This window comes from Molothrus aeneus, chromosome 14, assembly GCF_037042795.1.
Source record: "Molothrus aeneus isolate 106 chromosome 14, BPBGC_Maene_1.0, whole genome shotgun sequence".
In the NCBI taxonomy this organism is placed as follows: Eukaryota; Metazoa; Chordata; class Aves; order Passeriformes; family Icteridae; genus Molothrus; species Molothrus aeneus.
Genome location: NC_089659.1, coordinates 4276375 through 4398270, shown reverse-complemented (window position 1 = coordinate 4398270; position 121896 = coordinate 4276375). Strand labels below are relative to the sequence as shown.

At 45.8% G+C, this 121896-nt stretch overlaps 9 protein-coding genes across 19 annotated transcripts in view; 7 read left to right on the top strand and 2 right to left on the bottom strand.

Annotated features, from left to right (window-relative positions):
- Nucleotides 1-579: 579 nt before the first annotated feature.
- LOC136562617 (rho-related GTP-binding protein RhoG-like) lies at nt 580-13377 on the top strand. The gene is made up of 3 exons (XM_066559553.1): nt 580-645; nt 2974-3054; nt 8931-13377. Exon 3 carries the CDS (start codon nt 8952-8954, stop codon nt 9525-9527), a length of 576 nt encoding a protein of 191 aa, XP_066415650.1. The 5' UTR covers nt 580-645; nt 2974-3054; nt 8931-8951; the 3' UTR covers nt 9528-13377.
- A 123-nt stretch (nt 13378-13500) lies between these two features.
- On the top strand, nt 13501-42671 carry TAF1 (TATA-box binding protein associated factor 1). Of its 4 annotated transcripts, none has more exons than XM_066559337.1 (40): nt 13501-13627; nt 13930-14047; nt 14631-14747; nt 15484-15603; nt 16202-16275; nt 18257-18475; nt 18902-19120; nt 19304-19505; nt 20375-20488; nt 20813-20980; nt 21362-21489; nt 21598-21705; nt 22536-22709; nt 22786-22959; nt 23043-23147; nt 24207-24407; nt 25268-25409; nt 25844-25974; nt 26501-26581; nt 26984-27133; nt 27272-27391; nt 27560-27735; nt 28418-28653; nt 29901-30108; nt 30360-30525; nt 30674-30885; nt 31137-31245; nt 31438-31536; nt 32122-32299; nt 33589-33656; nt 34038-34160; nt 34520-34612; nt 34689-34773; nt 35263-35330; nt 35409-35525; nt 38176-38301; nt 39592-39690; nt 39905-40055; nt 40829-41006; nt 42030-42671. In XM_066559337.1, exons 1-40 carry the CDS (start codon nt 13502-13504, stop codon nt 42244-42246), a joined length of 5700 nt encoding a protein of 1899 aa, XP_066415434.1. In that variant the 5' UTR covers nt 13501; the 3' UTR covers nt 42247-42671. The 4 variants fall into 4 exon arrangements, with proteins under 4 accessions (XP_066415434.1, XP_066415432.1, XP_066415435.1 ...); XM_066559335.1 differs by having other exon boundaries at nt 16034-16275; XM_066559338.1 differs by lacking the exon at nt 38176-38301.
- A 764-nt stretch (nt 42672-43435) lies between these two features.
- On the top strand, nt 43436-66110 carry OGT (O-linked N-acetylglucosamine (GlcNAc) transferase). Of its 2 annotated transcripts, none has more exons than XM_066559710.1 (22): nt 43436-43566; nt 47187-47337; nt 48222-48465; nt 50000-50068; nt 53056-53172; nt 54515-54594; nt 55801-55996; nt 56286-56426; nt 56595-56695; nt 56888-57041; nt 57146-57247; nt 57487-57666; nt 58401-58559; nt 59190-59279; nt 59995-60120; nt 60490-60660; nt 60774-60890; nt 60971-61138; nt 63102-63254; nt 63945-64197; nt 64397-64520; nt 65061-66110. In XM_066559710.1, exons 1-22 carry the CDS (start codon nt 43530-43532, stop codon nt 65233-65235), a joined length of 3108 nt encoding a protein of 1035 aa, XP_066415807.1. In that variant the 5' UTR covers nt 43436-43529; the 3' UTR covers nt 65236-66110. The 2 variants fall into 2 exon arrangements, with proteins under 2 accessions (XP_066415807.1, XP_066415806.1); XM_066559709.1 differs by having other exon boundaries at nt 43450-43566; nt 47157-47337.
- Nucleotides 66111-67818: 1708 nt separating this feature from the next.
- GCNA (germ cell nuclear acidic peptidase) lies at nt 67819-74962 on the top strand. The gene is made up of 9 exons (XM_066559587.1): nt 67819-67857; nt 68303-68354; nt 68741-68814; nt 68968-69405; nt 69732-69903; nt 70940-71084; nt 71949-72087; nt 72966-73170; nt 74066-74962. Exons 1-9 carry the CDS (start codon nt 67854-67856, stop codon nt 74316-74318), a joined length of 1482 nt encoding a protein of 493 aa, XP_066415684.1. The 5' UTR covers nt 67819-67853; the 3' UTR covers nt 74319-74962.
- Nucleotides 74963-75801: 839 nt separating this feature from the next.
- Nucleotides 75802-81360, bottom strand: BRCC3 (BRCA1/BRCA2-containing complex subunit 3). The gene is made up of 8 exons (XM_066559586.1): nt 81240-81360; nt 80747-80866; nt 79649-79736; nt 78888-78976; nt 78313-78368; nt 77699-77830; nt 77273-77316; nt 75802-76543 (listed from the first exon to the last, which is right to left on the bottom strand). The coding sequence occupies exons 1-8, from the start codon at nt 81342-81344 to the stop codon at nt 76392-76394; spliced, it is 786 nt and encodes a 261-aa protein (XP_066415683.1). The 5' UTR covers nt 81345-81360; the 3' UTR covers nt 75802-76391.
- Nucleotides 81361-81686: 326 nt separating this feature from the next.
- CMC4 (C-X9-C motif containing 4) lies at nt 81687-90130 on the top strand. 4 transcript variants are annotated; one of them, XM_066559756.1, is made up of 4 exons: nt 81687-81735; nt 82055-82109; nt 86974-87040; nt 88715-90130. In XM_066559756.1, exons 3-4 carry the CDS (start codon nt 86983-86985, stop codon nt 88882-88884), a joined length of 228 nt encoding a protein of 75 aa, XP_066415853.1. In that variant the 5' UTR covers nt 81687-81735; nt 82055-82109; nt 86974-86982; the 3' UTR covers nt 88885-90130. The 4 variants fall into 4 exon arrangements, with proteins under 4 accessions (XP_066415853.1, XP_066415855.1, XP_066415852.1 ...); XM_066559758.1 differs by lacking the exon at nt 82055-82109 and having other exon boundaries at nt 81715-81735; XM_066559755.1 differs by lacking the exon at nt 81687-81735 and having other exon boundaries at nt 81843-82109.
- On the top strand, nt 81999-88762 carry MTCP1 (mature T cell proliferation 1). The gene is made up of 6 exons (XM_066559762.1): nt 81999-82109; nt 84409-85323; nt 85419-85589; nt 85743-85794; nt 86974-87040; nt 88715-88762. Exons 2-4 carry the CDS (start codon nt 85216-85218, stop codon nt 85788-85790), a joined length of 327 nt encoding a protein of 108 aa, XP_066415859.1. The 5' UTR covers nt 81999-82109; nt 84409-85215; the 3' UTR covers nt 85791-85794; nt 86974-87040; nt 88715-88762.
- Nucleotides 90131-90955: 825 nt separating the features above from the next.
- On the bottom strand, nt 90956-97392 carry FUNDC2 (FUN14 domain containing 2). Of its 2 annotated transcripts, none has more exons than XM_066559761.1 (5): nt 97304-97392; nt 96725-96875; nt 95350-95425; nt 94139-94273; nt 90956-93697 (listed from the first exon to the last, which is right to left on the bottom strand). In XM_066559761.1, the coding sequence occupies exons 1-5, from the start codon at nt 97320-97322 to the stop codon at nt 93620-93622; spliced, it is 459 nt and encodes a 152-aa protein (XP_066415858.1). In that variant the 5' UTR covers nt 97323-97392; the 3' UTR covers nt 90956-93619. The 2 variants fall into 2 exon arrangements, with proteins under 2 accessions (XP_066415858.1, XP_066415857.1); XM_066559760.1 differs by having other exon boundaries at nt 97289-97344.
- A 5019-nt stretch (nt 97393-102411) lies between these two features.
- F8 (coagulation factor VIII) overlaps nt 102412-121896 on the top strand; it is a 24694-nt gene continuing 5209 nt past the window's right edge. Inside the window, exons 1-19 of one of the 3 annotated variants that reach the window (XM_066559428.1) lie at nt 102412-102563; nt 106430-106554; nt 106842-106964; nt 107403-107615; nt 108150-108221; nt 108632-108742; nt 110580-110801; nt 111072-111306; nt 111702-111876; nt 112830-112923; nt 113594-113805; nt 114102-114252; nt 114389-114598; nt 115810-118432; nt 119133-119298; nt 120076-120273; nt 121048-121276; nt 121368-121550; nt 121735-121851. In XM_066559428.1, the coding sequence (XP_066415525.1) occupies nt 102412-102563; nt 106430-106554; nt 106842-106964; nt 107403-107615; nt 108150-108221; nt 108632-108742; nt 110580-110801; nt 111072-111306; nt 111702-111876; nt 112830-112923; nt 113594-113805; nt 114102-114252; nt 114389-114598; nt 115810-118432; nt 119133-119298; nt 120076-120273; nt 121048-121276; nt 121368-121550; nt 121735-121851 (5611 nt within the window). Of the gene's footprint in view, nt 102564-106429; nt 106555-106841; nt 106965-107402; nt 107616-108149; nt 108222-108631; nt 108743-110579; nt 110802-111071; nt 111307-111701; nt 111877-112829; nt 112924-113593; nt 113806-114101; nt 114253-114388; nt 114599-115809; nt 118433-119132; nt 119299-120075; nt 120274-121047; nt 121277-121367; nt 121551-121734; nt 121852-121896 lie in introns of those variants that run through there. The other 2 variants (XM_066559431.1, XM_066559429.1) reach the window with 2 other exon arrangements.

The following is a 121896-nucleotide window of genomic DNA, read 5'->3' as shown; positions in this document are numbered from 1 at the left end:
GCGGCACAGCGCCGGGAGCGGGGGCGGCGCACGCCACGGACCGGAGCATTCGCCCATGTGAAAAACGCAGCAATCTTCTGCCACAGCGCCACTTAATCGGACAGTCTCGTGTAGAGAAAGCAAACACTCACTTTTGCTATTCTTTCCTTTTGCTAGCATTACGTTTATTAAGGATATATCGTCCTTATTAAGGATACATGTTACGTATTTGTGGCTGTGTGCACACAGACACCCGTGCGTATTTCTGCTTATGGGTTTTGAAGTGAATCTACTGAGAAATCATCCAAAGTCAGACCAACCCTCCTCGCTCAAGATATATGCGGACAAGGCATAATTACGAAATAACGAATTTAGCATCAGCAGGATCACAGGGGGGCGGATGGCGGGGCGGTATCGGAGCACTGCACCGGTGCCGCAGACCCGGGCCGGGCCCGAGGGGATGCTCCGCTCCGCTCCGTTCCGTTCCGCTCCGTTCCGCTCTCCGGGGCCGCCGCTCCCCGCGCTCCGCCCGCCCCGGCCGCGCGCGCCCCCTGGCGGCTCCTCGGGGAGCGGCGGCGCGGAGGGCGCGTGCGCGCGGCGGCGGGCGCGGGGCGCGGCCGGGTCGGGGTCCGCGGGGAGCAGCGGGGCCGCGGGGCCGCGCCGGAGGTGAGCGCGGGGCGGCGGCGGCGGCACCGCCGGGGCGCGGGGGCGGGAAGGCGAGCGGCGGGACCCGGAGAGCCCGCGGGAAGGGCGGGGGAGCGGCGGGCCCGGAGGGCGGCGGGGAGCGGCGGGCCCCGCGCGTGGCCGCGTGTGTTCCCGCCCGGCCGTGCCGGAACATCCTCCGTGCCCGGCCCCGCCGGCCGCGCTGACAGCGGGGCGCGGCCCGCGGCCTCCGCCCGCCCGAGCGCCGCCGCTCCCGAACCGGGGGACGCTGTGGCGGCACCTGTCCCGCCGGGACGCGGCCGGCTCCGGGGCAGGGCAGGTACCCCGGGGGTACCGGGGGCCGCTCCGCCGCAGCCGCGTGGCGTCCGGCTCCTTCGGGCCCCGAGGGCTTCGGGAAGGGATGCGCGCCCGGCTTCGCGCTGGGCGGTGCGTGCGGAGGTGAATGTGGCGGTCGGGGGCCCAGAGGTGCTGGGGAAGGGCTTGGAACGAGCCTTTCTCTGCTCCGGGGGTGCGGGGACCGGCCCCGGGCTGGGCAGGTCGCGCTTGCCCCGGTCCCGCAGTGTGCCCAGGCTGGGCTGGGCTGGGCTGGGCTGGGCTGGGCTGGGCTGGGCTGGGCTGCGCTGCGCTGTTCCGATGCCAGCGCGATGCTAATCCCGATCGGGAGCACCGCGACAAATTTAAGGCGACCTCTGCTCCCAGCGAGCGTCATAAAAAGTTGGCACGGGATGAGGCAGCCTTGGGAAGGTCCCTTGCCTCACTGCTGTGAGTGAGGATAAGTAAGGATAGGAAGGTTGGATTTGTTCTCCAGAAGCTGGCAAAGTGCTGTCTCAGGTAGAGCAGTGCAAGGTGGTGACCTAAAACACTCTGGGGGATGCCAGGTATGGTCTCATATAGCAGCTGCAGGAGCTGCCCTTCATCAGCTCAGTGGTTCTCTTCTGCACGCTGGGAACTTTCGGTTTTATAGCAACGTGCACCGAGTTCCTGCTTAACCTCAAACCCTGAGAAGCAATGCTGCTTTTTATTTGCTCTGAACTTCTCTCTGGTTTTTTCCCCTCTGTTGTTTTCTGGTTTTGTTTGGTTTTGGGTTTTTTTTTGTTTTTTTTTTTTTCAGGAAGCAGTGAGTAATCAGTATCTGTTTATTCTTTACAGACTCTTGTGATTCCCACCATAATTACTCTGAGTTATAAAAAAGCTTTAAATGCTTTAATTTAAGAGTTTTTATGTGTACCTTATGCTTGCACTGTGTGTTCTGGGCTGGGGTGCAGTACTTCTTGTAGCAGCATCATTTGCTCTTTGCCCCAAGCTAATTTTTTGATTTTTAAAAAGCTCACGTTCTCTTCCGTGTAAGATGTAAAATACATCACTTGAAGGCATACTGGGGAGCCAGTTTGCCACTGTTCACCAGCACAGCGGTTTTTCTACAAGGAATTCAAGATTATGAGATATATTTTAGATTATTATTTCAATTTAAAAAACTTATAAATATTATTCATAGGAGGAACTTTACAGAGATCCTGGAAAAACAACAAAATATGCGGTTTGCAGTTAGTAGGAGGAAGCTGAACGTGTGGTTTGATTTGTTTATGTGATGAGGCTGTGATTCTTTTGGGGTCCAAAGTATTTTCACACAATCTGGTGCCACGTGTAGATTTGTACCTTTACAGGAAATGTTTTTTTATTTTACATGCCAGTATGTGTAAATCTGATGAACTGCTGAGAGACTCCTAGACCCTGGTAACTTTTGCTCACATTTTAGAATTGCAATGCTTGATGCAAATGAGACTTGGCAATGGTTGCAGTATTGTAGTGCTAAGCCACGATAAAATACACACTGAGTGCATGCATTAGCTCCTGTCTTAGTCATACCAAAACTCTTTGAAAAAAAATGGTATTGATTGAGCAAGTGCATTTTTGTTTGTTTTTGTTTGGGGGTTGTGTTTGTTTGTTTGTTTTGGTTTCTGTGTTTTGAGTTTTTCTGTTTTTGTTTGATTTTGTTTCGGTTTTGTTTTTGGTTGGGTTTTGTTTGATTTTATTTTGTGTTTATTCTTGTTTGTGTTTTTATTTGTTATTAAATCTCCCTCCCCCTGCCCCCCCCTTCTGCCCAGTGAAATTTGGGGGTGGAAGAGGAGGACTCAGAGAAGTGCAATCCAATGAAAAGTGTGGAGGGGCTTTTTTTCCTCACAGAAAGAAGCTTAGATTTTCCTGGTGTAACATTGCCCTTCATGCACAACAGTGGCTTTGTTACAACTGAGACTGCCAGCAAATGCCAGGTGACAAAAGATGATAGGAAGACACACTAACAGTTTTCATTTTTCTTTTTCCCTCAAACAGGAATCAAGAATGCTTAAACTGGATTTATCATTCATCCTGCAACGAGCCTAAAACGCCTCTCCACAGAACTTTATGTCTGAGGTACTGTTTGTTTCTTTTAGCCAACAGTAGCGACTAAAGCCTTGTCAGAATCTGTGGAAGGTGGGAAGGACATGGTTATTAATTTTTATGAGCTGACTGTGACCCCCCCAGCACCAAGTTGCTTGGATCACCTGGGAGTGAGTTAGTGTGGGCACAGCAGCCTGCAGCCCTGGCTCCTGTTCTTACACCTTTGCTGTGCCCACCATCAAAGGGTCCACTTGTGTTCAAATAAACTGTGAAGGATCCCTGTCTTGATTAATCCATGAATCTGCACGTGGTGTCAGGAGGGAAATCCAAGTTTAATACTCTGCAGCTTTTGATTATGGCAGGATATGTGTCATGTTCATACACTGGGGATCCAGATATCTGCTGGAGTCTTGGCTTTGAGTTCCTGTGGGCTGTGCAGCTGCACCTTGTCACAGTGTTATTGCATCAGCTGTGCATCTCCTCCACGAGCTAATGCCCTTTGGAAATATTGATAATCCATTCAATACCTTGGATTCATGGAATTGAAGGTGTTTGATGTTTGGTCACTAATATCATTGCTCTGCTATAAAATTTGGGGTATAAGTGCCTGTAGTAAGAGGCTTGTGTAGGTGAGTTGCCCAAATACCTCAAGCAGAAGACTCCATTTTCACTGTAGATTTCTAAGAAATATTGCTTTTGTGTGTTTCATCCCTGAAAAAAAAATCTTTAAATCAAACCAATTTCAGCCTAATTTGACAGAGGTAGAGGTTTTAAAAATATTATTTGAAAGGTTTTAAGGAGTTTCTTTTATTTCCTAGAAACAACTTTTTGTGTCAAAAGGCATGAAGGTCTCTCTAGCATTGGCACTGAAGGAGCAACCAGCAAGAATTGCACTCCTGTTGTGTGCTTGGGAGCTGAATTTATAGGCAGAGAGCTTGGAAAGGAGCAAGCTCCCTCAGTTCTGTTGTTCACATGGAGCCTGGGTGCTGGACTGCACAGTTCCTGCTGTGCTGCTGAAATCTGCCTTCCCTTGTCGATTTTTCCCCCTTTCACAGCCACCCAGACTGTTGCAGTTTTATTTTTCTTGCAGGTAAATGGTAGGACAGAAAGTGGTGTGAAAACTCTGAGAGGCACTGAGAAGTCCAAGTAGGTCATTCACTGCTGAAGGATATGAGGGATGAGGTCTCCTATTTAACTTTTTCTGCTCTTTCTTGGCACGCATTCTGAAAGCCTGGCACTTCTCCATCCCTTTAGCACTTGCCTGAAACAATGGCAAGTAAGCTGAGCTGTTGTGGGATAGTAACAGAGTCTTGATTAAATTGCTGAGAGCCCCTTTCTCTTCCCTGCTGGGGCTGGTGGATAAGCTGCACATGTGAATTAACTCCTTTGCATGGGTGAGGATGGTGTGATATATTTAGAACTGCCCTATCCACCCAGTTCTTTGTTGAAAGTTCCTGCCTGACTTCATGTTTCAGGCAGACAGAGTGAATTGTCTCTGATCTAGTTTTGGTTACTGAAAGATGAGCAATTAAGTTGTTTCAATTTCTTAATTTCTGCCTGCCCCTGGTAAAGCAGGATCTGGTTCTCCAAAACAGTGAGGGCTTGATGAAATGTGATGGCTGAGCAGAATTACACAGCTCAGTACAGCTGAATTCGGCTGAATTAGAGACTTTTCTGCTCAGTTTTGGCTAAAACAGGGCCCTATCTAGACTGTAAAGAGAAGGAAGGAAGAGCTGACAAACTCAGTGAGAGTGAGTTTATCAGAGAGCAATATCAGAGCTAAAATCCACCTCACAAAGAGCATCTGATGTTAGCAGAGCAAAGGCAGAGGCGTGTCCTGCTAAGAAGTTCTGCAAAGGGGTTTTAGAAGTGTAGGAAGTATGAAAAGATAAATCTAGAAAACTGCCAAAGGATCCAGGTTCCTGTTTTCTCTCTGTTTTCTGTCACTGTATTCTCCCTTCTCTCAGCAGACAGGGAACTTCCCTTCAGGAGTATTAAGGGAAGATCTAGAAGTTGTTTCTCTACCACAAAGTTTGATGCAACATGAAGTTGCTCTGTGTGTGTGTTCCAAGTAGTGAATTTCCCCAGCAAATGTTTGTCTGGAGAGCAAACTGTCCATGTTAATGATACCAGAAAATGCTTAATTAGGTCAGAACAGGAGCAGCTCTTAAGATGATGTCTTGACATGTTGAAATCTTGCACATTCCAGAGGAAGTGCCAGGTGTGCAGGCAGTGAAGTCAGACTTTGCAGCATCTTCTGAGAAAGGAACTAACCCAAACAGGGAATGCCAGTTTTCAAATTCAAAGCCATTGATGGACAAGATAGAAATAACTCTTATCTAAGTATTTTTGCACAACACTTCTGCGTGGGGTGATTTGGTGTGGGGATTTTTCTTTTTTTTCTTTTCTTTTTTTTTCCTTTTTTTTCTTTTTTTTAAATTTTTTTTTTCCTGGTTGTTTTTTAAAAAAATCATTTAATTTGAAAATTATTCCCATTCTGCTGTAACTGCTAGAACCTCAACTGCAATAAAAGTCCTTTCTCTGCAAGGACTAAGGAACCCAGATTACCTCTCACTACTTTGGACTTTCTGTTCATTTGTTTCTCTTGCTGCATAACCTTTCAACTTGGCTTTGAAGCTTGTGCCCAGCTTTCTGTTTCTAAATTGGGGGTTTTTTATGTATTGACGTGTTAATCTGTATTTTTCTTTCTTTCATTTCTTGTTACTTGTCATATGTGGAGTTTTTCGCTCTAAAGTTTCCCCAAAAATTCTTTTGTAGGTCACCAAAAAAATCCCAAACAAACCCTAAACCAATTTTCCTACTCCTGGTAATTTTTATTGGTAATTTTGTTTTTGGAGTTTGGGATTTTTTTTTTCAATGTATATTTATATTTTGATAGCGTGCAGTGCCAACTTCAAGGGTGCTTAAGAAACAGGAATTTTCCATGCAAATTTGAGCCCAGGCTTTTTTACTATCTTATGAGAATTTTATTGTAGGCAAATTGTTTACTAAAAAGATAATTAGAGATTTCATACATTATGAGTTATTAAGTATGTGGATTTAATTGAAAAGACCTGATGGAGGGAATAGTAGTTTGCTTGGTTGTGACTTAAATTGAAAATCTCTTTGTCTTCCATATATCAATCTTTAACCAAACTACCCTTGCTCACAACATAATTTTCTGCAGTCAAGTAGCTTCTTTCTACTGCTTTACTTTTTGATTAATTAATCTAAATTTTGTGTTTCAATACAAGGAATGTGTATCCTGGTGTGTGTTTGTTTTTCTGTATTGCAAATGCCACACACGATTCCTTTCAGCTCAGGCAATCTCCTTTAAAGGGGCCCTTCAGAGAATCATACTTAAAAGCCTACAAGCTCTTTAGCTGTGTTTGTGTAGTTAATACTTTGCCCAGTGCCTTGGCAGGTTTGCCTGGAGTTATTTCCCCTTGCAAATGTTGCTCTTCTAAAATCGGAGTTTTAGTGAGGTAATTCAAGGTATTAGTGCCCTGAAAAGAGCATTCATGTTTCAGGCTTTTTTTGTTACTTTATTACCGATTTCCAAATTGAAAGCTGTAATAGCCTTAAATAAAGCACCAACAAAGTAATCTTTCAGTAACATAGTTTCATTAGACATTTTGAATCAGATTGTGTTAGCTGCTGATGGTGGCTTTGGAGTTTATCCGTTTGGGAAGCTGTGTTGCCTGAGGGTGCTGCTGTGATGTCCCTCCAGCCATGTGCAGCTGGGGTGCAGTTTGGGGATACCCTGTCACTCTGTGCAGAGCTCTGGACACAAGTGCACAGATATTTAAGAGATGTAAGCCCCTGTTTGGGTTTTCAAGAGAGATCTGTTTACAAGTGTTTGCAATTTGTTTATTTCGGAAACCAGGGGTTGGGCATATAAAAGGCTTTGTGTGTCATCTGGTTTTTGTTGCTGACTTAGCTCTGCCATCTCTGTGATGTCACTTGTTACTGGCTGGTCAAAATGAATTGTCTGTTGCACAGATAGTTCATTTGGGGAAAAAAACCTTTGCTCTGGAAGCCACTTTCAGGTTTCTGGCACAGCACGTTCTGGTACTTCAGGGGTTTGATATGAGTGCAGGAATGGGCTTTAAAGCCTGCCCTGTGTCCAGCCAGGCTGTGGCAGCAGCAGCAGCACAAGGTGCTGGCTCCTTCCCACCATGTGGTTTCCATGGTGTCTGTGCAGGTACATTGATGCTTCCTCAGCACTGTGTGCTGCAGTGACCAGTCCCTGTCACTCCAGTTTCAGCTTTGTGCAAAGCTTCAGGTAGCCCATTTTCATTTAGTTCAGAAGAATTGTGTGCTCCCAGTGAGAAGGTGAATGCAGGTAAAGGCTTTGTCTAGAAGGACAAAACTGAGGCTTAAATGGGAATGAATTGTTGATTTATTTAGATGGTCTTGAAGTTCTGTACTCCCTTTGCCACTCTGATGGTGCTAGAGCTGAGATCTTTCTGGAATATGCAATCAAAATAGTTTGGGTTGGAAGGAACCTTTGAAAGTCATCTGGTTCAACCACCCTGCAGTGAGCAGGGACATTTCAGTGAGATCAGCTTGCTCAGGGCCCCATCCAGCCTGGCCTTTCCAGGGATGGGGCAGCCACAGTTTCTCTGGGCAACCTGTGCCAGTGTTTCACCACCCTGACTGTAAATAACTTCTACCTTATATCTAATCTAAATCAATCTTTTCCTAGTTTAAAGCCACTGCCCCATGTTCTATCATAACAGGCTCTGCTAAAAAGTTCTTCCCACTATTCTCTTCTGTTTGAAGCAGGGTATTTTCTGCTGGTTGCAAGTTGAGGATTACTGATAGTCCCTCAAAGGCATTTGGGTGAGAAGGCAGATGCAAGTTCCTTCTTGTTCAGGCTAGCAGTGGAAGCTCCAGCACACAAGAAATGTACAACAAATGAGTGCTTGTAGTTAGTTTCTTGCTATTTTCAAACTTCTTGCTGTTCATGGGATGAAAGTTTAAAATTAATTGTGTTTTAGACTGCATCAGTTTGATTGTCAAACCTACCTTTCACATATCAGAAAAGGGATATGGAAAACCTCAAAGTGTCAAATATCTCCTGAGTAACAATTCCCCAGGAAAGCTGTTTGACTGCTGATCTTTTAGGACATGTATTTTTCTTATGCTCATTATTTAGAGGACACCAAGTAACTCAAGCCTATTAAATCCTGCTTGCTCTGTCAGTGATTAGTGAGTGTAATCTGTTGTTCGCTTCTTTAGAAAAATTCTTTATGGATTCTAATCTGGGTTACTATGGCTAGTTAGATTTCAAAGGGCAGCTTTTCTTGAGTGTGCTGCTTTCTGAACCGTTTATCTGGTGTCCTGTAAATAATGTAGTTTATTCAGGACTGATTGATCTGAGTGTAGTGAATTATTATTGTAAACAGTAGCAGTGCAGCCCAGAAATTAATATCTTGATTTTATTTATAACTTTTGGACCTTTCTTTATGGTAAACTGTTTAGATAGCAGACTGTGTAGGCAAGTGTGAGTGTTGGAGTATATGTGTGTGTGTACAGAGGTGGATGTGTGAACCTACAAACGACAGAGGATCTTGTTACTGGGTCACAATCCCTTTCTACTTGCAGGTGCCTCTAAGGACTTGTCCTTTTGCCTGTGGGAAACAGTCTGGCAGTAAGGCAAGACTGTGGGAATTTGGCTAATTTGTACTTACATGGTTGGAATGCAGCCAATTGTCACTTAGCTCTCCACTCATTGCATCTCCATTTCACTATTGTCTTTCTAGCCCCGAGCTCTTCAGAGTGGCTTGAGACACTGAATGTGATAAGAAATCCTCAGCTACATTAAAAACACTTGCTGAACTTATCTTTACAGTGCCCACCACTGAGTGTGCTTTGCCTGACTCCTCTCTTCTTGCTTTGAGCAGGACTTTGTTTCTGGGTGAAGAATGCAGACTATAAAGTGCGTGGTGGTCGGAGATGGCGCGGTGGGCAAAACTTGTCTCCTCATCAGCTACACCACCAACGCCTTCCCAGAAGAGTACATCCCCACCGTGTTTGACAACTACAGTGCCCAGATGACCGTGGATGGCCGGACAGTCAGCCTGAACCTCTGGGACACTGCGGGCCAGGAGGAGTACGACCGCCTGCGCACGCTCTCCTACCCCCAGACCAACGTCTTCATCATCTGCTTCTCCATCGGCAGCCCCTCCTCCTACGCCAATGTCAGGCACAAATGGCACCCTGAGGTTTCTCACCACTGTCCAAACGTCCCCATCCTTCTGGTGGGCACCAAGAGAGACTTGAGAAGTGACCTGGAAACGGTTAAAAAGTTGAAAGAGCAGAGCTTGGCTCCCACTACCCCGCAGCAGGGGACTTCACTGGCCAAACAAATTGGAGCAGTCAAATATTTGGAGTGCTCGGCATTGAATCAGGAGGGTGTTCGGGAGGTGTTTGCTGAAGCTGTCCGTGCAGTTCTGTATCCTGTGACAAAGAAGAACACAAGAAAATGTGTCTTATTGTAGTTGCCTTGGGTGATGGATGTTGGAAGTTGACTAGAATCTTGGAGGGCTTTTTAATGAGTTAAATTGAAGATTTGCATCTTGCACTAACAGCTCTAAGCAGAAATGGTTTATACAATGAATATTCTTGCAGTCTTACTGCTTCAGGGAAACTGAAATGGAACAGGTTTTTTTTTTTCCAACTGAGAGGTCAAATAACTACTCTATTTCTAAAGTTCCAGTCTCCAGCTTCTCCAGGGATCACTTGATTATTTTAGTGGAGGAAAAAAGGAGACCTCTTTGAAGCCACTTCTTTACTAGATAGCCATCAGTTACTAGATTTGCTGAAAAGCACAAATCCTGATAACTTTGCTTTAAGTGTAGCTGCTGCTTTTCCCATCCTTTATTTACTGATTGAATTTGTTTTACAAACAGAGGTCTGGCTGTCCAGTTGTTTTGTCAATTTAAAGCTTGAAAACAATTTGTTTACTTGCAAAAAATGCCTGAACTATTACTGAGATTCACCTTGTAGTGAACTGTGATTGATTGTATGAAGTTAGCATTAGGCATGGTTAATGCAATGAGCAAGACCAAGGGAATACCTGCAATGATTTATTAATAGAAGCAGGAGCTGATTTCTCCTTATGTAAGGAACTTAGAATAATGATGACTCACTCAAATGAGTGATTTTCATAGTTTTGAGGTGGAGAAGTGGAAGAGTAGTTTAGATTCAAGTCTTCCATAATCTTCTAAACTGAAGTTTTATTTCACTGTCCAAAGAGACTTTGCACCCTGAGAATCAAGTTTTAACAATTACCTTCTCAGGCTGACTGAGGTATTTGGGATGACACTTCTCAAAATTAGATTTTCAGTGTAATCCCTTTGATGAATCCCAGAGACTTGACAGCAGCCTGTTTGCTCTCGAGGAATTAATTGCTTCAATTCCTAACATTCTTGGGGCCACCATCTATGATTTTTATGGCAAATTCCTTTGTTGTTTTTCTGTGAGAAGGCTGACAGAAAATTTGGAGGTTCTGTTTACAGGAACCCCTGCTTCTTCCTATTTTCAGTTCCGTCTGTAATGGTTAGCCAGTCACTGGATAGGATTACCTGGGCGGTTTTTTCCTCTCCTGGATGCTCAGTTCTTATAAATTCTTTTTAACTGAACTTCTATTTACATACTTTTTAACCTTCTTTAGCAGCCCTAGTAAGTGGCAGCTGGCTTTTATTTTCAGGATGTGCACTGTTCTTTATGTGTGGTTCCGGGACCAGCTGAGGAGTGAGCGCAGAGCCCTTCCTTAGACTCAACCTTCCAGCTCCGTGGTATGAAAGCAGCATGCTTCAAAGATACTTTGTGTGAAACCACTGGTGCTGGACTGGGCTTTGTTGTCTGAAGTTGACAGTGCTGTCTTTGTCTGGCTGCAGCCTCAATTGGTCATTCAGAACTTGCTTTTTTCTTGTGATTCCCACACATGCGAAACTGCACTGGTGTATACCCTGGTCAGAAAGAAAAGTGCCTCATTTTAGCAAGATAACAGAAAATACATCAACAAGGTTATTAGGGATCTTGTGTTAATTTGACCTTGCTTTATCTGATGCTGGCAAAAATACCAGGTGGATTGAAAACATTTGTATTTGTGCCCTAATTCCACTATTTGGATCGAAATGTTGGTATTTGTGCTCTGATTCCACTATTTGAAGAGGATGTGCCTTTCTTCAGCTGGTGTAACTGATGCTGATGCTAACTGCAGTTTTTTTAATCTGACACGTGCTCATTTTGGTGCTGCTTTAGCCAATTGCAACCCACAGATTACAAATTGCAGTTAATCCAAATACTGGTGCCTGTGGTCAGTGAACCAACACAGAGTTCCAAGCTGAGCACAGGCAGTACCAAAACACCCTTTCTGCAGGATGTTTGCAGAAGCCTACACACTCTGCACATTTTTCTTCACCAAGTGCCATTGCCTGGAGTGTCTTTGTGTCTCTTGCACTTGCAGAGGAAGTGCTGTTCCAGATGTGGTTCCTGCCCTGAAGGCTGTGAGGGTGTAGAGAATTCACTGAGATAACCTCTACTCACCACCTTCTGCCTTTGCTTTAGCTGTAGGCCTGTAGTGTGGGCTGGCCTTGCAGGCAGCAATTAACTCTGTGCCTTGTAATTCAAGATTATTTTCTGTAGGTAAATTTCAGTAACTGAGTAAATAGACTTTATCATGTTTAAAATGTATTTATTTAAGCCAGTGCACGTGGTTTGTTTTAATGCTGGTCAGACCTAAATCAACTGTCTAGTGACCCCGGTGCAAGCCCATAACCTTTGCTTTATTCAGAAATGTACTTTTAAAAATCTTTGATATGTTTGAACTAGTCTTAAGAGGTGCCTGAAATTAAAAGTCTACCTTTTTTTTTTTTGGCTACATATATTTGCAGTTTTGTACTGAAGCTACTACTGTTTTTAAAAGTTTTTACTTTTTTACATACTGAAATCTTTTAATCCTGTGCCTTTTTGTGGTTATTCCTAACTGAATTACATGCATTTTGTGGAGAAGAAATCTTGTGAGCAAGTATTATTGCACAACCCCTCCATTTCTGTAGGCTCAAGCAGCCATCCTGGAGTGAACTGGAAGAGAGTGTAGCAAGATAAAATTCAACTACTTAATCAATTTATTTGATTTGGTTACACTGTTGATTACATTATGCCAGAACACCTTATCCCCACTTAGATTACTTAGCAAATGGATTGCACAACAGTGCTGAGGAGAATAACATGATAGTAATAAAAATGAGCAGAGGGAACTTTGAACCATCAAAGACTTTTTACTCACTCTGGAGAACCTGATTATTTAAATGCTTTATATTTCTGTCACCCTCTGACAGGAGTAAAAGTCCTGGCTAGTAGCTGGTTTCCTCCAGCCTCTGCTTTCCTTGAGGGTGAGCTTCAGGACAAATCCAGCGAGCTTTTCCTTTCAGTGGGCATTCTCCTTTCTTGATCCGCCTTCCTTTTTTTCCCCCCCTGGAACCTTGGTCCTTTTTTTGTAAGTAATCCGGTGCTTCAGTTTACAATCAGTTCTGTTTCTTCCATGCTTTATTTTTCTTCTGTGGGCAGTTGAAAAATACAGATTTCACATAATCCCATGGCTGGATTTTATCTTGTTTTGAGAAGTCAGAAATTTCAGTGTGGGTTTTCTGATTGGTTCAAGGTCCTTTGGTTTGTTACTGAATAGAGATGCAATGTGTATGTCTTAAATCACAGAAGAGACTCACTGTGAAGACACAGATTTTAACCTTTGCTTTCTAAATGACTTCTGAACTACTTGGTTTTTTTTTTTTTTTAAATACAGCTGAAGCTGAGCAGTTCAGGAATTGTGTGTCCAAAGGATATCCATGAGCTGTGCTTAGGTTTGGAAGTGCTTTCATCAGTTTACAGCTGTAGCTATTTCTATGAAATTTAAAGTAGAAGAACCTCCCTGTGCTTTGTCTCCGGGTGCTAAACCTCACTCTGTAGAAACCTTGGTGCTGCTTGGGCTGACCCAAGAAGTGGATGGATCTCAGAGGGGTCCCAACCCCCAGAGTGGGCAGCAAGGACCACCCATCAGCAGTGGGAGCCCAAGACTCTGAAGTGTGGTACTGATACATACACTGGCGACTTGATTTTATGCTATAAAATAATTTGTATTACATCTAACAGTTTTAAAGAATTTTTTTCCTCCTTTTTTTTTTATAAATTATGCATAATGACATTGTAATAAACCTTTCCTCACCTCTCTGGCTGTCGCATTAACTCTCCCTGCTGTTTGTACCGCCCCTGTGCTGAAGGCAGCTCTTTCCTGTGGAAAGCCAGGCCCGGTTCTTTGAGGCAATAAAAGGAATTTTTGGCAAGGCCGGAGCGTCTGCGCTTCCTTGCTGCGCCGCGGGGCGGGGCCGCGCGGGGGCGCTGTGGGCGGGCGCCGCTCCCGGGGCCGCTCCCGCCGCCGTTTCCGCTCGCTCTCGGTGTCGGGGCAGCGATGTCGGACTCGGAGAGCGAGGAGGAGGCGGACGGCGGCCGCGCCGAGCCCTTCTCCCTGGCCGGCTTCCTCTTCGGCAACATCAATGAGGCGGGGCAGCTGGAAGGGGACAGCGTCCTCGATAAGGTAGGGCCGCGTCGCTCCGGGAAGGCGCCGCGGGCGGAGGGATGGGTGAGCCGGGGTGCTTGGGGCGCCCTGTGGGCTATCCCGGGGTGAAGCCAGGGTGACGCGGTTTGTGCCGGAATGTACCGGGATATCCTGGGCTCTGCTGCGGTGAACCGGGGTGTATGGAGGTGCTCGGGGTGTCCCAGGGTAACCCGGGATGTCCCGGGGGATGCTCGGGGCGGGCTCTGGGGCAGGACCCAGCAGGCGCCCGAGGGGCTCGGCCCGGCCCGGCGCTCGGAGCCTCCCAGCTCTGGTCTCCCCAGGAATCCAAGAAGCACCTGGCCGGGCTGGGCGTGCTGGGGCTGGGCAACCTCATCACCGAGATCACCGCCAGCGAGGAGGAGAGCGCCGAGAGCGAGGGAGCGCACCTGGACGAGGAAGGTTTGGCGCTGGGGTGGCTGCGCTTGGGGAGCGGAGGGGCTGCAGGGGCTCAGCTCTTGCCGGAGAGAACAAAATGCACCCGGGTCTGCAGGGTGTGCAGGGTATATCGTGGTGGTCTCTGGTCAGAGGCCCTCTGTCAAAGACCTTCCCTTCTCCACCCTGCCAAACAGAATTCCACAGTAGCTCCTGATCAATTTTGCACCTGCTCCCTTTGATTTTTTATGAGTATTTTTTCTTTTACTTGTCTTTCCTCCTTCATAAATGAGTTTAGTCTGTGTTTGTATTAAAGAAGCCTACTCAGCACACAGTATTATATCTCTTTCTGAACTTGTTGTACAGTTTTCATGAGTAAGTGATAAGTGTTCCTTGTGCTAAATTTGGTTGCTTACCATCTTTTAGGGGAAATTCAGAGCCGTGAGAGCTTTTGATTAGAGTGAGGGGAACAGTAGTTCCCCTGGTGGGAGATGCTAATCAGATAGTTTTGTTTTTCTAAAGAAAGAAAGCTTAGCAAAGGATTCATAAGTACCTAGTGAAGTCTGATGTAACTAATATAAATTAGGATAAAGTTTTGCGTTTCTCCTAGGCTGGGTTAAGAGCACAGAGGATGCTGTTGATTACTCAGACATCACTGAAGTGGCAGAGGATGAGAGCCGTCGGTACAAGCAGGCGATGGGCAGCCTGCAGCCAGCTCGAAGGCCAGGTAAAGGGGCCCAGCACTGCAGCTCTGCCTGTAGGAGCTCTTCTGGGGCATTGTGCTTTTTCACTCCTTGCTTCAAGAGCCCAGTACTAGCTTTTGTGAAGCTCTCTTCACTGGATGAAGCCACTGCTTGCTGTCTTCCTCTTTTAAGAAATCTCTTCCTCATTGGAGTCACGTCAATCTTAGTATCTCTCTCCTGCTTTACTCTTGAATTTTATTTTCTTTTAAAGACTCTGCAGAAGGTACCTTGGTTCTTTTGTTGGTCCCAGATATCTCTGTCTGTATTCTGGCCCAGAATATGCTTTCAAAACCAAGCAGCTTTTCCATTTCAGTAGCTGCTGATGTAAATGCATCTTGGCATTTCTTGGCATATTCTTTAAAGGTGTCTTTCTGTGGTTAGTGAGATATGAAGGTGATTTGGACTTTTTAACCCACATTTTCTTTATTTGTTCTGCAAAGAGTGAATAAAAGGATGTGATAGCAGAATATATGAACACACCTAGATTTTAAGTGCTTCAGTCATCTTTCTGTCCATTTCTCTTTGTCCTTCCTTGGTATTTTTTAAATTTACATCTTGCAAGTGAGTTTGTGCAGGAAGCTGAACTGCTAAGAGTTTTTATCTAGTTACAAGATAAGAATGGTGTCTATGCCATCAGATTTGAGACAGAATAAATGGAAAGGGTGCCTGGTTTTGTTTTATTATCTGCTGAACACGTGGTCTTGTCTCCTGCCTGGTTAGATGAAGATGAGGATGATTACGATGCTGACTGTGAAGACATTGATTCCAAGCTGATGCCGCCACCACCACCCCCTCCAGTACCTGGAAAAAAAGAAGATGAAAAAGATGCAGCTGCCACTGGTGAGTGAGGACTTTCTTCTTCTCTCTGGCAATGTGAGTGTCTGAAGAAAGTGAACACTTCTGTGTAGCAGTTCTGTGGCACCACGCGTCACCCAAACTCGGTCTGCTGGCTGCATCTGAAGGTGAGTGTTCATGGTGGTGTTGCAGGGTTGCCTGGAGCCTAGGGTGAAGTATTGTATTTCCAGTGACTGTTCAAATGCCTGTATTGACAATGAAACTGTTTTTTTATCTCATCCTCTCAGTTGTGGCTGGGGAATTCACCTGGAACGCTTAGGATAAAATGAAAGGTTAAACCAGAATGGTACTTAGAACACCTGCACAGGCTTAATTTTTGCATAACTTCATATAAACAGTAAACGTGGCACTATGGGGTTATGCTAGGGGAGAGGGAGGAGACCTGTTTGTTTATGAGGTGCTTGTTCTATTGTAGTATCTGAAGATGGAGACGGTATCATTTTGCCCTCCATCATTGCTCCTTCCTCTGCTGCCTCCGACAAGGTGGATTTCAGCAGCAGCTCTGATTCTGAGTCAGAGATGGGACCTCAAGAAGCCAGGCAGGCAGAATCCAAGGAAGGCAAACTCACACTTCCTCTTGCAGGAATCATGCAGCGAGATGCTACCAAACAGTTGCCAAGTGTTACAGAGCTCTTCCCAGAATTTCGACCAGGCAAGGTATTGTAAGAGATATGTGGAGGAGATGTGTGTCATGTAAGCCCTCTAAATATGCATTGTGCAGTGTTTAGGGCTATCTGCTCAGTAATCACATAGATGTTCTTGCTCACTCAATACTTTCTTTAGTTTCTGTGTGCTGCTGTTTCCAGATTGATTTTATCTAATAATTTTCCTGCCATTTGCAGGAATTTCTTAAAAAGCATCCTATAAATCAGGATGTGAATGTTTTGCTGACCATAGCCAAGGCCTGTTGATTTGATACTTTTGCCAGATGATTAAAAACCAGTGCTAATCTGTCTGCTTCCTGGCTTTTCTGGTAAATACTTGCTCCTCCTTTAATGCTGTCCTGAACTTGGCGTGCTTTTCCTGTAACAATTTGTGATCTGTATCTTTACTTAATTCCCTCCTGAAATCGCTCTGAGCATAAATCAGAAATCACGTCAAAGCAAGTTGGTTCAAAGAATGGTTGGGTTTTGCACAAAGCGAATTCATTACAATTCTTTCCTAAATGCTCCCAAATAGAAAATGCAGTTTATATATTTCAGTAATTATTTTGGAAGTTTTAAAGCTGTCAAGAAGAGAGGAAAAGGTAGGAGGAGAAGGACAATGAAGATGGGCTTACAGTTGCCAAACAGATAGTTGTGAAAAGGATAACTTGTTTTATGTGTGCCTCAGAGAGTTTGTGTAAGGAGCTGAATAATTTGCATAATTAATGTCATGTTTTAATGATTTAGCCGAACACTGTCTATTGGTGATGTAGGTGAGGCTCTAGCACAGAAGTTTCCCTTCTCAATGTTTTCTAGGCTTTTACAAACTTGGTGTTTCCTGTGTATCAGTCAATGTGTTCATTCCTTTGATGCTCAGCATGTAATATCAGAGACTGGCTCAGTGTTGGGTGTGCCCAGTGGGTGCAGAAATCAGTGCAAGCAATTAATGCTGAGCACTTTCCATGATTAATTAATGAGCAATAGAGCTGGCAAAGCCTAAAGCCCTCTAGATTTTGCTATGAGGATGGGTTGCTGTGCATGTTAATATAGCATTGTATTTTTGGATAAAACCTCCTAAAATAGCATGTGCAGTAGCAGACTTTTGTGTCTGTTTAACCTATTAGCAATTTAACGATGTCTGAGACCTTTGCTCTTCATGACAGGTCATTGAAACTGGATAAAGTGTTTTAAATAATCTGTAGGAGTTTTGGAAAGAAGGTTTACATGAATAGGCAGAGGTGGACAGAGTGGTCATATAAACATTTCCTTTGGGGATCAGTGTAACAGATTAACAGAGAACATTAATAGGGTGTATCTGCAAATCTAATTCCTGTTTCCTAAATATGTCAGTTAATTTAGAAATAATTTTTTACCTCTTTAAAAGAGTTCTTAGAAGAAAATAATAAATTTAAGTGTTTAGCAACCAGCAATCATACCCATAAAAGGAACAGGAGAGAAAATTTATCATTACCATTAGTGCAGGTTATGGAGGTATGCAGTGTAGGGGAACTGCATTATAATGGAAATAAAAATAAGTGTATTATTTCTGGGCCATATTATCTGTTTGCTTAAAAAATCTCTATATAACTCTCTTTTAGCTTGTCTCTTTTTCTGATAATTTTATCAACTCTTCTTCAATCTCCATCTGTCTTTCTGAAGATTGTGGATTGTTCGGAATGAAAATCAATTTCTTTCAGGTGGTGTCTAACCACATGTCCAATATGTAAAGGCAGTCTTTCTTCCCTCTGACTTTCTCTGTGTCTGAAATTAAGAATATATCCTTTTGAAAAGGAGGGGTCCATCAAACAGAAGGATCAGAAACTTCTTTTTTAAGTATAACCAAGAAGTTGTTGATTGCATTGGAAACTGGGTTTGTACCACAGGCTGAGTTTCTGAATTTCAGAGTGCTCTCTTGCATTAGTGTTCTTCAGGTGAGGGCAAGCATTCCACGGTGCCTGTTTTAATCTGATCCTCCTGTTTTTCTCCCGTTCCAGGTGCTGCGTTTCCTGCGTCTCTTTGGTCCTGGGAAGAACGTTCCGTCGGTCTGGCGAAGCGCCCGGAGGAAGCGCAAGAAGAAGCACCGGGAGTTGGCACAGGAAGTGCAGATACAGGAGGGTGAAGTTGTGGTTGAGAGTGGAGTGGAAGGAAAATCTCCTTGGGAGTATGAGTTTGCTGCTCCTCCCCCTCCTGAGCAGTGCCTTTCAGATGATGAGGTGGGATATCTGAGAGGGTCACCAGCTAGTGCTGGGGGTAGTAGTGGATTGGACAGCGCCTTTTAGAGGAAGGAGCTTTTCCCTCAAAAGAAAGGTGGAGAACAGAGTTGGCTTGTATTCCAGCTGGGCAGCAGCTCTTCTCCAAATACTAGTCATGACTTCAGGTGATTTCTTCTTACTGAGAAGGCTGCATCCGTGGTACAGGATCAATAGGAGAGCTTACCCTCTTTGTATCAATGAAGAAATCTGTGTTCTTGGAAGTCTAATTGCAGAACATTCTTGAGGCAGCTAGTAAGTATGGAAAAGAACTTCTTAGAAATGCTTTTCTTCGATGAGAGTAAGCTGGGAAACTCAGGAGGAAGAGACCTCTTACTGACACTTAGATAAACCACCAGTGTAACCATTCCCTCCTTTGCTGTGCTTCAGATTACCATGATGGCACCTGTGGAGTCGAAATTTTCCCAGTCGACTGGTGACACAGACAAGGTGACAGACACCAAGCCCAAGGTGGCCGAGTGGCGCTATGGCCCCGCCCAGCTCTGGTACGACATGCTGGGCATTCCTGAAGATGGCAGTGGCTTTGATTATGGCTTCAAGCTGAAGGAGAAGAACGAGGAGGAGACCAAAGGACACACAGAGGAGGGGGTGAGAGGGGAACCATGGGGCAGAGTGTGGGGAGGGATGTGGGGATTGCTGCCCAATGAGAATCCGGTGATGGGCTGGTGGATTGTTGTGCACTGTGCAAAATGAGATGTTGAATTTTCCACCGTTAGTTTGGAATGATGTCTTTCAAGTCACGTCTTCCAAGTTCTTATTACTCCCTTCCAGGATGCAGAATCGTCGAAGGAGAAGGATGATCTGCTAGCTGATGAGCACTTCCTCATGGTGACACAGCTCCAGTGGGAGGATGATGTCATCTGGAATGGGGAGGATGTCAAGCACAAAGGGACTAAGACGCAGCGTGCGAGCTTGGCGGGCTGGCTGCCATCCAGCATGACCAGAAATGCCACTGCATACAATGCCCAGCAAGGTGATCAGGGCTCTGGCTCCAGCCTTACTTGCTGTAGTGAGCTGGCTCATTACATGCTCAACCGCAGCACTTATAAAATTGTACATGTACAGTTGCATGTCTCAAATGTAGAACATAATTCCCCCTGTGAGGGAATGCTTTTTGGAAAAATCACAGCTCCCCTGAAAATTCTGAGACTCAGTTTCTTTCCAAAACCATAGTAGGTCACTTCTGTTAAAAAACCCCTATCCCAGCTCTGTCTTTCTTCTTCCCATGTGGAATACCACATGCTGGATCTTCTACATTGATATCAAGCAAAGCTGCCCTTAGGATTTTCTCTTTTTATAGGCGAGTGGAATTTTGTTTACTGTTGTTTTTAATTGGAAGAATTATGTAAAAGTCTTCAGAAGTTTCTCCTCAACTAAAAATTGTGTACTGTTTTTTCTAGAGAGGAAGTAACAATTCTTACAAGCCTCAGACTTCTTTTAGACATGGATGCATTTTAAATTGAAATTGTTCACATAGAATGAATGTTTATTATATCTTATCCTGCTTTTACAAGGAAAGACTAATGGGGATGTCAGATTTTTATTGGGTACCAGTGTCAATTCTTTAGTGTTTAGCTGTGAGTACAAGACACTGAGGCATTGGGTGGGTGAATTGGAGGTTCTTTGAAGAGGCTGCAGATTCCAACAGTCAGCTCTGTGTGAACTGTGGTTTTTTAAGCTTTCCCAGTTCTAATTACACATATCACTCTTTGGGATATGAGCAGTAGATCCATCAGGCTGAGAGTCACTCTCCATGCAATCCCCCAGTCCTGGTTTGAGGCACTGTAGTGCCCCTGACCCTCCCACTCAAACTGACCTTGCTTTTGGTTTCCTTTTCTCTAGGTTTGAACCGCAGTGGCTCTTTGCTCAACTCACCAATTCCTCTAGCACAGAAGCCCAATGTGGCAGGAGTCCTGGGCATAGCAAAGTGCAAGGAAAAGGCCCCTGAACAGCAAGGTAATGGCCCATGAACAGGTGCATGTGACACATATTTCTGTGGCAGAAGGGCTACTTGTTTGCTCTAAAACTTTTTGGAGGCTGTGTTTCAAAAGAGCAAAATCTCTGAGCATTGGTAAAGCTCAAACTTGGGGCTTTACTTCCTCTTTGCTTTCAAGATCAGTTTTCTTTTGCCTTTCAGAGGTCCTGCCTCAGGAAGCCTGAAAGGTGGGGAAGGTAGAGGCAGTAAGATGTGGGAGTGAGATCTGAAATAGTTTTCTGCCAAGACTGAAATAGTTTTCTGTATATAAAATTCTCAAGGGTTCTACTTTATGATTGTTGCAGTTTCCCTGGACGAAGACAAGCCCTGGTACTCCATTTTCCCAATTGATAATGAAGAGTTGGTGTATGGCCGTTGGGAAGACAATATCATCTGGGATGATCAGGCAATGGAAACCTACTTGGATCCTCCTGTCTTAACACTTGATCCAAATGATGAAAACATAATTCTAGGTACGTTTATGGCATCCAGAAATTTGACTTGAGTGGGAAAAGACAAGGGGAAATGAAACCAAGGATTTATAATCACACTGTAGTGGAAATAAATGGACTGGGGCAATACTTATGGCCTTCCTTTGTTCTGGCTTTTGAAGTTAATTTGCAAGTCAAAGGCCTAAGCAGAACGTGGCAATGCTAATAACCTTTATTGGTGTGGTGTATACTTTCAGCTTCCAAGTTAAATGCACTGACAGAAAAACAAAAATGAATGCCTTGAAAGTTAAATTCAATGTGATTAATCTGGCTCTTGATGTGTTTAGGAGTGACTGTCTTAATTTGACTTGCATGCATGTTGGTTTGAAGAGGAAAGGTAGGGATGTAAACTTGTGCTTTTAGAAATTCCTGATGAAAAGGAAGAGATGACTTTGAACTCTCCATCCAAGGAGAACAAGAAAGAATCTTCTCTAAAGAAGAGTAGAATACTGTTGGGAAAAACAGGTGTCATCAAGGAAGAACCACAGCAGGTCAGCATAAGCTTTAGCATCATCTCCAGGGTTGGGAATGACCAGGAGGGAGTGAGATTTGTTGGTTTTTTTGACATTTCTCTCTCTCTCTGTTAAAAATGGAATTAGAACATGTCTCAGCCAGAGGTGAAGGATCCCTGGAACCTCTCCAATGATGAATTTTACTACCCCAAACAGCAGGGACTTCGAGGAACTTTTGGAGGCAACATCATCCAGGTAGTCACAATAGTCTTCCCTGTGAGTGAGAGAGCTTGAGTGTCTTAGTATGTTGTTTCTAGCCGAGGGTAGGACTGAAGATTTGTAGAAAAACAGAATTTAGATTACAGCAGGTCAGTTAAGTGTTCATGAAAGATATTTTTAATGCTCAATTAAAGTTAGGAGTTTGAACTAATTTTTAATGATTGCCCCATCAAACTGAGGTTTAGCTGCTTGATCTTGCTGTATCCTACTCGCTGTGCTTTTGTTTGGTGTCTTATTATGTAGTATTCTTTGTAAACCAACAGTGGGAGGGGAGAAGGAGGTGCAGTTTGTACTTCTGCTGCTACTGTGTGTCTTAGTCTGACTATTATAAAATTAATTTAGTTACTGATGAATATGAATTACCGCTCACTAGCCCTAGGTGAGGAGATGATAGTTTTTTCTTCCTTATTTGTGGAATTCATTGACTTCTAAAACCTCATCTGACTCCAGCATCTTCTGTAAAGGGAAAACTGTATGTAATTCCAGATGAATTTCTCCCCCACTGATAGGGATAATGGCTTTACATGTAATTCCTGATTAGGAAAAAGATCCCATTGGGTACCATTTGAAATAGTAAAATTGAAGTCATCCCTGTATGCAAAGGAAAGATCTTTATATGGCAGTAAGCACTTTTCTGTCAAGAGGCAACATTTATGATGACAAGTGAATTTCAATGCACTTGTGTTTCTGCTAGGAGACCTAAAAATATCCCTAGGCTCTCTTATTTAAGGTTTAACAGGATAGGAGGAATGTCTTACTTTTGAGGTGGTGATGTCCTTCTTAGCACAGCTTTTGTTCTGTACCAGCACTCCATCCCAGCAGTGGAGCTCCGCCAGCCATTCTTTCCCACCCACATGGGTCCCATGAAGCTGCGACAATTCCATCGGCCTCCCCTGAAGAAATATTCCTTTGGTGCCTTGTCCCAGCCCGGGCCCCATGCTGTGCAGCCTCTGCTGAAGCACATCAAGAAGAAAGCCAAGGTACAGTTGCTCCTGTCTGCCCCTGTGTGTGGCTCCTGGGCTGTTCTGCTGACGCTGTCCCCTGTCCCCGGCGCAGATGCGGGAGCAGGAGCGCCAGGCCTCTGGCGGGGGGGAGATGTTCTTCATGCGCACGCCCCAGGACCTCACTGGCAAGGATGGAGATCTCATCCTGGCTGAGTACAGTGAGGAGAACGCTCCTCTGATGATGCAGGTTGGCATGGCAACAAAGATTAAAAATTACTACAAGAGGGTGAGTATCAGATTCTGCTCTTGGACAGCGATTTCCCTCTGCCTCTCACTGAGAGCTAACAGCACCTCCATTGCACCTTCCAGAAACCTGGCAAAGATCCAGGAGCTCCAGACTGTAAATATGGAGAGACTGTTTATTGTCACACTTCTCCCTTCCTGGGTTCTCTGCATCCAGGCCAGTTACTGCAGGTGAGAAATGAGTTTTTTTAATTTAAAAGACTGATAAGTTGGACGTGGCATAATAGGCAGAGTACCTTTTACTCTTTATTTTAAGCCCTATTTCTTCAATCACAAATAATGCTCAGCTTCCAAAAAACCCACCAACTTCCTTTTGAATTCCAGTTTATGTCTCTTTGCTTACTAGTAATAGTAATTACTATTAGTAATTCAGTTCCTAGCTTTCTTTTTTTTTTAAATCTCTGTTCTGTGCTTTTTAAAGTTATTGTAGAAGTTACAAGAATTGCAGGAAATGAATCTTTGCTGTTTTGCTTAGTAATGGCATTAGAAATGGTGTTAGAGAAGACTGAGGGGAAAACCAAAGCTGCTTGAATGCTGGGAAGCTCAATAAATAGGTGTTGGAGGGGATAGAAAGCATGGATTTCTCACAGTCCAGGATTTTATATGTACCTTCTTGGAATTGCACTTCTTGTTTTTGGATGCCACTTACTAGTCAGGTGTACAGACTTCTGCTTTTATGAGCCTCTCTCTGTTGTTAAAATACATACATTTGAGATGGGGAGGGGAATTAAGAATGTTGCAAGGAGCACCTGGCTAATCATCCATTAATGTAAATAGAAATGGATTTCAGTTAATGCTAGCTGCTCTTGCTGCAGCAATAATTCTTCCATTCTGTACCACAGGATAAAGGTAAGGTGAAGGTTCATATTAGAGATGTATCACAGAACTAACAATGCTAATTGTGCGTTGGGCTGGTTTCTGTGGTTATTGTGCTCTTTTGCAGATGTGTTCCTTCTGTCTTTTTTTTTTAAAGTACCTCCTTAAAGGACCTGAAGTACCTCTAAATGTCCAAAGAGCCCTTCAATCTCTGCATTTGTTCTTGTGTTTCTTAAGATTTTGTTCTTCATCCTTGACTAGTCCCTGCACATCTGCATATACTGTGATATAAATAATGGTATACCATTGCAATGAACCTTGGGGTGTTGTTTTGGTCTTTAAGATCTTTTTTGCAGATTGTATCACAGAAGATTTGATCAAAATTTCTGAACTTTGATTTGTCTCTCTTAACAGGCATTTGAAAACAATCTTTTCCGGGCCCCCATCTATTTACATAAGATGCCTGAAACAGATTTCCTGATCATCCGGACACGACAAGGTTACTACATTCGAGAACTGGTGGATATTTTTGTAGTTGGGCAGGAGTGCCCACTCTATGAAGTACCTGGGCCCAACTCTAAGCGAGCTAACACACACATCAGAGACTTCCTGCAGGTCTGTGATAGGAGATTATTTGGGGATCTTGGGGGGGTCTTTGGGGCAAGCCCATGGCATAGGCTTGGGCCCTGGGACAGTCTTGATTTGAGGATTTCATTGTCCTCCTTTTATTCGTTTGTTTGTTTTCTTGTGAGGTGAGAGCACTGCAAGCATTGGATGTTAACCAGACAGGCCATTTTGGTTTTCATTTAACCAAAGACTTATAAAATCTCTCTTCTGTTTTAATGGCATCCTATCTGAAAAGTAAATGATAAAGGCTTTTTATTACCCAAATAAAAGGTTAGGAGATTATATATAAATGTACAAAACTGAAGAAGTTAGAGTGGGTTTTGAAGTGGTTGTGCTATGTAAAATGTCACTTCTGGGTTTTACTAAGAGTCAGTTATCACTCTGCTATCAAACAGCACAGAATTAGAGTTGCCTCACAGGTTTTTCTTAGTTTTCTAGTTCTTGTGGTGTTTAAGCTTTGGGATAAGTCCATGAGCATTCAGTAATTATCCCCAAGTTCATATTTAGGAGAAAATTTCTAGTAATTTACTGTCAATTTAACTCAAAATTATAACTCCAGAGGTATTTGCAGAGCAGGAGAATCCACACTGTTCACAGAATTTCTGTGACAAAGCACAAACATTTCTAATGTGATAAAACAAACTTTCAAGACAAATACTTTTCCCTTCTGCTTCTCAAAACCAGCCGAACCTGAAGCAGACACACAGCTTGGAAAACTTCACTGAGTGAATTTATGAGAAACAATGGTTTTTAAGTAGTAAATCTGAAGCAGTCACCAGAAACATTGTGTGTACTGCCTGTGCAAGCTGGCTTATTGTTTCTTTGGACAAGTGGGTGTTGTTTTGTAGGTTTTTATCTACAGGCTGTTCTGGAAGAGCAGGGACCGTCCGCGGCGGATCCGCATGGAGGACATCAAGAAGGCCTTTCCCTCGCACTCCGAGAGCAGCATCCGCAAGCGCCTGAAGCTCTGCGCTGATTTCAAACGCACAGGTACTGAGGGGTTTTCTTTGGTGGGCAGCCATCCTGTGCTGCTCCTGGAGCTCCAGACACAGCACAAAGAGGGAGCATCTCCTGATAAACCATACTTGAAAGCTTGTAGAACTGTAATCTGACAGGGGTTCTGTTTGTCCCAGTGTTTAAGGATGTGCGCTTTCTTTGGCGCAAGTGTGCTTGATGGTGAGAAGTGACTACATTTAGTAGTCACTAGACAAGTGACAGTAGACACCAGTCACAAGTTTAGACATTCTTAATAACCCTTTGGGCAGTGATTTACTCATTAAAGATACAACTCAAACACATTCCCTTCCCTCTGTGTGTGGCTGTGTTGTGTTTTGCAAGCAAATACATGCACATGAAAGCTGGGACTGTGATGGCATCCAGCACACGTGGGAAACTACTCAGTGTTTGACCTGTGCATTTTTCAGGGATGGACTCAAACTGGTGGGTTTTAAAGCCGGATTTCAGGTTGCCAACAGAGGAGGAGATCAGAGCCATGGTGTCCCCAGAGCAGTGCTGTGCCTATTACAGCATGATTGCAGCCGAGCAGCGGCTCAAGGTAAATCCTGCTAAATCCAAGGCAAATTACTGACACCCTGTGAGGGGTGAGCCTAGGTAACACCTCCTCCCTGAAGCTAATTCTGCTATAAAGTAGGCAAGTTAGGTCCCTGACTGTTGTGTCACTTGCTAAATTTGCTGCTGCATAAAAGGGCGTTAAGTTTTAAAGAGAGAAACACTGTATTTGTACCTCCTGTTATCTCAACATTGAATTAGCTCAAAAGTACCAAAGGGAAGGTACAAGAAAGGGCTTATGTTTATACCCGGAGCTCTACAGCTGAAAGTCACCAGCAGGTGGCTGTAAGAGACACTGATTATTTTTTCTGAAGTTGAGTGCACTGCTAGATATGGAGTTCGTCAAAATACTGGGCAGTTTGACATCTCTGCTACTGTTGGTGAATCTTGCAAACGACTGTCTGCTGAAGTTTGCTTGTTCAGCATGGCAAGTCTCCATGACTTCTAGTTCTGTCTCCAGTAACCTTTTTGAGACTTCAGCTTCTCATTTTTTCCCTAATATTTCTCTGCAGGATGCAGGTTACGGGGAGAAATCCTTCTTTGCTCCAGAAGAGGAGAATGAAGAGGATTTCCAAATGAAGATTGATGATGAGGTATCATCAGAGTGATGCATGAGTGTGTACACCAGTATATAAATTTGAATGGCAGGAGAAAAATGAGGTCCTTATATTTAAAGGATATATCTAAAGTCCAATTCAGAGTTTCCTGTGTTCACACAGCTTTCCTGGGATCTTCTGCTGGCAGCTCATACCTGTCTTTGGTGATTGTTCTTGCAGGTCCTTTCCAGGATTAGGCTTTTTTTACCTTAAATGCCTTTTTGTGAGTTCCTTAGCACTTCAGTTATTCACTGAAGTGTTATCAGGGCAGCTGAAGGATCAAGAGGAAGAATTCGCCCTCATTGTGTCAGTTGAAAAGTTCTCAGTATGACTGGAAGAATTGCAAAATAAAAGCTTGGACTGTTGCAGGGTTATGATTGTTTATTTTCTCACTGGCAGGTGCGCACAGCTCCCTGGAACACCACACGAGCCTTCATTGCTGCTATGAAGGGCAAGTGCCTCCTAGAAGTGACTGGTGTTGCAGATCCCACTGGCTGTGGGGAAGGATTTTCTTATGTCAAGATTCCAAACAAACCAACCCAGCAGAAGGTATAGTTCCCAAGGAGCAGTGGTTGGGAAGTCATGTGGGAGAACTGGACTAAATAAGGGACATAAGGAAGAGAAGATATCAGATGAGCATAGGAAAGACTCCTATGACATTAATGGGCTGAATCTTCCTCTGAACAGGATGATAAAGAACCTCAGCCAGTGAAGAAGACAGTGACTGGCACAGATGCGGATCTGCGCCGGCTTTCCCTCAAAAATGCCAAACAGCTTCTGCGGAAATTTGGAGTGCCTGAGGAGGAGGTGAGTGTGAGCCCAGGGCAGGCTGCATGCTTCACTAAGGCTTTAGCAGCTGATGGTGGAAGGGATGTATAAATTTCTGCTTTCATCTCATGTGGAGAGGATTGAGATCCACAGCCAGGTGCCTCAGCTGTGTGTCTCTAGAACCACTCCTTGTCTTCCTGTTTGCAGATAAAGAAGCTGTCCCGCTGGGAGGTGATTGACGTGGTCCGTACCATGTCCACAGAGCAGGCACGCTCAGGGGAGGGGCCCATGAGCAAATTTGCCCGTGGCTCTCGGTTCTCTGTGGCAGAGCATCAGGAGAGATACAAAGAAGAATGTCAGCGCATCTTCGACTTACAAAATAAGTATGTTCTTATCTGATGCTCACAGCCTTGGACCCCACCCTGTCCCTGCAGAGCCCCAGCTCTGTGCATGTCTGGGGCTCACTGATATGTGGTGGTGTAGGTGTTCATTCAACTTGTTGGGCTCATGAAATACAGCACTAAGAAAGAGGCCTTTGGCTGTTAATAGAAACTCTCAGGTTTAGTGTCCTGCTGTCACAGACCGTTTGGAAAGGTAGAATGTGTTGCAGAGGCACAGCATGAGATGTTCTGCAGTTCCACACATCAGTAGTTCACCACCTTATTTCCTTTCCTTTCCTGTTTTGTTCTGTTATGAACAATTTGCCATCTCTCTCTTGGGTAGCAGGTAGCAATTCTGTGTTCTGTTCTTAAACTGACAGAAGAATTCATGCATTATTCCTTGTTCTGGCCTGAGACTTGAGTGGTGAGGGAGTAAGGTATTGTTAATGAAGAAGAGATCAACTATTTGGAGAAGATTGTCTTGAAACAGTTGTTCTTTTAGCAGGGGTTAAAAGGAGGGCTGAGAAGGGAATATGTTATGCCTGTTGTAGTAGTGATTTGTATCATTAATTCTCAAATCTTTGCATCATTTTTACCTTTGTATTTCTGGGAAGGTAACAGACTGAGGTTTTTTTTAATTTGGAAGGGCAACATTCACTGACTTTCAGGATGCCTCCTATTTCAGGGTTCTGGAATCCACTGAGATCCTGTCAACAGACACAGATAGCAGTTCAGCTGAAGACAGTGACTTTGAAGAGATGGGAAAGAATATTGAGAATATGTTACAGAACAAGAAAACTAGTTCTCAGCTCTCTCGGGAAAGAGAAGAGCAGGAACGGAAGGAATTGCAAAGAATGCTCCTGGGAGAAGACAATGACAAAGACAGGGGCAAAAAGGACAGGAGAGACAAAAAGGGGCTGTGTAAGTAACTACAACCACCAGAATTATGCCTGGGAAGGGATGCAGGACTTTATGTCCTGCTGCAAAGTGTGTTGATCTGACCTCTCAAGAGTGTGGATTCCTTACAGGGAGAATGTATAAACATGCTTATCTGGGGCTTTTCCCTCTCTGGGGGTTCTTCCTTCTCTTGAGCACTTAGTGGCTGAAAGTGCATGTGAAATATATTCATTGCCTCATATCTTTTGTTTATTTTGTACTATAAAATAACTCTGGTATTTCTTTAGATAGTCACTGCTGCTTCCTCCTGAAGTTTCTTTTTTTTTTATTTTTATTTTGAGTGGGGAGCTGCTTTTTTTCAGTATTTTTCTCAAGATGTCTTCACACATAGTTCCTGCACCCATCTTACGGTTGTGTAGTTGGATCTTCTGTGTACACACAGCTCTGTGTGTGAAGCAGCACAGTCTGCAGGCTGATAGCAGTGTCTGTTACACTGTGTGCTGTGGCAGCATGTTTGGAGGTAAATTGGGCAGCTGCCAGATTTGGATCTCCTGGAGATGTGCTTGTTTTAAGTGCATTCCAACAGAGAACTTGACATGTCCCTGACTGGCTGGTAAAACATTTGGCCTGTGAATGAACTTCATGACCACTGTTACTTGTTGAATATGTGTGAGCAAAGCTGAACTCTGCATCTGAGTCAATGTTATTTCCTATCTATTCCCAAATTGGGAATAAATCACTAATAAATAGTTACTGGAATAATTTATAAGGCAAATGTGGAAGATTTTTGATGATTATTACCTCATGAGAAGATATCCAGTGTTAGTTTGTACAAAACCTCTCAACCTGAATTATGAATGGTGCTGGAAAGATTCTGTGCTCACTGGTTGGAACACTCCTTGGAAAACTGGATAATTCTTGACCCTGAGTTTCTGCCAGATAACCATACCTATGATGAAAAGCATTGTAACTAATCCATCTGCAGGGCCAGATGCAATTGCATTGCTGGTTGCACCTGTGGCTCCTTGTTGACTGTTGCTGTTCCTTCTGGCTTTACAATCTATGTGGATAATTAGGTATCTTTGTTTCAGCTGGATTTCATGTCATGATAAGAGAACATGAACAAGCAAGGGAAAGACTTCTGTTAGGTTTTCCTGAATGTATGTCTTGGAAGCTTTTAAGCCAAAACTATCTGCTGTATTTAAACAATGGGTATTTCTACAATGTGGAAAAAAACTAGGAGCAAATAAAGCATTTTCTTGTGACAACAGCTTCAGCAGCCTCAGCAAACTCTCACAAGGATGATGACACTGCCTCTGTGACCAGCCTGAATTCCTCTGCCACGGGCCGGCGCCTGAAGATCTACCGCACGTTCAGGGACGAGGACGGCAAGGAGTACGTGAGGTGTGAGACGGTGCGGAAACCCGCGGTCATCGACGCCTACTGCCGCATACGGACCACCAAGGACGAGGAGTTCATGTAAGGCCTTCCTGGTCTCCTTCTCCTGTCCCTTAACTTTGCCTGCAGGCTTATTTCATTCCACTGACAGCACGAAGAAATGTAGAATTGAGCGTAGAAGCCCGGCGCAGTAATTGTGGAGAGAAAGAGATTTAATGGCTGTCCATTTGGAGGGTGTCACAAACTTCATGCAGTGATTGAGCTGGCAGAAGAGTACCTGGCAAATCATGAGCTAGGCTGGAAAATTTCTGTGTTTTTTTTCCCCCACCCAGACGGAAGTTTGCTCTGTTTGATGAGCAGCACCGTGAGGAGATGCGGAAGGAGCGGCGCAGGATCCAGGAACAGCTACGGAGGCTAAAGCGGAACCAAGAGAAAGAGAAACTCAAAGGCCCTCCAGAAAAGAAGCCCAAGAAAATGAAAGAGCGTCCAGACTTGAAAGTAAGCATTCTATACAGGTTCTGGCTACTGGAGAAATTTTCTGTTCTACTGATGTACTAAAGAACTCACTGGGGGATTTTAATGATGCTTTGCCTCGAAACTAGGAGCCCACATGTGAATTCTGATCCATCACCTTCTATTTTTGCAGCTAAAATGTGGAGCATGTGGTGCAATCGGGCACATGAGGACTAATAAGTTCTGCCCTCTTTACTACCAAACAAATGCCCCACCTTCTAATCCTGTTGCAATGACAGAGGAGCAGGAGGAAGAGCTGGAAAAGACAGTCATTCACAATGACAATGAAGAACTCATCAAAGTTGAAGGAACGAAAATTGTCCTGGGAAAACAACTGATTGAGAGGTAAGGGAAAAAGCAGAGATACTGGTGGGAATAATAAGAATAAACAACATAGAGCTTAATGCAGAATATATATACTCATATGTATATTAGTCATGGGAATAAAGTGACAGGGCTTTACATAAACATATTACAGTATTTTGATTGAGCATTTGGTATTATAGAAGATGGAACCAAAGCCAGTACTGGGGGACAAATGGTCTTGATTCACATGAGGGCTGGAGGAATTATTGTGCTTTTTTGTTTGTGCCTAGTGCTGATGAGGTCCGCAGGAAATCCCTGGTCCTGAAGTTCCCTAAGCAGCAGCTTCCTCCGAAGAAGAAGCGTCGTGTAGGGACAACGGTGCACTGTGATTATCTCAACGTGAGTGAAATGTTACTGAGCTGATTGCAGCACCTCCATTTCTGTTTGTCCAGCTGGCCAGGCCCTTAACTGCTCCTATGCAACCTCCTTGTGCCTGCCCAGAAAATTAATAAGCTAAATTGTCTAGGATTTCTGTGAGTAAATGCTTTGCAGCTTGGAACTGCCTTAATTTTTCTGCCTTTGATTTTTCAGCGTCCCCATAAATCCATCCACCGGCGGAGAACAGATCCCATGGTGACACTCTCATCCATCTTGGAGGGCATCATCAATGACATCAGGGATCTTCCCAATGTAAGTTTGAGCTATGACACCTAAATCCTGCATCTCAAGCAATATGGTTGAAGTAGGGTATGTGTTGTAGACACCAGAATTTGGCTGGTTTTGTATAGGTACATGTTAAAAGCTCATATGTGATATTTTTAAATTTTTTTTGGAACAAAACCCGCACTGGTGGGAATAATAAGATGAATGAAATGTAGCAGTGTGAAATGCTTTTATATATGTGGCACTGGAGAAGATCTGTTCTTCACTCTTTTCTGACCAGACTTTGCCAGAAACTTGCAAAATAAAAAGATTAAATGGAATATTTGAGTTGAAATGAGAATTTAAAAGTTCAGTTTCTCAACTTCTGTGCTGCAATTGAAAATACCACAAATTCTCAGTGAGATTTTCCTTCTTACATTGGTATTAGAAAATACTGCGTGGAAGAAAGTGTTTGCCATCGTGGGGTTGAGCTTGTTCTGTTTTCCCTGGTGCAGTTAAGGAACTGTTTGCGTAAAGGTTTTATACATTAGTGCCTGTTTAACTGTGGAAGTTAAACTGAGAATAGCTGTGCTATTACTGTGATAATAACCATTTGTTTCTTTTCCTCCTCAGACATACCCCTTCCACACTCCTGTAAATCCAAAAGTTGTCAAAGATTATTATAAGATCATTACTCGGCCCATGGATTTGCAGACCCTGCGTGAAAACGTCCGTAAGAGGCAGTACCCATCCCGGGAGGAGTTCAGGGAGCACCTGGAGCTCATTGTGAAGAACAGTGCCACATACAATGGTAAAAACACAGGGAAATCCTGCTTCTGCTAATACACTGTGCATGGATGAGCTGTGGAACATTTAGAGTCAACAAAAGCAACATAAAAGCAGAGCAAATTCACTTCCACATGGCAGTAGTGAACATGTATTTTTACAGATATACCGGAAAGATTGTATTAATGTTAATAACTAATTAATAAAATAAGAACTAATTAATAAATAAGAAAGAAGTGAATTACAGCATGTAGCAACAACTAAATGATGACTGTGATGTGGTAATTGAAGTTCAGTTATGGGTCTGTGTCTTGGGGTGACTCAATGACTGAAGACTTCTGCATGTTTCAAGTGCTGCCTACCTCCTTCATAGCTAAGTAAATATTGTTTTCAGTAGATTACATTATTATGCTTTATTGAATGAATCTTTCAGTGCAAATAGGAATACTTCACACCCATTGAAGCCAGTGCCTTGGAGCATGCAGCTTTGAGTAGAGTTTGCTGTCATGATTTTATATAATTTATTCTCAGTTGCAATAAACTCTTTCCCCATTTGGGACAGTCAGGAAACTAGTTTTAAAAAAATGAAAGAAAGCTAGTTTAAAATAAAAGCATAGATTCTGTGGTAGAGCATGTATCTGCTGGAGAAAGGTGCTGATTCATTGGCTTTATTCTGACTGCTGATAGAAATGTCTTTGTCCAAAATATACTAATTTGACAGAAAAACCTCCTAGCTGTACTGAGTCTGTCTAGGCTGTGCAGCATTGAGTGTGACATCACTGAGTTTGTGTCTTTGCTGCTTCCTTTATTATTTTGACAGTTAAATCCCTGATTTATCCTAATAAGTAAGATCCATTTTTTTCATAGTTCTGTTGCTTGTTTCCATGTCTGAGGAATCCTGAAATTATCCAAAGCTGTGGGTTTTTGAATATTCCTCAAATGCCCATCTTGCCTTCCTTAGCAGTTTTGCTTCACTGATTGGACTTAGTGAAGGAAACAGAAATTTCATGATTTATACTGTAAATATTTGGCAGAGGTGGAGGGCTTGGAAGCCTGTCTGCCACAGGCACAGCTGCTTTCCAAAGGATTTCCAGACTTTACTAGAATGTATGCCAGAAATATTATTTACTACAAATAATACTTTCTCATATAAAATGCATGCTGAACTTGAATAACTGTGTGTATTGAAAATATACTTGAGCATATTCTCCTAACTGTGCCAGAAATATTATCAGTGATGCCTTAGGAGTAAAGATAAATCATATTGTGACATGGCCTTTTTAATCAAGCTGCACTTGCTGTGTGTGTTTGCAGGGCCAAAGCACTCACTAACACAGATATCCCAGTCCATGCTCGACCTGTGTGATGAAAAGCTAAAAGAGGCAAGTTCTGTGAATGTGTTGTGGTCAGAATGGAGGGGAAGGGATGATCAGGGGTGGTTGAAGACTTTGAGAATAGAGGATGTGCATAGGCAAAACACAGGGGTTTAGGGAGAGTAGTAGAAAATTAAAGGAGTTCTTCCTCCTACCCCAGAACGTATTTGAATTTTTACCATTTTAAACAGCTCCCATGGGAGCCTTTCTGAAAAAATGCTTGTTTCTTATTCTAGTTACCTTATCTATAGGCTTATATCTTGACTATTATCCCCTGTTAATTTCAAGTGTTTTCATAAAAAGGTGCATGGGAGTCTCTGGGACAGAGTATCATGATAGTTCAGCTATTAGTTTAGGGTCAGCCACTGAATTTCCCTACTTCTTTTGCAGAAGGAAGATAAACTGGCTCGATTAGAAAAAGCAATTAATCCTCTCCTGGATGATGATGATCAAGTGGCCTTTTCCTTCATTTTGGATAACATTGTGACTCAAAAGATGATGGCAGTTCCAGATGTATGTATCTTGAGTGACTGTGTGTGATATGCAAAACGTGCTCATCTTGTTGTTGAGAAAACAGTGCTATTGAATAGAAAAGTCTTCTGTAAAATTATCAATTTGTATTATATGTTCCTACTGTCAAATAGATATCAACAGGCCTAGTTAAAAATCCAGCTGGTAGATCTTTTCTCTGTGTCCCTCCTGAACCTAAATGATTGGATTCAAGAGGTCTTGTTATAAATACCTTAAATACATTAGGAGTGTTAATCAATTCTGCAGACTTGTTTTATGAAATTTGTAGCTCAAACTGTAGAAAATTCTACACAGAAGCTTTCTAAACCTGTCTGTTTTCTTCTTTTTTTGTTTTGTTTCAGTCTTGGCCGTTTCACCATCCAGTTAACAAGAAGTTTGTTCCTGATTATTACAAGGTGATTGCTAATCCGATGGATCTGGAGACCATCCGCAAGGTGAGTAGCTTGGGCTGAGCAGTCTCTTGAGGGGTGTTTGGACTTGATCACTCACTGGGTGACAATTCTCTTCCAGAATATCTCCAAACACAAATACCAGAACAGGGAGACTTTCCTGGATGATGTTAACCTCATCCTTGCCAACAGCATTAAGTACAATGGTAGGTGGTGGAAATGAGGCTTCAGCTGCCTTTTGTACTTAAATTAATTCATCTGGGCACCTGTACTGCCAAAGTGTGTTGAAGCCTGAGGCTGTGATTCATAAACCTGATGATTGTTTTCCTTTCTTGAGAAAAGAAATGCTTAAACAGTGCTGGTTTTCCTGTCACTGGAGCTTTATTACCTTCTGGTGCAGAATGGGGCAGTTACATTTGGGGAGGATGTTCTGCTTGCTCAGTACATGTCTCTGATCCAGTGTTTTGTTTCTGGCAAGTTCCTTGAGACAGACAGGGTACAACCTTCCTGTGTCCTAAATCACACTTTTAATGCTGGAACAAACTGGTTGTGCTATTTTAGCTGAATGTGAGCTCTGCTTACTCAGAAGGAGTTAGGATTTAGGGGGTCTGTGTAACCAAAACCTGTCTTGCTGTCTTGGCAGCTGGAATTGGAAAAACATCAGAATGTATAAAGAGATTTGTTTCTTATTACAGGGTCAGACAGCCAGTACACAAAAACAGCCCAGGAGATTGTAAACATCTGTTACCAAACTTTAGCTGAGGTATGTGGACAGCTTTAGTGGAATATTTACAGTTTGAATTTTCTGTTCTGCAACCTTAGCAAGCTTTTTTGTTCTTAGTATGATGAGCACCTGACTCAACTTGAGAGAGACATCTCTACTGCTAAGGAAGCAGCACTGGAGGAGGCAGATCTGGAGAGTCTTGATCCTATGACCCCTGGTCCCTACACTCCACAGGCAAGTGACCAAGCAAGGCTTTCACTTCCTTTTTGATCCCAATTTTCCTCTTTGTTTCGTGTTCTCCATCTGTCTGCAGTTTGTCTTTTAGTAGAGTATGTTGTTGGATGGTGTGCTAACACTTGCTCTTTAAGAATAAATGTAAGAAGCAGTTCTGATGCTTCAGAGAGTGAGGTACCTAAGACAGAGAGACATTTCCCAAGCAAGTTGTAAAACTGGTCTACAGATGAGCTGTGTACAGTCAGGTACAGCTGAGTGTGGGTTGGAAGGTCAAGGACTGTGCAAGTGTAACATTTAGAAACCCTCAGAAGTCAAGCAGTGGACAGGTAAGGAGAACACGAGGACAAAAGATGGATGTAGTGCTGAGAGGAATCCAGGGAGCTGTTTGGTAGTGGCATTGTTGGAAAGGCTCATTGCTGTGGGTAAAGGAACTCTCTGATAAGGTCAGCAAAGTCCCACTCTACCCTCATTGCTGGGATTCTTTACATCTCTTGTTCCAGTTCTAGTGAAAAATAATGCTTTTAACCTTTATCATTATTTTATAGCAGACAATTATGTGTCTCAGGTATTTTCTATGTGTTACAGAGCAAGTTCATGCTGGGCTTCTTTTCAGTGTTTACAGTTTGGCAAAGATTTATAAGCTACTTAGACTTTTAAAAAAACAATTCTTATTTTGGGTTGTTTGATGTTTTTAAAAACATCAGTTAAAAACTTCCACCAGGAATGACAAGTTAATTCATGAAAACTAAAATTAACTTTGGAATTTGCCTAGGAAAGCAGGGGATGTCATCCTAGTGTCTGAGATGTGCCTTTTGTTTATTTGAAAAAGTTCACAGGCCTTGGGAAAGATCTCTGTGTTGATAATTGAATGATAAAATGCAGATGTTGAGGTATAGGAAGACAAAGCAAAACTTTCTTTGCAGTTGTTCAGCCCAGTTGTAGGCCAATAATTTTTCAGTTCTGTGCAAGTCTGATGTAATTATGTCTGGAAAGTTGCATTTAATTTTAGCAAAGTCAGAGCAGAAAAGGAAGGCCTGAAGTTCAGGAACAATTTAAGATCTTATAAAGATTATTTTTAAGAGAAAAACTACTTTAAAAATTGTTTAGGCAGGAAGTATACAAAGACTGTATGGCTGAGCCAAGATAGCAGGACACAGGTGGGTTTGGGGCAATATTTAACGCCCTCCCGTCCATCTTTCCCCACAAAAATACCCAAAATGTAGCATTTTAGGAAGGTAGAAAGTATTTGCTAGAAATTATGATCAAATTCAACTGGCTGAGAATGCTGAAACTGAGTATCATGGAAAAGACCTTCCTGCCAGTAGGAAGTGTTGGTCTGCAGGAGAGTCTTTGGAGATGAGTTATTGAAACTATTTGTTGACATTTCAAGAATTAAATGCCATCAGTGGTGATCCCAATGCATCAGAGTGAAGGACAAAAATGATATTTTCTTATCTGATGGTTTCCTTCCCAAGAGCAGTGTTACTTGGTCTGATTTTATTCCAAGCTGGTGATCAAAAGAGAGGAAAGGAGGCCTGAGCAGGGAACTGTCCTTGCTAAAAGGAAAGAGCTCTCTGAGTTTCTGCCTTGAACTTGTCACCTGAAGGCTACTCTTCCCCTCTGCTTCTTGGCTGGAGGTACAGTCCCACTTCCCACACTCCCAAACTTGCCACAGATAGCAGGTCTGGGGGAATTGCTTGGCTTTAGTTCCCTTTTTTAAATGCAGTTGTGACAGCCAACATTTATCTCCCCATATGGGTCTTCAGAGGTTGGCCTCCAGGATATAAAAAGCAAATACAGTTGAGAGCTGTCTGTGCTTTACATGTCTGTTTAAATTCTTAGGAAGCCTGTTTTGCCTAATTTAAGAATTATTGCTGTTGTTCTTAAGACTTTCAGTATTGTCATGATCTATGAAGTGTGTATTGTAAGGGAACTTTATTAAAATCCTAATCCTCATTAACTCTTCAGAGGTCAATCTGGCCTGTGTCAGCTTTAGGAGTTGAGACAATGACTTATATAGGATTGATTGGAAGCTGAAGCTTTGCTGTTTCATATGTGCTAGACTTTTCCCAGTTCTGATTGGAGCATTTGGGGCTGCAACAGCATTCCCATTACAAGGAAGTAAATGAAAAGGGCCATGCTGAGTCAGACCCAAGGTTGATGTAATCAAGTCTCCTGTCTCTGGCAGGGAACAGAAGTAGGTGGATGCAAACATGCAGTGATAATTTCTACAGCAAACCCTCTCTGCTGCTGGGAATTGGTTGTTCAGGCACCTTAAACTTGTGTTGGACCTGGACCATTGTATTTATGAGCTGCAGAGAGGTTTATTCTCTATAAATTTATTGAATCCTTTTGGAGCCCATTTGTGATTTTGGCCTTTCTAGAATAGCTCTGTATAGAACTACTGACTTTTATTTTAAAATCTGTTATTTGGCAAACTTCAAAGCTGAGGTTTTGAGCCACTGCATTTACCCCATTTGTTCTTTAAGAATAATTAGCTCATTTTGACTAAACAGTGTGTAGTAGTATGAACACCATGCCAAAAAGATGCATTTAGTCCTGAAATCCCAGTCTTGCCTCTCAAGATAATGTTCCAGTCTCAGTTCAGTGCCTGAGAATGTTCTGTCTCCTGTTTCCACCTATACTTTAGCCACCAGATTTGTATGATACCAGCACTTCCCTCAGTGTGTCCCATGGTGCTTCATTCTATCAAGATGAAAGCAATTTGTCTGCTATGGACACTCCCATCACTACCACAGGGAAGCGAGGAACTCAGGTCAGAATCCTCCATTTTCTCATCTGGTTGGGGAGTTGTCTTGTATGAGCAAATTACTAAAAGGAGGCAATGACTTTGTAGGAAACAGGTGACCAAGATCAGGTTTTCCAAGCAGAGAAGGAAATCTCTTCCAAAAGTTATGATATTTTCTTAATTTTGACTGCTCTGAGGCAAAAGTAAAAAAAAAAAATAAAAATAAAGAGCACTGGGAATTGAAACACTGCAAAACAAAGAATAGAGAATCAAGAGCTGCAAAAGAATCTGCCTAAGGCCAGGTATTTGTTTGCTTCACTGCTTCTGGAAGTAGAAACCTGGTGACTCATGCTACAGAGGGTTAATATGCAATCCCTTGTTAATTCTGAATAAGCAAATGGTGAAGGATATTCTACAGATTCACAAGATCATAATTAGATTATTATGGTTGCATCCAGTGACAATTAGGAGCTTGGAACATATGGTTGCCACTGTAGATATAGTTGTAAAAGGAAAAGCAGACAGGTTAAAGGCATTAAATAACTAGAAATGAACTTGTTACAGTAACCACAGAATATTTTTCCTTAGTTTTTATTCTGTATTAAACAAAACAATAAATGTTGAAGCAGAGGGAATAGCAGAAGGATATGCAGTAATAGGACCATGAAAATAAATTGCCAGGAGGATGAAGAAGGTGAAGAGGAGCCATAAGACTGAAGGTGGTACCAGAAAGATTGGTGAGAGCTATTCTGAACAATGCAGGCAAGCAGAGATTGGTTATGAATAGCTCTGTGTAGTATTGTAGCCATCTGTAGCTTTGTGAATGCCTTCTAGATTTGGAAGTCTTCAAGCTTTCTGTAGAAATTTATAGTCCTTGGGACAGAATCTTGCATGTCCTCTTTATCTTGAACTCATGGGGACTGTGGGAAGAACAGGAAGAGAAGGACAGAAAAAGATTTGGGGGAAATGCTGTATGCTTTTAAAATATCTTATGAAAATAAGCACTTTTGTTACAACCTAGTGCTATTTTCCAGAAATAACTAGTTGAACAAGGAACTCTGGTCTGTAAGGCTGGAGATTCCCAATTCAAGGATGAGCACACCAGGCAGAAGTGTGTGGAGACTGTGCTCTCTGATCTTGCAATGAAGAGAAGAAGAATCCTTGCTCTGAGAGTGATACACAAATATTTTCCTTTCTGTCTTTCCCTTCCTGTATTCCCACACCCACCTCTGTGGCCCAGGTGTCCCTGTCCCTCACACCCCCAGGTGATGTCCAGCAGTGCCCTCCTCAGTGTCACTGCTCTTTGTTCCCATCCAGATGCGCCAGGGGCGAGGTAGGCTGGGCGAGGAAGACTCTGATGTGGATATTGAAGGATTTGATGAGGATGATGATGGCAAGCCTAAGACTCCAGCCCCAGTGAGTACATTTACAGAAATCCCAGCCACAGTGTAGGTGCTGACTCGCAGGGCTGTCTGTTGTGCCTGTTGCCCTGAGACAGGCTCTGAAATGCAGTTTGGGAAAGGTAGCACTGGGAAATGAGGGAATGCTTCAGAGTGGACAGAGTGGGAAATCTCTGATAGAAATGGCAGCATGCTGCTGGATCTTCAGCATCCCTGTTTGTGTGACCCAGGAGGTTGAAGATGCAGATGGTGACCTTGCTGATGAAGAAGAAGGATCAGCCCAGCAGCCCCAGGCCAGTGTCCTCTATGAAGACTTGCTTATGTCTGATGGAGAGGATGATGATGATGGGAGTGATGAAGAGGGAGATAATCCTTTCTCATGTAAGTGTCTTTTTCTGATTGTTCATTAACCCAACTAATCTCATGCTTCCATCACAAAAACATGCAATAGAAAGAAGAGACCAAAGGGGCAAGATGAGGAAACTGGGTGAACACAAATGACACTGAAAACAAAAGAGGAATGGGAATGCTGTAAATATAGACACACATGAAAGCAGAGTTAAGACAAAATCTTGTTGATTGTATTTCATAAAGTGAAACTGCAAATGGTTCTGAAAACACTGCGAGTATGATTTGATATGCAGAGCCAGGAATGGGTAGTCTAGTAAAAGTACATTTAATTTGATATGAAATAGGGTTATGAATGTTAAATGTAAAATGTTAATGTTAAAACAATGTTATCACAAACAGGAAGAGAGGTACAGAGGTTATTCAGACTCTTTCTATATTTTAATACAAACTTATGCAGAAAAGGATATAGTGTTTAGTTTATAGTATATAGTACATACAAATTTAGCATATTTACCAATGACTTCTGCAAATTATTAGGAGGGAAGAAGGGGGAATTTTCCAGAGTAGACAAGACATAAGGCCTTTTGGATAATGGTGGTAATGACATTGCTTTGTAATAACATCAGATTTGGGCACTCAGTGGGTGGTGTCACCTCCCAGATACCTCTTCTGCTGCCTTGTGGAGACAGGACTTTACAAACATTCCTTACAGTCAGTATTGCAGCCTTGAACCACAGACAGTGGGTATGTGAGTGACAGAACAAACCTGGCAGTTCCTGACCAAACTTTGGTTCCTTACACAGCTATCCAGCTGAGTGAGAGTGGCAGTGACTCAGATGTGGAGCCCAATGCAGTGAGACCCAAACAGCCTCACGTTCTTCAAGAGAACACAAGGATGGGCATGGACAATGAAGAAAGTATGATGTCCTATGAAGGAGATGGTGGGGAGACATCTCATGTTATGGAGGACAGCAACATCAGGTAATTAGAGCTGGTAAAATCCCTTCTCTTAAAGATTTTTGAAATTTTCATCATAAAAACCTGAAGAATATCTCATATTTTTCATAAAGTTATCTTGTGACTGTTCTTATTGTTACAACCATAATTACAATTTATTCTTACTGACAGAAATTTGGGGTTGCTGTTAGATTTTCACTAATAAAAATACCAGTTAAATTAGAAGAAAAACCCACCCATTTTTTTATTTTAAGTTAGATGATTTCTTGCACATACGTAGTGGGTTTTGATGGCAGGACAAATAAGGGTTTCTAAAAGCTATCTCAAACTACAAGATGCCTTTCAAGTTAAAAAGTGATTTAGCAGATAAACTTTTTTTTTCCCCTCTAAGAACAAGCATGTCCTGACTTGAAATTCAACTGCTTAGTTGAAGTCCAGAAGTATACGAATATGCATATTCTGTATTTTGGAAGGTGTTAAATTTTTAGAAAATTAAAAGTACAACAATATCAGCTTTATTTTTTTTGCATTTGAGAGAACAGCAACCTACTCTCCCTTCTTTGGGCATTCTGTAGAGTACAAGTATTTGATTCTCTGTTCTTCTTCTCTTTGTGGAATTCAGTTCCTTGGTGCAAATATTGACATTTGCCTCATAAATCACAGGCATCAGAGCTGATAGGTAGCTGGGCTGGCAGGCACTGGTCATTCCAGCCCAGGACCTTGACAGGAGTCAGCAGGAAGTCAGCAGAGAAGATGAGAATGGGCTGGAAACACTCCTGCACTTTCTGTCTGCACTGAAGGTGACAGAAGCTGTTGGAGCAATCAGTTTTTCCTGCCTGGAGTGTATCAGAGTGGAGTGAAGATACTGGAATTGTTTCATTGGAGAACTGTTTTTTCTTTAGTTTCTGTTTTAAAAAGCTGGCCAGTGACAGAATGGAAATGCACAGTCCTAGTGTTCACAGGACTTGAAGCCAACTCTCACAGCAGTTAAATACAGAATTGCTGGTATCAGCAGCTCATTTAAAATTATTTTCTTCTTTCTTCTAGTTATGGCAGCTATGAAGAGCCAGACCCAAAGTCCAACACAAGAGACACGAGTTTCAGCAGCATTGGAGGCTACGAGATCTCAGAAGAGGAGGAGGAGGAAGAGCAGCAGCGCTCTGGGCCAAGCGTGTTAAGTCAGGTCCATCTGTCTGAGGATGAGGAGGACAGTGAGGACTTTCACTCCATTGCAGGAGACAGTGACCTGGACTCAGATGAATGAACTCCCTTCCCTGAGATGATGGTCATTCTGAGCCACTCTTGGCTCCTGAATTTCTCTTGTCCCAGTTTCAGTGTAGTGTGGGCTGTGTCGATAAGATTTTTTTTTTTTTTTTAGATATTTTAATTGATTATAAAACATGTTATATGAATGAGTAAACGGTGAAAAATAAGCTTTAGACAAGCGTGTCCTGCTGAAGCTTTGGCTTGTTGTAGCCTGTACTGGTTCCAGAATTCAGATACAGGTTTGTGTGGTTTGTTTTTCAGTCTTTATTGATGTAAAGTAATTCCTCAGAAATACTGGCCTGTTGGACACATGCATGTCTGTCAGGAAAAAATGCTTGCTCAGAATGAAATACTTGCTGTTGACGAACAACTGTAAGGCAATTTTCATTTCATAAAGAGGAGCTTTTTCTCTGGGACCACAAACACAGTGTCTGATGTCTGACCCCTGAGTGGTTTTGGGAACTGCCTAAAGACTAACAATACTTCAAAAACAGCTGCCCTACTTTTTCTATAAGTTGCAATTACTTCCAGAAACCAGACTTTGGTAATGTGAGCCTTTAGGAAGGCTCAGGATTCACCGGAGACTGGTAATTGTCAGTGCCCTGGGGAAGCTGCTGCAGAGCCCGGGGATCCGTATGGAGTCCTGGTGTGTGGCTGAGGGAACTCGTGGAAATACAGCAGGAATGGGGATACAGCCTTTGCTGCTGTTTCTCTGTGTGGGTAGAGAAGTGAGCTCCGGTGTCCCGGTTACTAAGCTCTGCTGTCCCTGTGACTGAGCTGCACTGTCCCGGTGAGCTCTGGTGTTCCGGTAACTGAGATCTGATGTCCCAGTGAGCTCCGCTGTCCCGATGACTGAGCTCCGCTGTTTGAGCTCCTCAGTCCCGCTGTTTGAGCTCCGCTGTCCGAGCTCCTCAGTCCCGCTGTCGGAGCTCTCTGTCCCGGTGAGCGCCGGTTCCGCGGAGCCACGTGCGGGGGTACCGGGAGGTGGCGGCGCATGCGCAGTCCCGCCGCCTTTGGCGCAGCGCTGCGCGCGGAAGGATAACTTTACTGCGATAACGTGCCGATTCCAGCAGGTCCCTCCGCTCGCCGTGTGCCAGCGCCGCCCGGCGCCGCCCGGACTCTTTTCCGCGGAGATAGTTCCGGTCGCGGCCATTCGGTACCGCCGCCGCCGCCATTTCGGGAGCGCCGCCTCAGCGCGCCGCGACCGCGGGCAGCTCGGCCCGGCCCGGCTCGAGCGCACCTTCTGCCGTCGCCGCCACAGCCTCCCCGGCCCCCGTCCCGATGGCGACCTCCGTGGGGAACGTGGCGGACAGCACAGGTACCGTGCGCTGCGGCGCCCCCGGGGACGGGCTGGCCGGGGAGAGCGGGGGCCGGGCCGTGCCCTCGCCCCCGGGGCCGCTCCCCGCTCGCCCGGCCTGCGCCCGGCGGAAGTTTCCAGACGCGACAGGGCGGGGGTGCCCCCGCCACCTTTGTGGGGCTCCGTGCGCCCCGGGCCCGAGCGCGGTGCTGGGCGCGCTCCGGTGGGCGCTGCCCGTGGGCAGCCCCGGGCCGCTGCCGGGGAGGTGTGAGTGCGGCGGGCTCGCTGCTATATTTATCAGACTATCAGGTGACTGCGTTAGAGGGCGAAGTAGGCTAAAAGCCTGACCCAAAATGTGTGTTGGTTTGCCCAGAATCGCTCGCTGCACTTGGGCAGGAGTTTTTTTTCAGCAGCCTGGTCGAATGGAAGGTGTCCCTGCCCATGGCAGTGAAATTGAAACGAGATTATCTTTAAGGTCCCTTCCAACCCAAACCGTTCTGTGATTCTGTGGCATAGCCGGACACTAAGCGCTTTTCTCAACAGTAAGATAGCGTGTTGTATTAAGGCAAGATCCTGCCCTAAATTTAGGAACTTGAGGAATGGAGGAGAAATCTGACTTTCTCTGTAGAGCAAGAGAAAGAAGTGTTGTGCTTACTGAAAGGATGAAAGGACAGCACAGCTTTATCCCCCAGATTTTGGGGATTTCTCTAACCAGAGGGGCAGGAAGAGCCTAAATGATGCTTGAGGAAAGCAGAAGGAAAAGGAGAATTTTTAGAGAAAGAGACGGGATAGGAGTGCGGAGATAGGGATCTAAAGAGAAAGGGTAGTGACACAGAAAGGTGCTGCAGTACCTTTGGTTTGGTACTTTCTCGGCTAGAAGTGTGTGTGTGTGGTCAGTGAGGCTGCAGCATCCTCTTGTAGCCTGGATCCCTGCGGGTAAAAAGAGCCACGTGCACGCTGGGAGGGAGTCCTGTGCTATCCAGCACCTCCCAGCTGGAGGTAACCACTGCTTCTGCCTGGAACTAGATGGTGTCTGAACGCAAGGTTGAGCAGGAGTGTATTGCAAATGCTTAGGATGGTATTTGTCGGGGGAAAATGGCCTTGGGCGCCTTTCTGTTGGTTCTGTGCAGCTTTTTGTTTCGCTTGTATTGTCTAGAAGCCTCAGGGAAGGTCATTGTCACAGCACTGTACTAGACTTTTCCAAGGTCATAGTCGAAGCATGCAGCACAAATTAGCCGAGGTACAGAAATTAATTTATGCAAGACACGAAAAGGGATTTTCCTGGCTGTGACTCCTCACTGCAGTTATTTTCTTTACAAATTGATTCAGCGAGCATCCATTCATGAGCTGTCTTACGGATATTTTGCACTGCATAACTTCCAGCCAACTTTGTATTAGAAAGTTTGACTTATTCTGGGCTTCCTGATGTGGCTGTCCACTTCCTGCTTTTCAGAGAACTTCTTCACAATCGTTTGTAAAATAAATGTTTGGAGGTAAATGACTGGCAATTTTACACTGTTTGCCTTATCGCTGGAGACAAAGGGTGGGTTGTTTTGTAAACAGAGACACTTGATAAATGAAAGAAAAGTGTCAGTGTTTCTTCTTTTGTTGCTTTTGTTAGTAGTTCACATTCCCAGGTGTTAAATCTGCACCGCTTGCTCTCTTGGCCTGGAAGTTACAACATCAGTTTGACTTCTTGCTTTAAGTATAGGCAAAATGTAGCATTGAGATCGTGACTGAAAGCTTCTTTCCCTGTAGGCATAAGCCTTGGAGTGTACACTTCTGGGTTGGGGTGTTTTTTGCTTTTTTTTTTCGCTTTGAAATTTACTGAAATTGAAATGTATTTGAAGAGGAAATTGAGTACATGAGACATGCTCTTCCTCTCTCTGGTTTCTCTGTACCATCAGCGGAAGTTGAAAATGCGTTCACTGCCAGAAGGGCAGAACCTGTTAACAGCACAGGAACCAAGTGAGGAACGGTCCGCTGGTGCTCCAGAGTTACTGTCAGCACCAGTTATAAGTGGAGTGGTTTTCAGCCACAGTTCAACTCTCTCATGTTGAATAAAGGTTGTACCTTTTTATCTTTGCCATTCGATTTAATCAGATCGTGAAGTCCACTTTGCCCTTAGTCAGGGTTTGAAAACCAGGAATCTAATCTGGATAAGGCTACTTGGTTACTAATTTGTGAATTATCTGAAAAAGAGAGTAGCAGTGGTAGTTCCAATTTACTGTGAAACAGTTTATAGCACTGACAGAGACAGTACACTGTCTGGAAAAACTACTGTGCTTGTACAGGACTTGCAGTCTTATATTAAAACCTACTGGTGCTAAAACCCCAAATTTGAAAGTAATTTAAATAAATTGCATCAATCCCAATTTCACAAAATAAACACTGGATAGTAAATCTGTACGTATTCTCTTTATGATTATTTTGGCTGTCTTTAAAGTTCTCACAAAAGCATGAACTTTTGTATTTTGTACTACCTCACTACAAAAATGTAGGCTCAGCTATTGAGGTGCTTTCTTGTATTAGGAAAGGTTTATCTGTTTCATTTAGATTCCAGATTTTAAAACTAGGATGAGGTGGGAAATGTATAATGAATGGAATGAAGGGGCTGCAGAGTACAGGAGGAAAAATGAGAGATACTTGCAGTAATCTAACATTTTAATAGTAAGAGTTGTTGGTATAAAGGCAGAATTTGAAGGCCAGCACTTCTTTCTACGATGAATGGTTGTGGGTTTTTCCAAGTTGCACTTGCTTATTTGTAAGAAATTTTACTTCTCTCACTTCTGGTTGTTTTGCCTAAAACAGGTGGTGTTTCATTTAAGTATTTCATTCTCCACAGTTGGGTATTAAATAATAAAATTGTTTTGTCACTCCTGTTCCAGCTAAACCTCCAGGAGCAGTAACTCCTTTCCTGTACCCTGTCTGTTTAATGGTTCCTCCTGTAGGCCAGTTGCATAATCATTGAAGTGTGTGTTTGTCTTTCATCAGATATTGTTGTTCCAAGACCATTTTTTTTTCTGTGAAGGGATTTTGACTCCTCTGAGGAAAGATAGGAGTAGGCAGGATTCAATGAATGTTACCCATTGTGCTTTTTTTGCCTTTTTTTTAAAGAGTTTTCACTACTTGCACAGCAAAACTTTCTTCTGTTCAAGTCCTTTATTAAAGTCTTTGTCTCCTGTCCTTCATTTCCCTATGAAATTGTTAGAACTTTTTTTGTACTTAGCAAAGCATAGGATTTTCAGTTGTGGGGAGGAGTGAGGAGAGTCATTGTTCTGTTAGCAGCAATTCCAGTGTTAGGAAGGAACTAAAATATCATATCATGACAGGAGTCTCTTTCAGAATAATGGAAATGATTAAATTGCAAATATTCACAGTCGTTACAGTCTGCATTTTTGCTATTATTAGCTGATGGAGTCAAGGGCTGGTACAGATAAGATCTTAGAATCCCAACTGTCACCTGCTGTAGTGTTTCATATAATTTCAAACATTTTTATCCATTAGTTGTGTACATCTTTTTTTCATTGTTTTGTTTTGTTTTGTTTTTGTTTTGTTCCCATCATCTAACTTTTTGTTTTCCCCCTTTAAATGTTTTGGTGATTCTCCAGAACCAACGAAACGTATGCTTTCCTTCCAAGGGTTAGCGGAGTTGGCTCATCGTGAGTATCAGGCAGGAGACTTTGAAGCAGCAGAGAGGCACTGCATGCAGCTCTGGAGGCAGGAGCCTGATAACACTGGTGTGCTTTTGTTACTGTCATCCATTCACTTCCAGTGTCGCCGATTGGACAGGTGAGTTTCTTCCCTGTGGAATTTTGCTTGGACTCATCAGCTTTACAACAAACAGGAGGCCTTGCCATTATTGGCGTATTATTTTAATATTGAACATATTAATTAACATTGGAACATCAGCCACGTTGGTGTGTACTGGCAGGATTTACATGTGTAATGTTCATTCCACCTACAGTCTAAGGGTTTGTGGTTTGGGGTATTTTTCTGTAAGTTGTAAGACTCTTTCCTGCACAACAACATGTTTAGTTAAAGCAGTTTTTTGATCTGAAACTTGTTTCTTTGTTCTTTCTGCTTGCCTGTTCCTGATCTTGCTCTCTGTGCCTCTAGCATTTTGAATTTCACTTGTTCTAGCTGTAAATTCATGTTTGCTGGTGAAGCAAGTAAGAACTTTTGACTCAGATTTTTTATATAGTCTTCTGATTCAAGTTGTAGTAGTTCAGAAAGGGAAAACAGAATGAGTGGGGATACAGAATTTTACATGTAAGTCATGTCCTGCTGCTTGAAAAGAATATCTAGTGGAGCACTGCTTAACACATACAGATGTTGGAAGAGGGATTCCTGTAGTGTTTTTTTCAAGTGTATTGAGCTCAGGTTTGATGAGGCAACTTGAACCCTTCTGACTGTAAATGAGAGCTGTCTTTGTTCAGTACAGCCTAAGATGGGAACCAGGGCGATGGGAGTTTAAAGTGGGAGGATAAAGACACAGGACAGCTCTGTAAATCCAGATTTGCTGGCTGTATGTTTGGCTCACCTAAGCATGGATGTTCACTAGAGTAACTAGATAAACAGACAAACACTGAATGTCAAGGGTGGGTTTGTTTGGGTGGTTTTGGTTTGGTTTTGGGTCATGGTTTCTTATTTGCTAACTGGTCTGTTTTCTCCAGGTCTGCTCACTTCAGCACTTTGGCAATCAAACAGAACCCCCTGTTGGCTGAAGCCTATTCAAATCTAGGCAATGTGTACAAGGAGCGTGGACAGCTGCAGGAAGCAATTGAGCATTACAGACATGCACTGCGCCTCAAACCAGATTTCATTGATGGATATATTAATTTGGCTGCTGCACTCGTAGCTGCAGGTGATATGGAAGGAGCAGTACAGGCATATGTGTCTGCCCTTCAGTACAATCCTGTAAGTAATGCTTTATTTTAGAAAAGTCCATTCTTTATTACTGCCTGAGGACACAAAAGTAGCAGCTTTCAAAGCATGAACAATAGATAACCCTTCCAACTTGTATACCATAAACTAAATTAAGCAGTTAATACTATTTTTAAGGATCTTTGAGAGGCTTTTGTCACAAGAAATTGTGTATTGCAGTAGGGGCTGCTGGTTGGTTGCTTTTCTCTATATGGAACATACTTAATGTTTTAGATAAAAGATAAGCAAGGTTTGGTTTTTCTTTTCTGAAGGCAGAAGCTTCAGTGAATGGCCTCCTATTTAGCTTTATGTGCTTTAAGGTAGTACTATAGTGAGAGAATTGATGCTTAGACTTGAATGTGAGATCTTGGAAAATCACCAGGTATTACTTTATCACAAAGTCAGAAATTTGATGGTGATGAGCATTGCCTTGGTAAGATTTCTGCTGTAGACTGGGTTAGATTTCCTTTGTGGGCTCATTTACAGGAGCATCAGTTTAGGTTTTATAGGCTGAAACTGTCTATAAGTGACTCCTATAAGATTGATCTGGTGTATAGATTTTTGGTTGTAACTGTTTCACATTGACATTTTTAGTAAACAGACTGCTGTCCTCTGTTTATTTTGCATCATGCTCATTAAATTTGTATAGTATTGGTCCCCATGATAAAGGTATTTGCTTGCTCTTTGGTCAAACATTTTGATAAAAAGTACTTCAAGTGCAGCATTGCTCCCATGTGCATAGATCCTTTTTCTGTAGGACAAGGAAGAGCAAACCCAGTCCAACAAGAGCCTTACTGAACCTCATTTTTCTGTGTTCTTAAACCACTGTGAACTTGTCTAACTTAACATGCCAAGTGGTGTGACTAGCGGATGCACTGGTTAGAATAATGTGATATGGTGGGTTTTTTTTCAGGAGTTGAGTTTTGTTTAGGTTAGTAGATCCTTTCTTTAGTGTTGACAAAATGTCTACATTCTCTCTGGTCTTTACTGCTGGATAATGCTGTTGCAGATTGTGCTTTCATTTCAAACAAATGAAACAACAAGAACATGGGGTAAAGCTGTTGGAAAAGGATGGATTAGTGGGCAAAACAGGGAGGAAAATTTCTTTAGGGATACAGGCAGCAAAATCACTTTATATATCTTATTAAAAAGCCATAATGGCAATGGTGTATCTTGTGGGTACAGGTTTGGCATTGTGGTTTAAAAAAAAAAGGGGGGGGGCTTGAAATCCTTACATGTGGCAAAAGGACTTAAGCTGTTGGGGGGAGCATTTATTTTCAGTTTTTTATTTCTGTATAATAGGGATTGTTTGAAATACTACTTCTTTTTAATTCTTCACAGTACTAAATTTGCTCAGATTATCTGTTGTTTGTAATCTTAGGTCAAGAAAAATAATTTCCATTTGTTATGTATTTATTAAGAATTTAAATTAAGCTTTAGAGGACTGGGTTGTTCCTTGCAAATTTTCTGTGAAGACCTGTGGGGAATCTGTAGTCCTGAAGCTGATGGTGTGATTTTGATTTTTCAGGACTTGTACTGTGTTCGTAGTGACCTGGGGAACCTGCTCAAAGCCCTGGGTCGCTTGGAAGAAGCCAAGGTAGGTGTTGGGTAGAATACATGTAAACATCAGTGTTTTGAAAACTTGAACTTTGCACCAAGTCTTCAAATCTGCGTTGATCAACAGACAGTCCGAGAAACTTCTGAAAACTGAAGGCACTGAAACACCCCAGAGTAGTTGCAGGGCAAGATATGGCATGTCCATGTTTAAAAAGTTGGTTTAAGTCAAGAAATGGAAAGTTACCAAGCCTTGCTCCTGAACTAGACTATCTGATACCATTCTGAAGTATTGGGCAGGGGCTCCATCATGCTTTCATCTGGAAATAAGTAACAATCCTTCAGATCTGAGGCTTGCCTGCTGGTGCCAAGCAGAGAGCCTGTGGTTAGCTCGAGATCCCTGTACGATGCAGGTGCTATTGAAAAGGCTGCTCTTCTAAAGTCCTTTGTGGCTTGTAAGTGGAGAAGAAACTTTCCAAATGTTACCTTGTAATATTGGCTTTTAAAGATTTTTATTCTTTTAACTTTTCCCTTCCCTTGATAGTGGAAGAAAGGCTAGTAAATAATAGCTGCAGTATGCGACACACACCACCCCCCCACCCCCATCCCCAATATCTTTTCTTCATGTCTTCCCTCTCCCCTCCCCCAAAATAAAGAAATCGGAAGGACAAAGCTGGTTTGTTTGGTAAATGAACTGATCAAAAGAAAACTTGCTGTAGTGGAAAGGTGGCTTCTAGCAGTCGTGCGTTTCCTAAACCGACAATTCGAACACCAAGATGAGTTTCAAATTCTTGGCACGTTCAAATTCGGATTGCAGAAAGAAATTGTCTTGTTACAAGCCACCTTACGCGTCCGCGCTGCAGGGGTGAGGAGTGTGGAGAAACCAGAGCCACTCTGGGCTCCAGGGCTGTCGCTCCAAGCCCCACGCGCATGCTCAGAAGTGGAGTGTATGAACAGCGTAGCTGTCTGTTTGGCTGCAGCACCAGCTGGGGAGGGTGGGGAGCTTTGTGGGGTAACGGGGACCAGCAGATCAAAATTCAACATTGCTTTGTTTCTCGTGAACAACTTGGATGCGTGTACCACCCTAGAGCAGCCTGATTGATTTGGTCGGATCCAGGTTGAAAACATTGTGTAGCAGCATTCAGAATTGAACGGTCTTTGAGACACTTGGTTCTCAGCCCACCAAGCGGACAGCTAACATGAATTGCACTTCACTGCAGCTTTAGTGTGACTGGTATAGGCCAAGACACTGCGCCTGCCTTAGGTTGCTGACTTCTTTGTTTCAGAGCTCTGGAGACACCTAGTTTGAAAGTGTTATTCCGTTTTGTGAGAACTTAATAAACGAGGAAAAACATCTCGAGTAAATTGCAATGTGTTTCTTTGGTTATCAGTCCATTTGAAAGATCAAGCCAGCAGATTCCTTACAGTTTGAACTAAAATTTAATTTCTTTGTAGATGTTTCAGAGCCTTTCTTCCAAAAAAAAAAAGTCCCTGCTGTATGCAATTGCCCGATTAACCCTCTCCCTTCTGCATGTCTCCCTTGTTACAGACAGATTATCCTCATTCCCATGTGTTAAGACATATCCAAAAAAATGCAATTGCTTTGTTGAACTCTTACTAATGATCTTGTTTTATTTTCTCTCTTGTTTTTGGTTTTTCACCACTGATATTGTATTTAGAAGGTTTCAGGTGGGTGAAACCTCCTATTCCATGCGTAAGGTGCCTCGCTGAAGGGAGCTCGAGGCCTGGATCTAGGGCAGACACACACCTCCTCCTCCTCTTCCAGCAAGGAACGCACCGAAAAGTCACATGATGAGAAATATGGTAACGGGTTTGTAACTGCCACAGCAAAACCATTTGCCTCCATGCCTGAATCTTCTGTCTTGTGGCTTCAGAAACAGCTTAAAATATTTAATTACAAGCAAGTAATGTAAGAATATTTTATACTATTAGCCACAAATTCTATCAAAGAAATAAAGTAAAAGTAAATTAAAATATTTTTTAAAGAAATAATTGGAGATAGTTAATAGTAAAAGCTTCTAACTCTTCCGGTTGTTCATTTTTTTCCTTTTTTCTTCTTTGTTTGGATTGCAGCGTTCTGCTCTTCTGATGATGCGCTGTGATCCTGCAGTAGCGCAAAGGCTGCGCAGCGGTAACGCGCATTGCGTGCGATTCAAGCCCCCGTGAACGGTTGACTCGATGATTAATCTCTGATCGGGCGACTGCCCGAGCTCCAGGCTGCAGCCTTTTGAACAAAAATTGGCTTGGAACGCATTTCCAGAGTTCAGACATCAAATTTAACATGCGAGTTTTGTGTGGGCCTGTCTGGTAGATTAATGATTCTGGTTGGCTGTTCACTGCACCTTGGGGCAATCACTAGAGCCAAGCAGTTCGCAGCGATAGCGTGGCGCCGTGCTGGGTAGGATGCGCAGCGATTTCTTGCGCTTGCATTACAGGGACCTAAACCTTCATGCAATCCTGTCATTTGAGGTTTTGAAGCTGCAGGAGAGGTTGAATTGTATTCGAAGAAACTGGGAAACAAGATATGGATGGGGTGTGTCATCTCATTTGAAAAGCACACTTTAAACTTTTATCTTTTTCAGTGGTTTTTTTTTTGCTTTTTTTTTAAAGTAATTTCTATCAGATTTAGAGTGTTTGAAAATTTTGTTTCAGAGTAAAGTTGTTTTTACACAGTAATTTTTTAATTTTTACGCACTTAAAGGCGGCAGATGTTCTGGTGAACTACTTGAATTGTTTCTAAGATGATTTTTGTGGCAGTCTGGTGTCTGAAGGAATGTTAATCTGTTACCAGCATAACTGAAAAATGGTGGGCTTGCACCTGGGTTTTGGTTTGCGCTGGCGCAGGATCAACAACAGTTTGCAGCGCATTAGTTTTGGCGCAAGCTAGCCTATACTGCAGGGTCACTTTTGGCTGGTTTGAGAAGGCATACTAACAATTATTTTTTCTCATTTTTTTCTTTTTACAAATATTCCCCTTCCCTTGTATCTCTCTTCTTTAACTATTCCAAGGCGTGTTACTTAAAAGCAATTGAGACTCAACCAAACTTTGCAGTGGCTTGGAGTAATCTTGGCTGTGTTTTCAATGCCCAAGGAGAAATTTGGCTTGCAATTCATCACTTTGAAAAGGTAACTTCCTAAGGGAGTCAGCTTCACTGCTAGATTTAAATGTACATGCAGTTGTGTGCTTGCAGGTGATAAATATTTTGGTAGTGGAGAACTTTATATGATCCTGTTAGTTAGCAGCTCATGTTAATTGTTTTTTTTAAACTTGCTGATGTTTCAAACTGCCTGTATGGTACTAGAGAGAGACACTTGGAACTCCCCTAGGACTTCACACATGTCAAATATGAGAAAATTATTTAAATTGTTCTTCAGCCCTTTCCTGGACTAAATTTTTTTAAAAATCTGATTTGATGATGATGTTTTGCATGTTCTGTGTGTGACAGTAACAATCAACTTGGTGCTTAAATCATTTTGCATTGTGATTTTTGTTTCAGGTATTACTGTCCTTTGAGTAATTAAGAAGAACAGTTTTAAGTGACACATTAATTCCTCTTCTCCAGGGTTATTTTTCACTACTGTTCAGAATTCTCTAGATTAGTGTCATTAAGTAGTTGTCTGAGACCTTCCAATTAGTGTCTAATTGGCATCGTAATTAATTTTGTCCTCGTCTCTGAAGTTTCTACAGTGCCCTAAAGCTGAATTTAAGATGTGGCAACAGTTTCTTCCTGAAATTCATGGCTTTAAATCTACAGAAAAAAGTCTAGCTGCTCAAGATTTTTTTTTTTGGATCTGTGTCTAGTCCATGATAGATGAAGTATTTTAATTTGGAATTAATAGTTCCCATAAGACTGTAAGAGTGGGGCTTGTCAGATACTCATGTGTAGCTTTGTACTGCAGCTTGTGTAACTTCATCAGTTTTAAGTGATTTTTTTCATTTTATTAGTTTTGAAGGGAGCAAAGATGTTTTAGTTAAATGGCTACTCAGTTTTCCCTGCACACGTGATGTATTTGCTCTTTCCTTGTTCTTGTGAACAGCCTGTTTTCCTGCACTGGTAAAGCTTTAAAATTCTATCCTACTTTGCAGTAGGTAAAGGATACAGATAAGGGATTTTATGGTTTCTTCTCTAAAAACAAGCTAAAGACAACATCGCATCAGTAGACAGGAGTGTTAAGTATGATCAGCCTAATGTGAAATAAATACTTCATACTTTATTTTGCAGTAGTTGCAACTCAATAGGTAAGCAAACGAATAAATTTGAAGGTAGTACATGCTTCACTTCTACAGATAAATAACTTTGCTCTGTGATTGGTTTGTATGTTTTCCTTCCTTACTGGATTATTGATAAGGTCTTAAAAACTTAGAGATTATGTTTATCCAATTTTTAAAAAGCAGCAAACAACTCAGTTTCATAGAAAATATGTTTGTGTTCAATGCTCAAAACTTTTACTTCAAAACTATTTTCAGGCTGTAACACTTGACCCAAATTTTTTGGATGCTTATATCAATCTGGGAAATGTTCTGAAGGAGGCAAGGATATTTGACAGGTAAGCAAATCAATACTGTTGCTCTCTGTGGCTTGTCAGATATATCAAGATACAGATTATGGTCCTGTAAGGTGTCTGTGAGCAGGGGTAGCAAAGACTTCAAGTCTATGCTTAGCAAGCAAATGGCTTTGAAGTGCAGACAAGCCAGGCTACTGGTCTATTTAAATAAAAATAAAAAAGTCAGTGATCTGTATTCTTTCATGTTGCTTTCTTGTGCTTAATGCATTGTCAAAACCAAGAGTTTCTGATGAAAATAGGTTGGAAATTAAGGCTGAGTAGGGTGAAAATAAGATGCACAAGAAAGACCTGAATGCTAGATTTCTCTGTTTTTATTAAGTGATTAAGAACATAATTTGCAAGTGTGTCTCTTCTAAAATTTCTCTTCTATGTGAGACACACTGGAATTCTGGAATTCAGCTAAACATCTGATTGAATATTCTGTATTTCTGACATGTCTGCCTCATGTTATTGCATTATTGGGTTGCAGTAGTGTTGGTGTGTTGTTGAACTAACCTGTTCTGAGACCTCTAATCTGATACGTGAATCTTCTGTTGCTGGGAAAAGATCCAGGCTGTGTTGTTTATATGCAGTGTAGCATATTCCATCTGTTAATTGGTTTTTAATTTTTGATAGCTGTGGTTTGTGGCCCCAGATTTAATAAAAGCTTGCAGGGAACAGGTTAATTATCTGCATTGCACACAGTCTAAATGACTCAGTGATGTCTGATTTAACCACGAATTAGTGGACCAAATGGGCATGTTTTTCCATAATTTCAGATTTTGCATCACCTTTTAAAGATTTACTGACGGATATATGGTTTTCCTAGAAATTTGATTTAAATACATCAGCCATCTATATAGTGCTATAGGAGCACATAATTAAAGATTTCATTTTTGAACAAAGGGATGATTTAAGTCCAAGTAACTAATGGTAGGTTAGTGGTGAGAATAAAGATGTAATGTGATACTGTTTATCTTGTTAAAATTGAATAATAAACTGGCAAAAATGGAGTAAGGAAAAAAAGGGGTTTTTCCTAGTAATGATAAGTGTTAAAAAAAAGTAGCTGAAAGCTTTCCTTGTTTTCCAGAAGATTTAATGTTATTCACTATACACTGTACCAAGGTAAAGAATTCCTGCTCTATGGATGATTGTTTGCCTTTTTTATTTGATGATTGTGTACCCCTTTTTTCCTTTATTTTGTTCCAGAGCTGTGGCAGCTTACCTGCGAGCCTTGAGTTTGAGCCCGAATCACGCAGTTGTGCACGGCAACCTTGCCTGTGTGTACTATGAGCAGGGCCTGATAGACCTGGCCATAGACACCTACAGGAGGGCCATTGAGCTCCAGCCCCATTTCCCTGATGCCTACTGCAACTTGGCCAATGCCTTGAAGGAGAAAGGCAGTGTAAGGAGCACTTTTTTCTTCTTAAAATTACAGTGAATGCTTTTTTAATAGACACCAGCTGTCACCAGTTTGTTAAGTTGTTGAGCAAGTGGTTAAGATGGACATTAACCTCACTTAAAAGGAAGAATATTTGAGGAAATCTCCATTTTGAACCTTTTAAAAGTGATTGTAGAATGACTTTTCATAAACAGTGCTTTTACAATAAATGTAATGTTATAAATAATAATATACAACACAAAATAAATATAAAAATAACAATAAATGTTAACAATGCCCCTTTTTTTTGAAGGTGGTAGAAGCAGAAGAATGCTACAACACAGCCCTTCGACTTTGTCCCACTCATGCAGACTCACTCAACAATCTGGCAAACATCAAGCGGGAGCAGGGCAATATCGAGGAAGCTGTGCGTCTTTATCGGAAGGCTCTTGAGGTACACTTGGGTGTGAGGGGGAGAGGTGGGTGCTTCATCTTGGGAATGTGTAACAGGACAGAGGTTTTTTTCCCCCTCTCTCTAAAAAAAAAGTAAGAAAATACAATATAAATGCATAACTATTTTTCCTGTGATGTTTGAGACAGAGTCAACTTCTTTTTCTTCCAGGTGTTTCCAGAGTTTGCTGCAGCGCATTCGAACTTAGCAAGCGTTCTGCAACAGCAGGGAAAGTTACAGGAAGCTCTGATGCATTACAAAGAGGCTATTAGGTAAATGGATACTCTCTGTAAGAGTCCCAGCCTTTCCTAATGGGAAAGTGCCTGGATTTGTATGGAAGGTGACTTAGTCATGTGTTGTAATTTCCATAGTTGCTCTTCAAATGGAAAAGTCTGGATATGAGCATGTTTTCTTGTTGGAAGAGGAGCTTTTCTTGTTCATGACATATTATGTTTATTTTTCAGAATCAGCCCCACATTTGCAGATGCTTATTCTAATATGGGAAACACTTTGAAGGAGATGCAGGATGTTCAAGGAGCTCTGCAGTGCTACACCCGTGCCATTCAGATAAACCCAGCTTTTGCTGATGCCCACAGCAACCTGGCCTCGATTCACAAGGTACCACATGCGAATGATTCACTCTTCTAAGAGCGTGGTGGGGCACTGTGAGTAGTTACCCTGAGGATATTTTTACCTGCTGACTCATTTCTGTATCTTCACAGGATTCAGGGAATATACCAGAAGCCATTGCCTCTTACCGTACTGCTCTGAAACTGAAACCTGATTTCCCAGATGCCTATTGCAACTTGGCCCACTGTTTGCAGGTGAGGAAGATGAGGCTTTGATTGTGATTCTTAGGATTCCTCTGCAGGAGATTACTAATTTAAATGTAAAGAGTCAGACTTCAGTCTTAAATCAGAAGATAAGATTATACAGTCATTAACAGTAATTACAGAAGTTCTCACTTCCCTTTTTGGAAGAAACGTTAATCTCAACCTCTGAAATAACTGATATAGGCTGGGGGAAACTGTTGTCGTAATCTTTGTTTTTCCTTCTTTTATAGATTGTCTGTGACTGGACAGACTATGATGAAAGAATGAAGAAGCTGGTCAGCATTGTAGCTGATCAGCTGGAGAAAAACAGGCTGCCTTCTGTACACCCACATCATAGCATGCTGTATCCCCTTTCTCACAGTTTTAGGAAGGCAATTGCTGAGAGACATGGAAATCTCTGTTTGGACAAGGTAGGAAGTTCTATACAGGCCAGTTGTTGATTGAAGTCCTTTGAGGCTTTGCCTGTTCCTATTCAAAATCTAATACTCTGATTTGTCAGTATTAGCCTTTGTAAGCTTTCTGAGTCACTGGCATGTGAAGAGGTGGGATGTAATGTTCATAGCTATTAGTGCTTGTGAGTTTTGAGACAGACTACTTGTGCGGGTTGCCATTTATAATTGAAAATGTGCTGTCAGCTGGTGGGAGGGTCCAGTTAACTAATGGAAGATAACACTTTGTCAAAGTGACTTGTCTGAGTAGCCTGATCATCCTGTCAGAGATAGTGGTTGCAAGCTGATGCCTGGGCAAGATGGAGAGCAAAGAACAGAACAAATGCTGTGGTGCCTTACAGCAATGCTGTTCTGGTTACCAGTGACTTGTGGTTTGAGAACTTCCTGAGGATCATGGTGTGGTATCAGGATATTTAATAATTGGGGTGGAATACTGAAACTGTTAAAGAAGCAGAAATGTGCTAGTGGTGTCTGTATTTGTGTGAGAGCAGAGACATCACATCTTGTGACACAGTGTGTGGGCACTGCACTTGGCTCCAGTGGAATACGTAGAGCACAGGTTTGGAACAGCAGATGTCCATGACTGCTTGCTTGAATGTGGGATAAGGTTCATTCTGCAAACTCCTAGGGGGGCTTTGTCCCTTTGTTTAGATTTTAGTTCCTGAGTTTTTAACACTTGTGTGTTTTCTTGGCAGATTAATGTTCTTCACAAGCCACCATATGAGCATCCCAAGGATTTGAAGGCCAGTGAAGGTCGACTTCGTATTGGCTACGTGAGCTCTGATTTTGGAAACCATCCAACCTCACACCTAATGCAGTCAATTCCAGGCATGCATAACCCAGACAAATTTGAGGTAAAAATAAATATGGCATGCTTAAAGCTTTAAATATGCCTATAAGTGGCACTTTTTTTTTTTGCCTTGGTGCAAGCAATTAAACAAGGAAAGAGCAAATTTTTCCTTCCTGGGTTTTTTTTTATGGGTTGAAGAGTTCTTCAGCCCAAATCATTCTCCTTTACCAATATGAAGTGCTGTTTTCAGATAGACTTGTCGTTTCCTACTTGGGAGAACCAGTCACTGTTAAAAGCTTCCCTGAGGCTCCTGAGGCTTGGCTTGTCTATTCAACCTGATTCATAGTTATGATTCTCACTAATTACAGAGTCAGAGGTGACTTGAAGGCATTCTTAGAGATCTAATTCTTATGCAGATCTGTCTGTTAAGGTTACTTTGCCTTGCACTGATGAGAAGATTGGATATATGTCTGTGCAGGACACAATGCCATTCTCTGGCACAGAACTAGGCCTGGTTCAAATGTGTCAAAAATCGCCCAGTGCCGCTTTCTTGGCTTCTTTTCTCAACTGGTAAATGCCATGTAAATAACTATGATTTGTGTGAAACTAGATGTAATTTAAAATCGCAATATAGCACAGTTGTTTTATGGACAAGTTGTCACAGATACTCACTTTTTGGTGCCTTATATTTTAGGTATTCTGTTATGCCCTGAGTCCTGATGATGGGACAAACTTCCGTGTAAAAGTGATGGCTGAAGCAAATCATTTCATTGACTTATCTCAGGTGAGCTTGTTTTATGCATTGACCTTCTAGCAAACCTAAATTTTTCTAAATAAAGAAAGAGAATCTGTGGTTTCTCTAATTTCTTGAATTAGGCTGTTAGTCTTGAGAATTTGGAATTTGTAGTTGTATTGGCATTATGCCCTACTTCAGATGTGTGGTTATCTTGTGACCTCTGATTATTAAAAAGTAACATCAATATTTAATAACTCTCACATTAAGTCTCAAGATAAGTCATATTTAAATGTCATGGAGAAGTCAAGATATCACAACTGCAGATACACTTAAGCTTGCCTTAGGTTCAGTGTGAAAACTGACCAAGATTTCAGTATACACAGAAGTCAAGGCAGAGCCCTGTAGTGTAGTTAACTGGCTTATTCTTGGTCTTCATTTTGATCTTCTGTACTACCTTAGTTTGTGAACGTGTCACTTGCCCTATGTCAGCTTTAATTACTAATTAGCCTTAGAGGAGTGGGTGTGGGGAGGGTGTTCTGGTTTCTATAATGTCAGTTTCTAGCCTTTAGCTTTTGTTTTACTGCTACTCAGCTCTACTGCATTGAGGATTTATGCTTCTGTAAAACCAGGATTAACAAGATTTAAGTCTCGCCTAAATTAAATTATGAAGTGGGCATCTATCCATTGTTACACTGATGACTAACCACATTTATTGCTGAGAGACTGAAAACAAAAAATTATGTATTTATTTATTTATTCTTAGATACCATGTAATGGAAAAGCAGCAGACCGCATCCATCAGGACGGGATTCACATTCTCATTAACATGAATGGCTACACCAAAGGAGCCCGAAATGAATTGTTTGCCCTGAGACCAGCACCTATTCAGGTAACTAAGTTACATGGCTCTTAGTAAGCCAGAATCAGTGTCAGAGTTTTTTGGGGGGGATTTTTTTGACTAAGGATTTTCTAAAATGCCTATGGAAAGAGAATGGGAGAGAAACCTTAATCAGAGTCATTCTAGACTAAAGGAGTTGTCTCAGGTGAGAGAAGCTGTAATCACTGATGGTTGGCTTCAAGCTGCATATTGTAGGGAAAATTTGCTTGAGAGATCAATTTTAGAGCATATTTGAGCTGTTCACTGTCTTGGTAGGTAAAGTTTGGAGTTAGGGGTTGATCTTCAGTTGGTAAAGCACAAGAAGGAGCTTGAACCTGTATGTGGCAAATGGAACTGAAGCTTTGCTTTCTTGTTTTTTAGGCAATGTGGCTAGGGTATCCTGGAACCAGTGGGGCATTGTTCATGGACTATATCATCACGGACAAAGAAACTTCACCAGTTGAGGTGGCTGAGCAGTATTCAGAGAAATTAGCTTACATGCCAAACACTTTCTTTATTGGAGACCATGCCAACATGTTCCCCCATCTGAAGGTACGTTGGAAGATAGGGCAGGAAAAGTGTTTTCCATAGGTATCTATGAAATGGCACTTGGTATAGTATTGGTAAGGGGTCTTGTAACTTCTTGAAATCTTTTCTTTTGACAGAAAAAAGCAGTCATTGATTTCAAGTCCAATGGTCATATTTATGATAACAGGATTGTTTTGAATGGCATTGACTTGAAGGCATTCCTGGACAGCCTTCCTGATGTCAAGATCGTTAAGGTGAGAGCTGCTCTTGTTTGTGTACAATCCTGGTTGACTGCAGGTAGAGCTGCCTCTGATCCCTGTGTGATTTGTCTCAGATGAAGTGTCCTGACAGTTGTGACAACGCCGATGGCAATGCCGCCCTCAGCATGCCAGTGATCCCTATGAACACCATTGCAGAGGCTGTGATTGAGATGATAAACCGTGGGCAAATTCAGATTACTATCAACGGCTTCAACATCAGTAATGGATTAGCAACTACTCAGGTGAGGCACTTCAGGACACTGTTCTCTTGGTGTTTATGTTATATATGTATTATTTAACATAACAATGAAGAAAAACCTCCAAGCAAATATGTTTTCTGTCATGTTGATTCCTTTAGTTGTCATACTGAAGGAAGCTCATTATAAGCCACAGATGTACTGGAAGATGATCTTCCCCCCCAAAGATAGAGGAATTGTATCTAGAGGTATCTAAAGTCCAAAGAAATTCTTTATTGTTGCATAAAGAAGATATTTACTTGTTCTGAATTTGAAGGCAAGATTTCCTTATTGCTTGCAGCCTACCAAGATTTTTGACCTGCTACTCAGTGTCAGTTGTGCTTTTCTGTTGGAAAAAAAAATTGCTGAGTAATAGAATAGAGGCATAGTTATTCTACTGTATTTCAACAACATTTATTCATATCCTTACATCTTCCAGAATTTTATATTAGCACCTCTCAGTGCTTAACAGTTCATGGGATTTTAGTGACAGTTGCTGGTATTTAACTTTTCCACTGCAGAACAGTTTTTTCCTTTTAGAAATGCCATATTCTGACATTAGCATCGCTTGTTATCTTGTGAATTTTATTCAGTTTACAGTTCCTCAGGAACTTCTTTTGCATCATTTTGATACCTTTTATTACCACTGCTCTGTTCATAATCTCATAGCTTGGTTTATTTTTGAGTTCTTCACAACCTAGACTTTTCTTTGAGTTGGTAATAGTTTGAGACTTTTCTTTGAGTTGGTAGTAGTTTGTCTTAGTTTGGTCAGTAAGGCTGTTAGCAATTTTTCTGAAGTTGTCATCTGAGAATCGTAGAGAATTCTTGTCTTAACACTCCACCACTGAGAGGGAAAACTCTCACCTCTGTCTGTGCACTTCTAAACCAGGATTTCTGTCTTTCAGTGACATTAATATAGCACTTCTTTGTGTTGAGATCATCTACTTTTGGGCATAGGTCAACAAGAACTGAGCACTCTGTTTTTTGAGGTCTCAGTGACCTGAATAAGTAGCATATTTACCAACTTCTGTTGAGCTATTGTGCATCTTCTAACAGTCAGTGACAGTGAGTCATTGTCATTCACATTAAGTGTGTCATCAGTGGCTGGCTGCAATGCCAGTGTCTAAATTTTTAATGCCTATGTATGTAAAAATACACATATATAAGGAAAAAGGCTCTAAGTAGCTGTGTTGGCCTCTCTGTTTATCTGGTTTTGATCCCATCATGGCATGTCATTAAAAAAAAATTTAAAATCCTGCTTCCATTTTACTAATCTTCAAGACTCTTGCATGGTAACTTGATTATTCCAACTTCATCTTCTGCTCCTTTATATTAGCATATTCCTATTCTTTGTGAAGGCTTTTTAAAAGTTTGTCATTAACTCGTCTTATTTTCAGCATTTTCATTATTTTCCTTGTCAACTGGTTCCTTACAGTCTTATCAGTTACATACAAGTCTGCTTCTATTGATTATCTGTTCTGTGCTTACTGTGTTCTATCTTAAAAAAGAAAAACACACACAAAAAACCCACCCAAAAATAAACCACAAAAATCCAATTAAACCAAACCCCAGCTTTGCTTTCTGTCTTTCAGTTTTAATTTCATTTTTGTTCTCAAGGAAATTACGTGACATTAAGGAGGATAGGATTCCATGTGTAATGCCTCTTTATATGATTCTTCTTTCCAATTATTCCAGTTACTTGGAATTTCGGGGAGATATAGGAAGGGCATGAAAATGCCCAGTGTTTTTTGCCTTGGTGGTTGCAACATTGTGGCATCCACAAGCGTGTACACATACCAGTTAAATTCTTGCTGTGGGTAAGTAGACAATTTTGTTTTGTATCATAAAACCAAAGATACGCTTACAGTAATTTGTTATGCTAACAAATGTGTCTCAGGACAATTCCACAGGGCATAGTCTTGTTTCCTGCAGTTTCAGTGTTTCAATACCTTTTTTATTATTATTTTAGATAAACAACAAAGCAGCAACTGGTGAAGAAGTTCCACGGACTATAATTGTCACTACCCGTTCTCAGTACGGCTTACCAGAGGATGCTGTTGTGTACTGTAACTTCAATCAGCTCTATAAGATTGATCCTTCCACCTTGCAGATGTGGGCTAATGTGAGTATCTGAATCCAGTAGGAAATTTAAGGTCAGACTTCTGGCAAAGCTGTTCAAGTTAGCAGAAACTTCATGCCAAGTGAACTTCTCTGTGGAAAACATTGACCTTAAGCCATTTGAATCCTTACAGTGCTCATGTTGCAGGGCCTAGTGTTAGTAGCATATAGAGGGTTTTAGATGTATTTCCAATTATATCTGTGTATCTAGCCAGTGAAAATTTATGTTTGGGACAGCTTATATGCTGGTTCTCCATTGTGAAATAATTTTGGATTTCCTTAGTCTCTGCAATTGAGTTATAACTGGCCTTGGCATTTGGTACATTGATAAATCTGAGTGGAGAATATTTCTATCAGGTTCCAGCTTACAATGTATTGCTGAGAACTAATTGAGGGTAATTTTTCTTTATATTCCATAGGATGGGCCTATAAATAAATGAGATCATAAAGTTCAGTACTTATTCTCTTAAGGAAGTGCTCTGTACACTGTTGCTCAGAGTTGCTGTCTCTTTCAGTGGGATCAGAAATGCAATCCCAGTGATCTCATTCATAATAATGATCTCTTTAATTTCTGCTCTATACCTCAAAGAATGATGACGCCTTCCACTTCATTTTAGTATGTGACAATTTCTTGTTTAGAAAAGTAAATATTCTTCTCTGAACTTCCTGTATTTTCTTTTTATTTTTGTTACAGATCCTAAAAAGAGTTCCCAACAGTGTGCTGTGGCTGCTGCGTTTCCCAGCTGTAGGAGAGCCCAATATCCAGCAGTACGCACAAAACTTGGGCCTTGCCCAAAACCGAATCATCTTTTCCCCTGTTGCCCCCAAAGAAGAGCATGTGAGGAGAGGGCAGTTGGCTGATGTTTGTCTGGACACTCCCCTTTGCAATGGGCACACAACTGGCATGGATGTGCTCTGGGCTGGGACTCCAATGGTCACTATGCCAGGTAATGCAGCAGGGAACCTACACTGAATACATGGCTTGGAATATTAGTAATTTTTTAGTAACAGCAAACACAACAAACTGTGCCTTTTGTAGAGGCAGAAGGAAAGTAGCTCCTGGCTCCTGTGTGATAAGATACTTGATAAACTCATTCCTGGTTGTTTTTGTTGGTTTTGATGTGCCTTTTACTTTCTTTTCTTCAGGCGAGACTCTTGCCTCACGAGTTGCTGCCTCACAGCTCACTTGCCTGGGTTGTCTTGAGCTCATTGCAAAAAGCAGACAGGAGTATGAGGATATTGCTGTGAAACTGGGAACTGACCTGGAATAGTAAGCAAACTTAGACTCTCTAATGTGGGAGCATCAAGAATGCAGAGTACTGTATTTGGGCACAGTGCTCAGATATCAGTAGTTTTAATCCTGCCGATATTTTATATGTAAAATAGCTGGGCAATCCTCTTCTGGAGGTGTCTTGTGTTGCAGTTAAATCAGCTTCTGCTTTTATGGTAACTTAACAGCACTCCCAACTGAGTAACAATTCTGAAGAAACGGAAGAAACAGTTAACATTTTGTTCTTTTTAAATGGAAGATAGAGCAGTTTGTCACTTCAAATTAAAATCATGCTGTGTTACTGCCCTACAGATAATGCAGCAAGTTAATGTTGCAGCTTTTCTGATTTGAAGTAATTGTGCTGGTCTGTATCAGAAATTAGAGGAGATAGAACAGGAATTTGGTGGAGGTGGGGGAGCAGTTGTTTTTGAAACAGTTGTACAGACAGTTCTGGGTTAGCTGTAAACAGCAGGTTTCAGGGGTAAACAGTATGATGTGTTGTCTGGAACGTCTCATGACTGCTTTAACTCCCCTTTGTAGCCTGAAAAAAATCCGTGGCAAAGTCTGGAAGCAGAGAATATCCAGCCCTTTGTTCAACACGAAGCAGTACACAACGGACCTGGAGCGGCTGTACCTGCAGATGTGGGATCACTACGCTGCGGGCAACAAACCCGACCACATGATCAAAGCCGTGGAGGCCAGCGAGTCTGCATGAACAGAGACACACTGGGCCTGCCCTCCAGAACTCTCCAGGAACTGAGCCTCTCCAACACTTGTGCAGAGATGATCAGCTAAAAACTGTGCATTTCTACTTAATCTGCCTGGTACTCTGTGGCTGAAGTAATACATGATGGTGATTAAAGCACAGCCAGACTTATTTCTTGCATGATAGGGAAAGACTCAATAGAGCCTGGGATCCTTTTATTCCATGAGGAATTTGAATGGGATTGAGCCGTGTACATGTGAGCCTGTGTGTATGAGTGACAAAGTGGTTGCTGGGGGAAGTTTGAACTGCCCGACCAGTTTATGCTATCATGGATTGATTTAATCTTCCTACAAACCTCTCTCCTTTTACGTGGATTGGGAATTGGAGCGTTTTAACATTTGATTTTGGGTACTCCTGTTGGTATATATGTGGTTCTCCCATGACAAGATTTCCAGCTAGCGAGTTGCTCCCTGTGTTAATTTCTAAACTGCGTGGACTGAAAGGGCGTATGTGCTGGTGTAGTCTTTTTTTATAGGTTTTATAAACCACTTGAGCCTATATCAGCCTTTTAATGTTTGACCTCTGTTTTGGAGCTCTCTCTGTAATGTGTTGGTTAAGATAAGGACTTTTGTTGTTTTGTTTTGTTTTTTAAGCTTCTCCAATAATTCAGCTAATTGGCTTCATGATGGCAGCTCCTGTTCTGTTAAAAAACCAAATTTGATTTGAAATTAATCTTTCCCACAGGTGTTTGAGGTGAACACAAACTGGTGCCAAATACAGATCTTTCAGGAATGATTGTTAATTATGTATAGGGGTGCAGTCCTAGGTACTGTAGCAAAGACTTTAAAAAAAAAATAAAGCTTTGGTTTGCCAGTTTGATTTGACCGGTGTGTCACGTTTAATGCTGCTGTCAGAAAGAAAACCTTGCTGGCTTTAACTCTTCCGTTGTGTAACGTTTGGAGCAGCGGTTTGGGCAGCAATGGGTATTTTGGGTAGGAATGAGCGGAATTTCCGCGCTGCCGGTGCCGCGGGGCGGGCGGGCTGCTGGCGCCGCCCATGTGCGCATGCGCGGTGCCCCGGAAGAGCGCGGGCCGTTCAAGCGCCATGGCGGGAGCGGCAGCGGGGCCTGGCCCCGGCCCCGAGCCCGAGCCGGCCCCCCGGTACCGGGAATGGCGGGACAGGGCGGGCAGTGGGGCCGGGGCACGGCGGGCAGCGAGCGGGGCAGCGGCCGCGGCCGGTAGGAGCCCCGAGAGAGGCGCCGCGGGCAGCCAGGGCTGGCGGAGCGGCAGGTGAGGGGGACCGGGGGAAACAGCGCCTCAGCCTGTGTGTCCTGACGTATTTTTATTAAATTATTAACACAGAGAGTTCTTAAATATATCGCTATTTAATTTATATATGTATACATACACTATATACATCTCTATGTACATATAATTTGCAGAAACAAACAAACTCTACAACTTTTGTGAAAGTTGTAAAGTTGGTTTGTTTATTACAGTGCTGGACACATGTGGGAATCGTTCTTTTAAAATGACGTGTGTAGTTCTGGGAGCTTCAGATCTTTTTTTATCTCTTTCTTAAATACATATGCATGCAATTTTACAATAGGTTTATACATATTTATTCAACTGATTTTGCGTGATGCTTGCCACTAATTCTTCTTTATCTTAGAAAGAATTCTTGGGTCAGATTGCTCTTCTCTGTCTGCTCTTTTCTTCTTTTCTTATCTCTTGTCTTTTGGCTGAGGCAGTTTTTCTAAGCACAGGCCCTTCATGGTAATAGGCAGTCAGACTAAACAGCAAGCTACAGATTTAACTTAAAGATGTACATTTCACTTAAATCAAAATGGATTTCTGCTTTGGAAAATTTCTACTCTGCTTCACATATATATACATATATGTCCATGTATGTGCATATATATATATATACATATAATGCACGCATTTATATATAATACACCATACTACATTGCATGTAGTACCTATTATATATATTGGTTTATAATTCTAGATTTTGCTCTTGTTTGTTTTATGGTGATTGGTAGGTATTACTGTGTTTCAGAATTGCAATCTTTAAGGTTTAAGTAGTGTCCATCTTAAAAAAGCTGTCTTCCTGGTTTTTTAGGCAGCTGCATCACATATTTTTTAAGTGTTTAACGTTTGGTTCATGTTCTCCTAAAATGAAATAAATAACTTGGTAAGGATGTTGTGGGCAGCTCTACATTTGCATGGGCATAGCAGTCCAGGTGGTTATGCCTCCATTCTGTCTCTTTATATATCAGTACGACAGCTGCTGCATTTTGCTAAATATTCGTGGCAGCTCTATTAAAGTGCACTTTATGCAAAAGCAGCTTCTTACTCATCAGTGCCTGGGCTGGAGTTTCAGGCTTACTATAACACATGCTCTGACAGCTCATAGACCACGTGTAAGACAAGAAACGAGCTTTCTATAAAGAGTTAAAATAATTCAGGGGGACTTTGAGTGTTTTTCCCAATGTATATTTGGTTCTGTGTTCACGGGTGTTTCACGCCAATGGAGATGCAGATCCTGCTGTGACCTAAAGTTCTGCATTTTGTTTTTGCAGCAGTGCCCTGTACTTGTCTTCCAGCAGCGATGATGAATTTGAAATGTGTAAGTAATGACACCTTAGTTTGTGTTATGAAGGAGTATGAAAAGGACACATTTCTGTCTAATTACACTGAAGCATTTTTACATGTTACTTTCTTTCATTGCTTGTGCTGCACAGTAATTCTCTCCTTACAGTGCAGTCTTGGTGTCAGCACCACAAGGAGTGTTCTTGAATTGCCTCAAGTTTCACTCTTTTTGCCTTGCATTATCTTTTTCTTACTGCCTCAGTTTTGTCTGTTCCCTGTCACTCACTTGCTTCCTTTTTAGTCTCCAGAGACTAGAAAGCTGCTGCCAGCTTTGAGGAATTGAGGGTTGGAATTATATGTAAATATAATTATGTTTGGTTTTTGAAAATACTTCAGACCAAATTTTTACTGGTTGCAAACTTTTAGAAATGCATAACAAGAGACACAGAACCTTGTTCTTAATTAACCTTCTTTTGTTTCAGTTTTAGCTAGACTGAAAACTCCCAAATCTGTTCCTAAAAAGGCAGATACAAGGTGGGTGCTGTCATTAATGAATTTTCTGTGTTCACATTTTAGTGTTCTGTATAATATTTACATTTTACATATTTAATCAGAATAGAGGAAAACAATTTAAATTTGTATTGATTCATAGGCCAGTTTAGGAGAGAGTGCAGACAGACCTGTTACATCTTCAGTCATGTTCAGGGCAAATGTAAAAGGGGATGTTTGGAGGTTCACATGTTCTTCCCATTCCTATTCATGGAATGGGATGCAGTTGGTGACATTTGCTGTGAGCAGCTGATAATGTTATATTGGGTGGCTTTTTTTGGATTGCTGTTTTAGTAAGGCACACTTACTGCTCTATTCTTCTGCTTACTCCTACCTTTATTCCACACAATTTGCCTTTTTTCTCTTTACAGTTTGAAAGACTTCATTGATGACTCGGATGATTTCTTCTTGGACTTGAAGGTGAAAAAGAGTACAACCAAGAGTGGTAAGCGGTCACCTATAATAAAAAAAAAATGAAAAGATGCTTTACTGTTCTTTGTGTTTTCCTGTCTTTCAAGGGATTTCTTCTATGTTAAGACAAAGGCAGGTCTCCTAAATGCAGCCCCCAAAACTTCAAGCTCTTTCTTTTGAATTGCAGCACGGAAAGATCTTCAGACCCCGAAAAAGCTGATGACTCCTGGAAAGAGAAACACTTGCTGCCAAGAATTGCAGTATCCAGACACATCAAGTGACACTGAAGATTCTGTCTTTGTAGACAGCCCATGGCATAACCACCAAAAAGAGGGAGTGAAAGACTTGAGAGAGAGTCAGAAGTGCATAAATCTTTCACCTCCACAAAATCGGAACGAGTCAGTTTTCAAAGGCAGTTCAGATTTGCTTGTTAGAAGGAAAGAAAGGAGCTGTGAAAATACAGAAAATAAATTGCCAACTGTGGCCCTGGGACGTGGTGCAGGGGTGGAATCAGACAGCTCGGATGAGAGTTTTGGATCTTTAATGGAACGGATAAAGAAGCGAAGTCTGCCCCGCAAACCAGTCTTAAGCACAAGTAAATCTGTATTTCAGCCAAGCACGACAGGTGAGCAGTCCTCAGCTAACTTGCAGTGGTTCTAATTGCCTGGTTCTTTCCATCTGTGTGGCATCAACCTCTGAGGTGCAGCCCAGCACCTTGACAAGGATTTTGGTGCAATCAAAAATTACTCCTCTGAGCATTTAGAAAAGTCATCTTGTGCTATCAAGATGTAAATTTTTCACTATTGCTTGTTTTTATCACTGTAGGCACTTTTAGTTTTTAAAATTATTCTGAAAGCAAATCTGGTGGATCCTTTTGGTGGTTTCTAATGATCCTTTGATTTTTTTTTTAATGTATGCTGTGTAATCCTGTGACTCTTCCTGTTGAACTAGAAAACATCAAGCCACCCTGCAAAGATGCACAACCTGTGAAAGGGGAGGGAGTCAAGACACCAAAGCCAAAATCCATTTCACTTCAAGGAACACCTTCCATGATAACAACTCCTGCAAGAATTCCTGGGAATGGATCAGTCAGTTGCTCACAGTCAGCAAAGACAGAGAAAAGGTGAGTGTTTCTCCGTTGTTCCTGTGTTCTAGGACAATTACAGATGGACAAAGAGATGTATTTTGCATAGGATGATGTGATTCCTCTGCTACCTAGAAACTTCTACTAATTCAGCATTTGTTAATGGTTGAATAGCTGGAAAACAGTTTTCAGTCTCCAGTGTGAAAGGGAGGATATAAACTGATCTCTGCCTAGGGGAATTGATGACAAATAAATCTGACAAATGCCAAATCTTCTTTTTGCTATTCCTTGTCTTGTACAGCGTGTGGTGGCTCTACATATTGTATATATCCAGCTGCTTACCTCTGAAAAGATGCCAAAACTCATTCTATTAGTAATTAATACCTTTTAAACAAGAGTGTATTGATTTTTTTAATCTGTACCATTATAACTTGGAGAATTCATGTTTCTTTTTCTATATGTAGATACAGCTTAGATTTTTCAAAAGAATGCATTTTTCATTTCAAATAGCTGCCCTTATTATGCCTCCTGAAGCAGCCATGTGCTGTTTCCTTTAATCATTTTATAGTGGTGTATTCAATACCAAACCTTTAAATGATATAATTTAAAAGGTGAGACTTTAAAAGGTCAGAATGCTGCAGCATTGGAGTTAGTAATCCTGGTGGAATATCTGCTTCCCCTGGAATAATTCCTGAGCATTCCTGGACCATCTTTGTCTGTTTCTGAAAGCAAACCTTTGTTGTGATGATCATGTTAGAGCTGTTCATATATTGATTAAATTTTGGTAAAGTTGTGGCTTGCTGTGTCACAAAATCCGAGTCTCTTTTCCTACTTAGGAGCCATCATAATGTAATTTTGTGAATTAATGAAGTAACTGCAGGACTGTTGCAACAGCTCTGCCCTTTCATGCCCTCAGAGGGGTAAGAGGACAGCCATGGCCTCATGAGGCAAGCTGGTGGTCAGGAGATGTTGATGCCACTTGAAGCATCCCTGAGATCTTTATTGGCCATTATTTTTCCCTGTGTTTTTCCATATCTCTGTACTTCAGCAAACTGCTTAATGGCTTTTCTTGCAGGCTCAGGGTATGTTCAGTGCCTGGTTGTTTCTTGCAAGATCTTTCAAATCCAGCCTCCCACTATGTGAAGTATTTCAAGAAAAATAAAGAGGAGCTGGCCCAGAAGCTCTACAGGCTGTTTAATAGTACTATCTTTGAGCAGAAGGTTGGTTTCAAAACAAGAACTACCATTCTAAAATGCTGGTTACTATGTTGCTTCTCACTTTTTGATGTGATTGCTCTTTATTCCTCTTCAGATTGTAGAAGTTAAACTTTATAGCAGTGGGTTATGTTTGAATTAGTCCAGGCAATTTCTTCAAAAGGGGTTTGTCACCACTGTGATGCAGCAGTTTTCAGCTTGGCTTTGCTTTCCCAGCTGTAATGGAAATGCTGCACATAATCTGTGTTCCTTCCTATTGGATGTTCATGTCTGCCTTTCTGGAGCAGATTAAAAGGGTGATCCTTCAAATAACAGTTTAGGGTGAGCATAAGTCTACAAACTGTGTTTCGAATTCAAGGTTCAATTTCAGAGAACTGTCTTGATCTGGGATCATCATCTGGGATATTGGGGACCCTCTGTTGAGAAATATCCTTGAAAGAAGGGCACTGCCCTCAGTAATTCTAGTGGGATTTCCCCCAGGAAGGAAAGTGGTTTTATGCAGATGAGAAAATAGTGTTGAGCTGACAGGCTGAGGTCATGGTTTCACATAAAACTGAGCTGAACAGACTCACTGAAGCAGAATATCTTACTGCCCAGTGCTTCAGCCCTGTACCTGGAGGCACTTGGAGGTAGAATAGAAGAACTAAGGACTCCTGTCTCACCCTGCACTGTGAAACTCCCATTGTTGGTTACAGAAAAACTGATGGTGGGAATAAGAGGCTATGGAGGGGAGTTGGCATCTTAACTGTTAAGGGCACCAACGGAGACATCCTGGAGTAGCTTTGCACTAAATACAAGGGGAAGCCAGAGGGCAGAAGGTAAGAGAAGAGGTAGGAGAGGGCAGACTACATGCACTGTTTTGTTTTGCAGTTACCAGAGGACATGGAAATAATCTGGAATAAGAAAATGAGGAAAACAGCAGGGTATTGTGTAACGGGGCAGAGGGGAGGCCCTGAAGGGAAGCGTTATGCTCGCATTGAACTCTCTGAGAAGGTCTGTGACTCTGCAGGTTGGTCAAGAAAGGGTGTGTTGATCTTCTTTGAGGAAGCAAGTTTTAGAGATAAAAACAAAAATCTGATTAAGAGATCTGGAACTGGAGCCTGCTGCGAAATTTTATATTATCTTGTATAAATTAAAAAAATACATGTATGGATTTGTCCACATTCCACTGCCCTTCTGAGAGGCTGGGCAAATATACAAAATGTGAGAACAGAGATGTAGTCACACTAACTGCACTATTGTTTATATTTCTTAACGACTTGAAGACCTACAGGCTAGGTGTTAGACTCTAATTCTGTGTTAGAATGGCAGTCTAAAATCTGACTTTTTCCATCACAGCAAGACACCTTGTTGGTAGTGTTTAAAGCTGGAATAAAGACAGGTCAGTGCCAAATAAGGTTTTGTTATGTGATACTGTTATTGTTATTTCTCCTTCATCCCCTCCCAATATGGGAAAATGAATCACAAAATGGTTTGGATTGAAAGGGATCTTAAAAACCATCTTGTACCAACTCCCTGCCATGGGAAGGAACACCTTCTACTAGAACTAGGTTTCTTCAAGCCCTGCCCAACCTGGCCTTAAACACTTGCAGGAGTGGTGCAGCTTTACCAATCAAACAGAAAACCCCAAACAGATGAGGGGTGTGGTGGAGTAACTAGGATGCAGAATTGGGGCTGATCAAAAACTGGAAATGCACTAAGTAAAACCTTGGTTTGGAGCATTTTATCTTATCAAGACATTGGTAAAATGTCTTATCAAGACATTTTAACCTTCAAAATAATACTTGCATCTTAATCCACCGTGAGTGTCAGAGGCCTGAAGCAGTGACCACAGGTGAGTTTGTTCTTCCCCACCCCTGGCTGATTGTTTTGGTTGCTTTCCCCGAGATCGCCTCCGGGACACGCTGATCCACGAGGTTTGCCACGCAGCCACCTGGCTCATCAGCGGCGTGCGGGACGGGCACGGGCGCTTCTGGAGGTTCTATGCCAACAAAGCAGCTGTGATTCATCCAGAGCTGCCGGTGGTGACACGGTGCCACAGCTATGAGATCAATTATAAATTCACCTATGAGTGTGGTCGCTGCAAAGCTACGTGAGTAATGTTTTCATCTTGCCTATGATTGCGGATTAACTTTCTAACTTGGCACTCTCCTGTGTCTAGAAATCAGGGTTCTCTGAAGTAGTAAAGCAATTTGGATATTCTGATGTTTTCCAGAGCCCACAGAACCTCAGCATGTGACTCCACATTTGTTTCCAGATAGTTTCAGTTCTATTTCAGAGGTCAGGACAGGCAGAAACATCATCTGAGGACCAGTGGTGATGAGAGGAGGTCTTTGGGAAGCAGTAAGAGATACATAGTTAAGCTTTGAAGGAACAAATCCCCATGAAAACTGGGCACAGAATATTTGAGTGATTAGATAAAACTGACTGGATAAAACTACCAGAGGAAACTTCCAGCCTAAAGCCCTGATGACTTTAAATTGTATCTGCAACCTCACAGATGTGAGCAGCACTGTGATGGGAAAGATCAACACTGGGACACAACCTGTAATAATGACACCATTTATGGCTTTTTTTTTACCTCAGGATTGTATGTGTGACTCCCAGAAGTACTGGAAGGAAACGCCTCACATACCCTGAAATGTTTATTAGGAATATGCAATGCAGTAGTTGCTTAGATGCAACAGAACATTAAGAAGATTTGTTTTTAAATGATGTCTTTGAGGAGAAACTCCAAGAGGCAGTTGATACATGGGTTGTGGTGGTAGTTGGAAATGTTGTAGCACTTCATACCAGTAGGCTGAGAGAAGAGATACAGGAAGGAACCAAGCTGAAAGAGCAGTGGGTAAAGTTCCTGGGTAGGGAAGTGTAACACAGATTTGATTGTACCACTGTGTAATGTACTGTTCCCTGTTCTAAAACGCTGCCTCAGACATGAGCAGCAGAGCAAGGGGCCCTTTCCCACAGTCCTGGTTGTTGCCTTTCAGGATCGGGCGGCACTCGCGGTCCCTGGACACGGCGCGGTTCGTCTGCGCCTTCTGCGGGGGGCAGCTGGCCCTGAGGCAGCCCCCGGGCCGGGGGGGCACCCCTGCCAGGACACAGCTCACGCCCTTTGCCAAGTATGTCAAGGAAAACTATGCCCTTGCTAAGAGAGAGCAGCATGGGCTGAGTCACGCAGAGGTCATGAAGAAACTCAGTGCTGATTTTGCTGTGAAAACCAAGCTGGAAGATTCCTTCTAATATCTCAATATACCTCCTTTCTTGGAGCTATTTAAATTTTTTATAGAGAGTAATGAAATTTCTGAGCAGCTCTTACACATAGCATGTCTTCAATGAGTAAGGGATTTGCTGTTTAATCTGGGCAGCTGATATGCTGTAGACTCTGTGTGTGTGCTGAAGAACTGCTCTGTGTGCATCTGGCTGCGATTGCCAAGGCAAGAAAGTCCAGGCCCACCAGCCTAAATCCTCTGACTCTGAATGACTCCAAGGCAGGAAAAGGGGCATACCTGAGTTGGGCTTCAACATGGGTTCAGATATTCTCCCATGTAGACTTTCCTGAGGGATCCTTGGCTGTTTTTGTTAAGTGGTAGGTAGATGGTGCCTTAAATCCATTAACAGAATATGTGAATTTCTCCAAAGCCCTTTAACCCTCAGTAAATAGTGTACCTCTATCATTGAGATTTCATAGAAACTGAAATAGATGCAGAAGATCAGGTTAGGGAAAGCAGATTGAAACACTTTCCCCAAGGATGAGTAGGTCTTGTCATGGCTTAAGTCTTTCATATAAAATGCAACAATGTGTGTTATAGTGTTTGTGTCTTCTGTAAGCAAATTGCTCAGGGGCTTAATAATTTTGATAATTAATAAATGCCAGTTTGATACAAGCTCTTGCAATAAACCAGGCTACTTTGTTTCAATTTAATCATGGCTGTGTAAGAATACAGAACCCTGGTAGCAGCCCAGCTCTCCTGGCTGTGGATCCTGGCTTTGGTCACTGGGATTACAATCCAAGGATCCCCATTCTGATGAGCTGCTGGCTCATCTCCCAGGAGCCCACATGAAGCCTGGGGCTACTGAGGCACCACCCTCCCTTCTCCTGCAATGATGAAGGTAAGGAGCATTGGAACTAGAAACCAACAGCACAAAACCACTGACTGTTCAAAAACTGATGAATTACTATTCACAGCACTTCTAAGGAAAAAGAAAACAGTAGTGAGCAATAGACTTCAAAGAAGTTCTACTCTTAGGGGATTTGGCAGTACAAAGGTGGAAAGATTGAAAAGTCAAGTCTGACAAAGCCATAGGGTTTATGGGGCTTCCACATCTGACAGCACTTAACAGCTGCTAATCAACAGTGGCTGCCATGGGCAGGGAATGCCTCTGCCCCCGCTCTGTCACTGCAATTGTCCCATCCTTTGCTCCCATGAGACTGTGAAATGCAACAGCAAGAACATTTAAATGGATTAATTCAACAACAGCTATTTCATTCCAGTCTTAGGAAATTTCTGCAGTTAAGTTCAGCATGGAAGAATGTCAGACTAGTAAATCCATGAGTTCTCTGCCCAGCACCTCAACCTTCTTCCCTCTGGGAAGGAACCACAGTCCCCTCACTGAGCCAGCAGAAACTTCATTTTCTAGAGAACCTCAGTGCTGGGCACATACCAGCATTACATGGAGTAAGAGAATAGACTGACCAAAAAATGCAGGCACTGGACAGCATTCATTTCATTTTTACTCCCAACAGCTCTAGCTTTGGAATTTTTATTTGGTTTGACATATGCTGAACACAGATCCTGTGTCAAAGATCTTCCGGGTCTGTTCCCAAGCTTCCCTCCCACCTCTTACCTGCCTGGGTGAATGACCAGTGATCCAGAACATTACTAGAGATAAGATCATGGTCAACTGAAGCTACTAAGAGAAGGCTGAAGTTGGCAGCATCATATATGACAGCAGGGACACATTTCCCCTCTAAGCCTCCTGTTCCAGGCTCCTGGAATACATGTACAGCAGTAGGACTTCTGTCAAAACATAGAGGGAGGAACAACAGGTTCCCTAGGTGTGTGCTCTCCAGAACAGGAGCATTCAGGTGCTGCCCAGCCCCACCACTGAGCCAGAAGTGCAGCAACTGCAGGCACAGCACTGTTTTGCACCAGGCTGGGGCAGGTAAAGTCCTGATCCTGGAGCTGTGCTCTTGCTGCAAGAGGAGAGGCACAGCCAGTACCTCCACCAAGGCAAGGCAGGGCCACCCTTCAGCCTGGAGTAGTTCTTGAAGATTTTTTCACATCACTTTCCTGAAGGGTCTGCATTTCCTCCTCACTCCAAAGCAGCAAGTTCCTCCAGCAGCTGCTCCTTCTCCTGCTGCAGCTCCTGCATGCGCTGTTTGTTCTGCTCCAGTCTGTCCTCGAGCCACTGCAGCAGGGGCCCACTGATGGCAGACATTTGGCTGCAGAGGTTCTTTGTGAACACTGCAAAGAGCAACCACACATCATGCCAGGACAGCACACAAAAGACTCAGTGTGCTACAACACCCCCAAAGCCAAGAGCCAGCCAAGGAAACCCTCCAGCATCCTGGCCATGGCAACCACACATCTGCACAGGAAGGTCAGAGCCAGCAGCTTCTAACAGGGAAACACCATTTCAGTGTGACCCAGGCAGGGATGACAGCTCTACAATGAAAATCTGCACACAGCTAATCACTGATGCTAATTAATTTCTAAATTTAGAAGCATCACAGAATGTCTCCTTTCCTAGATGTGTGAGAATGGACAATGGGGTGATAAAACATGGAACAGAAGTGGGATTAGGATTGACCCCATCACAGTGGCAAAAGGAAAGATGTCACACCCATGTAACACCTATAAAGTGCCAGGAGATGGAAGTGTGCATACAGGTCAGCCAGACACTGCTTTAACACTCAACAAATCCCAAATCCCCTTTCCTGTTCCAACAGAAAAAATAACCTAAACAAACCAAGCCCCAAAATCCCAAACAATCCCAAAGTCTTCCATAATTTTAACCAATTCTACAAAGCCTGAAGGATACAACATTCAGGATTCACCCAGGATTAGGGTGTTTTACAGCCTTTGAAGTTTTTAAGTTCCTAGTTATAATTCTGTTCCTGTGTAACAAGATTCCGCCATTTTGCCTCTGGGAGTAGCACCCTGGATTGTCACATGCAAGAAAGGAATCCTTACCTGAGCCATTATGGATCTTAGTTACAGAGTCAAGATGGGTGAGGCTAAGGGAAGGAAAAGAAAACAAGTTGGAGACAAGACAGCAGGGAATTGTGTATTAGACACAGGCTGTAAAACCAGCTGCCCACAGGTACACCTAAACCTCTTCACCTGCTGAAGCCCTGCACATTCACAAGGATAACAACCCATGATAACAAAACCCCAAAATTCTGCTGCTAACCCCAGGCTCAGTTCTACAGACTTCAGTAAATTCTACAGAGGCACAGGAACTGCTAATCCTTAACTTCTACAGCTTTGCTAAGGCTTTGGTCAGTCTTTGCTAAGTCTTAAAGTCTTTGCTAAGACTTCGCAAAGTCTTAAGTACAGCAACAGTAGAACATGTCAGCAAAGACAGCCTTGAGAGGGGCAGAGCCCTGGGGCTGTTACCTGTGAATTCTCCTGTAGGCATCCTGCTCTTCTTGGCAAAGGATCTTGGGCAGCTCCACAGCTGATTCCAGACACACCTTCCCAATGGTTTCATGCGGAACAACATGAATGGGAATTTCAATCCTGTCATATCTAGAAGGGTATGAGATATAATTAAAAGCAGCAAACAAAAAACTGACTTCTACAACCTTGCAACAGTTTGTCCAAGGCCTGGCAGTGCTGCACATCCACTTTTGGAACACATGCCTGAGCTGACAGGCAACGGGAAGCATTTTATATCCACATACTTATCTTGAAGTTTAATTGTAAGGTGCAAACCTGAGGGCTTGACCTCTAGAGCTGGAAGCAAAAAGGTGGTGCTGCTACACACTGAATTGCAGCACAAATCCCCACCCTGACCTCAAATCTTAGAAGAATTATCTAGGCTAAAAGAATCCTTGCTAATCTTTAGATTCTCTTCCAGCAGCCAGCAGAGCAGAAGTGAGGAGACCCTGTGCAGGCATCTCTGTACATTTGCTCCTCACAACAGGCTGAGAAACCACTTATTAGAGACAAACCAGAGAAAGGAGAGACAAGACAAAATACAGTCAGATCTAATATTCTTCTGTACTCACTCTGAGCTCTTCTGGGCCTGAACAGACTGGAAACAGGTATAGAGAATTCTACCTGTCTAAGAGAGACAGCAGAAAGTCAGATTCCAAAGGCAAAAAAACCATCTAAAAAGCAAAGACACATTCCTTTAGGAAGCTTTCAACAGAATTCCAGAGGTTTTGCTCTGATTTGCTTGCTGGAGGTACTTAGGGCATACCTTGATAAACCCTTTAATGAGGAAAAACTCTTTAGCAGCAGCTGCCTGGACAGCCTAGACCTGAGTGTCAGCTTATCTCACATGACAGCCACACCTCCTGGAGAGGCTGGAACAGGGGCAGAGCTGTGTGTGCTGGGCTGGGCACCTGAGGGAAGAGCCCTGGCCCATTTCAGGCACACTCTGCAGCTGCTGGGCAGCTCAGAGCAATCATCACTTGTTCTCCTGCCCTTGGGATCACAATCCAAACCACTCCTGCTGTGCTTTCCATGTGCTCCCAGCACAGCTCTGCCCTTCTTGCAGGCTGCACCTGAGGACTTCAGCTCTGCCCTGATGTTTCTCATGAGCCCCTGGAGGGTTTGCTGCCATTTTAAAGTTGCCTACCTTGGTGTTCTTGTCCTCAATGAAGCAGGAAAAGATGAGCCCCACAAACCCTTGGTCCATCATCTGATACATGGCCTGCGTGCGGACATCTGCAGGGACAGAAATGAGAGTGAGAGCTGCCCTGCTCCCCTGCAGCACTGGGAAATGATCTGCCACCTTCTGAAGGGTGACCTGGAATTTGGTAACAAATGCCACAAGCTTTATGTTTACATCCTCACTCTGGGTGACTTGAGTTCAAATAAAGAACTTGATACAATTTAAACTGTAAACAGTTAAATGTAAACAATTTTCAATGTAAATAGAAAAACTTAAAAATAGAATATGAGCACACAAAACCAAGAAATTATCTCACAGGCAGCCTGCTACCACAGGTCACCATGAAGTCCAACATATATAAGGTACTCAGGTACTTCTTTTATGAGAGTTTTTAGCTATGCATTAACACTCACAGATATCAGAACTCATCACAGCAGGCCCAGGATGCCCACAGCTTTTTTTGCTATTCCCCACACCTGAGGTGTGGTTTTTCCATCTGGAAGAACAGCAGTACCAGCAGTAGCTGATCTGTGACTCCTGGGCCACATCTGAGTCCTTGGAGAGCACACACAGCAATGGGGATACACTGGAGGGACCCCTGCAGCCCACCCAGACAATCAGGGAATGTTTCAGACTCAGAGCTGCTGCAATGTGCAGCTCTGGGGCTCAGTGACAGCCCCAGGGGCAGCAGGTGGAGTTTGCCCAGAGCCCAGGGCTGCTCTTACCCACGTGTGAGGGCCACACGGTGATGTGGGGGTGGGAGTGGTACCAGCCCACCACCCTCATGGGCCGTCCTGTCATCTCTGCCAGCCTGTGTGGGGGTCAAGGAGCCAACCAGAACCAACAGACAAAGGGAAGGGCTGCATGCACAGGGGAAAACAGCAGAGCTTTAACGGGTTACCTATGAGGCAACAGAATTCCAGATCTGTCACGGACATATTTTATGAAAAATCCTTTTGTTAGGATCTTTTCTCCTGAGAAGCTGAGAGGCCTCAGGAACAAAATGTAACCAATGGTTATCTGCTGCTGTGGAATGCAACAGGTGCATCTGGGATTGGTCTCATGTGGTTGTTTTTAATTAATGGCCAATCACAGTCAGCTGTCTCAGACTCTCTGGTCAGTCACAAGATTTTATTATCATTCCCTTCCCTTCCTTTCAAGCCTTCTGATGAAATTCTTTCTTCTATTCTTTTAGTATAGTTTTAGTATATAATTTTCTTTTAATAAAATATATATCATAAAAAAATAATTCAGCCTTCTGAACTGTGGAGTCAAGATTCTCATCTCTTCCCTCATCCTGGGACCCCTGTGAACAGCACCACACAGATCCCTTTGGAGGAGTGATAAGAAACAGTGCAGGGAGCTGATGGAGCCTTTTCCCCAGCACCATCAGGAGCTACTGCTATAGAAGCAAACTGGATTTTGTTTGCATGTGGCAGCAAACCACATTTCAGCAGCTGTCCAAAGCAGCATCCCTGAGTGTGTGCAGAGAAGAGGCTCCCCAGTGCAGCACCTGGAGCTTTGCTGACCTTTCCTTTTCCACTCAGCCTCCCTGCTGAACTGCCACTCCCTGCACTAACACACTGCAGTTTTACCTGTGACCAAATACAAAACAATGATAACTAATTTATAACATAATTCCACTGCAAGCACTGGAACCAACAAAGACTCCCGGGAAAGGCAACAGCCAGCACAGCCCTCCCAGCTGAGCAGCTGCAGCAGGAAGCAGCTGACAACTTCAAACCCACTGCAGGCCTAAAACACAGCCCATGATAAGAGCTCTGAGGTAAAGAGAGCCTGCTGCTGTTTCTGGTGAAGGATATCTCTGCTTCAGTAGAAGCAGCTGAGAGCTGCTCCGGTGAGATCTCCACACGGTCTTTCCTCTTGTCAGAGCGCCGCAGGATGATCACAGAGTGGATGTGGACGATTCGGTTGGTGTCCACCTAAGGACACAGAGGGGAAATCAGAGATTCCTCTGCCAGAGAAACAGCAACCCGCAGGGCACGGCCGCTCTGAGCAGCACAGGGCACGGGTGCGCACGGCAGAACGCGGGGGTATGGGCACGGGTACTGCAGGTGGGACCGCAGAACGCAGGGGTACAGGCATGGGAAGCCTTCCTGACTCTGAGATTCGACTCTCTCAGAGCTGACCCAGGCGCTGGCGGTTACCAGGGCCGCAGACGAGCGGGGTGCCGGGGTAGCTCCGTGCGCGATGCCGGCGCTCACAGCCCGCGCCCCGCGTCCCCACGCAGGCCACAACCCGCACAGGCAGCGCCGCCACCTGCCCCTCCCGGGGCCGCCCCTCCGCGGGCGGTACCTCTCCGATGCAGAGCCCCATGACCTCCTCCTTCTCGGTGCTCAGCGCGTGGTTCAGGCACACCAGGAACGCGTCCGCCTCCAGGTGCACCGCCTGCACCGCCATCTTGCCTCCCCCGGCCCGCCTGCCCTCTCCCCACCCCCTCGGCGGATCCACCAATAGCAGCGGCGCTCGCGGGCCCTCCCAACCAATCGGCGCAGCCCCCCGCGAGGCGAGTGGTGCGGCGCGGCGGAAGGGCCGTGCCGCCCACGGGAGCGGCAGCGCCGGGGTTCCGGCCGGGTTCCGCCCGGCGGCCGATGCCCGGGGCGGAGCGGCGGGGGATGGCAGGGCCGGGCCTGGATGGGACGGCCCGGCCCGATCCGGCTTAACTCCACTCGGCTCGGCCCCGGGCCCGGCCTCCGGGGCCTGCGGGCAGGCGCGGGGAGGCGGCGGGTCCGGGGGGCGGGGGACGGCTTAGCGCGGCGCACGCGGCGCGGCGGTCACGGCGCGGGTGCAGGTAGGTCATGGCGGGCCCGGCCCGGCCCCCGCCCGCCGCCGCCTCACGGCCAGGGCCGCCCGCCCGGCCTCGCCGCCCCGGCCCGGGGGAACGCGGTGGCTGTGGCGATGTGCTGCGCCCTCCTCCCTCCCGGCCGCCCCGCCATGGCCGGTCCGGTCCCACGCCTGCGCCACACCCCCTCCCCTCCAGCCCTCCCTGCCCGGCTTGGCCGCTCTGTCCCCGCTCCCGCTCCTCGGCCCGGCTCTTGCGTCCCTTCCCTCGCCCCTCTGCGTGGCTCCCCCCGCATTATGTCCATCTTTTTGTCTTCCTGTTTTTTTAGATCCCACCAAAGCTCGGCCTGCCCTCCCCACGCTGCTGGACAGCCCGGCTGGTCGGTGAGCATCTGCTACCCCTCAGTAGGTCGGGCAGAGCGGAGCGTGGAGTCAGAGGGGCTTGCTCCAGGCAGAGTAGAGTCCGAACCCCCAAGAAGAAGCTTTAGAGTGTCTCCACATGCCCTTAAGTCACCAGATCCCCGAGTTGTTGCCAGAGCTGGGCTGGGTTTTTCAGGAAGGCTCAGCACCCTCGTAGCCCTGAGGTGTGCAGGCAGCTCTGAAGCCCCAGCAGAAGGCCAGGCTGGCCAGCCTTGCTTTGGGGCTGTAACTGTGTCAGCACAGCACTGCTGAGCCTCAGCAGTGCTTCTCCTTGGTGCCTAAATGGCAGCTGAACTCCCTGTTGCTTTTTAGAACAGAAGGTGATAAAGGGTGCAGTTTATTCAGCACACTGATCTCCAGCTCTGGGGTGGTCCAAGCAGCATCTGGAGCGATTTCTGTCACTGTTTCCATAAAATATTTTAATGTACCCAACTTAAAACCAAATAAATTGTCGTCACTACAAGCTGCATTCCTCCTCCTGGCCATTTTGACATTTATCCATATATTATGGCTCAGAAATCCATCCAGGTCCCAGAACAGTGTTAAACTTCTGAGGTGGATACTAGATGGACAGAACATCTGCCACTCTTATTCCTGTCTGTGGGGACTGGGATTGGAATCTCCCCAAAACAGCACTTAGAACAGCTCAGCCTTCTACAGCTGTGTTGATGGAAATGTTCAAGTCTCAAAGGATGATGCTGCAATCCTGCAAATTTAAGCTGTTGGGGTTTTTATTGGTTGTGAAGGGGTTTTTGATAGGTTATGAAGCAGGCAGTCTAAGAACTTGGGTTTAAAATTTGTTTAAAATATAAGTAAGCTCTCTTCTCCTTCCACCCATGTCTTCCTTCAGGCTTTGTTTTTGCTTTCTAATCAAACCTACAGCAATAAGACACTGTGTATGTTTTCAGGTGCATTATCTGGGCGTGTGCTTGTGGAATCTCCAGTTTCTTTGGTGTGTTTGGGTGCTGCAGACACCTGTCCCACCCCAGACCCCATTCCTGTCCCACCCCAAACCCAACTGACGGTTTTGCCTGACCTCAAGGTTTTCCATGTGGCACTACCTGGGCACCTTCACCAAAGGCCAGACTGAGCCTTTGAGCTTTGCAGTTTTGGGGGAACTTGGGGCAAAGGGTGACAGCGCACACGAACCTCTGCCCTTTCTGCACAGTGTCCTCTGCATGAGACCTTGTTCTGTTGTCCTGGCTCTGTCACTGCTGCCATCTCCACTGCCCATGGACACAAATGTGCATGTTGTGCTTTGGTCCTGCTCCCTGTGGTTCAGCCACGCTGAACCAGGGCAGTGTTTGGATAGGAGACCTTCCAGGAGAGCTTACCTACAGTAGGAAACACAGTTCACTTACTGAGATGTAATTTTCTATTACTGGAGCCAGTCTTGAGCCTTCTGGTTCTGGGGATGATGACCTGTAAAAATTCCAGCTTTGAATGGAATGAGAGCAAGTTCTTGGGCATTTCTGATCATGATGGAACTTTTTGCAGTTTACTGCAGAGTATCCTGGCCGAATTCCACCTGGGGTGATTATGTTCAGCTGACTGAAAATGATCAGTGGCAATTGCTGCATTTCACTGTTGGGCAGAGTTCCACACAGGGGTTTAAATTTGTAATGTGGCTTAGGGTAAAGCAGAAAGGAAAAGAATTACAGAAATGTCCTTTTAACCCTTATTCCTGAAGGCCTTGTGAGGCTTGCCAGACTGCAGTCACAATCCTCTAAATGCCAGTGATCCAGCTGGTGGGGCATTCCTTGGAATGCCTGTCCCTCATCACAGGATGGCAGCCAGAACAGTGGTGCTTTGTGTGGGGCACATACACATCCCCACACATCAAGCAAGGCAACAAACAGAATGGGTGAAAAAAAGAAGTAATAAAAGAACACTCAAAGTTTTCTTTGTGATGGTGCTGTTCAGGCTGACCCGTGGTTGGTGTTTTGTTCTCAAAAAGGCTGAGTGCTCCTTTGGCTCAAAAAGATAGAGAAACACTGATGTAAGATATGGAAGGCATCACGGAAGAGTATTTTCTGTTATATACGCAGCCCAATGTATAACAAGTTTTTTTTTTTTCTCTCCCTGACCTTCCCTCCTTTATTTTGTACCCAGATTTTCTTGCTCCTGTTTGAAATATGCCTTATAACCTTACAAGTTTTCAGAAGACCACTGTGTTTCACTGGGATAAAGAATATTGCATCTGCTTCATAGCAGGAGGATGTTGTATGTGTTACAGCTTAACTTTGTTCTACTTTACACCTAGATAAAGGATGAAGACTGTCTGTACCATTTTGATTACCTCTTCTAGGGTTCAAAGAGAATCATTTCCCCTGACCTCCATTTGCTAATGGCTCAGCTTGATCTAACTGGCACACAGATAAACGTGCTGTTAAACAAAAGTTACAGTAGCAGGAAGCACCTCAATGCCCCAAGCTCCTCTGCCCGTGTTGGTGGCTCTCTGTGACCAGCCAGAAGCCGAGTGACGCAGTCCTGAGCGCTGCTCCCGAGGAGTTTGGGTGTGAATGGACAGTGCTGCCACCCTGAGAAATGAGACAAAGGACCCTGCACCCGACAGCTCAGCGAGCTCCAAAGATGAGAGTCCTGCACACCGAGCCCTGTGCTCTGTCTCCAGAGTGATCTCCGTTCCCGTTGAGCTCACCTCACTGCTGCTCACCAGTTTTGCTTTTGGGATTTAGACACCTCTTTTTTCCCCCCCGTTTCACACAAAGACTGTTAATAGGACTGTTAGTGGAATGAGCAAAGCCAATACTCAAAGGGTTTAACTTTGTACCAATAGCACCTTTTGCCCCAGAATGCCTTACCAATGCCACCCGGCCCGCGTGTCCCAGTGTACGACTTGGCCTGACGTTTCCGCTGGCTTAGGCACCACCTCAGCCTCCCGAGCTGACTTTTAGGGACATTTCCGCACGTAGCATCTCATCCGAGAGTCAGACACCACCTGGCTGCCGGCTCCGGGAGCTCTCTCCGTGAATGTGCTCGGAGCTAAAGAGGCCACGTGTGCAGCCCGCGGGCCGATGCCGTCCAGCTGAGCTGCGGGAGCGCCCGAGGGATGGCACAGAGAGGGGAGGCAGGCGCTCCTCCCGTGCGGCTCTGGGTGCGCCGCGTGGGGGTTTACTGCGATGAGCACCGCAAAACCTGGCTCGTGGCTGCGGAAGAGGCAAGTGTGTGCTTTGAGCTTCCCCCTGGTTGTAGCGTTGCTGTTTCAGGTGCCTCTGCCAGTAACTGCCTGCTCTGTTTGTTACTTTCCCCCAGGAGGAAGGTATGCTGAGGGCTCGGATCCAAAGAGTTCAGGTTCCCCTGGGTGAGGCGCTGCGACCCAGCCAGCTCCCCCCATCCCGGCTGCCTCACATGTGGCAGCTGTCCCAGGGTGAGCAGTACAGGGATAGTAACTCTCGCGTTTGGGAGATAGAGCACCATCTCATGGTAAGGATGGTGGCAACAATAGAACATAGTCATTCCTGTTTGTGAAGTCATTTGAGACCCTTGAGGGACGGCAAAGGACTGTTACTTTGTTGAAGTCCATTAGCTCAACCGCAGTAACTGTAGACGTATTGAACTTTTCCTTGTCACTTACAGCTTGATGGTGTTGAAGAACTGCTGCTTAAACTCGTGCCTGGGGATTAATCTGGTATGTGCAGACATTACCCTGCTTTGTACTGTGCACTGTTTACTCCCAGTCTTTCTTTAATATGAATTTTTGTCTTTCAGGAGCAGTGGCTCTAGGAAGATGCCATTGTCTGTTTTGTACAATAAAAGGTTCTCTCTCCACTGAAATGCAGCCACCTTTGAGGTGGAAGCAGTTAAACAACACACAGCAGCATCACACAAGAGTTTAGGACAGGCAGTGGAGTATTGTGACCTAGTGAAACATCAGGGGGAGTTCTAGGTAGGCAGAATGTAATTGCCCCAAATGGAATTCGGCCAGGATGCTGCAAACAATGTCCTAGTGACACTGGAAACTGCTGTGGGCTGGTGACTTGTCAGAATCTGGACAGGCAGCAGCTCCCAGCTCTGAGCAGAGGCTCAGAGGGTTCAGTCTCACCACCACTTTCAGTGACACTGGTGCTTTCCTTAGAGGTCTCCCATTCAACTACTGGTACCACCAGCTTTTGCTTGGCTTTTGATCTTACACTGACACAGTTACAGGTGTCACAGCTGCGGAAAAATGAACTCGAGTGTCTGAAATCCTTTTCTAATGGATTTGAACAAGATGGAGCTGTCTTCCAATCTGGTTGAGGGTTTTTTTGGACAGAGGGAGAGGATTTCCAAGAGACCTCCTCCTGAAACAAAATGAAAAGAGTCCTTCTTGTTGGCTTTATGACATATACACAACTGAGTTGTTTGGTTGATTGTTTTTTTAAATGCCTTCTCCAGCTGTGGTTCCATGACTTGCCACCAAATCCTTGGTTGTGTAAAGCTCCAGAGGTGGATTCACATAAATACATGTCTCAGTAGAAGGTCTAGAGATAGAAAACTCTTAAAATTTAGTCAGCTGTGTTAATTTGAATATTTTCTGGAATCTTTGTAAATCCAAGTAGAAAAGGACACATTTTAACTAGAGAAAAGAAGAAGGCTTTTAAACTTAGTGACATGAAACTTCCTCTATTCATTGTCTCCATCATCATCTTTTAGCCAGACAGAGTTCTTGTGTATGTTGGCAGGCACCTGGAAGCAGCTGTAGATGTTTTCTGAATAATGACAGTGGGGGAAATGTGGAGCTCCTGAAAGATGTGGCTGTAGGACATTGTCTTTTCCCCACCCCCTGAAAAGAACCCTGATCTACAGTAACATTTTCCTGTCATTTTAGTTCCTGAACATGTCCCGGAAGGATCCCTGCCAGAAACAAGCCTGTGAAATACAGAAATGCTTGCAAGGTACCAAATGTCATTTTGTCTTTGGTGTCCTGATTTTTGGTGGAACTTAATTCTTTTAAATTAACCTTGTCCTTTCACCTTGAGAAGGAACAAAGCACATTAGCATTGCCTGGTTGCAAAATGAACAAAATTATAATGTCTGATTTTAATAGAATTGCTTTGTGCTTAATTGTAAATAATGAGACCTCATTAGTATAAAGCAGATCATTAGTAACAGTAATGTGCTTGTAGAGTTCTCCATGCTGGCAGTGAGATCCCAGGTGTATTTTTGGGACTCAGCTGTGGGCAGGGAGAGCTAGACATTTATAATAAGCTCTCTTACAGTGTGGTTAGTGAGGGAGTAGGTGGATGGTATGAGAAGACTGCAGAGCTGCTCCAGGGGTGTTTGTTTCAAGAATTCTGTCAGGAACAGGTTAGGTGATCTGTCCTCAAGGTGTGAAATGGTCTTCATGTCCCCCGCAATTGTCTAGAGACAATTAGGACCTTTAATGTCCTCATGGTTTGGAGCATTCTCCCATGAAGGACTGCCTTCTCTCCCTGTACTATCTCACTTAAAAGCTGATGGATGACCCTGTTTTGGTCCCATCTGTGGCAATGTTCTTTTTATAACATTTGTGGAAGTTATTCCAAGTGTTTTGCCCGTGTAGGTTTGTGTACAGTGTTGATCTGAATGGTTAAGTGTTGGCAGAGAAGTCTTTGCTGCATGTACAGTCACTGTCACTGCTGCAGTTCATGTTTTGTGCTGTGGACCTCTCTGATGGGCACAGATGAAGCAGCTGTTGACAGAGAACAAAGCAATTTTTCCCCTGTAAAAATTAAAGTACAGAGCCTTAATTGCACAGTCACTGTACCCAATGTGTGAGATGGAGGGTGGGAGCTGCACCTTTGGGAGATGTTGACTTCTCAAAAGTCATTATTCCAAAGATCTTGCTGCTCTTTTGTGAGACTGAATGCCTGCTGTAAATCTCTTTTGTGTTCTCCTATCTGTGTGTGACTTTCAGCAATGCATCCTTGACAGATGATGGTGTGCCTGTAGGTAGCTACAGTTTTAGAAACAAAGCTGCAAAGGCAGAGGGACAGTTAGGAGAGCCTTGGAGCACTCATCAACTGCAGATTATGGCAGAGAGAGATCAGCTCTCCTCTCCAAGGGCCTGCCGTGCCTCCTGGGCTGCCAGCTTGCAGAAATCACCACAACCTTTTTCTCAGGGGTGATGTCTGTGTTTGTATTACAGCTCACTCACCAACCCAGTCAGGGAATTCATAGCTCAGTGATCACAGCAGCGTGGTTTGCTCATTAACCAGAAGGTGTTCACTGCTGCTTTCGGGGCTCTCCATGGGTGCTGTGTGTCTCACATGATGCTGCTGTTGCTTCTTTTAATATTTTAAAAGTCAGAGTGCAGCTGCGTAGTGCTTGCAGCTCTCATCCAGGGCAGAGCAGGGGGCTGTGCATGCCCTGTGTTTCTGGGCAGACAGGCAGGTGGTTCTTAACTCAAACCAGACTGAGTCTCTTCCTGCAGGATTCCTCTCTGAGTCACAGCGAGCCACAGCCTTAGATAGCTGTGAGCAAGGAAATGATGGAGTGCTTGTAAGCAGCTGAAGAACTGGGCAGGGTGTGCTCCCTCAGGGAACAAAGCCTGTTCCTCTCTGCAGACCTGGTGTCTCCTTCTTTTCCAGCGAACAACTACGTGGAGTCCAAGTGTGAAGCTGCGCTCCAGGAGATGCGGAAATGCTGCGCTCGGTACACCAAGGGCAGGTCCGTCTGTTGTTCAGGGTTTGAGAGGGAAGAAATGGAGAGAGAAAAGGCTAAGTTGACTTCAAAAGGAATTTCCCCACCACCTCAGTAACACAAAGCATGGACTCACTTGAAGAGCTCGTGTGTGTTTTTTCAAGCCTTCTTTAGACTTTCAGAAAAGCCAGATTGCTCCTGGAACACACCGTTCAGCACACCAAAAAGCATTACACAGTACCAACATATGGCCTGGTTAACAAACTTTATTTTCTGTACGAAAACATAATCTATGTTGCCTCTGCATCACACCTGTGAAATGTCAACTTGATGTTTTTAGGATGCTTACCTTACTCTAATCCATCCTTGCTCTAAAAATGGAGAATTGGAACCGAGTTATTCTGGCTTCTGGAGGGAGAGGTACAGGAAATGAGCTCAGAAGAGTGAGTTTAAATGTGAAACAAACCCATCTTGATACAACAAAGGTATTGCTGCCACCGTGCAGTAGTTCCAGACAACATTTGCCTGTCCAGTGGTTCAAGCTCAAGAATGGGCATCAGGTCTGATGATTGTTCCTAAGTCTTGTATAGATCATGAGTGACTGCAAGTCACTTTGCCTAAGTGCCTCACTTTTCCACTGGACAGAGTTGTTTATTTTATATTTGAATTGCCTACACGCTGCTATTTGCATGATAAAGATAAAGATGTTACAGGAATATAATTTCAGGGATTGCTACAGGGATAGGATATTTTTTTAAAAAAGCAATATTCATTTGAAAGATTTGACTGTTGATACAAAATTTATAAATTTATGTCTAATTGAACACCTTTAAGCAATATGCTTTGAATCCAAGTCTAGTTAAAACTGCTGATACCCAAAGGCCTGTCACAGAGCCCTGGGCTAGATCCAAGAACTGACTTAGGTGCTGCTTACTGAACAAGCAGTTGTAGGCAGTTACTTTCCACACAACATTCCAGACTCACTCCCAAGCCAGCTGTGTCTGGACCCCAGGAGAGATTTCCAGAAGCTCTCGGCCATGCAGCAGAATTTCCTGTGACCTGTAGGAAGAGCTCATAGACAGGTTCCTGCACCACCCTTCAGAGCTGCCTGTCTTGCTGTCCCCTGTAGCAGGAGTCCAGGCACCCAAATATCAGGCTCCCAACCCACTAGCCCTAACTCTGTATTAGATCTAGCCGTAAAGGACTTTTGTGCTGTGATCAAGTACAACTTACTTATGAAATAGAGCTTCTATAAACCACTGAGGTCTAGGCACAATAGTTGTGTGTACTGAAGCCTAGAAGAGCAAACCATCTGTATTCACTGCTCTGAAATACCATGGTACAAAATAAACGACTGGAACATATTGTGGTCTCTGCTTGTTTGTCGAGCTGCAAGCCGGGCGCCTTGGCTGCCATTCTCAGCCCAGAGCCATGTGAGATCATGTTTCAATAGAAGCTGCTTGATATTTTTGTAACTGGGGCTGAAGATCAGAATAATTTAGGGCTTCTCTTCCCCTCCCACTGCCATCCCACTCAAGAAAAAACCTTTAAGACAAAACAGGGGGTTTAGTGTCCCTGAAAAGTAGGGAAAAGTGATGACAATGTTGTGAATCACCTCAAGCACTGACAAGTAGCTAATTTTTCTCTTTTGCCCTACCTGAGCAGGAATAGTAGAAAGAAAGTCACTAATAGATAAATAGATAAAACATATATTTAGATATATTTAGAAAAATCTAGATAAATAGATAAAAGATATATATTTAGGCTTCTGTTGCACCTATGAAAAAGAAATAGCCTTGTCTCCATGCCCATTTGAAATTGGGTGGAACAAACTTTCTCAGCAGAGGCAACCCAGGCTGGCTACAGACCAACCTCCTGCCCTAGCAGCATCCCACTTCTTGGGAATATGTGTTGATTGGTGCCAGGATGATCATGAAGAGGGATTTATTAGGGTAGCCCAGATTACCTGCATGGATGAGGGGAGGCTGGTATCCCCATAAACTCATTTATGTTGGAAAAGACCTTTAAGGTCAAGTCCAACCATTCCCCCAGCACTGCCAAGTTGACCACTAAGCCATGTCCCCAAGTGCTACCTGCCACATCCTGCTGCTGTGGGTGCTCCCCTCAGTCACAGTGAGACAGGAACGTGCTGGTTCCCAGGAAGCCAACAGACCTCACACAGAGAAGCATTTAGAGCAAAACTGTTTAATAAAATATCACTTCAACAAGCATTTACATACAATATATAAAACCACTTTAAAAGCCTAATGTGTTTGAAATCATCTCAGAGTGTAACAGATGTCAGAAGTTGTTGAAACAACACTAAAAGGAGCAGGAGTGGGGAGGGGAAGGGACACCTCATCTTGGCACCTGCAGCAATGAAAATGCATCCCCACAGAGAGTGATCCAGCATCAAAGTGTTGCCCCACAGCATCAAACAGTGCCAGCCCTGAGCCCAACACCAGCACAGCAGAAAGATTTGCCACATCCTGATGTGCTTATCCATTCCCTGCCTACATTCACATCAAACTCAGCATCAATGTTAATTGTTTCCCCTTTCAGCAGCATTTTAGCTCCCTCTCTGGGCCATTTCTCTCTGTAGCAAACTGGGACTTGAGCAGAGCTTGCCCCACCTAGGGCTGAGCAGAAGTAGTGACTTACTTGAGCCAGAAAAGCATCCCTAAGGTCTGTTAATGCTTTGCTTTGAGCTTTGTCGTTGGAGACAGCTTTGTGGAGATCAGTGCATCTCAGAAGTTGTGTTCTGCAGCCCACCCAGCCAAAGAGCAGCAATGTTGTTGTCCTACAGGAACAAGAGATACCTTGCAAGACCAATGTATCTATTTATGCATGTTCACATCTGCAGATCCTACAGAAAAACAAACCAAATCCCAAAAAACCCCACCACCACTGTCTGTAACTCCACTGCTAAACAGCAATTTATTGAAGACCTATTTGCTGCATCCCATCACTCCTGCAGTCCAGAATGGCCTTTATGGAGGCCATTGTTAAAGGATGTGAGCCCAGCTACTCCTTCATTCTCCTTGGCCATGTATGGCAGGACAGGAGCAAAGACAGCAACTTCTATCTCCTGATTACCTGCAGCCTCTTTTCAGATCCTGAAGGTGAGGAAAACCTCAGCTAAATCGATGTGGTGCTATATGGGCACCTCAATCAGCAGAGCTGAAACAAAATTACCAACTGCAAGTGCTCATTCCAAACCCTCTAGTGGAAGAACCCAGCATTTCAGCTCTGCCAGCAGCTCTCAGGGGAAGATCCCCTTTCCAGCCATACTGAGAGCAGCAGATCACAAAGCCTTGGCACAGCACTGGAAATGGGGTGCAGCTGCTGAGCCAGGTGCTGCAAACCACCCACCCATGAGTGTCACTGTGCCCTACCATGTTTCCCATTGGAAGATGAGCTGACTTTCACATAAAATCCCACATTCTGGGCAAGAACTCCTACCTATACCTGCTGGAGGACATCACCACGTTGTCAGACAAGTCTCTGTGCTTGCAGAATACCCTGGGGGATGTTTGTTTGTACTGCACACAACTGCACTGAGTCAGACTGTCCAAAAACAGATGAGCTCTACACCTGGGTTGCCTCATCTCCTGCAGGAGAAAGGCTGAAGCTGATGGAATAAAGCAAACAGCTTTTCTTGTGGAAATGGCAAACACAAAGAAGGAACATAACTGAGGCAGAAATATGCAAATGAACTGCTCTCACAAGAGCATGGTTTGGTTTTCACTAAAGTTTTGTCATTTCAGTTGCTTGCAGAGACCAGGGAGAAGGAATTTGTGCTCTTCAGAGGCAAGCAAAGGACTGCACTCCAGATTTCACATCATCCCCCTTTCTCCAGTACAGCTGGCAACAGGGTCCTGGACCAGTACAGTGTACCCTAACCAGGGATGCATTTCCTGTCTACAATCCTGTCCCACATGGTTACAGCTCAAGGAGCATCACCAATGCCAAAGTGACCAGAGAAGGCTGTGGTAGACATGGAAAGCCCAGTCAGAGGCCCAAAGTGATTTACAGTAAGTGGCACAGCCAGGCTGGGCCTGCTGGAAGCAGGAGAGAGCCTCAAAGGCTGAGCAGTCAGGTGGTTCTGCAGAACAGAACTTGGTGACTTTCAGAACACATGATGAGGAAAGGGCCTGGAGAGTCAGCCTCAGTGCTCAGTTTCCATCAGCAGTGCCAGTGCTGCAATTCCAGTATGGGGAAGGATACCAGCAGAAACAAAGACAAATGGCCATTTATGTGCAGTGAAACAGCAGAGGGAGGGCAGGAAAATCCATATTCCCCTGTCCTGGACACAGCTCAGGCAGCTTTGACACTTCTGCATCCACTCCAGGATTGTCAACCACATTTTGGATTGCACAGATCACCTCTGTGCAGAGGGAAGCAGAGGTGTTCCAGATACCAGGGCAGGAATACTGAAAGCTAAATTGTAGTGAAGAGCTGACACATATAGAGTGGTGAAGAGTCTGACACAATATACTGGCAGACAAAGGTACACAAAACAGTCCTGAGCACCTGCAAAAAGCACATTTAAGAGGTTTCTCTGCCACTACATTTTTATGAAGTTGAAACTCATCAGAAAATTTGAGTCTGGATGTATTTGGTGGGAAATCATGATACACTGGGAGTTGTAAGCTTCCAGACCAACCCCAGCACACTAACAGCCCAGACAGAAGAAAAAGGTGGAAATCAGAAACAGCGTTGTAAGAAATAAGGGCTGGAACCTGTGAGCAGATGGGACTGAGTCTGTTGGCAACATCCTTTGACTTCTAAGTGAGAGATAACAGCAGTAGAGGAGGGGAGGGGAGGTTGGGCACGAGAGGAGAGTGCAGCTTCTAGGATGCCATTCCAAACATGAATCCTCCAGCAAACCCTCCAGTCAGGATAGCATTCTTCTTCAGAAATATGACCACCTAAGCAGGGGTGAGAAGAGACAACAGTGTTCAACAACATCAGGCCTCCCACTGACCCTCCTGCTAAGAAGAAATCCCTCAGTCAGGCTGTTCTTGAGGCAAGTGATGCTCACAGAGATGCCACTGCTCAGATTTGGGAAGACTTCCTACCTAATGACCTCCCCTCCCTAAGTGCACCAGCACACAGCCAGATTTTCACCCTGCTCAGCCACGAGCAGCCAGCTCCTCCAGGAGAATGCTGTGGGAAATTATGTTTTCCTAAATTCTAGGCAGGCAACATCCACAACTTTTGCCATCTCTCCCATTTTGCTGTCATGCAAGAATTCCCTCCTTGTATTTGCACAACTGAACATCTGTAACAGCTGAACATCTGTAACAGCTCAAGAGGCAATCCTGTTTTCTGCTGTCCCTCCAGCACATGCCCTGGGAGAGCTGTCTCACCTCATCCACTCTGCTTTTCACTTCTGGAGGCATTTTATCACCACTGGTGTGAAATTTCAGCTGCTGCTTGGCTTTGTTCATGTCCCGCTGTATTAGGTTCCAGTCCACCTTGATGTATCCTGTGTGGTTTGCAATCTAGAATTTTGAGGATTAGAAAAAAGTTCTTTAGTCCTGCATAACCACGGCTAAACAGCCTCCTTGCTCACCCACCTTCCCTGACCACAGCCACCTCCCACTCACTGGGGGGCACACTGGCTTAAGAATTGAAGAGAACACCGCCCTGGAGCTGTGTCAAGTGCTCTGCAACATTTGTCTCCCGCAGTACTCCCCAGCTGCTGGGCACACACTGCAGCCTAGCCTGCTTCAGCCTCTGCTCCTCAATGTAAAGCTGGTATCACCTCCCCCTCACAACTGCCATGGATATTGTTGGGACTCCCTGCAGTTCTCCTGCTGCTGTGGGTGGACACAGCTATTAATAGCCCATTCCTCTCAAACTATTTTATCTGCTCAGGGTGATTCAGCTGTGGAACTCCCTCTGCCCAGAGCAAGCTTTTGACTTTCAGCAGAACAAGCAGAACCAGGAGAGTGAGGGAGAATGAGTCACACACAAGACCTGAGGAGCAAACAGGTGAGAGCTGAACAAGGCCTGAGAGCTGCTCTAGGATGCCCCAGATGCATGAACACATCCCAGCAACTTCCCTCAATGCCAGGGCCCATGGAAACCAGCAGAGGTGGTAGAGGATGGAGAGAGAGATCTCCTTTCTCTCCTCTTCCCCAGTGCTTTACAGCGAGCCCCATCAGTGCTGGCTGGACTCCTTGGGAAGCCAGGCTGGCAGGAAGCATGGCACAGATATGGGTAAATCCCTCCTGACATGCAGGGCTGTTCCTCCAGGGACACCATGTCCACAGCCAGACAGCTGAAGCTGTCTCGTGCTCCACTCAGGCTCTCCTGTGCCTTTGGCCTGGCCTTTGGTAGCAGATCCCCAGTGGATGTACACTGGCAATCCTGCACTGGTTTATGCACACTGACCCTGCTTTGCTGTCACATCCATGTGCCCTGGGGAACACACACCTCTGACATTCACAGCCACACAAAGCCCCTGGCAGAGAGGGGTCTGACCCCACATGCCCCGACAGGCAGTGGTTCCTAGAGAGACCTTTGTCCCCAGCAGCACAGTTCTCAGAAAGCCTGGGCTGCTGTTCATACACACCTGAAGAAGGAAAAAGCCTCCTCCCACTGCTGTCGCTGCCAGCTTTCCAACTTTCTGGAAGAGGAATCCAGTACACCTACAAATCAAGCAGCATTCAGTCAGGAGAATGAAACACCTCACACACAACTCATTGTGCTTCCCACAGGCAAGGCTGCCTTTGGCAGCAGTTACCCAAGACTGGAGACAGCCTGACAAGCTGCAGAAGAAACCCATGTGCAACCAGAGAGAAGGATTTGCATCCAGACAAAATTGATGCTTTATAGCTTTTCACTTTGTGCTGGCACATTCCAGCCTTTTTCTGTTTGGTTCTTATGTCTTCAACTTCATCCTTCTCCCAAAAGAGTAACCAGAAACCTGTGATTTCCCCAAAATCAACAAGTGATTTTACATTTTGATGTTGTTTTTTTTTTAAACTGGTATCATGTCTGAGGGGAAATTAGGGAGCACATGTGCTGCTCCATGACAGAGCACAGGGAGCAAATCACAACGCTCTTTCTTACTTATTTGTAAAGTAAGCAGCAAACAACTACTTATTTTACCTTTTCATTTCTCAGGAGAGAAAAAAGATGGAACAAGCACACAGCAGTGACCTAAGGCTGGTCTCCAAAACGGGTACCTGCTTTCAGCATGAAAAACATTCCTGCAGCCAGCACCACCCCATTGCTCAGTCAGGCAGCCATGGGCTGGTGTGCTGTGCCACCCAAACCACACTTCCCTTGGAACACAGTTTCCTTATGAGCATTGCAAACAACACAGCAGCCTACCTTGACCCATTTCTGAATACACTTAGAGAAGATAAAAGAGAGAGGTGGCCAGGTCACACCTCTGTGAGAAGACAAAGCTCTGTCATACACTGTTAAATAATTACCCCATTGCCAGGTGAAGATGAGGGTCATGGTAAGAGGCAAAGCAATGATTACACAAAATTTTCAACTCAAACGATGCTGTGGGAATGAAGTTACAAATAGAGTCACACTCAGTCCCAGCTACAAGTGACAGGAAACCCTGGGAACTGTGAGCCCAGGAGGTTTTTAATGCAGATGCCTAAAGCACACCCACCTCCAGTGGAGAAGGCATCCTTGTTTCAAGGGGTTCATATCTGCCTGTCCTAATTCAACAGCACCACTTTTTGCCAGAAGTTAAAAATAATTACAGACTGGCGCAATTTTCTTCCCTTCGAGACAGTCCCGGTGCTTTAAGTTACAGACAGCACTTAGGACGTCCCAGAGCTGAGCAGACCATGCCAGGGGACAGCAGGCTGAGCGCCCGCCTCCTCTGAGTGACTGCCACGCGATCGCCCAGCACCTGTCCGTGTGACCCAGGGACGCAGCCAGCGCCTGCCGTGAGCAGCAAGGGCAGCCCCGGCCCCTCTTACCATCCCGTGACCCCTCCGATCACCAGCTGCGTGGCCACATTGTACTTCTCAGCGCTCGACCCCGAGCTGGGGGCGAACATCTTGCGCCACCATGGTCTGTTCTTGGTGTACTCCGCCAGGTCCAGCACGTTGAACGTGTCGTCCTTCGCACCTGCAGGCACCTGGAGAGGCTCAGTGCTGGGACCACGGTACCACAGCCCCCAGCCGCTGCCCGGTGCCTGCCCAGGGGCACAGCAGCCCTTCCCAGACACACAGCTCACGGGGACCGGCACTCCCCAGGCCTCCGGCAATCCCCACGTCCCTCAGCCCCCTCCCAGGGCCTCCGGGACCCCGTGCCCGGCACTGCTCACTCCCTCGGGGCCCGTGCCCGGAGCCGCCCCCTCGGGCCCTCAAGCGGGGCCAGGCCCCGGCAGCCGCCGCCGCGCGGTGCAAAGGGAGCGACACCGCGCTCTGCAGCGGGGAGGCCGAGCTGGGGGAGCCGGGGACCCGCCGCCAGGGGGAGAGGGGTGGAGGGACCCGCGCCCCGAGCCCCGAGCCATCCCCGGCCAGCCCGGCCCGGCCCACCTCCGCCCGGCCCACCTCCGCCCGGCACCGCCATGACGCCGCTGCGCTCCGCGCAGGCGCGGTCACGGCGCGCGTCACCGGGAGCGCGCGGCAGCGGGGCCGGGGGAGAGGGACCGGGAGAGAGGGAACGGGAGAGACGGGCGGGACAGGGGCGGGGAGAGGGGCGGGCACGGGGAGAGGCAGGTCGGGAGAGAGGGGCGGGAAGGAAGAAAGAGGGGCCCGAGGGGAAGGGGGCGCAAGGGGAGGAACGGGAGCGCGCATGGGGGCAGCGGGGCCGTGGCCGTGCACGGGGCGCGCCCGGGCCCTGGCCGTGCCCTCGGCTGTATCCCGGTGATGCCCTCGGTTGTGACCTCGGCTGTGCCCCGGTGGTGCTCTCAGTTGTGCCCTCGGCGGTGCCCTCTCGGCTGTGCCCCGGCTGAGTCCCGGTGATGCCCCCGGCTGTGCCCTCGGCTGTGCCCCGGTGGTGTTCTCCGTTGTGCCCTCAGCGGTGTCCCGGTGATGCCCTCGGTGCTCCCCCTGCAAGGTGCCCGGTGCTGCAGCAGCATCGCGGCCCCGGAGCGGCTCCTGGGGGCCCTCGGCCCCGCTGTCCTTGGGGTCGTTGGCGCTCCCGCCCGAGCGGCTCGGCTGTGCGGTAACAGCGCTGCTCCAGCGGCATCCAGGGCGGGACAAAGGCGTTCCTAAAGCCCACGGTGGTTTGCTCCCTCTGAGATGGGAGCTCTTGCTTGGCTGCGAGCTGTCACAGCGCGTTTTGCCATCCGCTGGAAGGACCCCAGGCCCTCCGGTACCCTGGGCACTGAGCAGCCGGGCACACGAGCTCAGGTGTGCTGGGGGCAGCACGGGGGCCCTGCTGCAGTGCATTCAGCCAGCACACCCAGGCCGGCTGTGCCTCTGCTCCGGAGCTGATCTGGGCACCTTGGACATGCTGCCTGGTAGTTTTACCATTTTTTAAACATTTTTAACATTTTAGTGTTTCCCCTAAAATAATCACACGTCTGATTTCTGAGCCACTTTAATCACTTGAGCTCCTGTAGAACAAATGCCACCTAATTCCCAGCTGGGGAAGCTGCCCAGGGTGTAGCAAAGATGGAAATCCCGAGACACAACAAGAACAACAAAAATCATGGAGAGATTGTGACAGAGGAGACTTGACCCTCATTTGGGGTTAATGGAAAGCAGTGTGTGAGTGGGAGCAGGAGTGCAGGTGGCGTGGGATGGGTAGGGGAACAAACAAACACTCTTCTAGGAACCAAACACTTCTAGGAACTAACAGCAGCACTCATGTGCCCTGGTGAGGACATCCTGCTAGTAAACATCCCAGCACCTCGTTACCCCTTGCACGTAGGTCGGAGGTTTTGGGAACTGCTTTTGGGAACTGCAGGAATGTCCCACGTGTTTCCAGGAAGGTCCCACGTGTTTCCTGCACTGCCCTGATGAGGGGGAACTGGCTGGAGCAGTGTGTGCATTCAGACCAAAGTGACACGACAGCATTTCCCTGGGAACAGGAGGAAAAGATGTGGCTGGGGAAGGGATGGCTGGAGGCAAGTTGGCCTCTAGAAATCCAATCTGAGCACCAGTGTCAGGTGGTGCTGGGATCTCCTGCATGTCTGGTACATGACAGGCTTCCATCCCTGTCCAGCACATGTCCTTGGTTTTGTCTCCCCTGCCCTGAGCAAAGGGATGCCCTCATGCCCTGGGGCCAGGCAGGTCTCCTTTGGTACCTCCAGCTGTGGGCTCTGCTGCAGATGATGCCAGGGGCATCTGATGGCCTGGGTATCTGCAGCATGGCCTCATCTTTCCTAGCACATGTGCACCTTCATCTGGTGAAGCTGCTCAGCTTCCTCCAGCAGGATGACAAGGTGGAGGTGGTTCAGGGCTGGGGGCTCCTCTGTGGTGGGGTCAGGCACAGCTTGGTGTGGTGGGTGCAAGGACAGAACCCAGCCCCTCAGCAGCCCACAGCCACTGCAGCTCCCTGCCAGGCCTTCCTGCTGTTCAGCTTTGGAGGCACAGGCATGAACCACCATTCTCTGTCTCAAAGGCTTTCTCTCCCTCCTGGCACCACCACAACCTTCCAGCCTCCATGGCCAGGCTGAGCCCACAGCCCATGGGAGCTTCCAGAGAGTGTTTCTGCTGCCTGACTCATTCAGAGACACCTCTGATGTGAGGAACAAGAGAGAGAGCAGAAATGCTCCACTGACCCACTTGCTGCAGGGAAACCCAGCAGAGGAAAGCAGGCTTAGTTTTGGGACCTTCTCCATGGCAGTATTTCCACTCTGATGCTAGGGTAGGTCCATCAGGGATGGATTTTCTGGATACTCAGGGGTGTTGGCATCAGCCCTGCTGCACTGCTGTTCCCTGGGCGTCCCTGTGCCTGTGAGTTTCCCCATCAAGAACTGCACTGGGCTGCAGCCCCTCTTTGCTCCATCTCTGCTGGGGTGCAGTAATTTGGAAGTGCTGATATGAGGGGCCCTGCCTGGTCCTCCAGACAGATCTGTGCCATGTGGCACAGCCATTTTCCTGCTGCCAGGGAGGGTGAGTGCCCTGTGCGTGGCTGCTGCTTCTGAGCTGCTCAGTGTTCCTGAGAAGCTGTCACGAATCACTTGTTCTCTTTCACACTCACACAAAAAAAAAAAAAGTTCCAGAAGAGATTAGACATGGTTCAAATGCTTCTGACTAATTTTTATCTGCTCCAGTTCTGAGAACTTTTCTTTAATTGTTCTGAGAAGTGCACATTTCAGGGAAACAAACAGCCCTTTCTGCATGCATGTGGGTCCTTGGCTCTGGCAAAAGATGTTCTCTGGGAGTCTCCATGGCAGGAGCCTGTCGTGGCTTTTCCATCACATTTGCACAGGAGGACAGTGCCCTTGGGGAGGGCAGATGAACTCCAGGCAGGACTGGAATGCCAATGCCTCTCTGCAGCTTTCTCAAAGGCACAGCTGCTGCCTGGCCTAGCCATGGGTGTAGCTGACAGTTTGCAGAGGCTCCCACATGGGTGTGCAGAGCCCTTGGAAGCTGCACAGCTGCTAATGGCACCCACTGGCTGGGACCATGCTTGCTCTTGCTGGAGCCTTTGGGGTTCAGCTGGGTGTGCTGGGCCAAGGAGGAGCTGGGCTCCCTCTGCATGTCCAGCTGTCCTTGGCCTGATTTGCTCCACACGGGCTCTTGTGTGCCTGCACAATGCTGCTGCTGCTGTGGGCAGCTAAGGCCAGCATCTGGGCCCCCTCCCCAAGTTACTTCCAATTGTCACACCTGGATTCCCTTTCCCACAGCCTTGAGTATCTTGATAATATTTTCTCTCTGGCCTCCTGGGTTAGACCTCGTTTCTCAGGTTTACTCTTATTTCCCTGGGCCAGGAACATGGAGCTGCCTCCCAGTAGCTGAAAATGGTTAATTCAGCACTTGTCAGTGCCACAACCATTAATTTCTGACTGTGTCCTGGCTCCTGCCACTGCAGCCCCCAGGGATGCTGTTCCTAACTGTCCTCTGTGACCTCTGGCTGTTGTCATCCCACGGTGCCCAGAGCATCCCTGCCAGGGTTAGAGCCAAGAAGTTTCTGTGTTGCCCCATGCAGAACTCGGGCACCCAGAGCTGGACCACCCCTCCTGGCAGCCTGTCCCAACCTCCCACATGCCCATCCCCTGCTGCCACCCCTCAGCTGCCCTCTTTATGGTCATGTTGTCTGCCTGGCAATGTTTTCCCCATCTGCTTGTTCCTAGAAGCCTTTCCAGATGAGTCTCACAGCACCAGGAGATTCCCAGATGGGATGACTAAAACAAAGTCACACCCACAGCAGGGGACACTGGTGCCTGAGGCACAGCCCAGATCTCCCATACCTCTCTTCCTTCCAGTGTTGAGTACTCCTCTGCTTCACTGCAGTAGGGCAGGATGCAGAGCACCCTGGGGCATCCCCAAACGTGACAAACCACTTGCTTTGCCCTAAAATACTTGCTGGAAAAAGTGAGGTGAGTTGTTGCTCACAAAGAAAAGGAGCCCCAGGCTAGTCATGGAGCCAGCTGTGCATGTACAAGCTGGAGAAAATGTTTCTTACTCACTCTTTGCCTCCCTGGGAGCAAGGTGGATGGTGTGGGGGAATCAGTTTCTGTCCTGTGCTGAGTATTCATGTCAGAGACCCCCAAAAGCCCATCCCTCTGTGTCCCTCTGTTTCCCAGTCACCAAGACCTGTCACATGGAGTCTTCTGCACACACTGGGCTGTCACCAAAGGGGTCACTGGCCCCGTTGCACTCCTGCTGCCCTGTGACATGATTTATGGGACATTTCCCCACCTCACTCATCCAGGGGATGCTGGGACCATGCAGGGCGTTCCTCCTCATCTTCCTGCCTCCCTGAGCCAAGGGACAACCACGTGGCAGTGTGTGTGCCTGAGCACACGTGTGTGTGCACTGATGAGGGGAGGGGGATTTCATGGGCTTTTAAAAACAGAGATTGAAAGTTTGTGAGTAAAATGAAAGAAATTTGTAAAAACATTTCAGTGCATCTTCTCTGAGCTCTACTGCAGGACCCTGGGAGAAGAGGAGCAGCTGGTGGGAAGGGAGCTCCAGGGATCATCCCAACCCACTCCCTCCCATGTGGCTTGAGGCAAGGTTGTGTGGCCACATCATCACTGTTGGGCATCCCAGAGACGGGGATAAGTCACGTGTGTACATCTGCATCCCTGGCAACCTGCTCTCCTTCTCTTCAGAGGTGACACAGAAGGTGAGACCAGGCAAAGACCACACCTAAATTCTGCTGCCTGTGCAACCCTCCCTTTCCTCATCTTGCTCCCAGCCAGGAGCCAGGACACGGAGCCAGCGGAACTTACCGCTGTGCTTGCCCTCCCTTTCCTTTTGTTTTTTCCTCTCCTCCTGCCACTGCCAGAGGAAGAGCAGGAGAGTCCACCAGTCACATGCTGCTCTCTGCACAAACCTGCTCAAGGCATTCCCCTCCTGACACCTTTGAGAAACTCTTCAGTGCTCCGAGTGAGTCTGTGGGTGCTGCCTTTAATCATCATCTCCGGTGGATTACAACAGCTGGATGAGAAGATAAAGGCTTTTCTCTCCTCTTCTCTTTCTCATTCCTTCCTTTTCACTTTTCCTCCTGAAGTCAGAGCAGTTCCCAGCCAGGAGGCATGGTGCTGGTGGGAGCCCTGTGCAGCCTCCTGCTCCTCTGCCTGGTTGAGGAGGGCATCAGCAAAGTGAGAAGATACTACATAGCTGCAGTGGAAACCAGCTGGGACTACACACACAGCGACCTGCTGTCCGTGCTGCAAGCGCCTGCAGGGTAAAGCTCTTCCTTTTGCAGTTCTAGAGCCCTGCCCTGGGTGTTCTCCCACCCTGGCACGTGGCACTGTGAGCTTGGCTCCAGGCAGGCAGGACATGGGGGTAACCTGGCAGGGTGGGTGCATGGAGCTGCTGGCACAGCTGGGAAGGATTGGTGTGCTGGGGAGTCACTAAGTGCAACCCCTCATGAGGGACAGGTGGAATTGAGAGAGAAAGATGCAAACCTGCTCTGCATCACTGTTCTGCACTGTTTTATCTTAATGCCATTTGCCTAGGAGCCCTTAAAGCCTGTGCTAGGAGCCATGAGCTGATTTTGCAGCCCGTGCTCGCTTTTCTGCTCTGCATCCTGGGGGCTTTGGGGAAGTGTGAGGGGAGATGGGTACCTGTGACTCCTGGGCACTGCAGAAGGTTGGCTGTGCCCCTCTAACATAACTGAGCAGCAAAGGCTTTCCACTGTGTCTGCCCCTGGTAAAACCCAGCTTTAGTTATTTATATCTTTGTGTACATTGCATTTCTGGCGCTGAAATTTTTCCTCAAGGAAATGAAAATGATTTGTAGCATTTGGGTAAAGCATGATATTCATGCACAGTGGTAAGGAGGAGGAAGGCATGGTTGTTTTGCTGTGTACTTTGAAGTAGGAAGGAAAAATGGGAGTTGCATTGCTCAGGCATCAGGATAGTGTTGTCTGAAGATGCAGCTGTCTTGGACATGCATGGCTGTGAATGTCCTGAGGTTGGCATGGAGAATGGAGCTGGATGGCTACACCCCTGTGGGTCAAGGTGTGCCCATTCCCTCTGCCCTGGTTCCATCTCCCCTTCCCCAGACTCTGCTGAGGCAGAATCAGCCCATGATCCCATCTCAGACCCAGAGTGGCCTGAGCAGCGAGGAGCTGTGGTCAGGCACTGGAGCCAGTGAGGAGCTGTGGTCAGGCACTGAGAGCCAGGCTCTAGGGATGACCCAGGTCAGCCTGACTAGCTGCTGTAATCACTGTACCCCAGCTATGTGGTTTCTTCCCCTTTTGATTACTTCAGTAGGAAAGTTGCATCCAGCACCCCCCCTTTTACTGATCCCCCTGCCCTGCTTTCACTGGTGTTGCCCTCAGATCCATTAGGCTGTGCTAGAGGTGATGACTTCCCTCACACTTAATTTAGCCCTGTGGCTTTCCATTTCAGCACTGGCATTATGATGCTCTCAGGCACTATTCCTGACCCTGGAGTGACTCAGGGACCTGACCCTGCCTGGGGATGAGTGGGGAATTGGCAGGCAGTGTGATGGCAGTTGTCCTTCTCTAAATTGGGGGGAAATAACATTGGCTGTCTCAGAGGGGCTTGCTGGTGTGCTGCAGCCTGGAGAGGCAGAGAGCTCCTGGGCAGTGTAGCTGCTGGGGAAGCTGATGGGAACCAGGGCTTGCTCCTCATGGCTGTTCCCAGCTGCATGGTGGTGCCTTTTTCCTGGCCCTGCAGCCTCAGCCCAGTTCCCTGCTACAGAGGAGGGCACAGGAAAATAGCCAGGCTGGATGTCAGGGACATGCAGGAGTGAGCCAGGAAAGTGTAGTGGGCAGGCAGAGCTGCCCCTGAGCTGGGCTGTCCCTGAGCTGTGTCTGTGCTGCCTTCTGCTCCACACCTCAGTGTGCCAGCATCTCATGGCAGCTCCAAAGGGGCATCTCCAGCCAGGACCTCCAAACCCCCTCTGTGTATCCAGGGCTTTCTCTGGCACGTTTATAGAAAGCTCTGTCAAATTAATGGGCTACAAGACACCAGGCCAGAGCTGCTCACACCTTCCCCATGATTTCAGTTTCTTTTCTTCCCAAGCACAACCCCACCACAGGGTCAGAGCCAGGACCAGCACATCCTGCAGTGGCTCCAGGGATCTCAGCTCAGACATGGGGCTGGTGGACACGTAGCAGCAGCTCATGTCTGAGTGTTTTGGCAGTGCAGGATGTCTCCCAGCTCCAAGAGATGAACAGATAGTGTGCCTAACAATGCTGATCCAAGGTGCCAGAAACTTATTATCGGCCTGCCTCAGCTCCAGCTGCCCCTGGGGAAGGAAGTTCACAGGGACCCCAGTGACAGAGGACTGGCCAGAAGAGCTCTGATCAGACATCCCTGGGCTGAACCCCGCCTGTTTGTCTCCTGTGGGCTCTGCTCTGCCAGGACTGGGACTCAGCACTGAGCCCTGCTGTCACTAAGAGCCCTCCCAGCCATGCCCCTGCATGCCAGCAAAATCTCCCTGGCTCCAGAGGGTTTCTGCCTTGTTTACTGCAGAATTAGCAGGACCAGACCATCGTATCTCAGAGCTGCATTCTCAAATTTGAGCTTTCTGTGAGCTAGAGATTAAAGCACAGCTTCCTGAGAGTGGACAGCCGAGTGTCAGCAGCCCTGAGCTCAGCTCCCTCCCAGTGTGGAGAGAGAGCAAAGCTGGGGCAGGACCCCAGTGCCATCAAGCCAGGAATGATAATGGGCTTGGGCAAAGTCACAGAATGCAGTGGCACTGCTCCCTGGGGCTGTGTCTGCTCCCTGGGGCTGTGCCTCCTTCCTGGGGCTTCCTTCCAGCTTGGGTTTGGGGTTACAGGAACTGGGTGCCTGTGGGTTACAGGAACCTGTGAGGTTATAGGGGCTGGGTGCCTGTGGGGTTACAGGAGCCTGTGGGGTTACAGGAGCCTGTGGGGTTACAGGAGCTGGGTGCCTGTGGGGTTACAGGAGCCTGTGGGGTTACAGGAGTTGGGTGCCTGTGGGGTTATAGGGGCTGGGTGCCTGTGGGGTTATAGGAACTGGGTGCCTGTGGGGTTATAGGGGCTGGGTGCTTGTGGGGTTTTCGTGGGCTCCCATCCTGCTCTGCCTCTGAGGAGAGGGGACCCTGCTCTCCCCACAGCACCCTCCAGCTGCAGGTGGCTTCCAGCCAGTGTTGTGGGGGTGAGTGTGCATTGCCTTTCCTAAATTTGAGTCACTCTGTCTCCTTCCTCTTCCGCTTGAGGAAGAGTTGCAAAGGGAAATGCTGCTCGAATTAAGGCTTAGTCAGAGCAGGACAGCAAACCTTCTCTGCTTCTTAAGTGGAAAGAAAACACCACCTGGCTTTTGCTCCAAACAAAACAAGGCTATAAAGGTTTGTCTGGTTACTGGAAATGGTCTTAGTCCTGGGGCTGATAAGGCAACCTCTAAAATCCTTGAAGAAATTCATGCCTTTGTTATCCTGATAAACAGGCTGGATTTCTTCTGGAAAATGAATTTGTTAAGCTTCTTACAGAGAGAAAGTGGCCAGCAGAGATAAGTGGGGTGTGAAATACATTCAAGGCTCCTTTATCTTCCTGCTGTGAAGTGGAAATCCCATTTTGGGCAGAAAAGAAACAAATGTGGGGACATAGCTCAGACACAAAGCAAACTGCCACTACCTGCCAGCAGTCTCTTTCCTGGGGGGAGCTGGGGAGGATGTGAGTTACAGTGATGTGATCTGATTGCCACACCTGAAGGTGCTGGGGTTGGGGTGGCTGCAGGGCAGAGGTCACCATGGCACTGCCAGTGCTCTGTCTCTGCTGCTGAGGAATCATGAAGCTGGACAAGGCAGGAGATGGGCAGCAATGCCTGCTGCTGTGCCCTGCCCCAGCTGCATCTGAGTCTGGCCTTGTGTCTTCTTCCATCATGACTAACACCACAACACTAATCACTGCCCTGCTGTCATCTGTATGCTGAGCAAAACATTCCCAATCATACCTGGGAGCTGTCAGGAAATCCAAAGGACACAGCAGGGTGAGCAATCCCTGGGGCTCCAGCAAGTGATCTGGTGGGAAGGGAAGGAAGGGGATGGATGTTGGATGTTCCCCATGCATGGATGGGTCTGTGCAATCAGCCTTGTCTTTCCTTCCTCCTGCAGCATTTTGGGGCATGCAGGCCCACGTGCCCCCCCAGCTGGTGTCCCTCCCCAGTACAGGAAAGCTGTTTTTGTGGAGTACCCTGATGGCTCCTTCACAGAGCCCAAGCTGAAGCCAGCATGGATGGGTAAGAAACACCTGAAGTGTGGGGAGCTCCAGCAATCCTTCACAGCCACCAGACTCATCCTGGGTTGGGCGCTGGCTGCTCTTCAGCCAGGAGCAGGAGAGCAGCTGGGTATGGCAGAGCTCCTGTGGTGCAGGGGGCCTTGCTGGAGCTGATGCAGCTGATGCTGCCCTGCTGCACGAGGGACAGCCACTAACTGGGCTTGTGGAAAGCCAGGACCCTTTGGGGCTTCTGGCAGGGTATGAGCTGCCTGATTCCAGCTGCCTGACCTTATTGTCTTATCCCTTCAGGCCTCCTGGGCCCCACCATCCGAGCAGAAGTCCATGACACAGTGGTCATCACCTTTAAGAACCTGGCCTCCCGGCCCTACAGCCTCCATGCTGTTGGGGTGTCCTACTGGAAGGCATCAGAAGGTGAGCGCTGGCAGCATCAGGGGCTGCAAATCCTTGTGTGCCACCTGCCTGCCAGGTGTGCATCCCTCCCTCAGCCTGCTGTTCGTGTCCCTCTGCAAGGACAGATGGTCACAGAGATGGCCTGGCTTGGGGGAGCAACATGACCATGCCCAGCCCAGAAATGAGCTGAGCAAACAGTGCAGAGCAAACCTGGGTCTGGTATAGAGGTAATACACAGATTAAATTGAAGGCTGGATGCTTAGAGCAAGGAAAACTGTGCTGTCCAGCCTCAGGGCAGGTGCACAGCCCAACATGTGAGTCTGGCACAGCTCTGCTACTGCCCTGAGACCTGTCACAGCCCGTGGGACTCAGTGCCCTGGGATGGAGAGGGGCTGTGTTCTGGCTGGGAGGAAGGTGTGCTGGACCTTCAGTGACATCTGGCCATGTCTTTGGTTTTAGGAGCAGGGTATGAGGATGAGACCAGCCAGCCAGAGAAGGAGGGGGACAGGGTGGATCCTGGGAGGACACACACCTATGTCTGGGAAATCCAGGAAAACCAGGGCCCGACAGACGATGACTCAGCGTGCCTGACCCACTCCTACTCCTCCAACACCAACAGCGTGAAGGACATCAACTCTGGCTTGATTGGAGCCCTGCTCGTGTGCCGACCTGGTAAGGACTGCACAGGCCGGGGACAGGCCACGTGCAACCATTCATAAAAGCAGAATAATCACAGATGCCTTCCTGAGGGTGAGCAGGGCAGTGGAGTCAGTGAGCTGTGCTCAACAAAAGTGCTGCTGGGGTTCAGAATTGAAATTCTGACAGCACAAGGTGCAAGAAGATGTGACTGGAGTAAGATTTGTCATCTGTGGCTGAGACATATCCTGGAGGTAGTTGTCCAGACCTGGAAATGACTGGGCACTGTCTGCAGGCTCCAGTGACTCACCAGGAGCAGCTTCTCCACTGAGCAAAGGTCTAAGGGGAGGCACCACAAACTGACCTTTTGATGCCTTCTGGGGGCAGCTGCCTCTCAACCATGGACTTTTGGGGGACTGCAAGACTGGAAGCAGGGCTGTTGCAATTTGAGACGTGACAAAAGCAAACCACAGCCTGGCCTTGGTTTACCGGTTCTTGAAGAGCACAGAGGGAATTCCCTGGGTGCTGCTTGCTGACCTTTAAAGAAATCCATCTCATTGCATCCTGCAGGGACCCTGGCCAGCGATGGGAATGAGGGCCTGCAGAAAGAGTTTGTGTTGCTCTTCGCAGTGTTTGATGAAGGTAATTGCTGACTGAGTGGTGTCAAACCCTGCATTCTTGGGGCATTTGCTTTGCCATGTGTGTTCAATTAATGTGAGCACAGCTTCTCAGCACCCACACCCCTCCCAAGGTTTTCTGCCTGTCCAGTCCCCCAGCCAGTGTGCTGCTGGTGCAGTACTGCCCCTCCTTCTCTTCCCCAGGTGCAGGAGCTTGCAGCCCCCCCAGCTCTGCCATGCCATGCCCTGGCCCCGCTCCCATCACACAGGTTAAGAGGGGAGTCATTCCCTGTCATGTGTAGTGGTCATCCTCACACCCATGCAGAGCCATGTCCAGGTGTGCTGTGGATTCCCACAGGCACCACACATGAGAAGGTTTATTTTGCTTTGAAATGCTCCCAAGTGAAAGCTGACTGCACCCTCCTCTCTCCACAGGGAAAAGCTGGTACTCTGAGCAGGGTTCTGTCCCAGCAGCTGCTCAGCCCCAGGCTCACAACAGGACAGAGCTGCACACCATCAATGGCTACATCAATGGCTCACTGCCTGGTGAGTCCTGCTGGGACAGGGACAGGGACAGGGACAGGGCTGGGGGGCATGGGAGCTGCTAGGAGCAGGGCTGGAGCCAGGTCTGTAACCCTGAGGTAGCTTGGGAAAGGATGGAAGAAAAGGAGATTAGGAGGATCCATCCAGGTGATGGATCTGTTAGGCTGTGTTCACCTCAGAGGGGGTCTTATCTTTCAGCTCCTTGATCTGCCTTTCCCATTACAGCAGGGCAGGATCTGTTTGCAGCTGTCTGTGTTGCCAAGTGCAGCTGACTTCCTTGGAGCTCTCCAGGAATAATGTTGGTAGCAGAGTTTTATCTTTTGTAGCCCTGTAGACAAGGCTGGAGGTACCATTAAGCTCTCATTAAATCACCTTCATAGGATTTTGGGAATAGAACCATGGAATCATTTAGGTTGGAAAAGACCCTTAAGATTATCAAGTCCAACTGCAAACTTAACACTGCCAAGTCTACCACTGAACCATGTCACTGAGTGTCCCATATATAAGTCCTGGGCAGCCTGTTCCAGTGTTTGACAACTCTTTCAGTGAAGAAAATTTTCCCAGTATCTGACATAAACTTCTCTGGTGCAGCTAAAGTGACAAGGTCTTCTCTCAGACTCCTCTTCTTCAGAAGAGCAAAAGAAAAGGCTGGGTTTGATCTCAGTGGACACAAAAGTTGCTGTTTTCTGGTGTTCTCTGGGAATAGATCCAGAGCTGCCTGAGAGTGAGGAATCTCCAAGACAAACTGGGAAACACTGTCAGGAGAGTCCTTATCACCAGCAGCTTTGGTCACATCCTAAAACCTCCCACTGGGGCCTGGCCATTCTCCAGCAAAAAAAACCAAAAGTCCCCTAAATTCCCTGTCCTGATGGGTTCATAGAGGTCAAGAGCTGAGGAAGCCTCATGGTCAAACACCATCTCTGCACAGTGAGTTTTCCCTGGAGAAGTTATCCGCCTCCACTCAGCATCCCCCTCCCTGGACACAGGACCTGGCACCTGAGAGGTGTCTGATGGAGAGCTGGAAATGGAGAGCTGGAAATGGAGAGCTGAGGGCCTCAGGATGGAGCCTCCACCCAGTTTCCTCCAGGCCCTTGGGATCTGTTCCAGTCACCTCTGCACTCTGCCAAAAGCGAGTATTTGACTTTGTTTGGCTTGAGTGTCCATGAACTTGTTATTCACTTCCCTGCTAGATTACAGAGCCCTTCAGCACATATCAGTTTCTCCCCAGGAAAGTAGTTTTACAACACAGTCAAGTTCTTTCCCATTTCCTAAGCACACTGAGCTCTTTGAGTGACTCTGAGGAAGGAATTTTCTCCAGCACTCAAAGAATCCTGCTGACCCCTCTCTGCCCTTTGTGGTATTTCAGCTACTGCTGAGGATGTGCTGGAGCCCTGCTCCAAATGCAGTGTTTTAGCATCAGGCTTGCCAGTGTTGTGATCAGACAAATGACTCTCCTGTCCAATTTCCCTGTTTACAGAGTCAAGGAGCACATCTCTCTCTATTGCCACTGCATCCCACTGTGAGCTCCTACCAGCAATGCTCCCAAAGTCCCCCAGCCTGTAAATCTAGTCTTATCTCAGGGGGATGATGGGACAAGTGCCTCTGTTTTGCTCAGTCCACATTTATGTGTGATTTCTCCAGCCTGAAGCCAGCCCAGGAGCAGGGGACTCTACCAGACTCTACTCTACTCTACTCTACTCTACTCTACTCTACTCTACTCTACTCTACTCTACTCTACTCTACTCTACTCTATGTCTGACTCTGAGTCTTTGGCACCAAGAGTGGGGACAAGAGCTGGGCACAGTGCTGACTCCTGGCTGATTTCCTTGTCCCCTGGCAGGTCTCACACTGTGCCTTAAGAAGCAGGTCCACTGGCATGTGATCGGCCTGGGCTCTGGGCCAGAAGTCCACTCCATCTTCTTTGAAGGCCACACATTTCTGGTGAGAAGCCACCGCCTCAGCAGCCTAGAAATCTCCCCTGCCACCTATCTCACAGCCCAGACCATGCCAGGAACAGCTGGCTGGTTTCGGATGTTCTGCCAGATACTGTCCCATCAGCAAGGTAACCTTATTTTCCAAGAGTTTGGGGGAGGAGCAGGTCAGGGGATGGTCTGGGCTCAGGGTTCTGTGCAGTGCTGCAGCTCCAGGGCTCCTCCTGCTCCCTAGTGTTACATCCACCTGCAGCCTGGCCATACCAGATGACGTGGGTTGATCCAGGTTGGCCCATTTGATGGGAAAAATAATGGAGAAATTTCCAGGCAGGGCTTGGGTGGGTGCCTGCCTGTATTGGCACATCAGTGTGACCCTTTCTGCCTGGCTTGTCTGACCCCAGTTGGCATGGAGGCCTTTGTGAAGGTGGAAGAGTGTCCTGAGGAACGCCTGCTGAAAACAGGGAAGCAGTTAAACGAGCCAGAGGACCTGGATTACCCTGAGGAAGATGAGCAAACTTTTCACGTGATCCAAGCACGCTCCTTTGCCAAAGACAGGCCCATGACCTGGACTTACTACATTGCAGCTGAGGAGATGGACTGGGACTATGCCCCTGTGAAGCCAGCGTCTCTGGACAGGTGAGAGTGGGCATGTGTGCTCCTGAGGCTGCTCCTCAAGGCAGCCCTGCCAGCTCTTCTCCTTTTCCCCAGAAACTGCTTTTCATTCTGCCCAACCTGGACAGTTTTGTTCTTCTTTATTAACACTAACATTATGGATGCAGGACACGAATGGTTTTGGAAAGGCCATGGGAAGGCAGCACCTGGCTTTCTTCCATTTTACCAAATGCCCTGCAGAGACATTTGTCTCCAGGGCATTTGTCTCTCTGTCACCAAGGCCTCTGGAATCAGTCCCTTCTGAGCAGACAGCAACTCCTGGTGACCTTCTCAGCCATCTGCCAGGTCCTTGGGTGATGGAAAGTCCTGCTCTGTTTCTGACATGTGGCCATTTGCTCTCTCTCTGCCTTTGCCTGCAGAAACATGGCGAGCCTGTACCTGGAGCCTGGCCCACAGAGGGTGGGCTCAAAGTACAAGAAGGTGGTGTTTGTGGAGTATGAGGATGCTGCCTTCAGGAAGCGCAAGGTGTCCAACCAGCAGGACAAGGGAATTCTGGGGCCTGTCATCAAGGGGGAGGTGGGAGATCAGTTTAAGGTAAGAGAAACACAGCTTACCACTGCAAGGGGAAATTTCAGAGCTTGATACTGTTCCTACTAATAGCTCTTGGCTTGTGGCTGAGGTCTGACTTTAGTCATTCAGTGCTCTCTCATGTTTGGCAATGCTCAAAGTTCACTGGAAAGGCAGATGGTACTGGCAGCTTAAGGTAAATACTGTCAGTAAGATGCACAGGATATGGCCCAGTCCCTCTGATTTGACTTCTATGCAGGTGTCTTAGGAACTGTGTGAGTTAACACATGACACACCACATCTAGCACCTTCCTCTGAGGCAGGAGTGTCCTCTCATCCTCTGCTCTTCTCCATCTGTTTGCTGTTACCTCACAGCACTGGGGACTGTCACTTTTGTCTCCCAAAGTGCCTCTCCTGACCACTTGACTTGTTGCAGCTGGGAGGAATGGGATGGTTTCCAGCAGCTTCACATTTATGCTCCCTCCCTGGGGTTCCCTGTGCAGCTGTGGGCATGTGACAGAGCTGTTCAGAGAAATAAAGGAAGGGCTTCATGCAGTGGAGTGGGGAGCACTTTAAAGCTCTTGATTGCTGTGCATACTTAACGTCCCGGTCCTCCGGGGCCTGGATTGATGGCCCTCTTCTGACTCATGTGTAAAGTAATACTAAGGACAGCAACTTTCACTTTAATCAATCTGATATTTTCATGCCCTCCTTACAACAGACACCTCCTAGAAAAATGGACAGCATAGGCTCATCACAGAGAAATTGTGGTTTCTTGTAATCTGACTTTGTGATCCCAGACATGTCTGGGTCCCTCCTGTTGATCACTGGCAGGTAGCTAACCCCTGGGCAATGCTGTCCAGTGTTTCCCTCTCTGCAAGGACCTCACAGCACCTTCGAGGGCTTACAGTGATCAGAAAGCACCAAAACACCAGAAAACAGTGATCAAAAACCATTCCTGCTGCCTGTCCTCATTTCAGATCGTGTTCAGGAATCTAGCCAGCCGACCCTACAACATCTACCCTCATGGCCTCACCAGTGTCAGGCCCTACTATGCCATGAGACGCTCACAAGGTAAGGCAGGCCATGGGAACCTGGGATATCACCTGGCCACTGCCATTTTTCTGGGCCAGGAGAGTTTCCTGAAGCTTGTGGTAAGACTGGTTGTCCATTCATCCAAAAATCTGAGCTCTAAAATCCCAGGGATTATGGTGATTCTGGGTTCATGTTCCCATTGGTCCCATGTAACCCTGTCTTTAAGGAGGGCTTCAATGATGAGTGGGGGCAGGGGCATTTTCAACCAGGGAGCTGGGACCATGTTAATTGGTCCATCCTGGAGCCCTCCACTTTCTGACAAGGAGGAACCATCCTGGTGATCCTGCCTGTGTTTGCAGTTTATTTATAGCCCTCACTCCCTGGGCTTCCTCTGACCTGCATTTGTGGGGAGGTTCACTGTGATTTAGACTCTCCCTCTTGCAGCTTTGTAGTTTTTGCTCTGGGGTTGGTTTTTTTTCCTCCAGGTTTCATTCTCAGAACTGCTTTCACCCCTTGTTACTGTGCTCCCAGGACCATGACTTGTGCAGGGCCATCCCACATCCCACCAGGATCCTGGGATGGGCATGGGTGGTTCCCTCTGCAGCTGGTGTGGTCAGGAAACCTTTCTGAGCTCTTTTAAAAAGTGGGATCACCCCTTGCAGGAGCAGCCCAGACATAACTGGTCTGCTCTTGGGTTGTGTGTTGCCAGAGAAAGATGTGAAGGATATTGCCATTGCCCCTGGGAAGTCATTCACCTACAGCTGGAGTCTCACCACTGAGGATGGCCCAACGGAGGCAGATCCTCGCTGCCTCACCCGTTTCTACTACAGCTCCATCAACCCCATCAGAGACACTGCCTCAGGCCTGATTGGGCCCCTCCTCATCTGCTCCAAGAAGTCCATGGATCAGAGAGGAAATCAGGTGGGTCTTTCCTTTGTTGCCTCAACTTCTAGGCTGAAAGGCTGGAATGACTGTGGTAGGTGAATATTTAAGTAAAGCAAAATCTATCTGTCCTGTTTTCTTCAACCCTACCAGCAGTCCTAATGACTGCCTTCCCCATCCTGCCTTGCATGCTCTCTTTTCACCAGATCTGCACCCTAACTCCTGTGAAATGGCAGTAAACTTCTCCATACACCCAGTCTGAGACCTGACAGCTACACTGGGCACCAGGGGTGCTCTGATCAGACCAGGAATAATTTCTTCCCTCTCTTTTCCAGATAATGTCAGACAACATGAAGTTGGTGCTGTTTTCAGTCTTTGATGAGAACCACAGCTGGTACCTGGAGGAGAACATCAAGAGGTTCTGCTCTGATGCAGCCCATGTGGATACCCAGGACCCTCAGTTTTATGCCTCCAATGTGATGCACAGTGAGTACTCAGCCCTGCAAAGCCCCCACAGACACGGGCTCATCCCTGCCCCAGGGAGTGAGCGGGGGATGCACAGCAGCTCAGCAGCCATGGAGGGAATTTGGTCTTGAAATGTTTCACCCCTGCCCTCTTCCAGCTATTAATGGCTTTCTATTTGACAACCTGCAAACAAAACTCTGCCTGAACGACGTTGTGTACTGGTATGTCCTGAGTGTTGGGGCCCAAACAGATTTCCTCTCCATCTTCTTCTCTGGAAACACCTTCAAGCGCAACATGGTCTTTGAGGACGTGCTCACTCTTTTCCCGTTTTCTGGAGAAACGGTTGTCATGAGCTTGGAAAAGCCAGGTTAGTGACATGGGCTATTCTGTCAACCATGGGCTTGGCATCCCAGCAGAGATCAATGAGCACTTCCAGCCAGTTCCCTGATTGGTGCTCAATTCCCTTTGACAGTTCTGAGAGCAAAGGGATCCACAGCCGGCTAGAACAGAAAGTGAGAGGCAGTGATCGAATATTTCAAAGCTTAAATCAAAGAAATTGAATTACAGTATTTTACTTAATCAGTAGGGTGTGTTAAGGTCACACATGCTGCCAAACCAGTAGCTGGCTGCAGTAACATGAGCCTGGTGGACATTTGCAATCTTGGCTCCAAGCTTGGAGGTGAAGGGGAGTGGGAATGCTGTCCCTGCTGTGGGTTCAGCTGTTGGTCATGCCATTTATCTCCACACTTCTGCAAGGACAGAAACCACAGCCACAGAGAAGTCAGAGAAAAGATTTGCTTCAGAGTTCAGTTATATTTCCTCTCACTCAGCACTTTTCTCTTAGAGCTGTCAAACCATTTCCTCCTCACAGAGAAGACACAGGATTTACCATGTGGTTGCAACACTGATATGAAGGTCATGAGCACGGCAGCCTGAACCAAGCTGTCAGGGTTTGTAGACACCCCAGGAAGCTTTCTACAGCCCAGCCAAGCCTCACATCCGTTTGAGCTCAGATTCCTCTGCTTCCTCAGAAGCAGAGCAGCAGCTCAGCCGGCAGCAGGTGGCAGCTCTCTCCAGCAGCAGAGCCCAGAAATCACACATCTCACCCTCTGCTGGGAGCAAACACACTGGCTGGGGATGTGAGAGAGAGGCAGCCTTTCATTTCTTTCTCCTTCAGTGGGAGAGCTGTGCTGACAGTCTTTGGGAGAGAGGTGTGTTTGACAGCACCAGGATGTCTTTGGGGATGGGTTATGGTGACTGCTGCTGCTGGAGGCTCCATGGGTTCTCACTGCATTAACTGCTCTCACCAAGCTGTACTTGGGCCCTCACAGGTGTGTGGCGCTCACTAAGCTCTGCCAGCCCTGCTGATGGTGCTTGTAAGGCTCTGATGTTGCCAGCAACCCCGTGGGTCTGGCTGTAAGACACTCTAGGGACTATGAAAGCATGGAATCACTACCATGAGCCAGAGGTTGCCTGAAAATACAGGTTGCACTAGCAAAGGAGCAGCATGGTAATGGCATCTCTTTAATTTCCCACTGAAGTGGGCTGATGGTGTCCTTTTGGCCTCTCTTGAGACAGGTGTGTGGACGCTGGGGTGCCTAAATCCTGATTTCAGGGACCGAGGGATGCATGCCAAGTTCACGGTCTCGCAGTGCCAGTATGAGCAATACACTGATGAGGAAGATTATGTGTATTCTGATGGGGAGGAGGTGGCCTTTGAATTCCAGCCCAGGGGCTTCTCTAAAAGAAAGAAGTCATGTGTGAATGAGCAACTGAACAACATCACCTCTTCCAGAAATGAGATAGAGAAGACAAGATTGTGCCTGACAGAACATGGGGCCCTCCAGAGCAATGGCAAGATTTCTGATGCCTCTTCCAACGGCACATCAACATTTTTAGGAACAATGTCAAATCCACATGATATTTCCATGTCTCCTCTGCCAGAGACGAGCTATGACCCAGTGTCCTATGAGTCCTTCTTGGAAGATGAAGAATTGTCAAAAATCACCAGCCAGGATGGAGGGTTTGGAGCAGTCCCACCTGGAGAACACTTGGCGAGCGTCAGTGGAAGGGTCCATGGTACTGTGAGCTCAGAAGAAGATCAGCAATGGCTGCACCAAGCCACAGCAGCTCCAGGAGATGCTCCAGAGCTGCAGGAGCCAGTAAAAGGAATGACAGTCCAGTCTGGTGGTAGGATAGAGAACCTGGAAGCAGAGCCTCAAAAGACAGCTACTCATGCAACAAGCTTGTGGGACTCCATTGCTTATGCTGCTGGCAAAGGCCCTCTTCAGGAGAATGGGAGCTCAATTCACCAGAATGATCTGGAGCACAACCTGGCACTTCAAGATGTGTCTTCAAAGGGAAAAGAGGACAAGCTGCTAAAAAGGGCTGATAAAATATCCTTTAACCTGTATGACTCAGAGGAGACAATCAGTACAGGCCTGTCTCTAAGTATTGATCACAACTCTTCCTCCACATTGAACAATCCTTCTGCACCTCCAGATGAGACAGAAGATAATAGGACTTCTCATGCTGTGGTTCACAGTCACACCATAGAAAGCAATTATTCATCAAGTGACCTAGATGCTAGGCTGGAAAAAAGGCCTAACAAAGTGGTTTCACAAGGCTTTTACGAAACTTTTGAAGAGCAAAATGTTTCTTTGTCGGACAAACCTGTACCAGGAGAAACCTTCACAGATGAGAGCAACCCCTTGCCTGCGAAAAGTGGCACAGAAAAAGCCAGTGGACTTGCCAAAGGCCTTCCAGACACCACCTTTGCAGACAGCAATGACCTTGAGCCACCCAGATATGTAATGACAGAAGAGAGAGATGAAGTAGTTTTGAAAGAAGTGTTTCAGGACGCTAAGGAATTAGCAGAGCTGGACAGTATTGCCCTTTCTGAATCAAATGTTGTGACCAATGACACCAGACCATTCCCAAATGGCTTCTTAAAGAGCTCTGAGCAGTTTCTGAGACACAGAGTTACAGCCAGAAGCTCTGACTGGAGACCTAAACAAGCCAGGTCACTGGAGAGCAGAGATTTGGGTCTTCCCAACACCAGCAGCAGAAAGCCTGTCTCTGATGGGGCAGAGCAGGGGACCAGCCAGCCCCCTGAGACAGCAGTGAATAAGGAAGCCCCAAAGGTGTGTGGACCTCATTCCCCATTTTGCATCACTCGATTCAAGAAGAGGTCCTTGGTATCAAGTGACACCTTGCCCGAGGTGATGGCAGCCCCACAAAGATCCAACATGGTTGAAAGGAGGCTGCCCCCAGGCAGGGATGCTGTCCAGGCTGATGGGATGTATCCTGAGGGCAGGCTGAGCACAGCCAGGGGGGTGCAGGGCAGCAGGGACAGGGCTCAGCACAGCAGACGCTCCCTGCCCTCATGGGGAGCACTGGGCACAGGACCAGCAGGGGCAGAGAGCAGTTCAGAAAGGCAGGGCACTGCTGAGGCTGCAGACCTGGCCTCAAACTGGGACCCAGGCTCCCCAGGGGCTGTGGTGAACATGGGTGACTTGCACAGCCCAGCTGTGGCCGAGCTGCAGCCAGGCAGAGCTGTGGTGTGGGGGGCTCCTGGGAGAGAGCAAGCTCAGGGGAGAAGCCACATGGAGGAGGAGACAAACTCTGTGGAGCAGCTGGGTCAGTCCAGTCCTGAGCCTCAGCAGCTCAAGGCCAATGCCACGGAGGACCATGTGCCTGGGAGAAGGTCTGGGCAAAGCCCAGAAGGAATGTCTCTGAAATCAGCCACCAGAGAGAACTGTTCACTGTCTCCAAGTAGTCCCCCTCTCAACAACAGCACCAGAAAGCCAGCAGAGTATGTGCAAGACACTCCTCATGGATGTCAGGTGCTCGGCAGAGAAGATGTCCTCAGAGAAGTAGGGAACAGAGAGGTCCTGGGCCTAGGAGAGCCTAAGGAGGATGAGGAAAGCAACAGCACAGCTGGGGAGAGGAGCCACATCCCAGGGCACAGGGAGGAACCAGCCCTGAACAATGGGACACATTCCAGCCCCTCAAGGACTGCCAAGACAGACTATGATGAGTACAGTGACACAGAGCAGACCATGGAGGACTTTGACATGTATGAGGAAGAGGAGCATGACCCACGCTCCTTCCAGGGGGAGATGCGGCAGTACTTCATTGCAGCAGTGGAGGTGATGTGGGAGTATGGGGACCAGAGACCCCAGCACTTCCTAAAAGCAACGTAAGTGTGATGTTCCTGCATGCATTCCTCCTGCACTGCAAGGCACGGCATAATGTGTCACAGACATCTTTTATGAAAAATCCTTTCCTTAACATTTTTTTCTCCTGAGAAGCTGAGAGGCCTCAAAAACAAAATGTAAACAATGATTATCTGCTGCTGTAGAATGCAACAAGTAGATCTGTGATTAATCTCATAGAGTTGTTTCTAATTAATGGCCAATCACAGTCAGCTGACTCGAACTCTCTGTCCAAGAAAAAAGCTTTTGTTATCATCCCTTCTTTTCTATGCTTAGCTAGCCTTCTGATGAAATCCTTTCTTCTATTCTTTTAGTATAGTTTTAATATAATATATATCATAAAATAATAAATCAAGCCTTCTGAAACATGGAGTCAGATCCTCGTCTCTTCCCTCTTCCTCAGACCCCTGTGAACACGGTCACACTGATGCATGAGATGGCATGTCCTGGCAGGCAGGATCACAGTTCTGTACCAGTACAGCCCAGCCAAGCAGCCCAGGGGAAGGATGCTCCCAGCATCTCCCCTCTACCCAGGGGGGTTTGAACCTCCAGAAACTTTGAGCTTCCTTGCAAGCGGGTCAGGGATGCTCTGGCTCTGTATCCCCCTGACCTGTAACAACCCTGCCGTGGCTGTCCTCGCTGTGGGACAGTGTCACCTGACTCAGCTGACTGTCACCCCTGCAGGGACCCCCGGAGGAGCAGGGGGAAGCACTCCTGGCAGTACCGCAAGGTGGTTTTCCGAGAGTACCTGGACGATTCCTTCACGCAGCCGGTGCAGCGGAGAGAGCTGGATGAACACCTGGGCATCCTCGGGCCCTACATCAGGGCAGAAGTTCAGGATGTCATCATGGTGAGTAGAAAGTTCCCATTTCCTATAAAACCATGAATCCCCCTGTTGTTGTTGTTGGAGTTCAGCCAGAGGGAGTGCTGCTCTGCAGTGCCCATGAGCTAACCTTCAGGACCTGGGGACAGGAGCTGCCCTGTTGGCATGTGAATGGCACCAGACTGGGACCTCAGTGGCTGGAGGAGTGGGCCAGCAGGAACCTCAAAGTGTTCAGAAGCAAAGCCCTGGAGCTGAGCCAGACTCAACCCCTGCAACAGCATGGCCTGATCAGCTCCTGGGTTCCATGGGGAGCCTTTTGGGTGAAGGGATGCAAAAAGGGCAGTGAGCTCAGCAGGGCTCAGTGCAGCTCTTTTAGGTGCTCTGTATTAGGGGAGGCTTGGTCTTCCCACACTACCAAAGCTCCTTCAACACCTATCTGAGAAGTTGAAAGGCTCAGGACTTGTGTCCCTGGAGAAGTTGCCCAGTTTTCACAGAAATCTTCACCAGGATGGGTGCAGCACCTTTGGGCTCCAGAGGCAGTAGTGTAGCTGACCTTGCTTCCATTGAGCAGGCAAAGGGCCTCATCCTGCTGACATGAACCCAGGATGTGCTTTCCACCAGAGACTGCACTGCACAGCTACAGCTTGTGGTTCAGCAGGGGTTGGCCACTGCATGGAGACCAGCTGGAGGCCTGGGAACCAGGGACATCTTCCCACCAGCTGTCTGGACCCACCACCAGGGTCCAGAGCACTGTCAGCATTGCTCCCTCACACATTCCACTGCTCTGCCTTCTCTCTGGTGCAGGTGACATTCAAGAACCTGGCCTCACGGCCCTTCTCCTTCCACTCTACACTGACAGCCTATGAGGGCACAGCACAGCAGGGTGGGGTGGTGCAGCCTGGTGGCCACCAGAAATACACCTGGAAAGTCCTGCCCCAGATGGCACCAACCACGCAGGAGTTCGACTGCAAGGCCTGGGCTTACTTCTCCAATGTGGACCTGGTAGGTGGGAGTCCCCATGGGGCATCCCAGGAAGGGGAGGAGGGCAGCATGCCTGGGTCCTCCTGGGAGGTCAAGGAATTTCCTATGGGGCTGCACTGAAAGCAGCTTGGGGCTATGTAGATTCTCAGGTGTCAATGATGAATACATGCTGGTGCTCTTCTCTCCTCTTCCTCTCCTCTCCTCTCCTCTTTCTCTTCTCTTTCTCTTCTCTTCTCTTCTCTTCTCTTCTCTTCTCTTCTCTTCTCTTCTCTTCTCTTCTCTTCTCTTCTCTTCTCTTCTCTTCTCTTCTCTTCTCTTCTCTTCTCTTCTCTTCTCTTCTCTTCTCTTCTCTTCTCTTCTCTTCTCTTCTCTTCTCTTCTCTTCTCTTCTCTTCTCTTCTCTTCTCTTCTCTTCTCTTTTTTCCCTTCCCCTTCCCCTCCTCCATTTGGTTTTCACCCCTTTCCCCAATTATTCCAGCTTATGATACTTACAAGAAACCAGCATTCTGCAGTTCCTTATCCCTATGCCAAATCTTCCTGAATTTGGCCCCGGGGTCCAGCGCAGTAGGGACTGTTGGACAGCTGGACAGACAGACACCATATCTCTTGAAAGCACATGCAAATGCTTGCTGCTCAGCCTTTCTTAGCTCGATGAATCCAACAAATGAATCCCTCCAGAGAGGGAGCCAGGCCAGGGATGCAGACGGGTTCAGTGCTTTCCTCTCTGCTGTCTCTTGCTGGTGTCAGTGCCTCCCTCTGCTCAGAGGCAGCCCCTCATTCCCTGGCTCCCTGGCAGGAGAAGGACCTGCACTCAGGCCTCATCGGGCCTCTGATCATCTGCAACCGTGGGGTGCTGAGCTACGTTTCCAGGAGGCAGCTGGCTGTGCAGGAGTTCTCCCTGCTCTTCACCATCTTTGACGAGACCAAAAGCTGGTACTTCCCAGAGAACGTGGCCAGAAACTGCCGCCCTCCCTGCCGGCTCCAGCAGGACAGCCCTGACTTCAGGAGAAACCATTCCTTCCATGGTGAGGCTCCTTGCCCTTTCCATCCCACAGCCCATAGCAGGATGGGAATACCCCAGAGCCTTGAGCCCCTCCTGACTGCTGCCTTTCCCAGCCATCAATGGCTATGTGAGTGACACCCTGCCTGGGCTGGTGATGGCCCAGCAGCAACGGGTCCGATGGCACCTCCTGAACATGGGCAGCACTGAGGACATCCACTCTGTTCACTTCCACGGGCAGCTGTTCAACGTCAGGACCAGCCAGGAGTATCGCATGGGAGTCTACAACCTTTATCCTGGTGAGAGGCAGCACTGTGCACCCCCTCTGCCAGGGCTTGTGCCCTCAGGAAGTTTCTGTGGGGGAATACCAAGGAGGGGAAGTGGATCTGGACTGTTCCGTCCCCGTGCTTGCACAGCACTTGGCACAGTGTGTCCCATTACAGGCAGTAACTCCGCTCTGCTCTGCTCTCCATTCCTGGCCAGGTGTCTTTGGGACAGTGGAGATGTGGCCCTCACATGCTGGCATCTGGAGGGTGGAGTGCAAAGTGGGAGAGCACCAAGAAGCTGGAATGAGTGCCCTCTTCCTTGTGTATGACCTGAGTGAGTGATTTTCTTGTGTCCTGACCCATGTGGGCACACAGGCAG

Coding starts and splice junctions, on each gene's coding strand:
- LOC136562617 (XM_066559553.1), top strand. CDS start 8,952: ATGCAGACTATAAAGTGCGTGGTGGTCGGAGATGGCGCGGTGGGCAAA.
- TAF1 (XM_066559335.1), top strand. CDS start 13,502: ATGTCGGACTCGGAGAGCGAGGAGGAGGCGGACGGCGGCCGCGCCGAG. Junction 21,490..21,597: donor TCAAGGAAGAACCACAGCAG/GTCAGCATAAGC, acceptor AAATGGAATTAG/AACATGTCTCAGCCAGAGGT. Junction 22,710..22,785: donor ACATCAAGAAGAAAGCCAAG/GTACAGTTGCTC, acceptor TCCCCGGCGCAG/ATGCGGGAGCAGGAGCGCCA.
- OGT (XM_066559709.1), top strand. CDS start 43,530: ATGGCGACCTCCGTGGGGAACGTGGCGGACAGCACAG. Junction 53,173..54,514: donor CAATTCATCACTTTGAAAAG/GTAACTTCCTAA, acceptor AACTATTTTCAG/GCTGTAACACTTGACCCAAA. Junction 58,560..59,189: donor ATAACCCAGACAAATTTGAG/GTAAAAATAAAT, acceptor CTTATATTTTAG/GTATTCTGTTATGCCCTGAG.
- GCNA (XM_066559587.1), top strand. Junction 68,815..68,967: donor AAAGAGTACAACCAAGAGTG/GTAAGCGGTCAC, acceptor TTTGAATTGCAG/CACGGAAAGATCTTCAGACC. Junction 69,904..70,939: donor TCAGCAAAGACAGAGAAAAG/GTGAGTGTTTCT, acceptor CTTTTCTTGCAG/GCTCAGGGTATGTTCAGTGC.
- BRCC3 (XM_066559586.1), bottom strand. CDS start 81,344: ATGGCGGTGCAGGCGGTGCACCTGGAGGCGGACGCGTTCCTGGTGTGC. Junction 78,369..78,887: donor TTGAGGACAAGAACACCAAG/GTAGGCAACTTT, acceptor TGTCTCTCTTAG/ACAGGTAGAATTCTCTATAC. Junction 76,544..77,272: donor TAAGATCCATAATGGCTCAG/GTAAGGATTCCT, acceptor TGCTCTTTGCAG/TGTTCACAAAGAACCTCTGC.
- CMC4 (XM_066559755.1), top strand. CDS start 81,843: ATGTGCTGCGCCCTCCTCCCTCCCGGCCGCCCCGCCATGGCCGGTCCG. Junction 82,110..86,973: donor CTGGACAGCCCGGCTGGTCG/GTGAGCATCTGC, acceptor CTGTCATTTTAG/TTCCTGAACATGTCCCGGAA. Junction 87,041..88,714: donor AATACAGAAATGCTTGCAAG/GTACCAAATGTC, acceptor CTTCTTTTCCAG/CGAACAACTACGTGGAGTCC.
- MTCP1 (XM_066559762.1), top strand. CDS start 85,216: ATGGCACAGAGAGGGGAGGCAGGCGCTCCTCCCGTGCGGCTCTGGGTG. Junction 85,324..85,418: donor GGCTCGTGGCTGCGGAAGAG/GCAAGTGTGTGC, acceptor ACTTTCCCCCAG/GAGGAAGGTATGCTGAGGGC. Junction 85,590..85,742: donor AGATAGAGCACCATCTCATG/GTAAGGATGGTG, acceptor TGTCACTTACAG/CTTGATGGTGTTGAAGAACT.
- FUNDC2 (XM_066559760.1), bottom strand. CDS start 97,322: ATGGCGGTGCCGGGCGGAGGTGGGCCGGGCGGAG. Junction 96,876..97,288: donor CGGAGGTGGGCCGGGCGGAG/GTGGGCCGGGCC, acceptor AGGTGCCTGCAG/GTGCGAAGGACGACACGTTC. Junction 94,274..95,349: donor GAGGCTTTTTCCTTCTTCAG/GTGTGTATGAAC, acceptor TCAAAATTCTAG/ATTGCAAACCACACAGGATA.